The sequence below is a fragment of the Bombina bombina genome, chromosome 8, assembly GCF_027579735.1.
Source record: "Bombina bombina isolate aBomBom1 chromosome 8, aBomBom1.pri, whole genome shotgun sequence".
Lineage (NCBI taxonomy): Eukaryota > Metazoa > Chordata > Amphibia > Anura > Bombinatoridae > Bombina > Bombina bombina.
Genome location: NC_069506.1, coordinates 27,019,432 through 27,141,994, shown reverse-complemented (window position 1 = coordinate 27,141,994; position 122,563 = coordinate 27,019,432). Strand labels below are relative to the sequence as shown.

Sequence of the window (122,563 nt, the reverse complement as noted above, 5' to 3'; positions counted from 1 at the left end):
TTTACCTGTTCCTTTAGGTATATTTTATATATGAAATAACTGTTTCTGCTAACTAAAACCACAACGAGTGGCGCGCTAACTGTTGCGTGCAAGCAATATTGTTTTTTTATTATTAAGGACAACGGAAATAGCGTGCGTTTTACAAGTTGAAAGTAAAAGCGTTTGCTTGAGCGCAATTGTGATTTACACTCGTACCACAACTTGAGAGCTTGAATGAAGAGTGGGGGGGGGGGGGGGGGGAAGTTGCACTAAACACAACATAAATACACATACAAGTACAGTTACACTCATATAAACACTGTCTGATAAAAATATTTTAAAAAAATATCAAGATAATTATAAGGGCTCAAAGATATATAGTATGTTATTTGACAAAAAAATGGCTGCAAAGGGCTTTAATATATATATATATATATATGCATACATAGACATGTATAAATATGTGACTGTATGCATACATATATATATGTATAGATGTATGTACATATGTATTTATGTTTTACTGTATATTTACATAATATTCCAATGATCTTCACTTTCAGAATAATGTACTTTTTATTGTAAATACATAAATATATATATATATATATATATATATATATATATATATATATATATACTTATACCTGCATATCTATTCCTATAGATATATAGGTATAGATATGTAGTTTACATTAAAAGTATTATATATATTTAGAAATATATATTTAATAATAAAAAGTACATTATTTTCTATGTGAAGAACATAGGAATGTAAAATATGTATAAGCGCATCTGGTTTTGTGATATAGGACTAACGGAGTTGGGTTAGCAGTGAGCACACATGAAGAATTGCTAACTTTAATGCGTATTCTTGAAATATTAAATGTAAAATAAAAAAATAAAATTCTTAAAAATTATTTTACATACTGTAAAAAATATAGATATGTTCCATGGATTATAAAGAATATTTTACTGTATGTATAATAATTCTTAATATTTTTTTATTATTTAATATTTAAAGAACGTGCACTGAAGTTAGCAATTCTTTCTGTGCGCTAACCCAACTGCGTCAGAGAGAATAGTTTCATTCTCACCTTATATCTGCCTTTGCTCAACTGTTGGGTCTTGCAAGATTTTAAAACTTTAAAACTTCTTGGCATCCAAAAGGTTAACCATAACCATAAAATTGTAGTGCTGTTTATGCTGTTTTGATTGGTGCTATGTCTTTTACAGTGATATCTCTGGATAGCCAGAGTAATACTTATAAACCTTGTGAGTTGGGGTGTAGAGACTGTTAGGCAGAATATAAATGTTATTTTGTCTTGTAATTTTAGCAAGCAAATACATATATAAGCAGACCATAAAACTACAGAATACTGGGAATTTACAGCTCCGTTATTCATACAGATCTAGTTCACTAGTGTGCAAACAGACTTTACTTAATGTAGATACTGCCCCCTAGAGGAGGTTTAAAATGTAACCAGTATATTTAGCAATGAAAATTACCTCTTATAATTATTTTATGTATTAAGGCATAAGATAGCATTAATGTTTATTTATGGTTGTAAACAGTTTCATAACTTGTAAAAGATTTGAACAATCAAATAATTTGTGATATGAATAAATAAATAAGATCAAGAAACAATAATTTCTTTAGAGAAAAGAAAATAAATTTATCGCAACGCGTTTCTTGCATAATCCCAAAAATATCAATAATGATGGTTTCCATTCATTTGTCTACAAAATGCAATAAACATAATAACATGTTATTATTTTTTATAATTTTATGCAAGGCTCTCAATATTTATATTTACAGGTAGCCCTCAGTTTACGGCAGAGTTAGGTTCCCGAAGGAATGGTTGTAAATCGAAACCGTTGTAAATTGAAACCCAGTTTATAATGTACGTCAATGGGAAGTGAGGGAGTTAGATTCCAGGCCCCTCTCAAAATTGTCATAAGTAACACCTAATAAATTATTTTTAAAGCTTTGAAATGAAGACTTTAAATGCTAAACAGCATTATAAACAGTATCAAATAATTACACAACACAGAATATAAAATTAAACTAAGTTAAATGAATAAAAATATTTGCTAAACATTCCAATCTGGACTGATTTATAGACAGGAAGATCTTGTTCCTATGAAAGCTGCTTGATAGCTCATGTCTAGCTAGACTAATTAATTCCAGCCTTTTTCTGTGCTTGGCTTTGCATATCTTTGCTGCAACACAAGCGGACAGCTCCACCTACTGGCTATTTTAATCAATGCAATGCTTCTCAATGGTTTTCAATAGACTGAAAAAAAGTTGTTATTCTGAAACGGTGCAAATTAAACGGCGTAAATCGAGGGCCACCTGTATTTATTTAGTTATTAATTTACTTTATTTGATAACTCATGTATTAGCTACACAGTTCAGAATTAATTTTGTACATATTTTTTTTTTTTTACATGTAAATTTTGTTTAACCAATTGAGTGAATGTTATATTCTTTTAAGGGTGTTGCTTTTGTGAATCAATAGTCTATGATTAGAGTTCATTAGCCAAAACACATCAAACTGCTTGTTACACTGAGATCTTATCAGCCTGTTATTGCTGTGCATTCTAATTATTTATACAAATACGAGTTTTATAAAAATTACCTGGGTATGTGGACCGTTTCTGTTTTTTACTGATGCATTGACTCAGACGGTTCACTGAGATTTTTTTATTTTTATTTCTAGCCTTAGAGATTATTAGTCATTCAGGAATATGTGACAGCTCTTGCGCATATGCAGTCACATGATCTAATATTTTATTATTGTTAGTTGAATTTGTTCTTGGGATTACTTTAATGTTATAAAATATAATATATATCCAAAGATTTGTTACTGGCAAACTAACACTTGAAAAGTAAATAAACAATGGTCGTAAAAACAGAATTTATGCTTACCTGATAAATTTCTTTCTCTTGTGGTGTATCCAGTCCACGGGTTCATCCTTTACTTGTGGGATATTCTCCTTCCCTACAGGAAGTGGCAAAGAGAGCACACAGTAGAGCTGTCCATATAGCTCCCCCTCTAGCTCAACCCCCCAGTCATTCGACCGAAGGTTAGGAAGAAAAAGGAGAAACCATAGGGTGCAGTGGTGACTGTAGTTTAAACAAAAAATCTACCTGACTTAATAGCCAGGGCGGGCCGTGGACTGGATACACCACAAGAGAAAGAAATTTATCAGGTAAGCATAAATTCTGTTTTCTCTTGTAAGGTGTATCCAGTCCACGGGTTCATCCTTTACTTGTGGGATACCAATACCAAAGCTTTAGGACACGGATGAAGGGAGGGAACAAGACAGGTACCTTAAACGGAAGGCACCACTGCTTGTAAAACCTTTCTCCCAAAAATAGCCTCCGAAGAAGCAAAAAAAAAAAAGTTGCTGCCTTACAAATCTGTTCAACAGAAGCATCATTTTTAAAATGTTTCAGGAGGCTGCTGGCCAGCAGTCTTATAGGCCAAACGGATGATGCTTTTCAGCCAAAAGGAAAGAGAGGTAGCAGTCACCTTCTGACCTCTCCTCTTACCAGAACAGATAACAAACAAAGAAGTTGTTTGTCTGAAATCCTTAGTTGCTTGTCAATAGAACTTTAAAGCACGGACCACATCAAGATTGTGTAACAGACGTTCCTTCTTCGACGAAGGATTAGGACACAGAGAAGGAACAACAATTTCCTGGTTAATATTCTTATTAGACACAACCTTAGGAAGAAAACCGGGTTTGGTACGTAAAACTACCTTATCTGCATGGAACATCAGGTAAGGTGAATCACACTGTAAAGCAGATAACTCTGAAACTCTTCGAGAAGAAGAGATAGCTACCAAAAACAAAACTTTCCAAGATAAAATCTTAATATCTATGGAATGTAAAGGATCAAACGGAACCCCTTGCAGAACTGAAAGAACTAAATTCAGACTCCATGGCGGAGCCACAGGTCTATAAACAGGCTTGATTCTGACTAAAGCCTGACTAAACGTTTGAACGTCTGGTACCTCTGCCAGACGTTTGTGAAAAAGAATAGACAAAGCAGATATCTGTCCCTTTAAGGAACTAGCTGATAATCCTTTCTCCAATCCATCTTGGAGGAAGGACAAAATCCTGGGAATCCTAACCTTACTCCATGAGTAACCCTTGGATTCGCACCAAAAAAGATATTTTCGCCAAATCTTATGGTAGATTTTCCTGGTGACAGGCTTTCTAGCCTGAATCAGGGTATCAATAACCGACTCAGAGAAACCACGCTTTGATGGAATTAGGCGTTCAATCTCCAAGCAGTCAGACGCAGAGAAATTAGATTTGGATGTTTGAAAGGACCTTGTATTAGAAGGTCCTGCCTCATTGGTAGTGTCCATGGTGGCACAGATGACATGTCCACTAGGTCTGCATACCGGGTCCTGTGTGGCCACGTAGGCGCTATTAGAATCACCGAAGCCCTCTCCTGCTTGATTCTGGCAACCAGACGTGGGAGGAGAGGAAATGGTGGAAAAACATAGGCCAGATTGAAGGACCAAGGCGCTGCTAGAGCATCTATCAGCACCGCCTGGGGATCCCGGGACCTGGACCCGTAAAGAGGAAGTTTGGTGTTCTGACGGGACGCCATCAGATCCAATTCTGGAGTGCCCCATAGCTGAGCCAGCTGGGCAAATACCTCCGGGTGGAGTTCCCACTCCCCCGGGTGAAAAGTCTGACGACTTAGAAAATCCGCCTCCCAGTTGTCTACTCCTGGGATGTGAATTGCTGAGAGATGGCAAGAGTGATCCTCCGCCCACCTGATAATTTTGGTTACTTCCATCATTGCTAGGGAACTCCTTGTTCCCCCTTGATGATTGACGTAAGCTACAGTTGTGATGTTGTCCGACTGAAATCTGATGAATTTGGCCGCAGCTAGCTGAGCCCATGCCTGAAGCGCGTTGAATATCGCCCTCAGTTCCAGAATGTTTATCGGGAGAAGAGCTTCTTCCCGAGACCATAAGCCCTGAGCTTTCAGGGAGTCCCAGACTGCACCCTAGCCCAACAGACTGGCGTCGGTCGTTACGATGATCCACTCTGGTCTGCGGAAACACATTCCCTGAGACAGGTGATCCTGAGACAACCACCAGAGAAGAGAATCTCTAGTCCCCTGGTCCAACTGTATTTGAGGAGACAAATCTGCATAATCCCCATTCCACTGTTTGAGCATGCACAGTTGCAGTGGTCTGAGGTGTATCCGTGCAAAAGGGACTATGTCCATTGCCGCTACCATTAGTCCGATTGTCTCCATGCACTGAGCTACAGATGGGCGAGGAATGGAATGAAGAGCTCGGCAAGTAGTTAAGAGTTTTACCTTTCTGACCTCCGTCAGAAATATTTTCATTTCTACCGAGTCTATTTGGGTTCCTAGGAAGGGAACTCTTGTGAGGGGGGAGAGAGAACTCTTTTTGATATTCACCTTCCACCCGTGAGACCTCAGAAAGGCCATTACAATTTCCGTGTGAGACTTGGCTCTTTGGAAAGTCGATGCCTGAATTAAGATGTTGTCTAGATAAGGCACCACTGCTATGCCCCGCGGTCTTAGCACCGCCAGGAGGGACCCTAGCACCTTTGTGAAAATTCTGGGAGCAGTGGCCAACCCGAAAGGAAGAGCCACAAACTGATAATGCTTGTCCAGAAAGGCGAACCTGAGAAACTGGTGATGATCTTTGTGGATAGGAATGTGTAGATACGCATCCTTTAGATCCACGGTAGTCATATATTGACCCTCCTGGATCATTGGTAGGATTGTCCGAATGGTCTCCATCTTGAATGATGTGACTCTGAGGAATTTGTTTAGAATTTTGAGATCCAGGATTGGTCTGAAAGTTCCTTCTTTTTTGGGAACCACAAACAGGTTTGAGTAAAACCCCAGCCCTTGTTCCGCAATTGGAACTGGGTGGATCACTCCCATTGTATGTAGGTCTTCTACACAGCGTAAGAACGCCTCTTTCTTTGTCATGTCTGTAGATAGACGAGAAATATGGAACCTTCCCCTTGGAGGGAAGTCCTTGAATTCTAGAAGATATCCCTGGGATACAATCTCTAAGGCCCAGGCCTGAGCGAAGAGAGAGAGTCTGCCCCCTACTAGATCCGGTCCCGGATCTGGGGCTACCCCATCATGCTGTCTTGGAGGCAGCTGCAGGCTTCTTGGCCTTTTTACCCTTGTTCCAGCCCTGGTAAGGTTTCCAGGCTGTCCTGGGTTGTGAAGTGTCACCCTCTTGCTTTGCAGCAGGGGAGGATGAAGCGAGACCGCTCCTGAAATTCCGAAAGGAACGAAAATTATTTTGTTTGTTCTTTGTCTTGAAGGACTTGTCCTGGGGGAGAGCATGGCCTTTTCCCCCAGTGATTTCTGAAATAATCTCTTTCAATTCAGGCCCGAAGAGGGTCTTTCCTTTGAAAGGGATGTTCAGTAGTTTGGATTTTGACGACACATCGGCCGACCAGGACTTTAGCCATAACGCCCTGTGCGCTAAAATGGCAAAACCTGAATTTTTTGCCGCTAACTTAGCTAGTTGGAAAGCGGCATCTGTGATAAAAGAATTAGCCAGCTTAAGAGCCTTAATTCTGTCCATAATGTCCTCATATGAGGTCTCCGTCTGGAGCGCATCTTCCAGCGCCTCGAACCAGAAAGCAGCTGCAGTGGTTACAGGAACAATGCACGCAATAGGTTGGAGAAGAAAACCTTGTTGAACAAAAATTTTCTTAAGTAAACCCTCTAATTTTTTTATCCATAGGGTCTTTAAAAGCACAACTGTCTTCGATTGGTATAGTTGTGCGTTTAGCATGTGAAGAAACAGCCCCCTCCACCTTACGGACCGTCTGCCACGAGTCCTGCATGGGGTTAGATATGGGGAACATTTTCTTAAAAACAGGAGGGGGAACGAAGGGAATACCTGGTTTATCCCACTCCCTAGTAACGATATCCGCAATCCTCTTAGGGACCGGGAACACATCAGTGTAAACAGGAACTTCTAGGTACTTGTCCATTTTACACAATTTCTCTGGAACCACCATAGGGTCGCAGTCATCCAGAGTAACTAATACCTCCCTGAGCAATAAGCGGAGGTGTTCTAGTTTAAATTTAAAAGCCAACGTATCTGAGTCTGTCTGAGGAGCATCCTTTCCCGAATCGGAAATTTCTCCCTCAGACAGCACATCCCTCGCCCCCATTTCAGAGCGTTGTGAGTTTATATCGGATACGGCTACTAAAGCGTCAGAATGCTCAGAATCTGTTCTTAAAACAGAGCTATCACGCTTTGCAGGTAACACAGGCAGTTTAGATAAACACACTGAGAGGGTATTATCCATAACTGCCGCCAAGTCTTGCAAGGTTGAGCGGGCGTAACTGGTTGTGACATTTGGGGAGAGGTTAACAGGCTAACCTCATTACCTTCTGTCTGAGAATCATCTTGGGCCACATTTTTAAGTGCAACAATATGTTCTTTAAAGTGTATAGACATATCACTACAAGTGGGACACATTCTGAGAGGGAGTTCCACCATGGCTTCTAAACACATTGAACAAGGATTTTCCTTGGTGTCAGACATGTTTAACAGACTAGTAGTAAGACAAACAGGCTTAGCAAACACTTTAATCAAGTAAAAACACACTTTGAAAAAAAATGTTACTGTGCCTTTAAGAGATAAAAAAAGGCACACAATTTTGCAAAACAGTGAAAAAATGCAGCAAACTTTTCGAAATTTTTACAGTATGTACCTAAAGCATTAGTAAGATTGCACCACTAGCAATAAAAAAACGATTAACCCCTTAATACCCAAACCGGATCTACAGTAAGCAACAAACCGGTTAAAACAACTTCAGCACCTTGCCACAGCTCTGATGTGGCCCTACCTTCCCTTAGGAACCAGATTTGTGGGGAAAAAAAGCTTCTTACAGGCCCTCAAACTGCAGCAGGACCCTCCATGTGAAACAGCCTGAAGTTCTAGTCAAATATAACTGCGCATCTCAGGCGCGAAATTAGGCCCCTCCCACCTTACTCCGGTGCTGTGAGGCCTAAAGAAACACTCCTAAGTGTTTTAATAATAGCCATGTGGGTAACAACCCCTGAAAGAAACCCAAAGGAACCTTCAAAGTGCCTCAAAAAACGATATTTTTCAATAAAAACCGTTTGCCATTAAGTAGTGTCAACCAGCATAAATTAGCCCTGTTATGTAAGCTAGCAATTCCATACTTAGTCTCTGAATACTGCTTACCCTTCCCTCATGGGGATCTTAACAGTCTTTTCTAGCATTATCACAGTCTTGTCTAGAAATAAATGACTGAACATACCTTATTGCAGCCTAACCTGCAAACCGTTCCCCCCAACTGAAGTTTTCTTGTACTCCTCAGTCCTTTGTGGGAACAGCAGTGGATTTTAGTTACAACATGCTAAAATCATCTTCCTCCCTGTAGAACACCACATTCACTTTACCCTTCCGATTGCTTAGAGCCGGCAAAGAGAATGACTGGGGGGTGGAGCTAGAGGGGGAGCTATATGGACAGCTCTGCTGTGTGCTCTCTTTGCCACTTCCTGTAGGGAAGGAGAATATCCCACAAGTAAAGGATGAACCCGTGGACTGGATACACCTTACAAGAGAAATACTTGTAATTATCTAAAATAATAGAGAGAGAGAGATATCTCAGGTTTATTTGTAATAAAAAGAGTGGCACCATATTTTGTGCCCATTGTGAACTTGTTAAGAGGTTTAAGACTTTATTTCAATCAGCCTTTAAACAACTGATAAATAATGAGTGTCCTTAATTTTTTTAACACTCTAAAGTTGACTATTTTGAAGTCCCAAGTATATTAGCTCAGTGTTTTTCAACCAGTGTGCCGTGGCACACTAGTGTGCCATGAGAGATCCTCAGGTGTGCCACGGCAGACTGACAACAGTGTGACATATTTTTTAAACTTTGCTTGTTTTTTACTCCCAGTGCAGGGGTAGTTTGTAGGAGGCATGGCATAACAGCACAATACATACAGTATGTGTGTGTTTGTGTGTATGTGTATATATATATGCTGTATTAGGCTACAATGTGTGATTTTTTTAAAATTTTGGGATGGTGGTGTGCCACAGGATTTTTTAATGTAAAAAAGTGTGCCACGGCAAAAAAAAGGTTAAAAATCACTGTATTAGCTATTCTGAGAAATGTGTTTATGTAAAAAAAAAAAAAAAAAAAAAAAAGACCAACCGTAAACTACCCTTCTTCTTTAAAGGGACAGTCTACTTGAAAATTTGTATTGTTTAAAAAGGTAGCTAATCCTTTTATTACCCATTCCCCAGTTTTGCATAACCAGCACTGTTATATAAATACACTTTTTAAAGGGACAGTATACATTCATTTTCATATAACTGCATGTAATAGACACTACTATAAAGAATAATATTCACAGATACTGATATAAAAATCCAGTATAAAACAGTTACTTATGAGCTCTCAGTTTAGCTCTGTTGAAAAGGTAGCTAGAAAGCCCACTACAAGTGGGAAATAAGACACCCCCTCCCCCTTCTTTTGCATATGAAAAGACTCTTTACACAAACAGGAGCAAGCTGGAGAAGGTAGCTGACAGTATTCTCATAAAACTTTGGGGCTTGGTTAGGAGTCTGAAAATCAGAGCAATGTTATTTAAAAAATAAGCAAAACTATACATTTAATAAAAACAAAAACTTTATGGGCTATATAAATAGATCATCTACAAAACATTTATGCAAAGAAAAAATTAGTGTATAATGTCCCTTTAAGTCTGTGATTACTTTATATCTAAGCCTCTGCAGACTGCCCCTTATTTCAGTTCTTTTGGCAGACATGCATTTTAGCCAGTGCTGACTCATAAATAACTCCACAGGAGTGAGCACAATGATATCTGTATGGCACACTGTCAAAAATCCATGAGAGAAGAGGCGGCCTTCAAGGGCTTAGAAATTAGCACATGAGCATACCTAGGTTTAGCTTTCAACAAATAATACCATGAGAACAAAGCAAATTTGATGATTAAAGTAAATGGTAAAGTTATTTAAAATTGTTTAAAATTGCATTCCCTATCTGAATCATTAGAATTTAATTTTGACTAGACTGTCACTTTAACATTTAAAATAGAGGCAATAACACCAGTCAGGACAATAAATCCGAACTGCACCAAAGATCAACACAAAGTATCACAAGCTAACAGTTCATATAAATATGATCATTGAATCAGCCGGCCAACTGTTTCCAACGTACATTTCACCACCAGGTGTGGCTTTTTCAAGGATCTGTAAATTGAAGTTGGAGAGGAATGCCACAAGGAGAGGTAAACCGAGCTGGCAACATAGAGAGTCATTACTATCAACAAGGGAGCAAGTCCAGGGAATTTTTTTTATCTATATATACACCAAAAAGTAATACGCTGGCACTCACTGGTCTTTTGTGAATTCAGTGTTCAATGTTGTGATGTTTCGGGGGAAATCTCCCTTTCCTTAGACAGAAACTTTGGGGATTTTCCCCAAAACGTCACAAGACAAAATACTAAATTCACAAAAGACCAGTGAGTCTCAGCGTATTACTTTTTGGTGTATTTTTCTCGTATAAAATAAAATTTTACCCCAGTAACTACTGTATAATTTGTCAGTTTCCTATGTGAAATTAGTTAATTCCTTAGTCTCCAGTCTCCCTGATTTCCCTCAACAAAAGTTGGCAACCCTAGCTGAACCTGAGGTAATATTATTCAGTGTTTTCTTGTGTTATTTTGTCATTTGTTGAGCTGTTTGTAGGATCTTTAGTAAAGGCAAACTCCATAGGTCAACCCTATTCTAATACAATTATAAGTGTTATGCAATTATACTGTGCATAAATAGTTTGTATTAAAAACCTACAGCGTGTCAGCCTTTTCTATTTAAAACAATGGAGGGCTCATTTCATCCCCCATTTTCCTTTCAAGAACATATAAATGGGTAACTGCTATGTAATAGATATATACTAGGTAGTACATACATACTGCAAAACGACTGAAGAAATAGGTTAAGCACAAACTCACATTATAGAAGCTTCCCAATCTTTTATTTGTAAATATTGGTTATACAATCTTGAATTACTGTTTGAAAATGCAATCATATAATACCTTGATAACCTTGTTTATGTTTAAGGAATTCCCCCCTTGATAACGCTCTAGTCTGCTTCCCAAACAGTGGTGATGTCTGGTTGGGTTGTCTCATTTATGTCAAAATATTTCAAAAGAGTTTTTTCAATATCTTGTTTAACTAGGGGATTGTTAAGTAGTGTATCATTTAATCTACAGATGAATGGTCGATAAAGGGTGCTTGACCAATTAATTTTGCAAAGTATGGGGGCATGATCAGATCAGGTGACCTTATAGATTTAAGATTCTTTAGACATTGCTAGGCTAAGTTGGTCTACAAAAAGATAGCCTATCCTGGAGTAGGTCTGGTGGGAATGTGAGAAAAATACAAGGTTCCCCAGAGAGGGGTCTTGTTTACGCCAGGCATCACATACTGTTATTTCTTTCAATCTTTTACTACATTTTATAATGAAAATTTTAGGGACCACAGATATTCCCTTAGATGTGCCACATTGTGTGGTCCAGTGGAATATTAAAGTCCACTCTTATAAGGAGGGCACCCTTTCTTAATTCTAGTATTTCTGTTAGTCACTGAAAATTTGGGGAGTAGACAGAAATCAGAATACTTGGTCTACCAAACAGAAGGCCAATTAATATTAAATATCTACCCTCAGAGTCGTGGATGCTAGGTATACCTGAGGGTACTTGGAGATGTACCATCTAGGTTCCTCACCCTTTTGAAATGTGTCACCTGCAAGAATGCTATTTCACTATTGAGCCTAGCTAAATATTGGAGTAACATATACCGCTTTTTGGGAATATTAAGGTCTTTAGCATTGATTGTTAAAAAGTTTATTTAGAATTGATGTTGACATATCTGCACCATGTTCGTTGCTTTGATTCAGATATAGGGGAGAAAAAAAAAGGGAGAGGGGAAGAGAAGAAAGAGAGGAGAAAAAGGTGGAAGAGTATAAGAGAGAGGAAGGTCCCTCTACCAGAATCATACTGTGCTTTTCCCACAAGATTGGGAAATGTTATTTAAAGGAAAAATGTTTAAAGAGTTTGTAATAAGGAAAATTATATAAAAGCTATACCAAGGGTAATCAAAGAACTTATATAAAAGTAAATGACTTGGGGATCCTCTTCGTAAAGTTACTTATGTTAAGATGTGTATGTATTGGGTACTTGTAAAGCACGGGTAATCACCCATAAGGGTCTCAAGGTGCTGCTCATTTTATCAACTTTGGAAGGATGAAAGGCTGAGTGGACCTTGCCAGAGATCGAACCTGCAACCCTCGGGTTGCTACAGAGCTCAGCCACAGTGCATTAGCATGCTGAGCTATCTGTCCGGCCTCAGTAAATCAGTGTAGGATCTCAGGTGACTATGAGAACAATTTCAATATTGGCAGAAAACATAATGATACTAGATGAACTAATGATTTAATATTATACATTGAATATTTAAAATACATCACTTAAATATCACAAGCCTAATTTCTCAGATTTAACTTCAAAAAATGCAGTTGGCAGAGAAATGTACGGATGCCTGGCAGATTCATAGGATAAGCAAAGCAGTAATCACTAGCAGCAGTATGAGAGGGGGTGCCTGGGTACCCGCAGACCCAGCACTGTGTCTTCCATCTGCACAAGGGTTCTGGTCCTGCCCAATACAGGCGGCATATGCCATGACATGAGCGATATAATTCTGCTCCTGAACTCCATGCAGTAGATGTGCCATGGGGCCCCTTGAAAAGATAGCAACATCTTCTCCACTGTGAGTCTCAAAGGTCAAAGGCACTGCAGCCTGGGCTTGATAATCTGGATCAGCTGCAGAGAGTAACGGAGAGAAATGAGTGAGGAATAAATATGGAGAAAGTGTTTGTAGGGGAATAAAGGAATATATCAGTCTGTATGTCTGTCTGTCTGTATGGCCATAAATCTGTGTCTCTGCCAACCTAGGTGCTTTGCTGTCTTGTTTGCCTCTCTTATCCATCTGCTTGTCTTTCCTGCCTGCCTTCTTGTCTGTTCATGCATCTGCCTGTGTATTTGCTTGTCTGTGCATGCATCTGCCTGTGTATTTGCTTGTCTGTGCATGCATCTGCCTGTGTATTTGCTTGTCTGTCTGCCAGTTATTTACATCCTTTTTATGTTACTAATTAGTTCCTCACTTCCATCTAAAGGGACAGTATACACCGATTTTCATATAACTGCTTGTAATAGCCACTAATATAAAGAAGAACATGCACAGATACTGATGTAAACATCCAGTATAAAACCTTTTAAAAACTTACTTAGAAGCTCCCAGTTTAGCACTGTTGCTGAAGTTAGACTGGGACAACCAGTGAAAGTGACTGAGAAAGCAGGAGCAGAAACTCCCCGCTCCCCCTTTCCCTGCATATGAAAAGACAAATTACACAAACAGGAGCTGCAGGATTCTGTAGACATCAGTATACATCTGACACTTCCGGGCGTGGTTAGGAGTGTGAAAATCAGCACAAATATTATTCAAAATGAAGCAAAACTATACATTGTTACAAAAACACTACCAGATGGGATACATACATGGATCGTCTACAAAAAATGTATGCAAAGAAACATCTAGTGTACATTGTCCCTTTAATAGGGTGCCTGTCTTCCTGCTTATTATTCCCTTACTGTCTACTTGTCTGACTCTCTGGGTGCCTGCCTGACTGCTTAGTTGCCTGTCTGCCTTCTTTATATGATTTTTCTATCAGTTTGCCTGCTCTCTCTTTTCTGACTGCTGTCTTCCCTCTTTTCTTGGTTGTGTGTTTGCTCTGTATATCTTTACACTTTATTTACTCAGACTGATACGCTACATTAAGAAACAATGAGGAACTATGAAGAAAAAAATATAAAACTATTTTGAAATCTGTTTACTCCAAATGATATGAAAAGATGAGACCTGTTTACAATGCAGAGACAAATGATGACAGCGTAATTCTTCTTAATGACAGCAGTCACAGTACAGCAGGACACTAGTCTGCAGATCTCTTATCACAACTTACTTGTGTTCACTCCAGTAATATTTTCTCTCCCATTTAATGTCACATTGTACCCAGGGCCATTCCCATACAGGATGGAGGTAAAGGGTTTGCCATCAATATTGCTGAGAGATGCAGTCAACCCTGCAGGGAATGAAGTCAGTAACATGAATCACACACAGTGTCCTCACAAGCACCCAAACTGCAGTTATAATATACAATGTCTACAAAACTGTTTGCCATAAACAATCTCTTTTTCATGTACATCACCAACACTACAGTTACAAATGTCTGTGAAATATAAATGTTTTGAAAGCAGTTATATTGTCATTTTTTGTGTGCAAAATTTGCACTGATTTGCTGTCCAAGTCAAAGTCTCTTATCTCCTCTATTTAAGCCAGTCAGTACCCTGAAATAAATTACTATAGTGATTAAACCATTGCTGTGTAAAAGTATCGGGGTTAGGCTTTGAAGTGTTGAGTATCTATTTCCAAATCTAGCTGAGTTAAATAAATGGTAATGAGGGCAAAATAAAGAATGAAAGTAAATTGGATTTTATTTTTTTTGGTACCAAACCCACTTTACAGTTATTGCAGCTGTCAGCATACTGTAGTATGTAGTGTGTGTCTCCTAGTATCTTCTCTGCACAGGAAGCTTCTGTACAAAATTGATCATTGGACTTTGCCATAAAGTGATCTGATTCTGCTGTAAACCTTCTTTTTTTAAACATTGAGGAGCTACATTGAGTAAGCAGAGGAACCTCAAGTATTACTGATGATTTTGTACAGGGCCTGAAGATCTTACTTAGATCATATTTCACTTGACATATTGCCACCTAACATCAATTCTCTCCATTCTTATTGTATTTAGGTTGCTGAAACCAAAGTCTGCCATTAAAGGGACACTGAACCAAAAAAAAATCTTTTGTGATTCAGATAGAGCATGCAATTTTAAGCAACTTTCTAATTTACTCCTATGATCAAATTTTCTTCATTCTCTTGGTATCTTTATTTGAAATGCAAGAATGTAAGTTTAGATGCCGGCCCATTTTTGGTGAACACACTGTGTTGTTCTTGCTGATTGGTGGATAAATTCACCCACCAATAAACAAGTGCTTTCCATGGTTCTGAACCAAAAAATAGCTTAGATGCCGTCTATTTCAAATAAAGAAAGCTAGAGAACGAAGAAAAATTGATAATAGGAATAAATTAGAAAGTTGCTTAAAATTGCACGCTCTATCTGAATCACGAAAGAAATAAAATTGGGTTCAGTGTCCCTTTAAATGTTTGAATTATGAAAAATTTAGACTAAAGGTAATTTCCTCTGTCCATTTATGCTTCCTAATTGTGAAATTTCTAGATCAGCCGCAAAAAAAAAACAAAAAAAAAACAAAAAAAAAAAAAAACAACCCTATTTCTTAGGTTTAGGATTTCCAAAGTCTTACACTTTTATTTTCAGGGGACACAGAAACATTTAAAGAATTGTTACCCTAATATAATGCTGAGAGGATTTATTTTCCTAAAGATAACAATAAGTATTTCAGTCCTACATCCCTGCTAAGGATGAAGCAAATCTGTTCTGTGGATTGCTGAAGTCATGACTAGAGTTCCTTAAAATTCAATTGAAAGAAAAATGCAATTTTGTTCTTATAAATCAAGAACGGCTGAACTGATTAACCTCCAAATTTTTATCTAATTATTTTTTCTTCTAAATTCACCATTAAAGTTTATGATGACTTTTTAAAATAAATAATTTTGCAAGCTTTTTGCAGTACTTACCCAGTATAGGATTTCCTCTAGGTGCATACCCTCCAAATGTAAAAACATGGGAGTGGTCAGCAGTGACAACAGTAAGGGTGTCTTCCTCTGAGGTCATATCTCCTGCAAACCCTATTGCTCTGTCCATTTCTACTGCCTCATGCAATGCTAGACTGGCCTTCCCAGCATGATGTCCATGGTCAATTCTTCCACCTGTATTATGAGCACACACAAAAAAATAACTCTAGGGCTATGAGCTGGTTGCATCCTCAAAGTCATATCCTTCATGAAGGAGCATCCTTTAATGTTCCTACCTTCCACTAGCAGGAAAAATCCCTTTGGATTCTTCATGAGAATCTTTATTGCTGTCTGAACCATTTCGGAAAGAGAAGGGTCTGTGGAGTTTTTCCTCTCTAACTCATAGTGCATATCGCCAGGCTCAAACAGACCTGTGAAGAGATTTACAGACACTGAGAAGATACTTTTACTTAGAAATATCCACAAACGCTAGTAATTCTTCATGTGTGCTAATCTGACACCACAATAGACTAATTCACAAAACCTGAATCAGGTTACACATATTTTACATTCCTATGTTCTTTATCTTAACATAAATATTTTTAATTTTTATTATTAAATATTTATTCTATATATATGTGATAATGTTAATGTAAAATAGATATCTATACCTATATATCTATAGGTATAGGTATATACATATATATTTTAAAATATTAATTTCAACAAAATTACATTATTCTGTATGTGAAGAACATTGGAATGGGAAATAAAAACAACGCCTGTTGGGTCAGCAAGAGAGCGATATGTGTTGGTTTTTTTTTCTTCCGTGCTCTCCTTTGACTTCTATGGGGATAATACGTTAACGTGGTTGCAATATTTGGTTAGCACGAGTCGGGTTTTACAAAAAGATTACTTCTAGCAGAGTTCACGCTCAAGAGGACGCGCTAAATAGAGCTCCACTTGTAATCCGGCTCTATGGTGGGAGGGATTATCACAGTTGGGGACACATGGGGGAAGTTATTTTAGTGGGAGCTATATACCCTGGCACCCCTAGAGACAAGTACATTGAAACTTTTTTAAATGCACCCTAAACTGTGAATCATGAAAGTTTTAACTTCCATTGTCCTTTTAATTTGATGAGGCATACAGACAAAGATAGGGTTTTTTAGTCTTCTTTTGGCAGATAAGAGGACATCTATATAGACACCTCTGCTGCATATTAAAATCTAAAGAATGATTTGTCTAATAAAAATACATAGGGGCTGATTTATCAAGGGCCGAATAGCCCCTGATGCCACTGTTTCCGCCTGCCTTCAGACTCACCGGAAATAGCAGTTATGAAGCAGCGATCTTAAGACCGCTGCTCCATAACTGGTCTGCTGCCTCTGAGGCTGCGGTCTGCAATCCGCACGATCCTACACGATCAGGTTGATTGACACCCGCTGCTAGCAGTCGATTGGCCGCAAATCTGTAGGGGGCGGCATTGCACAAGCAGTTCAACAGAGCTGCTTGTGCAATGTTAAATGCCAACAGCATATGCTGTCGGCATTCAGCGATGTCTGACGGACATGATACACTACAGCCCCATAGTGTCGTACAATGATATTCCTTGTAACCGTCCTCACAAAGTACATCCGACCTTGTCACATGCAACTTGCCACTGACTTACCCATTAAAAAGTCTACCGTGCTTGGATCAATAGCCAGCAGCTGTTCTCGGTTCCAAATATACTGGGACGTCTACAGAAGGAGAAGAATGTACTTGAAGGAGACGTTTTAAGGTTTTCTTTTAATGACAATATTAACCCTTTTTGTGCCGGTTAAACACATAGGAGTGGATCAAATCATTTATTGGCAAATTAATGGCTGCGGATGAGCACTTTTCAATGACAACTCAATCCACAGTTTTCACTGTTTTTCTGGTTTTTTTTATCATCGTTTTGGTGAAATATGTTCCTATACTTAAAGGGACATGAAACCCAAATATTTTCTTTCAGGATTCTGAGAGCGCATGTGATTTTAAACAACTTTCCAATTCACTTTTGTTATTAAATTTGTTTAATTCTTTTGGAATCTTTGTTCAAAATGATACATAGATAGGCTCAGGAACTGCTGATTGGTGACTGCAAATATATGTTGCATGTTATTGGCTCACCATGTGCATTGCTGTTCCTTCAACAAAGGATATCAAGAGAATAAAGCAAATTAGATAATGTAAAGTGAATTGGAAAGTTGTTTAAAATTGTATGCTCTATCTGAATCACAAAATAAATATTTTGAGTTTCATGTCCCTTTAAGGGGGCACTAAACACCTTGTAATTAACTGGAAAGTAAACACCTTATAATTACAAAACATTTTTATTGATTTGCTATAGAATAACGTACCAGCCAAGTCTTAACTCCACTTACCACTTGCCTTATTTGGATGAGCCAATCTAGGCTTGTGTCTGCAGCAACAAGGTTAGTTACTGTCATTATGTTAGTATAAAGTGCATTGTTCTGCAGTTATTATCTGCTGAAGCCAATTAGGGAAATATATGTAGCAGGGTTAAACTTAAGAAGCCTACAGAGTACATTTCCAGTTTGAAAATTAGAAAATCCAAAATTAAACGAAAAGGGGGAAAAAATACTGAAATTATATTGCAAAGTTTACTATTCATAATGAAATGTTTTATGTTAAAATCTTTTACTGTCCCTTTAACGTGCTAATCTATTTTTCTAACCTCAATCTAAATTCTTGATAAAAATAAATTTACACTAATACAAATTAGCCAATTCCATAACCCAACGAACACACATGTTCATCAGTAAATGCCCCTGTTCAAATCCCTTAAAGGGACAGTCTAGTCAAAATTAAACTTTCAGGATTCAGATAGGGCATGCAATTTTGAACAACTTTCCAATTCACTTTTATCATCAAACTTGCTTTGTGCTTTTGGTGTTTTTTTTTGAAAGCTAAACCTAGGTAGGCTTAAATGCTAATTTCTAAGCCCTTGAAGGCCACCTCTTATTTCAATGCATTTGGCATTTTTTACAGCTAGAGGGCGTTAGTTCATGTGTGCCATACAGATAACATTGTGACCATGCCCGTGGAGATACAAATGAGAGGGCACTGATTGGCTAAATGCAAGTCTGTTAAAATAACTGAAATAAGGGGCAGTCTGCAGAGGCTTAGATACAAGGTAATCACAGAGGTAAAAAGTGTATTAATATTACTGTGTTGGTTATGCAAAACTGGGGAACGGTTAATAAAGGGATTGTCTATATTTTTAATCAATAACAATTCTGGAGTAGACTGTCCCTTTAAAAAGACATCTCAATGGTTTTAGCGCACAACCAGTTAAATGCACACGTCACCTGTTACAATCACAACTCACTATAAAATAATTAATTAAACACAGAGTTGCTTTAACCAGTGATATAATCACTAAAACCACAAAAGTGCTATTTGTCCTTTAGTAAAATTAGGATATTACCAGGACTATTAATGATTTTGTGTTGTTTTCGGAAGGAAACAATTTTGAGCTTTTGGGATTGTGATCACTGCAAAAATCACACTGACAACACCAGCCGAGGGTCAGAAATCATTAGACAAGCGTAAGACAGTGATCAACCACACCGTTAAAGGGACAGTAAAGCCAAAATGAGACTTACATGGATTAGATAAAGCACTGCATTTTAAACAATTTTTCAAATTACTCCTGTTATCAATTTTGCTTATTTTTCTTGGTATCCTTTGCTAAAGAGTTATCATAGGCAGAGGCGTAACTAGAAACCACAGGGCCCAGGTGCAAGAATCTAAGAAGGGCCCCCCCCCCCAAAAAAAGTGAATTTGATACATATATTTTTTTTCTTTTTCTTTTTAACATTTAACACAGAAAATAATGTGAATCAGAATAAGTCTGCAAAAGGAGGTACCCTGTGCCCACAGTCTGTGAGATGGTCTGACCCCCTATTACTGTATATAGTGACACCGTTTAACCCACCAGTACTGTGTATAGTGAGTTAGTGATACAGTCTGTAATCTGCCGGTGAGATGGCTGGCCTGACCCTACCCGCCCCAGTACTTTATAAAGTGACCACAGTAGTCTGTGACATGGTCCAGCCTCCCGTACTGTATATAGTGGTACTGTATAGTGACACTGTTTACCCCCTCCCCCCATGCTGTAGTAACAAGGTCTGTAATTTGCTGGTTCCACAAACATACGCACACACACATACATGCATAAATACACACACAGTCACATACACACACACACATACATAAACACCAATGGGTAAAACAGAAACACTAACCCCTGTAGTCAGTGTCACTAGTAAAGCATCATGTCACACTCACATGATATCAGTGCAGGCAGTGGCAGGTCAACGTTTTTTTGAAGCTGGGCCCACACCCTTGGGGGCCCAGTCGCAATTGCGGCCTCTGCACCCCCTGCAGTTTCGCCCCTGATCATAGGTGATCTTAGGAGCGTGCACGTGTCTTTATTCATCAGACAGCTGTGTTTGCAACATTGTTTATAGTAACATTATAGAATGTTGAAAACACTGCTGCCATAGACTGTTATAGACACGTGCACACTTCTATCAGCCTACCAATCATTACTCTTCATCAATGGATATCAAAAGAACAAATCAAATTTGATTATAGATGTAAATTTGAAAGCTGTTTAAAATGACATTCTCTATCTGAATCAGTAAAGTTTAATGTTGACTTCAGGGGCGGACTGATCAGCAGGGCAAATTGGGCCTGAACTGAGGGCCCAGCATGTCGGGGGGCCTACAAATGGCATCTCCATGGTGCCTGGTGTCCTGGATGTGGGGTTTGTTGCTCGGGGGGGCCGTAGAGTGTGGGGGGTTCTGTTGCTGTGAGGGCCATGGATTGTGGGGTCTAGCTCTGGAGGTTGGGGGTCCTGTCTATGTCCCTTGATGTGGGGGGTCCTGGTGGGGGCAGGGCAGGGAGGTTACCATGTTAATTTGCATAGATTTGAATACATTTGGTTCAGCGTGGACGGACAGTGGGGGCCCTTACCTAATTTTTGCCCGGGGGCCCTGTTAGTCTCAGTCCGCCCCTGGTTGACTTTACAGTCCCTTTAACTAGGGTCAGCAATGTAAAAATGACAAATTAAAATGTATTTTTTGCTTTCGAATGTCCTTTTAAGTTTTGTATTACTTCATAATATACTGTTTGAGGTCATGATGTCAGTTAACTATCCCCATGTCTTTTTTTAAACTTTCACTATTCAGATGGAGCATACAGTTTTTAACAACTTTTAAATGTATTGCTATTATTACATTTGCTTTGTTTTCTTAGTATCATTTGTTGAAAAACATATTTAGGTAGGCTCTGCAGTAATAATGCACTACTGGGAGCTAGGTGCTGATTGGTGGCTGTACATAAATGCCTCTCTCTTGTCATTGGCTCGCCAGATGTGTTCAGTTAGCTCCCATTGCTGCTCCTTCAACAAAGGATACCAAGATAACAAAGCACATTTTATAATAGAAGTAAATTGGAAAACCGTTACAAATTGCACGCACTATTTGAATCATGAAAGTTTAATTTTAACTTTATTGCCCCTAATGCTTTACAGACAAAGGATTTGTCCTTTAATAATGAAAGGATAGAGAGAAAACTAAAGGGCCAATTTATCAAGGACCGAATGTCCCCTGATGCCCCTGTTTTAGCGTGAGACTTCAGGGTCTCCGGAAACAGCAGTTATGAAGCAGCGGTCATAAGACCACTGCTCCTTAACTGGTCCGCTGCCTCTGAGCCTCAGGACATCAATTCGCCCGATCCTATACCATCGGGCTGATTGAAACGCCCTTGGCTGCGAATCTGCAGGGGGCGACATTGTACAAGCAGTTCACCAGACCTGCTTGTGTAATTTTAAATGCCGTCAGCGTATACTGCCAGCATTCAGCGATGCCTGTCGGACATAATACGCTACAGCGTATCCTGTCGGACAGACATTGATAAATCGGCCCCTAAATGTTCTAATGACTTAGATCTCAGTGGATTTCTTTTCCTTTCCAATTAAATAACTGAAAATATTACTTAAAGGAACATAACACGCAAAATTTCTTTCTTTCATGATTCAGATAAAGAATACAATTTTATAAATAAATTCCAATTTACTTCTTTTGTCAAATTTTCTTTCTTCTCTTGTTATTCTTTGTTGAAAAGATAGCTAGGTAGGCGTCTGGGGCACTACATGACAGGAAATAGTGCTGCCCTCTAGGGCTCTTGCTAATGTATAACATTGTTGCAAAACGGCTGCCATATAGTACTAAAGACGCGCACACTCCTGAACTTACCTCCCTGCTGTTCAACAAAGGATAACAAGAAAACAAATAAACTTTGATAATTGAAGTAAATTGAAAAGTTCTTTAAAATTGTATGCTCTATCTGAATCATAAAATAAAATGTTGGCGTTTTTGTCCCTTTAATAAATATATCCTTAATAATTACTGGATTGATAATTACAATTATCTTTCCCCTTTCTACTACAAAACTGAGAACTAGGAGCACTAGAATACTAATTGACCACTAGAATACATATTGACCCCTAGAATACTTATTGACCCCTAGAATACTTATTGACCACTAGAATACTTATTGACCCCTAGAATACTTGTTGACCACTAGAATACATATTGACCCCTAGAATACTTATTGACCACTAGAATACTTATTGACCCCTAGAATACTTATTGACCACTAGAATACTAATTGACCACTAGAATACTTGTTGACCCCTAGAATACTTATTGACCACTAGAATACTTATTGACCCCTAGCTGTTTTCTGGCTCTCTGCATATGATCACACGGTGATAGCTTTATCTTACCTTCCCTGCTGGCTTCTTCTCTTCCCAGATTTTAATCAGATTTTTCCCATCTTTTCTTGTGCCATTGCAAGTCTGATCTTCAGGGTACTCAACGTCCGTAGTGTCCCAGGGATACATGTATTTCCTCCCTCCTCCCAGAATCACCTGAAAAAAATAAAGCAGAACAACTTTATTAGGGCTAGCGTACGAGTGGCACGCTAACTGTTGCACATGAGCAATAAGGGGTTTATCACGGCTCTGCTTATTACAACTTGAAAGTAAATGCGTTTGCTTGAGCACAATTGAATAGAACGTGCGTTGGGAATGGGATAGCGCAGCTCCAGAGCTGTGGTTATCTGTTACAAAAGTCAAAAAAGTTGTACAAAACAGATAAAAAAATACAATTAACAGTATAGTTACACTCAAAATAACACCATCTAATAAAATTTAATTAAAAAAATTGAATAAAAAAGTTACAAGAGCTCAAAGATATGAGGTCTCAGGTGTTAGAAAAAAAGGTCTGAAATGGACTTTAACGTAGATATACATACACGGCTAAATATGTATATGTATATATGTATAGATATATATTTTACCAATAACATTATATATATATATATATATATATATATATATATATATATATATATATATAAATATGCATTTAAGAATAAATAGAACATATTCTGCTATGTGAAAAACATTGGAATGTGAAATATTTACATTTTATGTCAGGTTAGCGCCCTTTGCTTAAACGCGATCAGGTTTGCACGCAAGTGCGGTGTTAGTTTTTTCTCCCACTTTTCGCACTTTATTGAAGTCGATGGGGTAATAATTTAACAAGGTCGCGATATTTGAACTTCAGCTTTTTGCTTGTGTCGGGTTAGCACTTGTGCGAGAACTTTTTACTTTCAACTTCTAGTAGGTGCGTAAAAAGCTTACTTTTAGCAAAGTAAACGCTAATTGTACTCCACTAATAATCTAGCCTTTAATTGGGTAACTGAAAGACTATATGACTTTTTTTAAAAACTATTTTAACTAGTGCCAATGATTGGGTCAACAGCAGTTCTCTGTGACATCTGAGTCGTACTTCAACTATGTGTTTAACCTTTTTTTAAAAAAACATTATCTAAGCTTCATCACGTCAGACATGCCGACCCTTGCAGGAGCTGCCTTGGTGGAATTATCGTAAAAAAGGGGCAGTTCCTACGAGTGGGGGGCGAGATGTCTCATATTGAAAATAATGGTGCTTGCTGGAAAGGGACACATTTCTCCATAGAGTGAAGTTAGCAGTGAGCAGGGGGTGCACTTTAAAAAGTAAATCCTGCAGCCAATATAAATCACATTATGCTGCTTTCTGCGTATAGCATCTTACAATTGCCTTTATTTTCGTACGCATATGTTTTTCTATTAGCGTTAAGTATTTTGTCACAACCTTGCCACTTTTTAGTTTGCGAGAAAATACTGTGAGATCTGTAGTGCGAAAATCTTTACAGAATTACGCTGGGATTAGGGAGACAATTTCATATACGCCCATGTTCTGCCCATCTTACGAAAAAACTACTATTACGATTTGTATTTTGTATAAGTACGAATTTATTTATGCTTTTTGCAAATCCAGTGTAGTTGAATTACAAATTATGCTGTGCAAATTTAATATGATTTATTACTGTGTAATTTACATACAAATTACATACAAATTTTACGTTTTTAATAAAATATGATTTTTGGTGAAAAATTATTGTACACCTTTGTAATGCCTGCATCTCCCTCCCATATGAAAATGCAGTATACGCTCCTTGGCGACACTCCCTGTTTTCAGGGCAATAGAAGCACTGGCGAGCATTCTTTAATGATCTCGCAAGTCCAGAGACCGTTAGATTATCGAGCCTATAGAGTTGTAGGGTCAATAGTAATAAAATTATGTTCTCTTACAAATTATAACAATGAACCTTTAATTTGAGAGCGCTCATATGAATCACATGAAACATTCAGTTTGCTAAAGACACTTGGGAAGGGTTGTGGCACCAGATAAGAAGGCCAAAGAGATCAAATAAAATGAGTTTAAACAACAGCAAGGTTGTGAAAAGAGACTCTTGCTCATTCACTGGATAATGAAAGAACTGTAATGTTAGAATTGATATTTTAAAGACAAACCTCCTTCTGAAGAAATGAAGAGGATTCTTGAAAATAGTCTCATTCTGATAACAGAGTTTAAAATGATCCCACAACATTTTGTAAGGAACAGCATGACTTACAGTCAGATAAAATTAATAGCTAAAAGATGAGTCAGGGTATATATAGTAAGGGGCTAATGTGTAACTGCAGGGGACTCAGGGTCTCCACTGCTACCGGGCCAATAAATTTAGGGGGCCCACTGCTGCTCAAGCAGAATCAAATTTCAGAGCAGCTTGTAAACAGGGTTTGCTAGGGGTGTTTGCTATGCTGTGCATCATCTCTCTCTTGTGTATCTGTGTGTGTGTATGTGTGTGTGCCCACATGTATGTATTTGTGTGTATATGTGTTTGTTTATATTTATGTATATATGTGTTCATGTGTTTGTTTGTATTTATTTATATATGTGTACTACATGTGTGTGTACATGTGTATATAATGTGTATGTATGAGTGCATTTATTTCAGTGTGTGTATATTATCTATCTGTATCTATTGCTCAATATTGCTCATTAGCTCTTCTTTGGAATGGATGGAGTTCAAATGAGGGGGGCCCTGCCACAGACTTTGCCTTGGGGTGAGTTTAGGTTATGCCTCTGGTCAGGGGCATCACAACAGGAGGGCTAAAACCCAGATGGCTAGATTTAGAGTTTTGTCGATAAAGACCCGCGTAGCTAACGCTGCTTTTTTTCCCAGCGCACCCTTAAGACAACACTGGTATTTAGAGTTGTCTGAGTGGCTGCGTTAGGCTCAGAAAAGGGAGCGTTGAGCAGAATTTAGCTTTCCTTCAGCCCTCAATACCAGCGTTGCTTACGGTAGCGGTAAGCTGGCAAAACGTGCTCGTGCACGATATCCCCATAGGAAACAATGGGGCTGAGCTGGCTGGAAAAAAACCTAACACCTGCAAAAAAGCAGCATTCAGCTCCTAGTGCAGCCCCATTGTTTCCTATGGGGAAACACTCTCTAAGTCTGCACCTAACACCCTAACATGTGTCTACACCCCTAACTTTACACTTATTAACCCCTAATCTGCCGGCCCCTCTATCGCTGACACATACATTATATTATTAACCCCTAATCTTCCGACCGGACACCGCCGCCACCTACATTATCTCTATGAACCCCTAATCTGCTGCCCCTAACATCGCCGCCACCTACATTATATTTATTAACCCCTAATCTGCCGACCGGACCTCGCCGCCACTATATTAAATGTATTAACCCCTAAACCGCCGCACTCCTGCCTTGCAAACAGTAGAATAAATTGTATTAACCCCTAATCTGCCCTCCCTAACATCGCCGCCACCTACCTACAATTATTAACCCATAATCTCCTGCCCGCAACGTCGCCGCAACTATAATAAATGTATTTACCCCTAAACCTAAGTCTAACCCTAACCCTAACACCCCCCTAACATAAATATAATTTTAATAAAACAAAATAATATTCCTATAATTAAATAAATTAATCCTATTTAAAACTAAATACTTACCTATCAAATAAACCCTAATATAGCTACAATATAAATAATAATTACATTGTAGCTATTTTAGGATTTATATTTATTTTACAGGCAACTTTGTATTTATTTTAACTAGGTACAATAGCTATTTAATAGTTATTAACTATTTAATAGCTACCTAGTTAAAATAATTACAAAATTACATGTAAAATAAATCCTAACCTAAGTTACAAATACACCTAACACTACACTATCAATGCTGAATACGGAGAGCGTATTACTCTCCGCATTCAGCGAGGTCTGTCGGACCTGATCCACACTGTTGGATCAGGTCCGACAGACCTTTGATAAATAGGCCTCAAAGACTGTAAAGGAAAATAAAAAATGCCTGGGACATGCATAAGGCTATCTTAGGAAAACAGTAACATGTAATATGGGTAGAATTGAAGGGCCTTTTTGGTTCGTGTCTACTGTCAAATTCTATGTTTCTATGTTTCCAAATTTAAACCTTTTGTTCATGCAACAGCAAATTTCATTTCTGCTTCTTTAACAAGCATGATAGAACATATTCAGCATAATGTCTCCTTACTTGGGTGACTTTTGGAATTCATTTATATATTCATTGGTATAACCTCAGTGGGGTGTTAGGTTTTTCAATGTGGTTTCCAGAACAGAAATACAAATTTCCAGTAACCAAGAGTTGTAAATATTTGCAAAATCCAGCTTATAATAAAATCTTTGTTTGAACTGAAAAGATGGCTACATACAATAAACATATTGAATGGCTTATGTCATAGTGGGGGTTCACATTCCTGGTTTCAGTCCTAACATAAATTTAAATTTTTAACCCTATGCTTCCCATTTCCCACTTTCTGCTGCATGAAAGCTCAACTAGACAAATAATTGCACCACCCAACCAACTGGCTCTTTATTTAACCAAAAAAAGGTTTATAATTATTGACAAGAAGGAGCGCAGAGTAGTGCAAAACTGCTCCTTAGCTTAATTAGGTTTACATCAACAAAGGATACCAAAATAATTGAGAAAATTTGATGATATAAGTAAATCAGAAAGAAAAAAAGAGACATTTAGGGTTTTATGCCTTTTTAAGAAGCCTCAGTGCGACCTCATAGGTGGTGAACCTAAAACATCTTAAATGGATTGAAAATCTCTACTCATGCATTTGGTTGATGTAAAATAACTCCTTAGGTAATATCCAGAAGGCCAAATTCAGCTTTCTATACTCTTCTTCACCACTGAAACTTAAAGGGACACGCAAGTAAAAATTAAACTTTTATGATTCAGATAGAGCAGCAATTTTAAACAACTTTCCACTTTACTTCCATTAAAAAAATGTGCAGTCTTTTTTACATTTACATTTTTTGAGTCACCAGCTCCTACTGAGCATGTGCAAGAATTCACAGAATAAACGTATATGCATTTGTGATTGGCTGATGGCTGTCACATGGTACGTGTATGCATTTGTGATTGGCTGATGGCTGTCACATGATACAGGAGGAGTGGAAATAGAAATAACTTTGAAAATTGCCAGAACAAAAATCTGCTACTCATTTGAAGTTCAGACTAGGGGGGAGATTTATCAAGCAGCGGATGCTGCTTGCTCCGCCCAATGCTTCTTGCTCGCCGGAAAGCTAAGTTAAGAAGCAGCGGTCATAATGCTTGTGCAATGTTAAATGCCGACAGCGTATGTCGGGTGGACATGATTTGCTACAGCAAATCATGTCCGCCCGTAATTTGTTAAATCGGCCCTTAAGTGTTATTGCATTGTATTTTTGTTATGCATACTGTATTTACTGGTCCTTTAAAGCACCAATAATCATATACAACTTACCTCTACATAGATGACTTACCTCAATATCCGGTACATTCTCCACCAACTGCAATGCAATGTCTTTGCAGCCCTGGTTAATGGCCTCCGAGGGCATCTCTTTGTCTGAGTACCAGTCGCGATCTGCACTGTGAGAGTAGGCGGCAGCAGGCGTTGCGTGTTGAACGCGGGTTGTAGTTACTACACCTACTGACTTCCCTGAAAAGGTAAGTCCCAGAGTGTTTATTAGATATGTGCATATATATATTCATTTTTGGCATTAATTTAGTGAAAATGGCTGCGGTCTGCAGCATTTGGCTATTTTCGGCGCTTGATTTACCAGAGAAAACACAAATATCTGTATTTAAATGCTGAAGACCACAGCCATTTTTATAATTTGTTCTAAACAAATGCTGAAAATGAATAGATGTACATGCTTATTATATAGTACAATGTCAACCCAAGCAGCTAATCAATAACTCTGCTCCTCTTATAATTAAATCAACACATTTTTCTATTTATTTTGGTGATTCAACAAATCTTTATTCTACACATGTAATTTAGTGAAGATGAATAGAGTCCAATTTCTGATGCCATATTTATAAGATTTTTTCTGCGCAGGAACAATAATCTATTATGTGAGAGAAATATCCAGCCTGCTGCGATCTCTGAATTCACATTTGTGGTGCAGTGAAAGGAACATAAAATAAAGTCCTATTTGATTCCTGGGATTGTGATGAACATTTCTTTTTTTCTTTAAATGATAAAAACATTTGAAATCTGGAAATGTTCAAAGAACATTATATAGATAATTCTAATTTCTAGTATTTATTAAAGGGACATTCAGGAGCAAACTATTCTAGGGCATATTCCATTTGAAACCTTTGCTGCATGATTGCTGGTAAAAATGCTCCGAGATTAGCACTGAAGTGTGCACTAGGCGCATGCACGAAACAGCGTAAGTTGCTCCGGAGCCCTTGCAGGGCAGGTTTGCACATGCGTGCCTGCTTCCCGCAAATGTAAGAGGCAGCGGTCCTCATTCTCTAATGTGATTGAGCATGTTATGATATATACGGGCAGTGAACAAACAGATTCTGATGCCCGTATTTCGCAAAGGCGAGTGGACAACTTCTCAAGTTGAGAAGCTTGTCTGCTCGCCTTATAATAAATGTGGGTTGGTGTGCACACCCCTCGTGACTGACACTAAAGCCCACACTAGAGGCATATCCTCAGATTCTATTTCATGTACACACCTCTCGCAACTGACACTGAAGCGCACACTAGGGGTGTAACCTAAGTTTCTGATTGCAGACTCCTATATCAAGACTGACACTGAAGCATGCACTTGGGACGTATCCTAGGTTTTTGATTGATGTGCACCCCCCATGACTGACACTGAAGAGCACACAAGAGGTGTATCTTTAGTTTCTGATCGGTGTGCTCACCCCTAGATCATGACTGACACAGAGGCATGCACTAGGGGCCCGATGACCAAAACCTCAATCTCATTGAGAGAAATCACCCAGAATCCTTGAGGACATTTTTTTTGTCATTAATATGGAAAATATGTGTCTCTCCTTCATTTCCAGAACCCTGAATAGCTAGTAAATAACTCTCAAGATGAAACTAGTCTTTCTAAAGTTCTTGGAGATACCTTGCAGTACTGAAAAGGCTTCTTAGATAAGGTGGCCAGAGTGGAGAGCTTTGGATCATCGGACACTTGGGGGTCAATTTTTTTAATGTGCGAACAGGACAGGATACGATGTAGCATACGCTGTCGGCATTTGTCATTGCACCAGCAGTTCTTGTAAGCTGCTGGTGCAATGCCGCCCCCTGCAGATTCGCAGCAAATCGGCCGCTAGCAGGGGAGTGTCAATCAACCCGATCGTATTCGATCGGCTTGATTTCTGTTCGCCGCTTCAGAGCAGGCGAACAGGTTATGGAGCAGCGATCTTTAGAAAACCGCTGTTTCCGGCGAGCCTTAAGCCCCCTTGACTCCTTGGTACGTGTCCTTGACTCCAAGGTTCGCATTGACACTGCAGCAGGCACTGGGTGTCATTTTATAAATACTGACACTGAAGCAGGTAATGGGTGACATTTTATGATTACTGACACTGAAGCAGGTAATGGGTGACATTTTATGATTACTGACACTGAAGCAGGTAATGGGTGACATTTTATGATTACTGACACTGAAGCAAGTAATGGGAGTCATTTTATAAATACTGACACTGAGCAGGTAATGGGTGACATTTTATAAATACTGACACTGAAGCAGGTAATGGGTGACATTTTATAAATACTGACACTGAGCAGGCACTGGGTGACATTTTATAAATACTGACACTGAAGCAGGCACTGTGTGTCATTTTATAAATACTGACACTGAAGCAGGTAATGGGTGACATTTTATAAATACTGACACTGAGCAGGCACTGGGTGACATTTTATAAATACTGACACTGAAGCAGGTAATGGGTGACATTTTATAAATACTGACACTGAAGCAGGTAATGGGTGTCATTTTATAAATACTGACACTGAAGCAGGTAATGGGTGACATTTTATAAATACTGACACTGAAGCAGGTAATGGGTGTCATTTTATAAATACTGACACTGAAGCAGGTAATGGGTGACATTTTATAAATACTGACACTGAAGCAGGTATTGGGTGTCATTTTATAAATACTGACACTGAAGCAGGTAATGGGTGACATTTTATAAATACTGACTCTGAGGCAGGTAATGGGTGACATTTTATAAATACTGACACTGAGCAGGCACTGGGTGTCATTTTATAAATACTGACACTGAAGCAGGTAATGGGTGACATTTTATAAATACTGACACTGAAGCAGGTAATGGGTGACATTTTATAAATACTGACACTGAAGCAGGTAATGGGTGACATTTTATGATTACTGACACTGAAGCAGGTAATGGGTGACATTTTATAAATACTGACACTGAAGCAGGTAATGGGTGACATTTTATAAATACTGACACTGAAGCAGGTAATGGGTGACATTTTATAAATACTGACACTGAAGCAGGTAATGGGTGACATTTTATGATTACTGACACTGAAGCAGGTAATGGGTGACATTTTATAAATACTGACACTGAAGCAGGTAATGGGTGACATTTTATAAATACTGACACTGAAGCAGGTAATGGGTGACATTTTATAAATACTGACACTGAGCAGGCACTGGGTGACATTTTATAAATACTGACACTGAACCAGGTAATGGGTGACATTTTATAAATACTGACACTGAGCAGGCACTGGTGACATTTTATAAATACTGACACTGAAGCAGGTAATGGGTGTCATTTTATGATTACTGACACTGAAGCAGGTAATGGGTGACATTTTATGATTACTGACACTGAAGCAGGTAATGGGTGTCATTTTATGATTACTGACACTGACGCAGGTAATGGGTGTCATTTTATGATTACTGACACTGAAGCAGGTAATGGGTGACATTTTATGATTACTGACACTGAAGCAGGTAATGGGTGTCATTTTATGATTACTGACACTGAAGCAGGTAATGGGTGTCATTTTATGATTACTGACACTGAAGCAGGTAATGGGTGACATTTTATAAATACTGACACTGAGCAGGCACTGGGTGACATTTTATAAATACTGACACTGAAGCAGGTAATGGGTGACGTATAAATACTGACACTGAAGCAGGTAATGGGTGACATTTTATAAATACTGACACTGAAGCAGGTAATGGGTGTCATTTTATAAATACTCACACTGAAGCAGGTAATGAGTGACATTTTATGATTACTGACACTGAAGCAGGTAATGGGTGACATTTTATGATTACTGACACTGAAGCAGGTAATGGGTGACATTTTATGATTACTGACACTGAAGCAGGTAATGAGTGACATTTTATGATTACTGACACTGAAGCAGGTAATGGGTGACATTTTATGATTACTGACACTGAATCACACACTAGGTGTGTATCATTGAGCATTCTAAGCTTCTGATTAGTGTGTATATACCAAGATCGCCACAGAGATATACATTAGGTAACATCATGCTGGCATCTTGGAGCATCCTAGATTGGCACCTAGCATGCACTACTGTTCAAATCTCACAGTTAAACAGAAGGCTAAGCAACCTTTTAACAAGCTTATTGCAGTCTTGCTAAGCAAAATTTACTGCAACTATATAGCTGCAGAATAGTTTATTTTGCAATGTCCCTTTAAGTTCTCTCTGATTTGTTTTAGTGTTCAGGTCATTTCCAGGCCAACATGGGATAACCGGTTTAGCATCTCCGTTTTGCTTTGGAACTTTTTTTTTAATATTAGAGAAAATAATTACAGTATGGGGCGAATAACAACGTGTGTTAACGCCTTGAGGAACAGATTTTTCCATCCTGATTTAAAGGAAATAAACTATGTTAATGCAGGTTAAGATAATATGAACCTTTTTTCCAAGCTGAGTATTGTTTTATTTTTTCCAGCACAGCGTGGTGCTGGCATTTAACAAACAGCTTAAATGAGCATTGTCTCAAATTAGTACAGTTTACAAAAATAACTTTACAAAACTGGTAATTAAAGGGACAGTAAAACCAATATTTTTGTTTTATGATTCAGATAGAGCATACTTTTTTTTAAAGGGACATAAAACACGTTGGGATAGAGACAAACTATAAAATATATAATGTACTTTAATGACTTTACCTGCAAATGTATACTGCAGTGCCTCACCATTAACCCTTTCTTTTTAGTTTCTGAATTGTAAAGCTCTAACTTCCCCTCACACATTTCCTTCTATGGCTGTATCTATATCTATTGTTGTCTTGGTAGAATGCAAAAGTGAATAGGGATTATCTGCTGGAGCATGCCTAGAATCTGTTAACTCAATTGAAATACAATGCCTGTGTCTAAACACTGATAAGGGGGGTGGAGTTGGCTGCTCCAGGCAGCTTAGCTATGTAATTGATTTTGCTTATTTCTGAAAATTATTTTAAAATACTTGCCAGCAATTTTTAAACATTTTTTTATGCAAACTGTTTTTAATTAATTAGTCATTTTAGGATATACACAGATCTGAACCTGTTCTATGTCCCTTTAACAACTTCCTAATTTGCTTTTATTATTTCTTTATTTTATTATTTACTTCATTATCTTGCTATCCTTTATGAAAGGAGCAGCAATGCACTACTGGGAGCTAGCTGGACACATTGGTAAGCCAATGAAAAGAGGCATATATGTACAGCCACCAATCAGCAGCTAGCTCTCAGCCCCTGAGCCTACCTAGGTATGCTTTTCAATAAAGAATACCAAGAGAACTAAGGAAATTAGATAAAAGAAGTAAATTGGAAAGTTGTTTAAAAGTGCATGTTCTACCTGAATCATGAAAGAAAATGTTTGGGTTCTATGTTTCTTTAAAAGCATTTTTATAGCATAAATGGTAAATTTGAATTGTTTTGAAGTCTATGGGGCTGATTTATTAAAGTGCGGACGGAAATGATACGATGTAGCGTATCCTGTCCGCCGCACATTGATAAATGCCGACAGCATACGATGTCGACATTTATCATTGCACAAGCAGTTCTTGTCTAAGCCTGATAAAACAGTCACTGGTTGGCTGAGAAACGAGTTGCTAACTATTTTAATCTTTTAAATAAAGTAAGTTTTATTACTTAGCACTTGCTGCCAGTCTATATTTACCATCCACACCTTTAATCCGGTATTGGACGACTGAGAGTTCCTGAATTGCTGGAGAATAAGTCTACTGGGTGACCATATTGATCCCAGCTTGCCTCTGCAGCACCAAGGGAGGTGCTCCACCAAATGTGAGTGAATATCATACACTCTTACTATTTATTGTGCATTTACAGTACTAGGCCATATAGGCAGCCTCTTGTGCTCGGTATTGTCCTCTACAGATCACAGCACATTGACCGGAGGCCAGTCCTCTGGGTGACTGCTATTGACCCCACATTGCACCACACCACTAGGGGTGTTAGATTACATGTGAGTGAAACCATTACTTGTACTACACTGATTATATTCAACAATATTGGGCCATGTGGCGCTTCTGTCCTTTTCTATCCACTGCAGATTACTGACCCTGTATTGTGGCCTTGATCCTCTACAGATAGCTGCCTTCTTTGTGCCTATTCATCCACTCACACCGATACCATCCATAAGTCACTCAAGGATTTTTTGTACTTTTGTTATGCATTGTATGTTGGTAGTACATATTTATCACTGAGTCTACTTTTTGATATATTATTGTTAACTCATTTGAAGATATCTATGCCAATATTGTATGTTTATATTTCTATTAGTACGATGTATATTGACCACTATTGTCAACGATATTAACTCACTTACTTAGGTCGAGTTATAATTGTTGATCTACTATCCCACACACTAAGGACGCCCCCTATCTGTTCTCTGTAGTTCTTGTGAACTGCTTGTGCAATGCCGCCCCCTGCAGATTCACGGCCAATCGGCCGCTAGCATGGGGTGTCAATCATCCGATCGTATAGGATCGGGCGGATTGAAGACCGCAGCCTCAGAGGCAGCGGACAAGTTATGGAGCAGCAGTCTTTAGACCACTGCTTTATAACTGCTGTTAAGGCTCGCGCGGAAGCAGGATAATTCGCCCCCCATGTTTCTAGACTGCAAATTAATACAAATTTTGATAACATAAATTTTCATTGTATTTATCTTATATCCTTAGGGATATATATTAATGAACTCCTGCACTGATCAAGCAATCACTGTGTATAATGTTGCATGTTTGGAGTTCTGAAGCCTGTGGGGTGTAAATTACAGGGTAAAGTAGGCAAAATATTAAAGGGATGTAAAACCCATTTTTTTTCTTAAATGATTCAGACAGAACATACAATTTGAAAGAACTTTCCATTGTACTTCAATTATCACATTTTCTTGGTTTTCTTGCTATCCTTTGTTGAAAAGCAGAAAGGTAATATCAGTAGCGTGCACGTGTCTGCAGCAGCATATATCAACAGTTTTGCAACAATGTTATACATTAGCAAGAGCACTGGGTGGCAGCAGTTTTATAACAATGTTATACATTAGCAAGAGCACTAGATGGCAGCAGTTTTATAACAATGTTATACATTAGCAAGAGCACTAGATGGCAGCAGTTTTATAATAATGTTATACATTAGCAAGGGCACTAGATAGCAGCAGTTTTATAATAATGTTATACATTAGCAAGGGCACTAGATAGCAGCAGTTTTATAATAATGTTATACATTAGCAAGAGCACTGGGTGGCAGCAGTTTTATAACAATGTTATACATTAGCAAGAGCACTAGATGGCAGCAGTTTTATAACAATGTTATACATTAGCAAGAGCACTAGATGGTATCAGTTTTATAATAATGTTATACATTAGCAAGAGCACTAGATGGCAGCAGTTTTATAATAATGTTATACATTAGCAAGAGCACTAGATGGCAGCAGTTTTATAATAATGTTATACATTAGCAAGAGCACTAGATGGCAGCAGTTTTATAATAATGTTATACATTAGCAAGAGCACTAGATGGCAGCAGTTTTATAATAATGTTATACATTAGCAAGAGCACTAGATGGCAGCAGTTTATTATAACGTTATACATTAGCAAGAGCACTAGATGGCAGCAGTTTTATAACAATGTTATACATTAGCAAGAGCACTAGATGGCAGCAGTTTTATAACAATGTTATAAATTAGCAAGAGCACTAGATGGTATCAGTTTTATAACAATGTTATACATTAGCAAGAGCACTAGATGGCAGCAGTTATATAAGAATGTTATACATTAGCAAGAGCACTAGATGGCAGCAGTTTTATAACAATGTTATACATTAGCAAGAGCACTAGATGGCAGCAGTTTTATAACAATGTTATACATTAGCAAGAGCACTGGGTGGCAGCACTATTTCCTGTCATGTAGTGCTGCAAACATATGCACACAATCAGTATCTAGATATCTCTTCAACAAAGTATAACATGAGAATGAAGCAAATTTTATAATAAAAGTAATTAGGAATCTTTTTTTTTTATATATATATATACAAATCGCATTCTCTATCTGAATCATGAAAGAAAAAAATTGGGTTTTCTCTGCTACAAAATGAATCAACATTTTATGGGAATTACAATTTGAGTTTAATGTCCCTTTAAGGTTGTGCTTCTTCTCCACAGCTGTTTGCTGAGGCTTCAGTTCTCGTGTGGTTTAAACCAGTCATCACCTGTAGAATTGAGAGTTTACACAAAAAAAGAAAATAGAGAACCTTACTCAATTGAACAAAAGCCGGAAACACTTCCGTGCGTGTAGAAGAAACCTGCATTACTCAGGGCGCAGTCTCTCGTAGCTCACAGTAAGTCTTGACCAGAAGAGAAATAGCCAGTTGCATATCGGTCCATTCCTGTCAAAAGACAGCACAGCCCCAAAATACCCGGCAATATACCTGAGGGAAATTAACTAACCCCAGACATACATTACAGCCTATATGGGCTTCATCAGTTAGATGCAGTTGCATTTCTCTAAAGCAGCGACGGCCAATTGACAGCAAAAGGGTCTCATGTGGCCCTTTCCACTAGTCTTTGTGGCCCCTTGGAAAAATCACAGCTATTAATCACCTAGATTACAAGTTTGGCGTTCGGGTTTTAACGCTGAAAAAAAAGGTAATTTCAGCATTAAAACAGCACCACAGCCATTACAAGTCTTGTCGATATAGCTGTACCGCAAGCCTTTTAGCATGTAACGCAGTCCTGCACTCGTAAAAATTATGTTTTTTTCATGGGACTTACATAGCGTACCCATTACAAGTTTTGTGGTGAGGCTAAAAAGCTTGCGTTCCAGCCTATATCGACAAGATCTGTTTCAAATCAGCCAATAGAATGAGAGCTGCTTAAATCCTATTGGCTGATTTGAACAGCCAATAGGATTTTAGCAGCTCTAATTCCTATTGGCTGATTCAAAATTTTCAGCCAATAGGAATGCAATGGTTCCCGTAGTATAAAAGGGGTACCCTGCATTTCAATCCTCAGTGTGCAGCGAACGATCGCATGAAGAGGACCTCCCCGTCGGATTGATGGACCTCCGCCTAGACCTCCGTCTTGGACCTCCGCATTGGACCTTCACCTGGACCTCCGCCTTGGACCTTCGCCTGGACCTCCGCCTCCTCAGGGATGAAGAAGATGCCGGTCCCGAAATGGATGAAGATGGAACTGCCTGGATGAAGATGCCGCCTGAATGAAGATGGAGCCGCCAGGATGAAGATTGTTCAAGCGGGACTTCAACAACTGTGAGTACCTAAAGAGGTGTAAGTGTTTTTTTTGTTTAGGGTTTGAGCTTTTCTTAAAAGAGCTAAATGCCCTTTTCAGGGCAATGCAAAAGAGCTAAATGCCCTTTTAAGGGCAATGCCCATACAAATGCCCTTTTCAGGCATAGGGTAGCTTAGGTTTTTGTTAGAGTTTTTTATTTTGGGGGGTTGGTTGGGTGGTGGGTTTTACAGGTAAAAGAGTTGTTTAACTTAGAGCAATGCCCTACAAAAGGCCCTTTTGAGGGCTATTGGTAGTTTATTCTAGATTAAGTTTCTTTTATTTTGGGGTGTTTTTAAAAAAATATTAGTATTAGAATAGGAATAATTGTTATTATTTTGGATAATTAGTTTGTTATTTTGTGTAATGTTTTTTTTTTCGTTTTGGGGTGGGTTTTATTTTTAGATTAGGGGTTGGGCATTTCATAAAAGAGCTGAATGCCCTTTTAAGGGCAGGGAAAAGAGCTGAATGCCCATACAAATGCCCTTTTCAGGGCAATGGGTAGATTAGGTTTTACTTTATTTTTATTTTGTGTGTTTGGGGGGTGGGGTTTTTATACTGTTTCTTTTGGAGGAAAAGAGATGATTTCTTAAGGGCCCTTGGTAGTTTATTATAGATTAGGTTTTTCTTTTATTTTGGGGTGGGTTTTTATTTTTTTAAAAGGGTATTAGAATAGGAATCATTTTTATTATTTTGGATAATTTTGTTTGTTATTTTTTGTAATGGTAGGTTTTTTATTTTTTGTAATTTGAGTGTTTTTTGTTTTTTGTAATGTTTTAGTGTAAGGCAGTTTAGGTTTTATTTCACAGGTAAGTTTGTATTTATTTTTACTAGGTAGTTAGTAAATAGTTAATAACTATTTACTAACTAGTCTACCTAGTTAAAATAAATACAAACTTAACTGTGAAATAAAAATAAAACCTAAGCTAACTACAATATAACTTTAGCTAGCTTAGGTTTTATTTCAAGGGTAATTATGTATTTAGTTTTAAATAGGTATTATTTAGTTAATAATTGTAACTTTAATTTAGCTCTATTTTAATTATGTTAAAGTTAGGGGGTGTTAGGTTTAGGGTTAGGGTTACGTTAGGGTTAGGTTTAGAGGTTAATAGTTTAATTTAGGTTGTTGTGATGTCGGGGGCTGGCGGTTTAGGGGTTAATAGGTTTATTTAGTGGTAGTGATGTGGGAGGCCAGAGGTTTAGGGGTTAATAGCTTTATTTAGTGGCGGCGATGTCGGGGAGCCGCAGAATAGGGGTTAATAGATTTATTATAGTGTGGGCGATGTTGGGGTGCGAGGGAATAGGGGTTAATAACTTTAGTATAGTGGCGGCGTTATCAGGAGCTGCAGATTAGGGGTTAATAGATTTATTTTGGTGGCGGCAATATCGGGAGCGGCAGATTAGGGGTTAATAACATTATGTATGTGTCGGCGATGTCAGGGGCAGCAGATTAGGGTGTTTAGACTTACGGCTAGATTTAGAGTTCGGCGGTAGCCGTGAAAACCAGCGTTAGAGGCTCCTAACGCTGGTTTTAGGCTACCGCCGGTATTTGGAGTCACTCAAAATAGGGTCTAACGCTCACTTTTCAGCAGCAACTTTTCCATACCGCAGATCCCCTTACGTCAATTGCGTATCCTATCTTTTCAATGGGATCTTTCTAACGCTGGTATTTAGAGTCGTTTCTGAAGTGAGCGTTAGAGCTCTAACGACAAAACTCCAGCCGCAGGAAAATAGCAGGAGTTAAGAGCTTTCTGGGCTAACGCCGGTTCATAAAGCTCTTAACTACTGTACCCTAAAGTACACTAACACCCATAAACTACCTATGTACCCCTAAACCGAGGTCCCCCCACATCGCCGCCACTCGATTAAAAATTTTTAACCCCTAATCTGCCGACCGCCACCTACGTTATACTTATGTACCCCTAATCTGCTGCCCCTAACCCCGCCGACCCCTGTATTACATTTATTAACCCCTAATCTGCCCCCCACAACGTCGCCGCCAGCTACCTGCAATAATTAACCCCTAATCTGCCGACCGCAAAGCGCCGCCACCTACGTTATCCTTATGTACCCTAATCTGCTGCCCCTAACACCGCCGACCCCTATATTATATTTATTAACCCCTAATCTGCCCCCCTCAACGTCGCCGACACCTGCCTACACTTATTAACCCCTAATCTGCCGAGCGGACCTGAGCGCTACTATAATAAAGTAATTAACCCCTAATCCGCCTCACTAACCCTATCATAAATAGTATTAACCCCTAATCTGCCCTCCCTAACATCGCCGACACCTAACTTCAATTATTAACCCCTAATCTGCCGACCGGAGCTCACCGCTATTCTAATAAATGTATTAACCCCTAAAGCTAAGTCTAACCCTAACACTAACACCCCCCTAACTTAAATATAATTTAAATCTAACAAAATAAATTAACTCTTATTAAATAAATTATTCCTATTTAAAGCTAAATACTTACCTGTAAAATAAATCCTAATATAGCTACAATATAAATTATAATTATATTATAGCTATTTTAGGATTAATATTTATTTTACAGGCAACTTGGTAATTATTTTAACCAGGTACAATAGCTATTAAATAGTTAAGAACTATTTAATAGTTACCTAGTTAAAATAATAACAAAATTACCTGTAAAATAAATCCTAACCTAAGTTATAATTAAACCTAACACTACCCTATCAATAAATTAATTAAATAAACTACCTACAATTACCTACAATTAACCTAACACTACACTATCAATAAATTAATTAAATAAAATACCTACAATTACCTACAATTAAACCTAACACTACACTATCAATAAATAAATTAAATACAAATGCTACAAATAACTACAATTACATAAACTAACTAAAGTACAAAAAATAAAAAAGAACTAAGTTACAAAAAATAAAAAAATATTTACAAACATAAGAAAAATATTACAACAATTTTAAACTAATTACACCTACTCTAAGCCCCCTAATAAAATAACAAAGACCCCCAAAATAAAAAAATGCCCTACCCTGTTCTAAATTAATTGAGTTAAAAGCTCTTTTACCTTACCAGCCCTGAACAGGGCCCTTTGCGGGGCATGCCCCAAGAAAATCAGCTCTTTTGCCTGTAAAAAAAAACATACAAACCCCCCCCCCCCAACATTACAACCCACCACCCACATACCCCTAATCTAACGCAAACCCCCCTTAAATAAACCTAACACTAAGCCCCTGAAGATCTTCCTACCTTGTCTTCACCATACCAGGTTCACCGATCGGTCCAGAAGAGCTCCTCCGATGTCCTGATCCAAGCCCAAGCGGGGGGCTGAAGAGGTCCATGATCCAGCTGAAGTCTTCATCCAAGCGGGGCAGAAGAGTTCTTCCATCCGATTGAAGTCTTCATCCAAGCGGCATCCATCCGGAGCGAAGCGGCAGCATCCTGAAGACCTCCACAGCGGAACATCCATCCTGGCCGACGACTGAACGACGAATGACGGTTCCTTTAAATGACGTCATCCAAGATGGCGTCCCTCGAATTCCGATTGGCTGATAGGATTCTATCAGCCAATCGGAATTAAGGTAGGAATATTCTGATTGGCTGATGGAATCAGCCAATCAGAATCAAGTTCAATCCTATTGGCTGATCCAATCAGCCAATCAGATTGAGCTCGCATTCTATTGGCTGTTCCGATCAGCCAATAGAATGCGAGCTCAATCCTAACCCTTTGTTATTTTATTAGGGGGCTTAGAGTAGGTGTAATTAGTTTAAAATTGTTGTAATATTTTTATTATGTTTGTAAATATTTTTTTATTTTTTGTAACTTAGTTCTTTTTTATTTTTTGTACTTTAGTTAGTTTATGTAATTGTAGTTATTTGTAGCATTTGTATTTAATTTATTTATTGATAGTGTAGTGTTAGGTTTAATTGTAGGTAATTGTAGGTATTTTATTTAATTAATTTATTGATAGTGTAGTGTTAGGTTAATTGTAGGTAATTGTAGGTAGTTTATTTAATTAATTTATTGATAGGGTAGTGTTAGGTTTAATTATAACTTAGGTTAGGATTTATTTTACAGGTAATTTTGTTATTATTTTAACTAGGTAACTATTAAATAGTTCTTAACTATTTAATAGCTATTGTACCTGGTTAAAATAATTACCAAGTTGCCTGTAAAATAAATATTAATCCTAAAATAGCTACAATATAATTATAATTTATATTGTAGTTATATTAGGATTTTTTTTTTACAGGTAAGTATTTAGCTTTAAATAGTAATAAGTTATTTAATAAGAGTTAATTTATTTCGTTAGATTTAAATTATATTTAAGTTAGGGGGGTGTTAGTGTTAGGGTTAGACTTAGCTTTAGGGGTTAATACATTTATTAGAATAGCGGTGAGCTCCGGTCGTCAGATTAGGGGTTAATAATTGAAGTTAGGTGTCGGCGATGTTAGGGAGGGCAGATTAGGGGTTAATACTATTTATGATAGGGTTAGTGAGGCGGATTAGGGGTTAATAACTTTATTATAGTAGCGCTCAGGTCCGCTCGGCAGATTAGGGGTTAATAAGTGTAGGCAGGTGTCGGCGACGTTGTGGGGGGCAGATTAGGGGTTAATAAATATAATATAGGGGTCGGCGGTGTTAGGGGCAGCAGATTAGGGGTACATAAGGATAACGTAGGTGGCAGCGCTTTGTGGTCGGAAGATTAGGGGTTAATTATTGTAGGTAGCTGGCGGCGACGTTGTGGGGGGCAGGTTAGGGGTTAATAAATATAATATAGGGGTCGGCGGTGTTAGGGGCAGCAGATTAGGGGTACATAGGGATAACGTAGGTAGCGGCGGTTTACAGAGCGGAAGATTAGGGGTTAATAATATAATGCAGGGGTCAGCGATAGCGGGGGCGGCAGATTAGGGGTTAATAAGTGTAAGGTTAGGGGTGTTTAGACTCGGGTACATGTTAGAGTGTTAGGTGCAGACGTAGGAAGTGTTTCCCCATAGCAAACAATGGGGCTGCGTTAGGAGCTGAACGCTGCTTTTTTGCAGGTGTTAGTTTTTTTTTCAGCTCAAACAGCCCCATTGTTTCCTATGGGGGAATCGTGCACGAGCACGTTTTTTGAGGCTGGCCGCGTCCGTAAGCAACGCTGGTATCGAGAGTTGCATTTGCGGTAAAAATGCTCTACGCTCCTTTTTTGGAGCCTAACGCAGCCTTTTTTTGAACTCTCGATACCAGAGTTAATTTTATGGTGCGGCCAGAAAAAAGCCTGCGGAGCGTTAACAGCCCTTCTACCGCCAAACTCCAAATCTAGGCCTTAGGGTTTATGTTAGGTTTAAACGTTACTTTCCCCCCCCCCCCCCCATAGACATCAAAGGGTTGCGTTATGGAGCTTTTAATTCCGCGATCGCAGGTGTTAGGTTTTTTTCTAACCCGCTCTCCCCATTGATTTCTATAGGGAAAGCGTACACAAGCACGTCAAAACAGCTCTTGTATTTTGTGCGGTATGAAGCTCAACACAACCATATCGCACGACAAACCGGCTGTTTAAAAAACTTGTAATGGCTGCACTATAGAGGGTAAAATAACACAACTTTTGTTGCATTGGTTGAATTCCCTATAGCGCGCATAACTCGTAATCTACCTGAATGTGTGCTATCATTTTTGTGGCCCCTGGAAAAAGGAATACTAAAAATGTGTGCTTTGGGGTGGTCAAAACTTAAAGAGACCTCTGGATAGGGGGAACAGTGAATAGAGGCTACTCTGGAATCTTACCTATATCTCTGCGCCACTGGGCATTTTTAGGAATTATATTAACAGTCATAAACTTATATGCAGCCCTTAAGACTTCAAAATATTGACCTGCAGTCCCCATGCATAAGAAAGCTGCCCATCACTTCCCTAAAACATGTGAGAAAGGAGTCCATATATGGTGTATGGTGTCTCCTTTTTACTCTTAGAGAGACCACAAAATAATTTGCATACACAAAAAAAATAATAAAAAAATAAATAAATTGGGATACAGCCTCAACCTGGATTGTTTTTTTTAGTTGCGATCAGACTGATAAAGTTCTGTGATTATTACAATTGGGCTAAAAAAGGCTGCTCCCAGGTAGTGACTCACCAAACAACAGGCTACGGAGCTGTTCATTTCTAGTTGAGTGCTTCTCTTTCTGTATATTATGATCTTGAGGAATGTCTCCCCCAAGGTGAGGGGGGGGAACCAGACATGGACTTTCTGCTAAATATACTTGAATATGGCTGCACTTCACTGATAAGGCCCACAGAAAACCAAAATGACTGTATTGGGGTGCTATGTTCCTTGTTTAAAGAAAGATTGCCTGGCATTTTGCGGTTAGACTTTCCTTTTCAGGTGGGATCAGACTATTATCCTTCAGGAAACTTCTTTACTGTGACAGGCAAAATTGGGCTAAAAGAGGCTGCTCTCAGTTGGTGTCCTACCAAAGAACAAGCTACTGAGCTGTTGTCCACCCTGGCTCAGTGCTTCTCTTGATGTATTTTTAATAATAGAGCTGTGAGATGAAGTCTTTTTTTTTTAATAGTGTAATTGGATGGTATAGCCAATGAGAAGCCAAACCACCCACACTAGACGGGTGTGCACTTCCAGGACTGAGTGCAAGCAATATTCTCTCTGTAACTTTACTGTGCATTAAACATCTTCTGGTCACTTCTAAACAACAATTTATTTAACTTATATCTTCTACAATCATCTGACACTTGAACTAATTTCCTCATCTATCACAGCATTCAGTCCACTAACCTGCATTCTTGGCCCACTTTAGGATGGATTCCACTTCATTGCCTTTGGATGTGTTACACTGACTCTGCATGGTACCTGCACTCACTCCCAGCATCCCTGAGTTTGTCTTAATCCCACACAGAAAGGCAGTGGCTGTTCCTGCACTGTCTGGCACTTGCGCATTTGTGTTATATGTCTGTAATGAGGTAAAAATGACTGAGTATTACAGATGGCATATTGTAGCCACAAGAGGCTTATACTGATGACAGGAGTGTGTCACTCATTACATGACACAGACTGATGGGTGGTGTTATGAGGAGTGGCCGTGTAGAGTGTGTTACAGATAGATCTGTGCTATTGCTAGGAGCGGGTGTAGAATGTGTTTCGTTTCTGATAGATGTGTGCTGGTGTCAATAGTGGGCAGTAGAGTGTGTTACAGATAGATCTGTGCTATTGCTAGGAGCGGGGTGTATAATGTGTCTCTGATAGATGTGTGCTGGTGTCAATAGTGGGCAGTAGAGTGTGTTACAAATAGATCTGTGCTATTGCTAGGAGCGGGGTGTATAATGTGTCTCTGATAGATGTGTGCTGGTGTCAATAGTGGGCAGTAGAGTGTGTTACAGATAGATCTGTGCTATTGCTAGGAGCGGGGTGTAGAATGTGTCTCTGATAGATGTGTGCTGGTGTCAATAGTGGGCAGTAGAGTGTGTTACAGATAGATCTGTGCTATTGCTAGGAGCGGGGTGTAGAATGTGTCTCTGATAGATGTGTGCTGGTGTCAATAGTGGGCAGTAGAGTGTGTTACAGATAGATCTGTGCTATTGCTAGGAGCGGGTGTAGAATGTGTCTCTGATAGATGTGTGCTGGTGTCAATAGTGGGAAGTAGAGTGTGTTACAGATAGATCTGTGCTATTGCTGGGAGCGGGTGTAGAATGTGTCTCTGATAGATGTGTGCTGGTGTCAATAGTGGGCAGTAGAGTGTGTTACAGATAGATCTGTGCTATTGCTAGGAGCGGGGTGTAGAATGTGTCTCTGATAGATGTGTGCTGGTGTCAATAGTGGGCAGTAGAGTGTGTTACAGATAGATCTGTGCTATTGCTAGGAGCGGGGTGTAGAATGTGTCTCTGATAGATGTGTGCTGGTGTCAATAGTGGGCAGTAGAGTGTGTTACAGATAGATCTGTGCTATTGCTAGGAGTGGGGTGTAGAATGTGTCTCTGATAGATGTGTGCTGGTGTCAATAGTGGGCAGTAGAGTGTGTTACAGATAGATCTGTGCTATTGCTAGAAGTGGGGTGTAGAATGTATCTCTGATAGATGTGTGCTGGTGTCAATAGTGGGCAGTAGAGTGTGTTACAGATAGATCTGTGCTATTGCTAGGAGCAGGGTGTAGAATGTGTCTCTGATAGATGTGTGCTGGTGTCAATAGTGGGCAGTAGAGTGTGTTACAGATAGATCTGTGCTATTGCTAGGAGCGGGTGTAGAATGTGTCTCTGATAGATGTGTGCTGGTGTCAATAGTGGGCAGTAGAGTGTGTTACAGATAGATCTGTGCTATTGCTAGGAGCGGGTGTAGAATGTGTTTCTGATAGATGTGTGCTGGTGTCAATAGTGGGCAGTAGAGTGTGTTACAGATAGATCTGTGCTATTGCTAGGAGCGGGGTGTAGAATGTGTCTCTGATAGATGTGTGCTGGTGTCAATAGTGGGCAGTAGAGTGTGTTACAGATAGATCTGTGCTATTGCTAGGAGCGGGGTGTAGAATGTGTCTCTGATAGATGTGTGCTGGTGTCAATAGTGGGCAGTAGAGTGTGTTACAGATAGATCTGTGCTATTGCTAGAAGTGGGGTGTAGAATGTGTCTCTGATAGATGTGTGCTGGTGTCAATAGTGGGCAGTAGAGTGTGTTACAGATAGATCTGTGCTATTGCTAGGAGCGGGTGTAGAATGTGTCTCTGATAGATGTGTGCTGGTGTCAATAGTGGGCAGTAGAGTGTGTTACAGATAGATCTGTGCTATTGCTAGGAGCGGGGTGTAGAATGTGTCTCTGATAGATGTGTGCTGGTGTCAATAGTGGGCAGTAGAGTGTGTTACAGATAGATCTGTGCTATTGCTAGGAGCAGGGTGTAGAATGTGTCTCTGATAGATGTGTGCTGGTGTCAATAGTGGGCAGTAGAGTGTGTTACAGATGGATCTGTGCTATTACTAGGAGCGGGGTGTAGAATGTGTCTCTGATAGATGTGTGCTGGTGTCAATAGTGGGCAGTAGAGTGTGTTACAGATAGATCTTTGCTATTGCTAGGAGCGGGTGTAGAATGTGTTTCGTTTCTGATAGATGTGTGCTGGTGTCAATAGTGGGCAGTAGAGTGTGTTACAGATAGATCTGTGCTATTGCTAGGAGCGGGTGTAGAATGTGTTTCGTTCTGATAGATAGAGCAGTGCTGTGTCATTAGTGGGCAGTAGAGTGTGTTACAGATAGATCTGTGCTATTGCTAGGAGCGGGTGTAGAATGTATCTCTGATAGAAGTGTGCTGGTGTCAATAGTGGGCAGTAGAGTGTGTTACAGATAGATCTGTGCCTATTGTAGGAGCGGGGTGATAGAATGTGTCTCTGATAGATGTGGTGCTGTGTCAATAGTGGGCAGTAGAGTGTGTTTCAGATAGATCTGTGCTATTGCTAGGAGCGGGTGTAGAATGTGTTTCGTTTCTGATAGATGTGTGCTGTGTCAATAGTGGGCAGTAGAGTGTGTTACAGATAGATCTGTGCTATTGCTAGGAGCGGGTGTAGAATGTGTCTCTGATAGAAGTGTGCTGGTGTCAATAGTGGGCAGTAGAGTGTGTACAGATAGATCTGTGCTATTGCTCAGATAGATCTGTGCTATTGCTAGGTGCGGGGTGTAGTATGTGTCTCTGATAGATGTGTGCTGGTGTCAATAGTGGGCAGTAGAGTGTGTTACAGATAGATCTGTGCTATTGCTAGGAGCGGGGTGTAGAATGTGTCTCTGATAGATGTGTGCTGGTGTCAATAGTGGGCAGTAGAGTGTGTTACAGATAGATCTGTGCTATTGCTAGGAGCGGGGTGTAGAATGTGTCTCTGATAGATGTGTGCTGGTGTCAATAGTGGGCAGTAGAGTGTGTTACAGATAGATCTGTGCTATTGCTAGAGTGGGGTGTAGAATGTATCTCTGATAGATGTGTGCTGGTGTCAATAGTGGGCAGTAGAGTGTGTTACAGATAGATCTGTGCTATTGCTAGGAGCGGGTGTAGAATGTGTCTCTGATAGAAGTGTGCTGGTGTCAATAGTGGGCAGTAGAGTGTGTTACAGATAGATCTGTGCTATTGCTAGGAGCGGGTGTAGAATGTGTCTCTGATAGAAGTGTGCTGGTGTCAATAGTGGGCAGTAGAGTGTGTTACAGATAGATCTGTGCTATTGCTAGGAGCGGGTGTAGAATGTGTCTCTGATAGATGTGTGCTGGTGTCAATAGTGGGCAGTAGAGTGTGTTACAGATAGATCTGTGCTATTGCTAGGAGCGGGTGTAGAATGTGTCTCTGATAGATGTGTGCTGGTGTCAATAGTGGGCAGTAGAGTGTGTTACAGATAGATCTGTGCTATTGCTAGGAGCGGGTGTAGAATGTGTCTCTGATAGAAGTGTGCTGGTGTCAATAGTGGGCAGTAGAGTGTGTTACAGATAGATCTGTGCTATTGCTAGAAGTGGGGTGTAGAATGTATCTCTGATAGAAGTGTGCTGGTGTCAATAGTGGGCAGTAGAGTGTGTTACAGATAGATCTGTGCTATTGCTAGGAGCGGGGTGTAGAATGTGTCTCTGATAGATGTGTGCTGGTGTCAATAGTGGGCAGTAGAGTGTGTTACAGATAGATCTGTGCTATTGCTAGAAGTGGGGTGTAGAATGTATCTCTGATAGATGTGTGCTGGTGTCAATAGTGGGCAGTAGAGTGTGTTACAGATAGATCTGTGCTATTGCTAGGAGCGGGGTGTAGAATGTGTCTCTGATAGAAGTGTGCTGGTGTCAATAGTGGGCAGTAGAGTGTGTTACAGATAGATCTGTGCTATTGCTAGAAGTGGGGTGTAGAATGTATCTCTGATAGATGTGTGCTGGTGTCAATAGTGGGCAGTAGAGTGTGTTACAGATAGATCTGTGCTATTGCTGGGAGCGGGTGTAGAATGTGTCTCTGATAGATGTGTGCTGGTGTCAATAGTGGGCAGTAGAGTGTGTTACAGATAGATCTGTGCTATTGCTAGGAGCGGGTGTAGAATGTGTCTCTGATAGATGTGTGCTGGTGTCAATAGTGGGCAGTAGAGTGTGTTACAGATAGATCTGTGCTATTGCTAGGAGCGGGTGTAGAATGTGTCTCTGATAGATGTGTGCTGGTGTCAATAGTGGGCAGTAGAGTGTGTTACAGATCTGTGCTATTACTAGGAGCGGGGTGTAGAATGTGTCTCTGATAGATGTGTGCTGGTGTCAATAGTGGGCAGTAGAGTGTGTTACAGATAGATCTGTGCTATTGCTAGGAGCGGGTGTAGAATGTGTCTCTGATAGAAGTGTGCTGGTGTCAATAGTGGGCAGTAGAGTGTGTTACAGATAGATCTGTGCTATTACTAGGAGCGGGGTGTAGAATGTGTCTCTGATAGAAGTGTGCTGGTGTCAATAGTGGGCAGTAGAGTGTGTTACAGATAGATCTGTGCTATTGCTAGGAGCGGGGTGTAGAATGTGTCTCTGATAGAAGTGTGCTGGTGTCAATAGTGGGCAGTAGAGTGTGTTACAGATAGATCTGTGCTATTGCTAGGAGCGGGGTGTAGAATGTGTCTCTGATAGATATGTGCTGGTGTCAATAGTGGGCAGTAGAGTGTGTTACAGATAGATCTGTGCTATTGCTAGGAGCAGGGTGTAGAATGTGTTTCTGATAGATGTGTGCTGGTGTCAATAGTGGGCAGTAGAGTGTGTTACAGATAGATCTGTGCTATTGCTAGGAGCGGGTGTAGAATGTGTCTCTGATAGATGTGTGCTGGTGTCAATAGTGGGCAGTAGAGTGTGTTAAAGATAGATCTGTGCTATTGCTAGGAGCAGGGTGTAGAATGTGTCTCTGATAGATGTGTGCTGGTGTCAATAGTGGGCAGTAGAGTGTGTTACAGATAGATCTGTGCTATTGCTAGGAGCAGGGGTGTAGAATGTGTCTCTGATAGATGTGTGCTGGTGTCAATAGTGGGCAGTAGAGTGTGTTACAGATAGATCTGTGCTATTGCTAGGAGCGGGTGTAGAATGTGTCTCTGATAGAAGTGTGCTGGTGTCAATAGTGGGCAGTAGAGCGTGTTACAGATAGATCTGTGCTATTACTGGGAGCGGGGTGTAGAATGTGTCTCTGATAGATGTGTGCTGGTGTCAATAGTGGGCAGTAGAGTGTGTTACAGATAGATCTGTGCTATTGCTAGGAGCGGGGTGTAGAATGTGTCTCTGATAGATGTGTGCTGGTGTCAATAGTGGGCAGTAGAGTGTGTTACAGATAGATCTGTGCTATTGCTAGGAGCGGGTGTAGAATGTGTCTCTGATAGATGTGTGCTGGTGTCAATAGTGGGCAGTAGAGTGTGTTACAGATAGATCTGTGCTATTGCTAGGAGCGGGGTGTAGAATGTGTCTCTGATAGATGTGTGCTGGTGTCAATAGTGGGCAGTAGAGTGTGTTACAGATAGATCTGTGCTATTGCTAGAAGCGGGTGTAGAATGTGTCTCTGATAGATGTGTGCTGGTGTCAATAGTGGGCAGTAGAGTGTGTTACAGATAGATCTGTGCTATTGCTAGGAGCGGGGTGTAGAATGTGTCTCTGATAGATGTGTGCTGGTGTCAATAGTGGGCAGTAGAGTGTGTTACAGATAGATCTGTGCTATTGCTAGAAGCGGGGTGTAGAATGTGTCTCTGATAGATGTGTGCTGGTGTCAATAGTGGGCAGTAGAGTGTGTTACAGATAGATCTGTGCTATTGCTAGGAGCAGGGTGTAGAATGTGTCTCTGATAGATGTGTGCTGGTGTCAATAGTGGGCAGTAGAGTGTGTTACAGATAGATCTGTGCTATTGCTAGGAGCGGGTGTAGAATGTGTCTCTGATAGATGTGTGCTGGTGTCAATAGTGGGCAGTAGAGTGTGTTACAGATAGATCTGTGCTATTGCTAGGAGCGGGGTGTAGAATGTGTCTCTGATAGATGTGTGCTGGTGTCAATAGTGGGCAGTAGAGTGTGTTACAGATAGATCTGTGCTATTGCTAGGAGCGGGGTGTAGAATGTGTCTCTGATAGAAGTGTGCTGGTGTCAATAGTGGGCAGTAGAGTGTGTTACAGATAGATCTGTGCTATTGCTAGGAGCGGGGTGTAGAATGTGTCTCTGATAGATGTGTGCTGGTGTCAATAGTGGGCAGTAGAGTGTGTTACAGATAGATCTGTGCTATTGCTAGGAGCGGGGTGTAGAATGTGTCTCTGATAGATGTGTGCTGGTGTCAATAGTGGGCAGTAGAGTGTGTTACAGATAGATCTGTGCTATTGCTAGGAGCGGGGTGTAGAATGTGTCTCTGATAGATGTGTGCTGGTGTCAATAGTGGGCAGTAGAGTGTGTTACAGATAGATCTGTGCTATTGCTAGGAGCGGGGTGTAGAATGTGTCTCTGATAGAAGTGTGCTGGTGTCAATAGTGGGCAGTAGAGTGTGTTACAGATAGATCTGTGCTATTGCTAGGAGCGGGGTGTAGAATGTGTCTCTGATAGAAGTGTGCTGGTGTCAATAGTGGGCAGTAGAGTGTGTTACAGATAGATCTGTGCTATTGCTAGGAGCGGGGTGTAGAATGTGTCTCTGATAGATGTGTGCTGGTGTCAATAGTGGGCAGTAGAGTGTGTTACAGATAGATCTGTGCTATTGCTAGGAGCGGGGTGTAGAATGTGTTTCTGATAGAAGTGTGCTGGTCTCAATAGTGGGCAGTAGAGTGTGTTACAGATAGATCTGTGCTATTGCTAGGAGCGAGTGTAGAATGTGTTTCTGATAGAAGTGTGCTGGTGTCAATAGTGGGCAGTAGAGTGTGTTACAGATAGATCTGTGCTATTACTAGGAGCGGGGTGTAGAATGTGTCTCTGATATATGTGTGCTGGTGTCAATAGTGGGCAGTAGAGTGTGTTACAGATAGATCTGTGCTATTGTTAGGAGCGGGGTGTAAAATGTGTCTCTGATAGATGTGTGCTGGTGTCAATAGTGGGGTGTAGAGTGTGTTAAAGATAGATCTGTGCTATTGCTAGAAGTGGGATGTAGAATGTATCTCTGATAGATGTGTGCTGGTGTCAGTAGTGGGGTGTAGAGTGTGCTACAGATAGATCTGTGCTATTGCTAGGATCGGGGTGTAGAATGTGTCACTGATAGATGTTTGTGGGTGTTAGTAGTGGGTTGTAGCGTTTGTTACAAATAGATGTGTGCTATTGCTAGGATCGGGGTTGTAGATGTGTACATGTGTGCTGGTGTCAGTAGTGGGGTGTAGAGTGTGTTACAGATAGATGTGTGCTGGTTTCAGTAGTGGGGTGTAGAGTGTGTCACAGATAGATGTGTTCTGGTGTCAGTAGTGGGGTGTAGAGTGTGTTACAGATAGATGTGTGCTGGTGGCAGTAGTGGGGTGTAGAGTGTGTTACAGATAGATGTGTGCTGGTGTCATTAGTGGGGTGTAGAGTGTGTTGCAGATAGATGTGTGCTGGTGTCAGTAGTGGGGTTTAGAGTGTGTTACAGATAGATGTGTGCTGGTGTCAGTAGTGGGGTGTAGAGTTTGTTAAAGATAGATGAGTGCTGGTGTCAGTAGTGGGGTGTAGAGTGTGTTACAGATAGATGTGTTCTGGTGTCAGTAGTGGGGTGTAGAGTGTGTTACAGATAGATGTGTGCTGGTGTCAGTAGTGGGGTGTAGAGTGTGTTACAGATAGATGTGTGCTGGTGTCAGTAGTGGGGTGTAGAGTGTGTTACAGATAGATGTGTGCTGGTGTCATTAGTGGGGTGTAGAGTGTGTTACAGATAGATGTGTGCTGGTGTCAGTAGTGGGGTGTAGAGTGTGTTACAGGTACATGTGTTCTGGTGTCAGTAGTGAGGTGTAGAGTGTGTTACAGATAGATGTGTTATATTGTCAGGAGTGTGTCACAGATATATGTATGATATTGTCAGGAGTGTGTCGCAGATATATGTGCTGTTGTCAGGAGTGTGTCACAGATATATGTGTGATATTGTCAGGAGTGTGTCACAGATATATGTGTGGTGTTGTCAGGAGTGTGTCACATATGTATGTGTGGTGTTATCAGGGGTGTGTCACATATATATGTGTGATATTGTGAGGAGTGTGTCACAGATATATGTGTGCTATTGTCAGTAGTGTGTCACAGATATATGTGTGATATTGTCAGGAGTGTGTCACAGATATATGTGTGATATTGTCAGGAGTGTGTCACAGATATATGTGTGATATTGTCAGGAGTATGTCACAGATTTATGTGTTCGGTTGTCAGGAGTGTGTCACAGATATATGTGTGGTGTTGTCAGGAGTGTGTCACAGATATATGTGTGATGTTGTCAGGAGTGTGTCACAGATATATGTGTGATATTGTCAGGAGTGTGTCACAGATATATGTGTGATATTGTCAGGAGTGTGTCACAGATATATGTGTGATATTGTCAGGAGTGTGTCACAGATATATGTGTGGTGTTGTCAGGAGTGTGTCAAATATGTATGTGTGGTGTTGTCAGGAGTGTGTCACAGATATATGTGTGATATTGTCAGGAGTGTGTCACAGACATATATGTGTGATATTGTGAGGAGTGTGTCACAGATATATGTGTGCTATTGTCAGGAGTGTGTCACAGATATATGTGTGATATTGTCAGGAGTATGTCACAGATATATGTGTGATATTGTCAGGAGTGTGTCACAGACATATGTGTGCTGTTGTCAGGAGTGTGTCACAGATATATGTGTGATATTGTGAGGAGTGTGTCACAGATATATGTTTGCTGTTGTCAGGAGTGTGTCACAGATATATGTGTGATATTGTCAGGAGTGTGTCACAGATATATATGTGCTGTTGTCAGGAATGTGTCAAAGATATAGGTGCTGTTGTCAGGAGTGTGTCACAGATATAGGTGTGCTATTATCAGGAGTGTGTCACAGACATATGTGTGGTGTTGTGAGGAGTGTGTCACAGATATATGTGTGGTGTTGTCAGGAGTGTGTCACAGATATATGTGTGATATTGTCAGGAGGGTGTCACAGATATATGTGTGATATTGTCAGGAGTATGTCACAGATATATGTGTGATATTGTCAGGAGTGTGTCACAGATATATGTGTGATATTGTCAGGAGGGTGTCACAGATATATGTGTGATATTGTCAGGAGTGTGTCACAGATATATGTGTGATATTGTCAGGAGTGTCACAGATATACTGTATGTGTGCTGTTGTCAGGAGTGTGTCACAGATATATGTGTGATATTGTCAGGAGTGTCACAGATATACTGTATGTGTGCTGTTGTCAGGAGTGTGTCACAGATATATGTGTGATATTGTCAGGAGTGTGTCACAGATATATGTGTGATATTGTCAGGAGTGTGTCACAGATATATGTTTGCTGTTGTCAGGAGTGTGTCACAGATATATGTGTGATATTGTCAGGAGTATGTCACAGATATATGTGTGATATTGTCAGGAGTGTGTCACAGATATATGTGTGATATTGTCAGGAGTGTCACAGATATATGTGTGATATTGTCAGGAGTGTCACAGATATACTGTATGTGTGCTGTTGTCAGGAGTATGTTACAGATATATGTGTGATATTGTCAGGAGTATGTCACAGATATATGTTTGCTGTTGTCAGGAGTGTGTCACAGATATATGTGTGATATTGTCAGGAGTATGTCACAGATATATGTGTGATATTGTCAGGAGTGTGTCACAGATATATGTGTGATATTGTCAGGAGTGTCACAGATATACTGTATGTGTGCTGTTGTCAGGAGTATGTTACAGATATATGTGTGATATTGTCAGGAGTATGTCACAGATATATGTGTGATATTGTCAGGAGTATGTCACAGATATATGTGTGATATTGTCAGGAGTATGTCACAGATATATGTGTGATATTGTCAGGAGTATGTCACAGATATATGTGTGATATTGTCAGGAGTATGTCACAGATATATGTGTGATATTGTCAGGAGTGTGTTACAGATATATGTGTGATATTGTCAGGAGTGTGTCACAGATATATGTGTGCTATTGTCAGTAGTGTGTCACAGATATATGTGTGATATTGTCAGGAGTGTGTCACAGATATATGTGTGATATTTTCAGGAGTGTGTCACAGATATATGTGTGATATTGTCAGGAGTGTGTCACCGATATATGTGTGATATTTTCAGGAGTGTGTCACAGATATATGTGTGCTGTTGTCAGGAGTGTGTCACAGATATATGTGTTCTGTTGTCAGGAGTGTGTCACAGATATATGTGTGATATTGTCAGGAGTGTGTCACAGATATATGTGAACTGTTGTCAGGAGTGTGTCACAGATATATGTGTGATATTGTCAGGAGTGTGTCACAGATATGTGTGTTCTGTTGTCAGGAGTGTGTCACAGATATATGTGTGATATTGTCAGGAGTGTGTCACAGATATATGTGTAATATTGTCAAGAGTGTGTAACAGATATATGTGTGATGTTGTCAGGAGTGTGTCACAGATATATGTGTGATATTGTCAGGAGTGTGTCACAGATATATGTGTGATATTGTCAGGAGTGTGTCACAGATATATGTGTTCTGTTGTCAGGAGTGTGTAACAGATATATGTGTGATATTGTCAGGAGTGTGTCACAGATATATGTGTTCTGTTGTCAGGAGTGTGTAACAGATATATGTGTGATATTGTCAGGAGTGTGTCACAGATATATGTGTTCTGTTGTCAGGAGTGTGTCACAGATATATGTGTGATATTGTCAGGAGTGTGTCACAGATATATGTTTGATATTGTCAGGAGTGTGTCACAGACATATATGTGTGCTGTTGTCAGGAGTGTGTCACAGATATATGTGTGATATTGTCAGGAGTGTTTCAGAGATATATGTGTGATATTGTCAGGAGTGTGTCACAGATATATGTGTGATATTGTCAGGAGTGTTTCAGAGATATATGTGTGATATTGTCAGGAGTGTGTCACAGATATATGTGTGATATTGTCAGGAGTGTGTCACAGACATATGTGTGATGTTGTCAGGAGTGTGTCACAGACATATATGTGTGCTGTTGTCAGGAGTGTGTCACAGATATATGTGTGGTGTTGTCAGGAGTGTGTCACAGATATATGTGTGATATTGTCAGGAGTGTCACAGATATATGTGTGATATTGTCAGGAGTGTGTCACAGACATATGTGTGATATTGTCAGGAGTGTGTCACAGATATATGTGTGGTGTTGTCAGGAGTGTGTCACAGATATATATGTGCTGTTGTTAGGAGTGTGTCACAGATATATGTGTGATATTGTCAGGATTGTGTCACAGATATATGTGTGATATTGTCAGGAGTATGTCACAGATATATGTGTGATATTGTCAGGAGTGTGTCACAGATATATGTGTGATATTGTCAGGAGTGTGTCACAGGTATATGTGTGATATTGTCAGGAGTGTGTCACAGATATATGTGTGATATTGTCAGGAGTGTGTCACAGATATATGTGTGATATTGTCAGGAGTGTGTCACAGATATATGTGTGATATTGTCAGGAGTGTGTCACAGGTATATGTGTGATATTGTCAGGAGTGTGTCACCGATATATGTGTGATATTGTCAGGAGTGTGTCACAGATATATGTGTGATATTGTCAGGAGTGTGTCACAGGTATATGTGTGATATTGTCAGGAGTGTGTCACAGATATATGTGTGATATTGTCAGGAGTGTGTCACCGATATATGTGTGATATTTTCAGGAGTGTGTCACAGATATATGTGTGATATTGTCAGGAGTGTGTCACCAATATATGTGTGATATTTTCAGGAGTGTGTCACAGATATATGTGTGCTTTTGTCTTAAATTTTTTTTTTATTTCTGACAGAGACAAAGGGGTCTACAGCATTTGCGATTATCAAATAAACACAGGTAATGGGAAACACAGTGATTATAAGCAAATCCATACATAATTGAATACAAACAAAGTGAACCAGAATAGTGGGCCAAGAGTGCCCGTGGCTGATTAAATGCAATTCTTACTGCTTCTTTAAAGTGAACATTCAGATTACACTATACAATTTTGGCTAATCAAATAACCCTGTATAAGCTAACTAGATTTCCTTCAACTCAGTTATTTTCTCACTTTCTATCCCCCTCATTATATATACGGTACCAGGTAAACAATGTAACCGGACCTCCCAAACCAAATAACAACAAAAACAAACATACAAAAAAAAAAAAAAGGGTGCTTTTGTCAGGAGTGTGTCACAGATATATGTGTTCTGTTGTCAGGAGTGTGTCACAGATATATGTGTGATATTGTCAGGAGTGTGTCACAGATATATGTGTGATATTGTCAGGAGTGTGTCACAGATATATGTGTGATATTGTTAGGAGTGTGTCACAGATATATGTGTGATATTGTCAGGAGTGTGTCACAGATATATGTGTGCTGTTGTCAGGAGTGTGTCACAGATATATGTGTGATATTGTCAGGAGTCTGTCACAGATATATGTGTGATATTGTCAGGAGTGTGTCACAGATATATGTGTGGTGTTGTCAGGAGTGTGTCACAGATATATGTGTGATATTGTCAGGAGTGTGTCACAGATACATGTGTGATATTGTCAGGAGTGTGTCACAGATATATGTGTGATATTGTCAGGAGTGTGTCACAGATATATGTGTGCTATTATCAGGAGTGTGTCACAGATATATGTGTGATATTGTCAGGGGTGTGTCACAGATATATGTGTGATATTGTCAGGAGTGTGTCACAGATATATGTGTGATATTGTCAGGAGTGTGTCACAGATATATGTGTGATATTGTCAGGAGTGTGTCACAGATATATGTGTGATATTGTCAGGAGTGTGTCACAGATATATGTGTGATATTGTCAGGAGTGTGTCACAGATATATGTGTGGTGTTGTCAGGAGTGTGTCACAGATATATGTGTGGTGTTGTCAGGAGTGTGTCACAGATATATGTTTGGTGTTGTCAGGAGTGTGTCACAGATATATGTGTGGTGTTGTCAGGAGTGTGTCACAGGTATATGTGTGATATTGTCAGGAGTGTGTCACAGATATATATGTGATATTGTCAGGAGTGTGTCACAGATATATGTGTGGTGTTGTCAGGAGTGTGTCACAGACATATGTGTGATGTTGTCAGGCTTGTGTCACAGGTATATGTGTGATATTGTCAGGAGTGTGTCACAGATATATGTGTTCTGTTGTCAGGAGTGTGTCACAGATATATGTGTGATATTGTCAGGAGTATCACAGATATATGTGTGGTGTTGTCAGGAGTGTGTCACATATGTATGTGTGATATTGTCAGGAGTGTCACAGATATATGTGTGGTGTTGTCAGGAGTGTGTCACAGATATATGTGTGATATTGTCAGGAGTGTGTCACAGATATATGTGTGATGTTGTCAGGAGTGTGTCACAGGTATATGTGTGATATTGTCAGGAGTGTGTCACAGATATATGTGTGATATTGTCAGGAGTGTGTCACAGATATATGTGTGCTGTTGTCAGGAGTGTGTCACAGATTTATGTGTTCGGTTGTCAGGAGTGTGTCACAGATATATGTGTGGTGTTGTCAGGAGTGTGTCACAGATATATGTGTGATATTGTCAGGAGTGTGTCACAGATATATGTGTGATATTGTCAGGAGTGTGTCTCAGATATATGTGTTCTGTTGTCAGGAGTGTGTAACAGATATATGTGTGATATTGTCAGGAGTGTGTCACAGATATATGTGTGATATTGTCAGGAGTGTGTCACAGATATATGTGTGATATTGTCAGGAGTGTGTCACAGATATATGTGTGATATTGTCAGGAGGGTGTCACAGATATATGTGTGATATTGTCAGGAGTGTGTCACAGATATATGTGTGATATTGTTAGGAGTGTGTCACAGATATATGTGTGATATTGTCAGGAGTGTGTCACAGATATATGTGTGATATTGTCAGGAGTGTGTCACAGATATATGTGTGATATTGTTAGGAGTGTGTCACAGATATATGTGTGATATTGTCAGGAGTGTGTCACAGATATATGTGTGGTGTTGTCAGGAGTATGTCACAGATATATGTGTGATATTGTCAGGAGTGTGTCACAGATATATGTGTGATATTGTCAGGAGTGTGTCACAGATATATGTGTGATATTGTCAGGAGTGTGTCACAGATATATGTGTGATATTGTTAGGAGTGTGTCACAGATATATGTGTGATATTGTCAGGAGTGTGTCACAGATATATGTGTGATATTGTTAGGAGTGTGTCACAGATATATGTGTGATATTGTCAGGAGTGTGTCACAGATATATGTGTGATATTGTTAGGAGTGTGTCACAGATATATGTGTGATATTGTCAGGAGTGTGTCACAGATATATGTGTGGTGTTGTCAGGAGTGTGTCACAGATATATGTGTGGTGTTGTCAGGAGTGTGTCACAGATATATGTGTGATATTGTCAGGAGTGTCACAGATATATGTGTGATATTGTCAGGAGTGTGTCACAGATACTGTATATGTGTGATATTGTCAGGAGTGTGTCACAGATATATGTGTGATATTGTTAGGAGTGTGTCACAGATATATGTGTGATATTGTCAGGAGTATGTCACATATATATGTGTGATATTGTCAGGAGGGTGTCACAGATATATGTGTGATATTGTCAGGAGTGTGTCACAGATATATGTGTGATATTGTCAGGAGTGTGTCACAGATATATGTGTGATATTGTCAGGAGTGTGTCACAGATATATGTGTGATATTGTCAGGAGTGTCACAGATATACTGTATGTGTGCTGTTGTCAGGAGTGTGTCACAGATATATGTGTGATTTTGGGGGGTAGTTATCAAGCCGTGAACCTCAAATACGCTGGAATTCCGCAGCGTATTTGTGGCGAGGCTGATTCGCCTTAGTTATCAAAGGCTAGAGACCGGCAAAAGTCGAATTTAGTGACGTAAGCTTCGATCCGCCGGACTCAGTCCGACATAGATCGATTCTTACATCACTCCAGATGTTCTGCACACAAGTGCGGCACAATCTGACTACTTTTGCTAGTTATCAAAAAACTAGCAGGTACGCTCTGCACTTTTCCGGCCCAGCGTACCTGGTTTTCAATCCGCCGCCCTGGAGGCAGCGGATCCCATAGGAATCAATGGGAGTCTGACCATAGCGAAAGTTCAGGTTCGCTGCTGCCAGACATCCCATTGATTCCTATGGGAGCTGTCTACACCTAACACCCTAACATGTACCCCGAGTCTAAACACCCCTAATCTGCCCCCCCCACACCGCCGCAACTAAATAAAGTTATTATCCCTAAACCGCCGCTCCCGGAGCCCACCGCCACTATAATAAATATGTTAACCCCTAAACCGCCACTCACGGAGCCCACCGCAACTATAATAAACTGATTAACCCCTAAACCGCCACTCCTAGACCCCGCCGCAACTCTTATAAATGTATTAACCCCTAAACCGCCGCTCCCGGACACCGCCGCCACCTACATTATACCTACTTACCCCTATCCTGCCCCCCCTACACTGTCGCCACCTATATTAAACTTATTAACCCCTATCCTGCCCCCCCTACACCGTCGCCACCTATAATAAATGTATTAACCCCTATCCTGCCCCCCCTACACCGCCGCCACTGTAATAAATTTATTAACCCCTAAACCTAAGTCTAACACTAAACCTAACACCCCCCTAACTTAAATATTAATTAAATAAATCTAAATAATATTTCTATTATTAACTAAATGAATCCTATTTAAAAATAAATACTTACCTATAAAATAAACCCTAATATAGCTACAATATAAATAATAATTATATTGTAGCTATCTTAGGATTTATTTTTATTTTACAGGCAACTTTCAATTTATTTTAGCTAGGTACAATAGCTAATAAATAGTTATTAACTATTTAATAGCTTACCTAGCTAAAATAAAGAGAAATTTACCTGTAAAATAAAAACTAACCTAAGTTACAATTACACCTAACACTACACTATACTTTAATAAATTATTCCTATTTAAACTAAATACTTACCTGTAAAATAAACCCTAACATAGCTACAATGTAATTAATAATTACATTGTAGCTATTTTAGGATTTATGTTTATTTTACAGGTAACTTTGTATTTATTTTAGCTAGTTAGAATAGTTATTAAATAGTTATTAACAATTTAATAACTACCTAGCTAAAAGAAATACAAAATCACCTGTAAAATAAATCCTAACTTAAGTTACAATTAAACCTAATACTACACTATCATTAAATTAATTAAATAAATTACCTACAAATAACTACAATTAAATACAATTACATAAACTAACTAAAGTACAAAAAATGAAAAAGCTAAGTTACAAAAAATAAAAAAAATAAGTTACAAACATTTCAAAAATATTACAACAATTTTAAGCTAATTACACCTAATCTAAGCCCCCTAATAAAATAACAAAGCCCCCCAAAATAAAAAAATGCCCTACCCTATTCTAAATTAAAAAAGTTCAAAGCTCTTTTACCTTACCAGCCCTTAAAAGGGCCTTTTGCGGGGCATGCCCCAAAGAAAACAGCTCTTTTGCCTGTAAAAGAAAAATACAACCCCCCCCAACGTTAAAACCCACCACCCACATACCCCTAATCTAACCCAAACCCCCCTTAAATAAACCTAACACTAGCCCCCTGAAGATCATCCTACCTTGAGTCGTCTTCACTCAGCTGAGCCACCGATGGAACCGAAGAGGAGATCCGGAGCAGCAGAAGTGATCCTCCAAGGGGTTAATACATTTATTATAGGTGGCGACGGTGTAGGGGGGGCAGGATAGGGGTTAATAAGTTTAATATAGGTTGCGGCGGGGTCCGGGAGCGGCGGTTTAGGGGTTAAACTATTTATTTAGTTGCAACGAGGTCCGGGAGCGGCGGTTTAGGGGTTAAACTATTTATTTAGTTGCGGCGGGGTCCGGGATCAGCAGGATAGGGGTTAATAACTTTATTATAGAGGGCTGTGGTATAGGGGGGGCAGGATAGGGGTTACTAGGTATAATGTAGGTGGCGGCGGTGTCCGGGAGCGGCGGTTTAGGGGTTAATACATTTATAAGCATTGCGGCGGGGTCTAGGAGCAGCGGTTTAAGGGTTAGTAATTTTATTGAGTTGCGGGGGGCTCCGTGGGCGCCGGTATAGGGGGTAGAACAGTGTCGTTAGTGTGGGTGCTTAGTGACAGGCTAGCAATAAAGCTGTCAAAAAGCCGAAGAGCAGCGAGATCGGATGAGTGATAACTCTCACAGTCCGCAGCTCATCGCCCCATACTTGGTGCGCGGCTTTTTGACAGATTTATTGATAACTTAGGCGAAATTTTGCAGGTCCGCGGCGGCGATGGTAGGCGAGCTTAGGCGGGCGTATTGGACCGGCGAAGGCAGGTAAATTAGACGCGTTGATAACTACCCCCCATTGTCTGGAGTGTGTCACAGATATATGTGTGATATTGTCAGGAGTGTCACAGGGAGCTATATGCTGGTGTCAGCAGTCGGGTGCAGAAGTATCACTGACAAATGTTCTCTAAAGGACCATTAAATACAGTACAATTGTGTAATCAAGTAATGCATAATAAAACGGGTTAGAAATACTTGGTCAGGTCTTAATGTGGTCACTTGAGAGCCTCAGTGAAATTTTGTGTGTTATGTCATTATCTAAAGATATATAGAACACTTTCGGCCAGATTACGAGTTTTGCATAATGGGCGGCTCGGTAATAACTTGCAAGTTATTTCCACTGCTCACCTTTTATAGCGCTGTTATTACAGGTTTTCCAAAAACCTGCGTTTGCGGGCAATATGGTTGCGTTGAGTTCCATACCGCACACAAATACCAGCACTGCTTTAAACTGGTTTTACGTGCTCGTGCACAATTTCCCCATAGACATCAATGGGGAGAGCCGGCTAAAAAAAAGCCTTAACATCTGCAATAAAGGAGCATAAAGCTCCGTAACGCAGACCCATTGATTCCTATGGGGAAAGAAAATTTATGTTTAAACCTAACACCCTAACATAAACCCCGAGTCTAAACACCCCTAATGTGCTGCCCCTGACATCGCCGTCACCTACATTACACTTATTAACCCCTAATCTGCCGCCCCTATCATCGCCGCCACCTATATTACAGTTATTAACCCCTAATCTGCCGCTCCTAACATCGAAGCTAACTACATTACACTTATTAACCCCTAATTTGCTGCCCCCAACATCGCCGCCACCACTATACTTAAGTTATTAACCCCTAAACCTCTGGCCTCCCACATCACTAACACTAAATAAATATATTAACCCCTAAACCTTACCCTAAGTCTAACCCTAACCCCCCTAACTTTAATATAATTAAAATAAATCTAAATAAAAATTACAATTCTTACCTAGCTAATTCCTATTTAAAACTAAATACTTACCTGTAAAATAAACCCTAAGCTAGCTACAATATAACTAATAGTTACATTCTAGCTATCTCAGGTATTATTTTTATTTCACAGCTAAGTTTGTATTGATTTTAACTAGGTAGACTAGTTAGTAAATAGTTATTAACTATTTACTAGCTACCTAGTTAAAATAAATACAGTTACCTGTAAAATAAATTCTAACCTCTCTTACACTAACACCTAACATTACACTAAAATTAAATAAACTACATTAATTAAATACAATTAACTAAATTACAACAAAAAATAAACACTAAATTACACAAAATAAAAAAGAAATGATCAAATATTTAAACTAATTACACCTAATCTAATAGCTCTATCAAAATAAAAAGGCCCCCATCAAATAAAACAAACAAAAAAACCTAGCCTAAACTAAACTGCCAATAGCCCTTAAAAGGGCCTTTTGCGGGGCATTGCCCCAAATAAATCAGCTCTTTTATCTGTTAAAAAAATACAAACAACCCCCCAACAGTAAAACCCACCACCCACACAACCAAGCCCCCCAAATAAAATCCTATCTAAAAAACCTAAGCTACCCATTGCCCTGAAAAGGGCATTTGGATGGGCAATGCCCTTAAAAGGGCATTTAGCTCTTTTTCGTTGCCCAAAACCCTAATCTAAAAATAAAACCCACCCAATAAACCCTTAAAAAAACCTAACACTAACCCCCGAAGATCCACTTACAGTTTTTGTAGACCAAACATCCATCCTCATCAATCCGGGAGAAGTCTTCATCCAAGCGGCAAGAAGTCCTCAACGAAGCCGGGAGAAGTCTTCATCCAAGCGGCAAGAAGTTGTCCTTCAGGCGGGCAGAAGTCTTCATTCAGACGGCATCTTCTATCTTCATCCTTCCGATGCGGAGCGGGTCCATCTTCAAGACATCTGGCACGGAGCATCCTCTTCTTTCACTGTCTACTGAAGAATTAAGGTTCCTTTAAATGACATCATCCAAGATGGTGTCCCTTGAATTCCGATTGGCTGATAGAATTCTGATTCTATCAGCCAATCGGAATTAAAGGGTAAAAAATCCTATTGGCTGATTGGGTGTGGTAGTTACGTTGCGTTACGGTCAAAAAAGTGTGCGGTACAGCTATACCTACAAGACTCGTAATAGCAGTGGTAGTGAAAAAGCAGCGTTATGAGCCATAATGCAAAACTCGTAATCTGGCCGTTTGATAGTTGAATATAAAATGCTTTGTGTAGTGATACAAATTTGCAATAAAGGGACAGTTAAATCGGAATTGCCACCTATCTCCCAATAGTGCATTGCTGCTTCTGAGGATACCTAGGTTTGCTTTTCAGCATGTCTATCTGATTAATTGAAGTTTAATTTTGTCTTTACTTTCAGTTATTTAATTTGCCCTTTTTACTGTAAATTAACTTTGAAAAATTTGGATTTTCCTAACTCTGAGAATCGGTGACTGCAGACTTCACAGGCCTAACCTTGCTACGTATCTGGTTTTAGCAGAGGTTATAAAATAAGGATACTGAAAACAATGTAGGTTTTGCTAACAAATGAACAATCACTAGCTGTGCATACTCCAGTAACATTCTGAATTAGTTCCTGAGTATGGCCATTAAAAACATATGCAGCAAATCAGATGGTAATTTATTCAGAAAATGCATAGTTGACTTGTCTATTTATTGCCACACTACAAAAAACTCTAGTAATTAGAAGACATTCTACATCCCTTTACGTGTTTGTGTGCGTATATTCTTCGCTACCAAGGCCAGCGTGCAGCTAGTCATTATGTTCCCTTTACGTGTTTGTGTGCGTAGATTCTTCGCTACCAAGGCCAGTGTGCAGCTAGTCATTATGTTCCCTTTACGTGTTTGTGTGCGTAGATTCTTCGCTACCAAGGCCAGTGTGCAGCTAGTCATTATGTTCCCTTTACGTGTTTGTGTGCGTAGATTCTTCGCTACCAAGGCCAGCGTGCAGCTAGTCATTATTGTCCCTTTCTTTTATTGCTTGCTGTGTAAATATTCACTAATAATCTTTTTATATAGTGAAATTGTTATCATTAACAAGAATAAGGTGACACCCAGTAATGTGAACAGCTTCACCAGTTAATCCAGGTAATTTTTTGGTAAACAGCTTGTGCCCCAGGGGTTGGGCTGGCATCCAGGAATCGCTGTAGGTGGAGCAGCAACTAATGAGTATCACATCCTTCAGCTAACACACACAACTTACAAGTATAACACACACAACTTACATAACACACACAACTTGCATAACACACACAACTTACATAACACACATAACTTGCATAACACACACAACTTACAAGTATAACACACACAACTTACATAACACACACAACTTGCATAACACACACAGCTTACAAGTATAACACACACAACTTGCATAACACACACAACTTACATAACACACACAACTTACATAACACACACAGCTTACAAGTATAACACACACAACTTGCATAACACACACAACTTACATAACACACACAACTTACATAACACACACAACTTAAAAGTATAACACACACAACTTTACATAACACACACAACTTACAAGGATAACACACACAACTTAAAAAGATAACACACACAACTTACAAGTATAACACACACAACTTACATAACACACACAACTTAAAAGTATAACACACACAACTTACATAACACACACAACTTACAAGGATAACACACACAACTTACAAGGATAACACACACAACTTACATAACACACACAATTTACAAGTATAACACACACAACTTACATAACACACACAACTTACATAACACACACAACTTACAAGGATAACACACACAACGTAAAAGGATAACACACACAACTTACAAGTATAACACACACAACTTACATAAAACACAACTTACAAGTATAACACACACAACTTACATAACACACACAACTTACATAACACACACAACTTACAAGTATAACACACACAACTTACATAACACACACAACTTACAAGTATAACACACACAACTTACATAACACACACAACTTACATAACACACACAACTTACAAGTATAACACACACAACTTACAAGTATAACACACACAACTTACATAACACACACAACTTACAAGTATAACACACACAACTTACAAGGATAACACACACAACTTACAAGTATAACACACACAACTTACATAACACACACAACTTACAAGGATAACACACACAACTTACAAGTATAACACACACAACTTACATAACACACACAATTTACATAACACACACAACTTACAAGTATAACACACACAACTTACATAACACACACAACTTACAAGTATAACACACACAACTTACATAACACACTCAACTTACATAACACACACAACTTACAAGTATAACACACACAACTTACAAGTATAACACACACAACTTACATAACACACACAACTTACAAGTATAACACACACACAACTTACAAGTATAACACACACACAACTTACAAGGATAACACACACAACTTACAAGTATAACACACACAACTTACATAACACACACAACTTACATAACACACACAACTTACAAGGATAACACACACAACTTACAAGTATAACACACACAACTTACATAACACACACAATTTACAAGTATAACACACACAACTTACATAACACACACAACTTACAAGTATAACACACACAACTTACATAACACACACAACTTACAAGGAAAACACACACATCTTACAAGTATAACACACACAACTTACATAACACACACAACTTACAAGGATAACACACACAACTTATATGCACAATTTATATGCATAGCTATACCCAATGTACATGTATAACTTATATACACACAGCCTAGATACACAACTTTATGCACATATTATTTGCTTAACTTACATGTAAAACCTGTATGCACAGGTAGGATACATGCACATGTGAAACTTACATGTTTAATATAACTTATATGCGTTACTGCACTAATCACATGCACAGCATATACAGTATATGCACTGGTTAAATGCACAACCCACACGCACAACATATATTTATAGCTTACATGCACCATTTATATGCAATACTCACATGTGCAAAATACATACAAAACTGTGTATGCATAACTATGCAACTTATATGCACAATTATTGCACACATTTCTGCAGATATACTGCACATCTATATCTAGACACAGACATAACTGACACAGTATCCTCTGAATCACTCAGAGTTCTGAGCAGGGCTGTTTCCAGGGGTGGGCGATACGGGCAGCAGCCCAGGGCGTCTCACCTCCTATGTATACATATTCCAGTTGGTCCCACTTTTTTTTTTTTATTGTTTTTTTTACTAAAGGCAGCTGAGCTGAGAGTTTGGATCTGAACAAAACATGAACAGAACTAGACAGTATTTATACAGCAAGTGAACTCAGTCATGTGCAAATCTTACTTAACATAGTGACAGATATTATTGGAAAATCATCACAAGCATCTTACTTTGGAGAGAGCCAAATAAGGGAATTTTTCCATTTCCAGTTGTGTATTCTCCCCAAGCTGACCTGTCATCTGTCCCTTTAAGATGCGAGCAGCGGTGACCGTAGATACTCCCATCCCTGCAGACATTACAAAATACAAATCATTAGATTACTGCTATGTAAGAAATATATAAATAGCAATGTGATCATATTAAAGAGATAGAAAGATTAACATTGAAATGTGCATGGGTGCATTTAAATTTTAAATAGAAGTTTTTTTACAGTATAGTTCCATTAGCAAAAATGCTTCTGTTTTTTTTTAACTGGCATATGCACATATACTGTGAGAGCCGTGCACCAGTATTGAAACACCATGCCTGCTCAGATAGCTGTCCATGGTATATATTGTGTCTGTGGAGACTTAAAGGGACAGTCTACTCCAGAATTCTTATTGTTTAAAAAGATAGATAATCCCTTTATTACCCATTCCCCAGTTTTGCATAACCAACTGTTATATTAAATATACTTTTTACCTCTGTGATTACCTTGTATATAAGCCTCTACCCCCTTATCTCAGTTCTTTTAACACACATCCATTGTAGTCAATCAGTGCTGACTCATTAATAACTCCATGGGAGTGAGCACAATGTTTATCTATATGGCACACATGAACTAGAGCTGTCTAGCAGTGAAACACATTTAAAATGCACTGAGATAAGAGGTGGCCTTCAAGGGCTTAGAAATTAACATATGAGCCTACCTAGGTTTAGCTTTCAACAAAGAGCACCAAGAGAACAAAGAAAATTTAATGATAAAAGTAAATGGGAAAGTAATAATAATGAAAGTTTAATTTTGACTAGACTGTCCCTTTAATTTCTGTCATACAAGCCACTGATTGTTGTTTGAATGCTGGGGCACGGGACACACACCATATGTGCGTATGCCATTTAAATAACAGTAATAACTTTTACTAGAAGCATTTTCACTAATGGAAGTGTATTGCAAAAATGCTTCTATTTCAACTTGAGATGCAGCTATGCTCATTTCAATTTCAACCTTTCAATTCCTTTAAGGAAATAAAGCTGTTATACCAATTGATATTTACCTGCCTCATGGGGCTGGAAATGTCCTTGTTTAAACATCTTTCATCCCTTTTCAGGACCACTTGGCTGCGCTGGCCAACATTAAGGGGCCTATCTATCAACCTTCGTATGGAGCTTGACGCCCCGTGTTTCTGGCGAGTCTTCAGACTCGCCAGAAACACAAGTTATGGAGCAGCGGTCTGAGCAGGCGGACAGGAATCACCGAAATTCAACCTGATCGAGTACGATCGGGTTGATTGACACCCCCTGCTGGCGGCCCATTGGCCGCGAGTCTGCAGGGGGCGGCGTTGCACCCGCAGCTCTTGTGAGCTGCTGGTGCAATGTTGAATACGGAGAGCGTATTGCTCTCCGCATTCAGCGATGTCTTGCGGACTTGATCTGCACTGTCGGATCAGGTCCGCAAGACATTTGATAATTCGGCCTCTTTTGAAAACTTTTTCGGGTTCTAGGTAATGTTTGAAAAAGTGTTGACTGGCAAAAATAAGAATTTGTGGGAAGTGAAGACTTCTGTGTTGGGCTTGCAGAGACATATGCACATAGAAATGATATCTTTATATTTAAATATTTTAGGGCCCACTAAACATATATGCAGGGTAGTGATGTCGCAAACCTAAAAATTTCGGTTTGCGAGTGACGGACTCGAACTTCTGCGACTGTTCGCGAACCGGCGAACCGGGCGAACCGACATTGACTTCAATAGGCAGGCGAACTTTAAAACCAACAGGGACTCTTTCTGGCCACAATAATGATGGAAAAGTTGTTTCAAGGGGACTAACACCTGGACTGTGGCATGCTGGAGGGGGATCCATGGCAAAACTCCCATGGAAAATTACATAATTGATGCAGAGTCTGGTTTTAATCCATAAAGGGCATAAATCACCTAACATTCCTAAATTGTTTGGAATAACGTGCTTTAAAACATCAGGTATGATGTTGTATCGATCAGGTAGTGTAAGGGTTACGCCCGCTTCACAGTGACAGACCAAACTCCCCGTGTAACGCACAGCAAACAACCGCAAACAGTCCATTTGCACAACCACGAGATAGATAGATTTGATAGATAGATACATAGATTACATAGATCAATAGATGCAATATACATATGATAGATACAAATTACATAGATCAATAGATGCAATATACATTTGATAGATTTGAATTACATAGATCAATAGATGCAATATACATTTGATAGATACGAATTACATAGATCAATAGATGCAATATACATTTGATAGATACGAATTACATAGATCAATAGATGCAATATACATTTGATAGATACGAATTACATAGATCAATAGATGCAATATACATTTGATAGATACGAATTACATAGATCAATAGATGCAATATACATTTGATAGATACAAATTACATAGATCAATAGATGCAATATACATTTGATAGATACGAATTACATAGATCAATAGATGCAATATACATTTGATAGATACGAATTACATAGATCAATAAATGCAATATACTTTTGATAGATACGAATTACATAGATCAATAGATGCAATATACATTTGATAGATACGAATGATAGTTAGATAGATTTGATAGATAAAGAGATAGATTTGATAGATATATAATTTCTCAATAATATGAGTGGTGCCACTAACTTGTCAAGTGCGCCTGGCACACACGCTGGCAGGCAGGCAACTTCAATTAGATTACACTAGCAGACTGATGTTTCACAGTCAAAAAAGTTTTTTTTTTAAATATTTACACTACTGTTATAACAAATATGATTGGTGGCACTAGTTGGCAAGTGGGCCTGGCACACACGCTGGCAGACAGGCAACTGCAATTAAATAACACTAGCAGACTGATGTAAAAGTTTTTTTTTTTTTTTTAAATTACACTAATGTTACAACAGATATGAGTGGTGGCACTGAGGAAGTAGGCACAGTATATGCTGTGAGCCTGACACACAGGCTGGCAGTGGCAGGCTGGCCTGGCAACTAAAATTAAATAACACTAGCAGACTGATGTAAAAGTTTTTTTTTTTTTAAATTTACACTAATGTTACAACAGATATGAGTGGTGGCACTGAGGAAGTAGGCACAGTATATGCTGTGAGCCTGACACACAGGCTGGCAGTGGCAGGCTGGCCTGGCAACTAAAATTGAATAACACTAGCAGACTGATGTAAAAGTTTTTTTAAAAATTTTTTACACTAATGTTACAACAGATATGAGTGGTGGCACTGAGGAAGTAGGCACAGTATATGCTGTGAGCCTGACACACAGGCTGGCAGTGCCAGGCTGGCCTGGCAACTAAAATTAAATAACACTAGCAGACTGATGTAAAAGTTTTTTTTTAAAAAATTTACACTAATGTTACAACAGATATGAGTGGTGGCACTGAGGAAGTACGCACAGTATATGCTGTGAGCCTGACACACAGGCTGGCAGTGGCAGGCTGGCCTGGCAACTAAAATTAAATAACACTAGCAGACTGATGTAAAAGTTTTTTTTTTTTAAATTACACTAACGTTACAACAGATATGAGTGGTGGCACTGAGGAAGTAGGCACAGTATATGCTGTGAGCCTGACACACAGGCTGGCACTAGTGGCAGGCTGGCCTGGCAACTAAAATTAAATAACACTAGCAGACTGATGTAAAAGTTTTTTTTTTTTAAATTTACACTAATGTTACAACAGATATGAGTGGTGGCACTGAGGAAGTAGGCACAGTATATGCTGTGAGCCTGACACACAGGCTGGCAGTGGCAGGCTGGCCTGGCAACTAAAATTAAATAACACTAGCAGACTGATGTAAAAGTTTTTTTTTAAAAAATTTACACTAATGTAACAACAGATATGAGTGGTAGCACTGAGGAAGTAGGCACAGTATATGCTGTGAGCCTGACACACAGGCTGGCACTAGTGGCAGGCTGGCCTGGCAACTAAAATTAAATAACACTAGCAGACTGATGTAAAAGTTTTTTTAAAAAAAATTTACACTAATGTTACAACAGATATGAGTGGTGGCACTGAGGAAGTAGGCACAGTATATGCTGTGAGCCTGACACACAGGCTGGCAGTGGCAGGCTGGCCTGGCAACTAAAATTAAATAACACTAGCAGACTGATGTAAAAGTTTTTTTTAAAAAAAATTACACTAATGTTACACCAGATATGAGTGGTGGCACTGAGGCTGGCAGTGGCAGGCTGGCCTGGCAACTGAAATAAGATTACACTAGCAGACTGATGTAAAAGTTTTTTAAAATTTTTTTTACACTAATGTTACACCAGATATGAGTGGTGGCACTGAACAATTAGGCACAGTATATGCTGTGAGCCTGACACACAGGCCTGCTAGCAACTGAAATAAGATTACACTAGCAGACTGATGTAAAAGTTTTTTAATTTTTTTTTTACACTAATGTTACACCAGATATGAGTGGTGGCACTGAACAATTAGGCACAGTATATGCTGTGAGCCTGACACACAGGCCTGCTAGCAACTGAAATTAGATTACACTAGCAGACTGATGTAAAAGTTTTTTTTTTTAAATTTACACTAATGTTACACCAGATATGAGTGGTGGCAGTGAGCAAGTAGGCACAGTATATGCTGTGAGCCTGACACACAGGCTGGCAGTGGCAGGCTGGCCTGGCAACTAAAATTAAATAACACTAGCAGACTGATGTAAAAGTTTTTTTAAAAAAAAATTACACTAATGTTACACCAGATATGAGTGGTGGCACTGAGGCTGGCAGTGGCAGGCTGGCCTGGCAACTGAAATAAGATTACACTAGCAGACTGATGTAAAAGTTTTTTAATTTTTTTTTTACACTAATGTTACACCAGATATGAGTGGTGGCACTGAACAATTAGGCACAGTATATGCTGTGAGCCTGACACACAGGCCTGCTAGCAACTGAAATAAGATTACACTAGCAGACTGATGTAAAAGTTTTTTAATTTTTTTTTTACACTAATGTTACACCAGATATGAGTGGTGGCACTGAACAATTAGGCACAGTATATGCTGTGAGCCTGACACACAGGCCTGCTAGCAACTGAAATTAGATTACACTAGCAGACTGATGTAAAAGTTTTTTTTTTTAAATTTACACTAATGTTACACCAGATATGAGTGGTGGCAGTGAGCAAGTAGGCACAGTATATGCTGTGAGCCTGACACACAGGCTGACAGGCAGGCAAATGCAATAAGATTACAAAAAAAAACAAAAAAAAAAAAACGACTGAAGTTCTAGCCCTAAAAAGGGCTTTTTGGGGTGCTGTCCTTACAGCAGAGATCAGATGAGTCCTTCAGGACTGTAGTGGACACTGAATACACTAGCCTAGCTATCAATTTCCCTATAAAATCAGCAGCACTATCACTCCTCTCACTAAGAATGCAGGATCAGAATGAATCTAAAATGGCTGCTGCCCAGGAGCTGGGAGGGTCTGGGAGGGAGTGTCTGCTGCTGATTGGCTGAAATGTGTCTGCAGACTGTGAAATACAGGGTCAAAGTTTACTCAATGATGACGAATAGGGGGCGGATCGAACATCGCATATGTTCGCCCGCCGCGGCGAACGCGAACAAGCTAAGATCGCCGGGAACTGTTCTCCGGCGAACTGTTCGCGACATCACTAATGCAGGGTGGAGCCTAAAACTAATTTTTGCTGCCAGTTACTTGTCATAAGACTGTCACAGTGCCTGGGAGGAACATCTTGCCTAATAATAATTCTAATCCCTTGCTGGCACCAGGTATGTGTCTAAGACACATGAGGATAAAGAAAACATTTTTTTTTATGTCAAGCGCTGAGCTGCATTGAGTAATAATCTAGCAGATCCAGATAGATAATAATCTACAAAAGAGTCATAGTATAATTAACCATCTGGCCCCTGTATTATAGAAGCAAGCTGGCAATTCCACATGGCACCCTCTGAGGTCATAAAATACAAAAGAGAATTGCTCAGTTGGGGAGGGACATAGTAGCTAGCCCTATGATAAAGTGTTAAAGGGATACTGAATCCAATGTTTTTCTTTCATGAGTCAGATAGTGCATGTAATTTTAAGAAACTTTCTAATTGACTCATATTATATTTTTTTCTTCGTTCTCTTGTTATCTTTATTTGAAAAAGAAGGCATCTATGCTACGGAGCCAGCCAATTTTTAGTTTAGACCCTGGACAGCACTTGTTTATTGGTGGGTGAATTTATCCACCAATCAGCAAGAACAACCCAGGTTGTGAACCAAAAATGGGCCGGCTTCTAAACTTACATTCTTGCTTTTCAAATAAAGATACCAAGAGAATGAAGAAAAAATGATAATAGGAATAAATTATAAAGTTGCTTAAAATTGCATGCTCTATCTGAATCACGAAATAAAAAAATTGGGTTCAGTGTCCCTTTAAGGATACAGCCTGTTTTAGCCCACGTGTGCCTTTCACAGGGGGCATTTCTGTAATACATGAGTCTGATTCCATTTATAAGGACATGACAGCCCTGAAGCACCAGGGGCACAATGATTTATAAAGCTAACCACAAACATATGTTTTGTCCTGTAAGCGCCTCATCAGTGGAGACACATCTCTATCCTTCTGTGGCACAGTGAGCACGGACCCCTGTTTCTGGTTGCCTCGTCCCCATCTGACGTTATGCCAGGCATAGGAAATTGCACATCTGTGGCACTGTCAGTGAGTGAACCCAAACAACTTTCAGTACAGCCCTCATATGTATGTGCCAGCAATCTAATCTTATGTTAATAAAAAAGTCAAATGTAATTGCATGTGTTTACAAAATTACTTATAAAGGATCAATAACAAAGACAGCATTTTAGGGACAATACCTTAATCATCTCATGACATAATGTATGTACACAATATGCTCTGCTTCAAAACATGTGGGCTCCAAAACACTATCAAATATTAATTCTTACTGATCTAGATCAGTTGACGGAAAGCTTGTAAATATTAGCACCATCTAATGATATAATCTGTAAAAACATAATGGATTAAGAAAAAACTATAATAACTTACCATACTAATACAACAAAACATACTTAGCTCTTCTTATACTTTCAAAAAATATTTTCCTGTTAAAGGACCAAAATGTCAAAATGTACTTCAATTTGCAGGTATTCTGCACCATGTGACAGCCATAAGTCAATAACAGACTCATATATGTAAACACTATGACCTCTTGCACATGCTCAGTAGTAGCTGGTACATCAAAAAGTGTGCATATAAAAAGACTGTGCACAATTTTATAATGGAAGTAAATTGGAAAATCTCTTAAATCTGCAGGCTCTATCTCAATCATTAAAGTCTAATATTGACTTTAGTGTTCCTTTAAATACAACAAGGCATATACCACACAAAAATGACTTATTTCAAAGAAAATTACTTATTAAAAAACTGGGACCATTTCATTTTTCTATACATCCCTCTTGGTTAAAGACCAAAGATCATGATCTTTAACACCTAGATATTTTAAAAACGTAAGTAACATTATGATCTGCCTTTTAAAAAGAATGGGCTACCAGAGCTGACACCACTTTTCCATGAATATTACCTTTATTTTCAATAATGTGACCACTGATTATTATTTTTAAAAAACACTTATTTTTGGAGCATAAAAACACTTGGTAGCGATATATTGATGATGTTTTTGGAATATGGATTGGCGACATTGGAACCCTAAAACTTTTGGTTTCTGAATTAACCTGGAGCAAAACACACTTTTTTAGATACTACTGTCAAAAATGGAATCTGTTGCAGAAAAGATCTGTTAAGAAAAGATACGGAGCGTAATAGAGTTATGCAATATAGAATATCATACATAGATACTGGCATTTATTTAGTTTATGTAATCCACATATTGCTGAATTCTAACAGTCACCCATGCCTTCTTATAAATGTGCTCCAAATCTACATAATGGCCTCTATTTACCAAAGTCTGGCGGACCTGATCCGACAGTGTGGATCAGGTCCGCCAGACTTCGCTGAATACGGAGAGCAATACGCTCTCTCCGTATTCAGCATTGCACCAGCAGCTCACAAGAGCTGCTGGTGCAACGCCGCCCCCTGCAGACTCGTGGCTAATCAGCCGCCAGCAGGGGGGTGTCAATCAACCCGATCGTACTCGATCAGGTTGAATTCCGGCGATGTCTGTCCGCCTGCTCAGAGCAGGCGGACAGGTTATGGAGCAGCGGTCTTTGTGACCGCTGCTTCATAACTGTTGCTTCTGGCGAGCCTGCAGGCTCGCCAGAAACACAGGGCATCAAGCTCTATTCGGAGCTTGATAGATAGGCCCTGAAAAATCAATTATAAGTGATGTAGGTCCCTCTAAGGTTTTGGGTGTTGGTTGTATACCCGATAAAGTTTTGGGGTGCTTCTCATGCATCATATATTCTATTTGTAATAGTGTTAGAAAAGCTCCTTAGTTTTTACACTCACATTCTACATTCTAGATACAAGTTTAAAAAGAATAATTACTATACTTGTAACTCAAGTTTTTCTGTCTACTTAATTAAATGGGTGTGTCTTGCTGAAACCACCAAATGCATCTGTGATTGCCTTAATGAGCCCAAAAGCAATATTTCAGTGTTGTCAGATTTGGTAGCTCATCTTTTTAAAGGAAGATCAGATAATAGTGTTGGTCAATTACGTTTTAAGAATTTGACCACATAACTTAAAGGGAAAGTATACACCAATTGTCATATAACTGATATAATAGACACTACTATAAAGAAGAATATGCACAGATACTGATCTAAAAATCCAGTGTAAAACCTTTTATAAACTTTGCACTGTTGATGAAGTTAGGCTGGGACACAAACTGAAAGGGACTGGGAAAACAGATAGAGCAGACACTCCCCACCACCCCCCTTCCCTGCATATGAAAAGAAAGATTATACAAACAGGAAATTACAGGAATCTGTAGACATCAGAATGCATTTAAATATTTGGGGCTTGGTCAGGAGTCTGAAAATCAGCACAATGCTATTAAAAAAATAAGCAAAACTATACATTGTTACAAAAAAACTGCCAGATGGGCTATATAAATGGATAATCTACAACACATTTATGCAAAGAAAAATCGACTGTACAATGTCCCTTTAACAGGTAATAGGGAATAAATAGTTCAAAACATAAAATAAAGAGAGCGCATCCGCGACGCAAAGTGGCAATACAATACAAAATAAAATTGCACTTACTAGAAGTGAAACATTTATAAGCTCATCAGAAATTTAAAATGTTCACTAAAAATGTATCTGGTGATCTCAGTACATTGTTGGTTGTTAACGGTTTTCTTGGGTATAATAGCATTGGTCCCGCTGTGAGTGGCGTGACAACACTAATATACCCTCCCTACTTCGTGCTGGCCACCAGAAATAGCATGGGCTTGCCACTGGCAGAGAGATTGTGCTATTAAAAATTAAATCCCCATAGAAAGACCAGTGACTTAAAGCTATAAAAGAGTTGAGCATGTTTTATTGTGTTAGTATGGCAGGTTTAATCTAAGTTTTTTAAAATCCCTTATGTGTTTATAGATGATATAACCAGGTGATCTAATAAGTATATGCTTACTCTTAACTGATATGGATCAAAATTCTACAGTATTTGTATGTATTGTATTGTATTTGTATGTATTTTATTTTATTTGTATGTATTTTATTTTATTTGTATGTATTGTATTATATTTGTATGTATTTTATTGTATTTATATGGATTGTAATGTGTTTGTATGCATTGCATGTATTTGTATGTATTGTATTGTATGTATAGTATTGTGTTTGTATGTATTACATGTATTTGTATGTAGTGTATTGTATTTGCATGTATTGTATTTGTATGTATTGTATTGTGTTTGTATGAATTGCATGTGTTTGTATGTATTGTATTCTGTTTGTATGTATTGAATGTGTTTGTATGTATTGTATTGTATGTGTATGTATTGTATTGTGTTTGTATGTATTACATGTGTTTGTATATAATGTATTGTATTTTTATGTATTGCATTGTATTTGTATTTATTGTATTGTGTTTGTATGTATTGCATGTGTTTGTATGTTTTGTATTGTATTTGTATGTATTGTGTTGTGTTTGTATGTATTGCATGTGTTTGTATGTATTGTACTGTATTTGTATGTATTGTATTGTGTTTGTATGTATTGTATTGTATTTGTATGTATTGTATATTGTGTTTGTATGTATTGTATTGTTTGTATGTATTGCATGTGTTTGTATGTATTGTATTGTATTTATATGTATTGTATTGTGTTCGTATGTATTACATGTGTTTGTATGTATTGCATGTGTTTGTATATATTGTATTTGTATGTATTGTATTGTGTTTGTATGTGTTACATGTGTTTGTATGTATTGTATTGTGTTTGTATGTATTGTATTTGTATGTATTGTATTCTGTTTGTATGTGTTGTATTGTTTGTATGTATTGCATGTGTTTGTATGTATTGTATTGTATGTTTATGTATTGTATTGTGTTTGTTTGTATTGTATGTGTATGTATTGTATTGTATTTGAATGTATTGTATTGTGTTTGTTTGTTTGTATTGTATTGTATGTGCATGTATTGCATTGTATTGTATTGTGTTTGTATGTATTGTATTGTATTTGTATGTATTGTATTGTATTTGTATGTATTGCATTGTATTTGTATGTATTGTATTATATGTGTGTGTATTGTATTGTGTTTGTATGTATTTGTATGTATTGTATTGTATTTGTATTTATTGTATTGTGTTTGTATGTGTTGTATTGTATTTGTATGTATTGTATGTATTTGTAGGTATTGTATTGTGTTTGTATGTATTGTATTGTTGTTGTATGTATTGTATTGTTTGTATCTATTGCATGTGTTTGTATAGTATTGTATTTGTATGTATTGCATTCTGTTTGTATGTGTTGTATTGTTTGTATGTATTGCATGTGTTTGTATGTATTGTATTGTATGTTTATGTATTGTATTGTGTTTGTTTGTATTGTATGTGTATGTATTGTATTGTATTTGAATGTATTGTATTGTGTTTGTTTGTTTGTATTGTATTGTATGTGCATGTATTGCATTGTATTGTATTGTGTTTGTATGTATTGTATTGTATTTGTATGTATTGTATTGTATTTGTATGTATTGCATTGTATTTGTATGTATTGTATTATATGTGTGTGTATTGTATTGTGTTTGTATGTATTTGTATGTATTGTATTGTATTTGTATTTATTGTATTGTGTTTGTATGTGTTGTATTGTATTTGTATGTATTGTATGTATTTGTAGGTATTGTATTGTGTTTGTATGTATTGTATTGTTGTTGTATGTATTGTATTTGTATGTATTGTATTTGTATGTATTGCATGTATTTGTAGGTATTGTATTGTGTTTGTATGTATTGTATTTTATTTGTATGTATTTTACTGTATTTGTATGTATTGTATTGTGTTTGTATGTGTTGTGTTGTATTTGTATGTATTGTATTGCTTGTATGTATTGCATGTGTTTGTATGTATTGTATTGTATTTGTAGGTATTGTATTGTGTTTGTATGTTTTGCATGTGTTTGTATGTATTGTATTGTATTTGTATGTATTGTATTTGTATGTAATGTATTGTGTTTGTATGTATTGCATGTGTTTGTATGTATTGTATTGTATTTGTATGTATTGTATTGTGTTTGTATGTATTGTATTATGTTTGTATGTATTGTATTGTATTTATATGTATTGTATTGTATTTATATGTATTGCATTGTATTTATATGTATTGTATTGTGTTTGTATGTATTGTATTGTATTGTATTTGTATGTACTGTATTGCATTTGTATGTAATGTATTGTGTTTGTATGTATTGCATGTGTTTGTATGTATTGTATTGTGTTTGTATGTATAGCATTGTATTTGCATGTATTGTATTGTATTTGTATGTATTGTATTGTGTTTGTATGTATTGCATTGTGTATGTATAGTATTGTATTGTGTTTGTATGTATTGTATTGTGTTTGTATGTATTGTATTGTGTATGTATTGTATTGTATTTGTATGTATTGTATTGTATTCATATGTATTGTATTGTGTTTGTATATGTATTGTATTTGTATGTATTGTATTTGTATGTATTGTATTGCGTTTGTATGTATTGTATTGTATTTGTATGTATTGTATTATATGTGTATGTATTGTATTGTATTTGTATGTATTTTATTGTTTTGTATTTATTGTATTGTGTTTGTATGTATTGTATTGTTTGTATGTATTACATGTGTTTGTATGTATTGTATTGTATTTGTATGTATTGCATGTGTTTGTATGTATTGTATTGTATTTGTATGTATTGTATTGTTTGTATGTATTGTATTGTATTTGTGTGTATTGTATTGTATTGTATTTGTATGTATTGTATTGTGTTTGTATGTATTGCATTGTGTTTGTATTTATTGTATTGTATTTGTATGCATTGTATTGTATGTGTATGTATTGTATTGTGTTTGTATGTATTGTATTGTATTGTGTTTGTATGTATTGAATTGTATTTGTATGTGTTGTATTGTGTTTGTGTGTATTGTATTGTGTATTTATTGTATTGTATTGTATTTGTATGTATTGTATTTGTATGTAATGTATTGTGTTTGTATGTATTACATGTGTTAATGTATTGTATTTGTATGTATTGTATTTGTATGTATTGTATTGTATTTGTATGTATTGTATTTGTATGTATTGTATTGTATTTGTATGTATTGTATTTGTATGTATTGCATGTATTTGTATGTATTGTATTTGTATGTATTGCATGTATTTGTATGTATTGCATGTATTTGTATGCATTGTATTTGTATGTATTGCATGTATTTGTATGTATTGTATTTGTATGTATTGCATGTATTTGTATGTATTGTATTTGTATGTATTGCATGTATTTGTATGTATTGCATGTATTTGTATGTATTGTATTTGTATGTATTGCATGTATTTGTATGTATTGCATGTATTTGTATGTATTGTATTTGTATGTATTGTATTTGTATGTATTGCATGTATTTGTATGAATTGTATTGTGTTTGTATGTATTGAATTGTGTTTGTATGTATTGTATTGTGTTTGTATGTATTGTATTGTATTTGTATGTATTGTATTTGTATGCATTATATTGTATGTTTTGTATTGTATTTGTATGTATTGTGTTGTGTTTGTATGTATTGCATGTGTTTGTATGTATTGTACTGTATTTGTATGTATTGTATTGTGTTTGTATGTATTGTATTGTATTTGTATGTATTGTATATTGTGTTTGTATGTATTGTATTGTTTGTATGTATTGCATGTGTTTGTATGTATTGTATTGTATTTATATGTATTGTATTGTGTTCGTATGTATTACATGTGTTTGTATGTATTGCATGTGTTTGTATATATTGTATTTGTATGTATTGTATTGTGTTTGTATGTGTTACATGTGTTTGTATGTATTGTATTGTGTTTGTATGTATTGTATTTGTATGTATTGTATTCTGTTTGTATGTGTTGTATTGTTTGTATGTATTGCATGTGTTTGTATGTATTGTATTGTATGTTTATGTATTGTATTGTGTTTGTTTGTATTGTATGTGTATGTATTGTATTGTATTTGAATGTATTGTATTGTGTTTGTTTGTTTGTATTGTATTGTATGTGCATGTATTGCATTGTATTGTATTGTGTTTGTATGTATTGTATTGTATTTGTATGTATTGTATTGTATTTGTATGTATTGCATTGTATTTGTATGTATTGTATTATATGTGTGTGTATTGTATTGTGTTTGTATGTATTTGTATGTATTGTATTGTATTTGTATTTATTGTATTGTGTTTGTATGTGTTGTATTGTATTTGTATGTATTGTATGTATTTGTAGGTATTGTATTGTGTTTGTATGTATTGTATTGTTGTTGTATGTATTGTATTGTTTGTATCTATTGCATGTGTTTGTATAGTATTGTATTTGTATGTATTGCATTCTGTTTGTATGTGTTGTATTGTTTGTATGTATTGCATGTGTTTGTATGTATTGTATTGTATGTTTATGTATTGTATTGTGTTTGTTTGTATTGTATGTGTATGTATTGTATTGTATTTGAATGTATTGTATTGTGTTTGTTTGTTTGTATTGTATTGTATGTGCATGTATTGCATTGTATTGTATTGTGTTTGTATGTATTGTATTGTATTTGTATGTATTGTATTGTATTTGTATGTATTGCATTGTATTTGTATGTATTGTATTATATGTGTGTGTATTGTATTGTGTTTGTATGTATTTGTATGTATTGTATTGTATTTGTATTTATTGTATTGTGTTTGTATGTGTTGTATTGTATTTGTATGTATTGTATGTATTTGTAGGTATTGTATTGTGTTTGTATGTATTGTATTGTTGTTGTATGTATTGTATTTGTATGTATTGTATTTGTATGTATTGCATGTATTTGTAGGTATTGTATTGTGTTTGTATGTATTGTATTTTATTTGTATGTATTTTACTGTATTTGTATGTATTGTATTGTGTTTGTATGTGTTGTGTTGTATTTGTATGTATTGTATTGCTTGTATGTATTGCATGTGTTTGTATGTATTGTATTGTATTTGTAGGTATTGTATTGTGTTTGTATGTTTTGCATGTGTTTGTATGTATTGTATTGTATTTGTATGTATTGTATTTGTATGTAATGTATTGTGTTTGTATGTATTGCATGTGTTTGTATGTATTGTATTGTATTTGTATGTATTGTATTGTGTTTGTATGTATTGTATTATGTTTGTATGTATTGTATTGTATTTATATGTATTGTATTGTATTTATATGTATTGCATTGTATTTATATGTATTGTATTGTGTTTGTATGTATTGTATTGTATTGTATTTGTATGTACTGTATTGCATTTGTATGTAATGTATTGTGTTTGTATGTATTGCATGTGTTTGTATGTATTGTATTGTGTTTGTATGTATAGCATTGTATTTGCATGTATTGTATTGTATTTGTATGTATTGTATTGTGTTTGTATGTATTGCATTGTGTATGTATAGTATTGTATTGTGTTTGTATGTATTGTATTGTGTTTGTATGTATTGCATTGTGTATGTATTGTATTGTATTTGTATGTATTGTATTGTATTCATATGTATTGTATTGTGTTTGTATATGTATTGTATTTGTATGTATTGTATTTGTATGTATTGTATTGCGTTTGTATGTATTGTATTGTATTTGTATGTATTGTATTATATGTGTATGTATTGTATTGTATTTGTATGTATTTTATTGTTTTGTATTTATTGTATTGTGTTTGTATGTATTGTATTGTTTGTATGTATTACATGTGTTTGTATGTATTGTATTGTATTTGTATGTATTGCATGTGTTTGTATGTATTGTATTGTATTTGTATGTATTGTATTGTTTGTATGTATTGTATTGTATTTGTGTGTATTGTATTGTATTGTATTTGTATGTATTGTATTGTGTTTGTATGTATTGCATTGTGTTTGTATTTATTGTATTGTATTTGTATGCATTGTATTGTATGTGTATGTATTGTATTGTGTTTGTATGTATTGTATTGTATTGTGTTTGTATGTATTGAATTGTATTTGTATGTGTTGTATTGTGTTTGTGTGTATTGTATTGTGTATTTATTGTATTGTATTGTATTTGTATGTATTGTATTTGTATGTAATGTATTGTGTTTGTATGTATTACATGTGTTAATGTATTGTATTTGTATGTATTGTATTTGTATGTATTGTATTGTATTTGTATGTATTGTATTTGTATGTATTGTATTGTATTTGTATGTATTGTATTTGTATGTATTGCATGTATTTGTATGTATTGTATTTGTATGTATTGCATGTATTTGTATGTATTGCATGTATTTGTATGCATTGTATTTGTATGTATTGCATGTATTTGTATGTATTGTATTTGTATGTATTGCATGTATTTGTATGTATTGTATTTGTATGTATTGCATGTATTTGTATGTATTGCATGTATTTGTATGTATTGTATTTGTATGTATTGCATGTATTTGTATGTATTGCATGTATTTGTATGTATTGTATTTGTATGTATTGTATTTGTATGTATTGCATGTATTTGTATGAATTGTATTGTGTTTGTATGTATTGAATTGTGTTTGTATGTATTGTATTGTGTTTGTATGTATTGTATTGTATTTGTATGTATTGTATTTGTATGCATTATATTGTGTGTATTGTATTGTGTTTGTATGTATCGTATTGTGTTTGTATGTATTGTATTTGTATGCATTATATTGTGTGTATTGTATTGTGTTTGTATGTATCGTATTGTGTTTGTATGTATTGTATTTGTATGTATTGTATTGTGTGTATACAATATTACATGGTGTAGAGGAGGTTCCTGAAATGTTGTCTTGGTTATTGATAATATAAGAATAAAAAGGGAGGAACTTTATTCACCACATACTATATTTGAGGAACCCCCCCCCCCCCCCCCCCATACTAGACAATTTAATTGACTCATGGGGAAGTTCTCAACAGTGTCAAGTCATGTGGCTTTGTCAGTGAATGAAACATACACCAGCAGAAAAAAAGGTGATAGAATAAACCATGTGTAATCTGTCTGTCAAATCTATCTATAAATCTTTCTCTGTCTGTTTGTCTGAGTGTCTATCTTGCTATTTACCTACACATTCATCTGTGTGTGCATGTGTAAGTATTTGTGTCTATGAGTGTGTATGTGCTTGTGCATGTATTTGTATGTTTTATGTTTGTGTGTATATGTGTGCATATGTATGCACTCACCTGCGTGTGTTTGTGTGTGTTTATATGTGTATGTGCCAATGAGAGGTAATGTGTTGTGGTATGCATGTGTATGTGTGCATATGTTTGTGCATGTATGCGTGTTTGTGTGTGTATGTGTTTACCCTATATGTGTATGTGCCATTGAGAGTGTACGTGTTGTGGTATGTATGTGTATATATCTGTATGTGCATGTCTACATATGTTTGTGCATGTATGTGTGTTTGTGTGTGTATGTGTTTATATGTGTATGTGCCAATGAGAGTGTATGTGCTGTTGTATGCTTGTGTATATGTTTGTATGTGCATGTGTGCATATGTTTGTGCATGTATGTGTATGTGTTTCTGTGTGACTGTGTTTATATATGCATGTGCCAAGAAGAGTGAATGTGTGGAGGTATGCATGCGCTTGTGCCTGTATGTGCATGTGTGCATATGTTTGTGCAGGTATGTGTGTGTGTTTCTGTGTGTATGTGTTTAAATGTGTATGTGCATATATGTGTGTGTGTTTCTGTGTGTATGTGTTTATATGTGTATGTGTTTGTGTTTCTGTGTGTATGTGTTTATATGTGTATGTGTGTGTGTTTCTGTGTGTATGTGTGTGTGTTTCTGTGTGTTTGTGTTTATATGTGTATGTGTGTGTGTTTCTGTGTGTATGTGTTTATATGTGTATGTGTGTGTGTTTATATGTGTATGTGTGTGTGTTTCTGTGTGTATGTGTTTATATGTGTATGTGTTTCTGTGTGTATGTGTGTGTGTTTCTGTGTGTATGTGTGTGTGTTTATATGTGTATGTGTGTGTGTTTCTGTGTGTATGTGTTTATATGTGTATGTGTGTGTGTTTCTGTGTGTATGTGTTTATATGTGTATGTGTGTGTGTTTCTGTGTGTAGGTGTGTGTGTTTATATGTGTATGTGTGTGTGTTTCTGTGTCTATGTGTTTATATGTGTATGTGTTTCTGTGTGTATGTGTGTGTATGTGTTTCTGTGTGTATGTGTTTATATGTGTATGTGTGTGTGTTTACATGTGTATGTGTGTGTGTTTCTGTGTGTGTGTGTGTATGTGTGTGTGTTTCTGTGAGTATGTGTTTATATGTGTATGTGTGTGTGTTTCTGTGTGTATGTGTTTATATGTGTATGTGTGTGTGTTTCTGTGTGTATGTGTGTGTGTTTCTGTGTGTATGTGTTTATAAGTGTATGTGTGTGTGTTTATATGTGTATGTGTGTGTGTTTGTGTGTGTGTTTCTGTGTCTATGTGTTTATATGTGTATGTGTTTTTGCATGAGTATGAGTACATTAGTGTGTTTGGGGCAGTGTCTTGATCTAATCCCTGCAGTCACCCTTAGGTGAGTCCCGTTTGCTCAGTACATTGATTGTAAATATTTGCTTTGCGCAGGTTCACTAAAATCAAAATTAATCTTTAAGATTCAGATAGAGCAGCAGTTTTGAGATCCTTTTCAATTTACTTGCATTATCAAATTGTGCACATTATTTTTATGCACAATTTCTGAGGCATCAGTTCCTACTGAGCATGTGCAAGAGTTCAGTGTATATACATATGACTCTCTGATTCAGTAATATAAAAGCAGATGTAATGAAAACACAGATCACACAAAACAACCTAACCTAAACAATATGTAAGGGGAGAGGTATTAGATGCACTATGGGTAATTAATAACAAAAACAGAAAAGAAAGCGGCATCTTCAAATACCATAAAAGAAAAGGAAAAGGAAAAGAACACTAAATATCTTCTATAAACCCATCAATAATTCACTCCTGGGTCATCATATATTAATCTATTCCAGGCCACACCCCTCCATACTGAAGAATCAAAAATCACCTAGATTACGAGTTTTGCACTATAGAGGGTGCAAAATGAACGCAACAAAAGTTGCATTATTTCACCCCCCCACTCTTTCTACATAGACATCAATGGGGAGAGAGTGTTAGAAAAAAAACTAACACCTGAAGTGCGGAATGAAAAGCTCCGTAACGCAACCCCATTGATGTCTATGGGGAAAAAAAAGTTAAGTTTAAACCTAACACCCTAACATAAACCCCAAGTCTAAACACCCCTTATCTGCCGCCCCCGACATCGCCAACACCTAAATAAAGTTATTAACCCCTAATCTGCCGCTCCCGACATCGCCACGACTAATAAAAGTTATTAACCCCTATTCCGCTGCTCCCCGACATCGCCACCACTATAATAAAGTTATTAACCCCTATTCCCCGTACCCCAACATCGCTGACATTTGTATGTATTGCATGTATTTGTATGTATTGTATTTGTATGTATTGCATGTATTTGTATGTATTGCATGTATTTGTATGTATTGTATTTGTATGTATTGCATGTATTTGTATGTATTGTATTGTATTTGTATGTATTGTATTTGTATGTATTGCATGTATTTGTATGAATTGTATTGTGTTTGTATGTATTGTATTGTGTTTGTATGTATTGTATTTGTATGTATTGTATTGTGTTTGTATGTATTGTATTGTATTTGTATGTATTGTATTTGTATGTATTGTATTTGTATGCATTATATTGTGTGTATTGTATTGTGTTTGTATGTATTGTATTGTGTTTGTATGTATTGTATTTGTATGTATTGTATTGTGTGTATACAATATTACATGGTGTAGAGAAGGTTCCTGAAATGTTGTCTTGGTTATTGATAATATAAGAATAAAAAGGGAGGAACTTTATTCACCACATACTATATTTGAGGAACCCCCCCCCCCATACTAGACAATTTAATTGACTCATGGGGAAGTTCTCAACAGTGTCAAGTCATGTGGCTTTGTCAGTGAATGAAACATACACCAGCAGAAAAAAAGGTGATAGAATAAACCATTTGTAATCTGTCTGTCAAATCTATCTATAAATCTTTCTCTGTCTGTTTGTCTGAGTGTCTATCTTGCTATTTACCTACACATTCATCTGTGTGTGCATGTGTAAGTATTTGTGTCTATGAGTGTGTATGTGCTTGTGCATGTATTTGTATGTTTTATGTTTGTGTGTATATGTGTGCATATGTATGCACTCACCTGTGTGTGTTTATGTGTTTATATGTGTATGTGCCAATGAGAGGTAATGTGTTGTGGTATGCATGTGTGTGTGTGTGTATGTGTGCATATGTTTGTGCATGTATGCGTGTTTGTGTGTGTATGTGTTTACCCTATATGTGTATGTGCCATTGAGAGTGTACGTGTTGTGGTATGCATGTGTATATATATGTATGTGCATGTCTACATATGTTTGTGCATGTATGTGTGTTTGTGCCAATGAGAGTGTATGTGCTGTTGTATGCTTGTGTATATGTTTGTATGTGCATGTGTTCATATGTTTGTGCATGTATGTGAATGTGTTTCTGTGTGACTGTGTTTATATATGCATGTGCCAAGAAGAGTGAATGTGTGGAGGTATGCATGTGCATGTGCATATGTTTGTGCAGGTATGTGTGTGTGTTTCTGTGTGTATGTGTTTAAATGTGTATGTGCATATATGTGTGTGTGTTTCTGTGTGTATGTGTTTATATGTGTATGTGTTTGTGTTTCTGTGTGTATGTGTTTGTGTTTCTGTGTGTATGTGTTTATATCTGTATGTGTGTGTGTTTCTGTGTGTATGTGTGTGTGTTTATATGTGTATGTGTTTCTGTGTGTATGTGTGTGTGTTTCTGTGTGTATGTGTTTATATGTGTATGTGTGTGTGTTTCGGTGTATGTGTTTATATGTGTATGTGTTTATATGTGTATGTGTGTGTGTTTCTGTGTGTATGTGTTTATATGTGTATGTGTGTGTGTTTCTGTGTGTATGTGTTTATATGTGTATGTGTGTTTCTGTGTGTATGTGTTTATATGTGTATGTGTGTGTGTTTCTGTGCGTATGTGTTTATATGTGTATGTGTGTGTGTTTCTGTGTGTATGTGTTTATATGTGTATGTGTGTTTCTGTGTGTATGTGTTTATATGTGTATGTGTGTGTGTTTCTGTGTGTGTGTTTCTGTGTGTATGTGTGTGTGTTTATATGTGTATGTGTGTGTGTTTCTGTGTGTATGTGTTTATATGTGTATGTGTGTGTGTTTCTGTGTGTATGTGTGTGTGTATGTGTGTGTGTTTCTGTGTGTATGTGTTTATATGTGTATGTGTGTGTTTATATGTGTATGTGTGTGTGTTTCTGTGTGTATGTGTGTGTGTGTATGTGTGTGTGTTTCTGTGTGTATGTGTTTATATGTGTATGTGTGTGTGTTTCTGTGTGTATGTGTTTATATGTGTATGTGTGTGTGTTTCTGTGTGTATGTGTGTGTGTGTGTATGTGTGTGTGTTTCTGTGTGTATGTGTTTATATGTGTATGTGTGTGTGTTTATATGTGTGTGTTTCTGTGTGTAATGTGTGTGTGTGTGTGTGTATGTGTGTGTGTTTCTGTGTGTATGTGTTTAAATGTGTATGTGTGTGTGTTTATATGTGTATGTGTGTGTGTTTCTGTGTGTATGTATGTGTGTGTGTGTATGTGTGTGTGTTTCTGTGTGTATGTGTTTATATGTGTATGTGTGTGTGTTTCTGTGTGTATGTGTTTATATGTGTATGTGTGTGTGTGTATGTGTGTGTGTTTCTGTGTGTATGTGTTTATATGTGTATGTGTGTGTGTTTATATGTGTATGTGTGTGTGTTTCTGTGTGTAATTTGTGTGTGTGTGTGTGTATGTGTGTGTGTTTCTGTGTCTATGTGTTTATATGTGTATGTGTTTTTGCATGAGTATGAGTACATTAGTGTGTTTGGGGCAGTGTCTTGATCTAATCCCTGCAGTTACCATTAGGTGAGTCCCGTTTGCTCAGTACATTGATTGTAAATATTTGCTTTGCGCAGGTTCACTAAAATCAAAATTAATCTTTAAGATTCAGATAGAGCAGCAGTTTTGAAATCCTTTTCAATTTACTTCCATTATCAAATTGTGCACATTATTTTTTATGCACACTTTCTGAGGCATCAGTTCCTACTGAGCATGTGCAAGAGTTCAATGTATATACATATGACTCTCTGATTCAGTAATATAAAAGCAGATGTAATGAAAACACAGATCACACAAAACAACCTAACCTAAACAATATGTAAGGGGAGAGGTATTAGATGCACTATGGGTAATTAATAACAAAAACAGAAAAGAAAGCGGCATCTTCAAATACCATAAAAGAAAAGGAAAAGGAAAATAACCCTAAATATCTTCTATCAACCCATCAATAATTCACTCCTGGGTCATCATATATTAATCTATTCCAGGCCACACCCCTCCGTACTGAAGAATCAAAAATCACCTAGATTACGAGTTTTGCACTATAGAGGGTGCAAAATGAACGCAACAAAAGTTGCATTATTTCACCCCCCCCCCACGCTTTCTTCATAGACATCAATGGGGAGAAAGTGTTAGAAAAAAAACTAACACCTGAAGTGCGGAATGAAAAGCTCCGTAACGCAACCCCATTGATGTCTATGGGGAAAAAAAAGTTACGTTTAAACCTAACATCCTAACATAAACCCCAAGTCTAAACACCCCTTATCTGCCGCCCCCGACATCGCCAACACCTAAATAAAGTTATTAACCCCTAATCTGCCGCTCCCGACATCGCCACGACTAATAAAAGTTATTAACCCCTATTCCGCTGCTCCCCGACATCACCACCACTATAATAAAGTTATTAACCCCTATTCCCCGTACCCCAACATCGCTGACACTATAATAAAGCTATTAACCCCTATTCTGCCGCTCCCCGACATCGCCGCCACTAAATAAAGTTATTAACCCCTAAACCTCTGGCATCACAGCCACTAAATAAACCTATTAACCCCTAAACCGCCAGCCCCCCACATCGAAAAAACTAAATTAAACTTTTAACCCCTAAACCTAACACCCCCTAACTTTATATTAAAATTACAATATCCCTATCTTAAAATAAATAAAAACTTACCTAAGTTTAAATTAATAATTGACCTAAGATAACTATTATACTAAACTATTATACTAAAATTAAAATAACTACCAATTAAAAAAACTAAATTACACATTAAAAAAACCTAACACTACTAAAAAAATTTAAGTCTAAAATTACAAAAAATAAAAAATACTAAATTACAAAAAATAACAAACACTAAATTACGAAAAATAACACGAAATTATCAAAAATAAGAACAATTACACCTAATCTAATAAAAAAAACCCACCCAAAAAGATTTAAAAAAACTCACAGTTTCTGAAGTCTGGACATCCAGGCGGCAATGTCTTCATCCAGGTGGCGAGGTCTTCATCCATCCAGGCGGCGTCTTCTATCTTCATCCAGGCGGCGTCTTCTATCTTCATATCGGCGGAGCGGGTCCATCCTTGAAGACATCCGGCGCGGAGCGTCCTTTTCATACGGTCACCGCCGTACACTGAATCTTCAATGCAAGGGAACCTTTTCAAAATGGCGTCCCTTACATTCCTATTGGCCGATTTGATTTTTTAAATTCAAATCAGCCAATAGGATGAGAGCTACTGAAATCCTATTGGCTGTTCAAATCAGCCAATAGGGTGAGAGCTACTGAAATTCTATTGGCTAAATTGAATTGGTAGTTATTTTAATTTTAATATAATAGTTTAGTATAATAGTTATGTTAGGTTTTTAAACTTAGTTTTTTTTTTATTTCACAGGTAAGGCTGGCGGTTTAGGGGTTAATAGGTTTATTTAGTAGTGGTGATGTAGGGGGCTGGCGGTTTAGGGGTTAATAGGTTTAGGTAGTGACGGCGGTGTCGGGGAGTGGGGAAATAGGGGTTAATAACTTTATTATAGTGGCAGGGATGTGGGCGGGAGGCAGATTAGGGGTTAATAAGTTTTAAATAGTGTTTGCGATCCGGGAGGGCCTTGGCTAAGGTTTAGGGGTTAATAGGTAGTTTATGAGTGTTACTGTACTTTGCAACACTTTAGTTATGAGTTTTGTGAAACATTTTTGTTACACAAAATCCATTACTACTGCTTTCAGATGGCGGAATGGATCATGTCGGTATAGGCTGTAATGCAAGCATTTTAACCTCTAATACCGGCACTATGCAAAACCCATACAAAAACATAATGTTTTTGAGTGCGGGATTGACGTTGCGTTACAGGCTAAAATGTTTGCGGTATAGCCTATACCGACACGATCAATTCCACCATCTGAAAGCAGTAGTTATGGATTTTGTGTAACAAAAATGTTTCACAAAACTCATAACTAAAGTGTTACAAAGTACACTAACACCCATAAACTATTTATTAACCCCTAAACCGAGGCCCTCCCGCATCGCAAACACTATTTAAAACTTATTAACCCCTAATCTGCCGCCCGCCCACATTCCTGCCACTATAATAAAGTTATTAACCCCTATTCCGGTTAAAACCGTAACGCAAAACTCGTAATCTAGGTGAATAACTTTTATTACTAATCCATTAAAAACAAGCTATTGAATTAAAACCAAAAAAATGTGCCGATTAAAAACATAAATGAAAACACATATACAATGTATCAAATCCCATTGTCTCTGGCATCAATCATAAAATGTCACTACTAATTACAGCAGAGGCAATCATACAAAAAAGGCAATTATCCCCAATATTATAGAGACACAACACAAAATAACCCTCTCTCACGTACTATGCTTGTGTGATCATTTATTATAAGTTATTTTTTATTTTTCAGACGGCGGACTGATCTGCCGGACAAATAGGACCTGGACTGAGGGCCCAGCATGTCAGGGGGCCCACAAATGGCATCTCCATGGGTCCTGGTATGCTGCTTAAGCAGGGGCTGACAGCCACCCTATCACTAACTAAGCAGTGGGTTTAGTAGGGGCCTTGTGCCTGGATGTGGGGTTTGTTGCTTGGGGGGCCCTAGAGTGTGGGCGGGACCATATGGGTCTGTCGCTGTGAGGGCCATGGAGTGTGGGGTCTGGCCCTGGAGGTTGGGGCCCTTTTTCTAGCCCTTAAAGTTAGAGTGGATCTGGAGGTTGGGGGGGGGGGGCTTCTAGGGGTAGGGCAGGGAGGCTACCATGTTTATTTGCATACATTTGAATACATTTGGGTCAGTGTGAGACAGTGGGGGGCCTTCCCTAATTTTTGCCTGAGGGTCCTGATTGGTCTCAGTCCACCCCTTCAGTATGAGTCTAAGATTGGCTGATAGCTGTCACGTGATACAAGGTGGTTGCAAATTGAAGTAAATTTTGAAATTTGTCAGAAAAAAAAATATACTGCTCATTTAAAATTTGCACCATATGCCACTGTATTGTCTTTTTATTGTGCATTTGTTTATCATGCAATTCTGCTGTATTTAATGGTCCTTTCATTTCCTGCAAACAGTATGCAAAAAAGAAGGAAGCTAGGAAAATATAAAGTTCTAAACTTGAAAAATGAAAGGTGGCTCTGTAAATACAAACATTAAAACTTTGCACACAAGCGCCCTGTTAACAAGCCTTTAAAGTGACAAAAAAAATAAATCTTCTTTCATGATTTGGATAGAACATACAATTTTAAACAATTTTCCAATTTACTTCTATTATCAAATTTGCTTCATTGCACTACAGGCAGCTAGCTGAACACATCTAATTAGCCAATCACAATAGACAAATGAGTGCAGGCACCAATCAGCAGCTAGCTCCCACTAGTGTAGGATATGTGCATATTGTTTTTCAATAAAGGCTTACAAGAGAACAAAGCACATTTGAAAATAGAAGTGAATTTAACAGTGTCTTAAAATGACCTGCTCTGTCTGAATCATGCAAGGTTTATTTTGACTTTCCTATCCCTTTAAGAAGTGAAAATATTATATGCATGCTCTGTAGATTTTTGGCTTTTTTATTACAATGCATTCGATAGGCTGCTGTTAGAATAATAGGCGTCGTCTTATATATACAATGTCAGAGGAGAAATTGGCATAACACACAAAAGAACTATAAAATCATCTGTTTTCACAGGATTTCCAATTTTTTTTTAAAGGGATTCCATAGACATGGACACAAAAGTAATTGCGCGTAATTTTAAGTAAAACATTTTTGCTTGCGTGTTAACCCGGCTAGCGCAAAAAGCTGAAGTTACAATATTGCAACCGCATTAACCTATTCTCCCATAGACTTTAATGGATCACAAAAAAGTGGGAAAAAACTAACTCCCAACAAGTCACGCAAACCCAATCACATTTCTTAATTGCGCTAACCCGACATGAAATATTTCACATTCCAGTGTTCTTCACCTAGAAAAATATTTTCTATTTATTGATAAATACATATTAAAGGGACATTCCAGTCAAAATTTAAATGCACATAGATTTATTATATATTTGAATAGAAACATATTTGTAATATAGATGTATTGGCAAAAATGCTTCTAGTAAAAGCTATCACTGTTTTAGGGACCTATTTATGAAATGTCTGTCCGACATGATCCGATCAACACAAATATTAACACAAATATGTACTATTAAAAATGTTTAGATTTCAAATGTTCATCAGTCATTTTATTCTTAAAAATACTGAGCAAAATATGTTTAAAAATATATTACAAATAGCTTTTTACTACAAATGATAAAAAAGAAAGAACCAATTAGCCTATTATTAAATTAGTAAATTGCTTCCTGTTAACAGCAATTCTTGTGACACCACCGTTTATGCAAATTAAAGAACAGTATTAAATGGTTTTCAAAGTTGGCAGGTTTGTATTTGTTAAAAATCACAACTCTGTATTGTTTATATGTACACACCTAGGGCTAAATGCAGGGACATATCTTTAGTGGAAGAAGTTTTATGCTCCTTCACATAACAAACACATGAGATCAAATTGTATCCAATAAAACTCTTACCATCGCCCAGGAATATAATGAGGTTTTGTGCTATGTTGGTGTTCAGCTGTTGGAGATCTAGTGCACGCTTAAGAGTCTTCTTTGCTTGGTCTCTCCAGTACTGAGGGTCTTTCTCTACGTCTGTAACACATAATATACAAGAGGGTGATATTGTAACATCAGTACTGTTACTTCTGATTACTAAAAAAACAGGGTACCAAAACTACTGGTCATTGCCAAGACAAAATGACAAAGATGTTGTGATAAACATGGCTTAGAATGTCAGAAGTTGTTGGTATTTTATATGTAACAAAAAAAAATCCCCTGCAAATTCTTCCATATTCCTTGCATGTGTTGAAAAACAATTAATGAGCATCCTTTTAACAAAAACAAACAAACAAATGAGTTCATACAAAACAATGTAGTTGCCTCTTTTGTGCAGTTAAAATTGTTCATTTAAAAGTGGGAAAGCCTTTCCTACATGCAATGAGAATTTAGCAATGTTCTTATCATGTAAGCTTCACCCTTATTCTTAGCCAGTTCTGTTCCCATTAAAAAATATGTGCAGCTGCTGGCTTGTATCAATAGCACTAGCTACTACCTTTACTTTATTTAGCATTATGCTGCTGTCCAATATCTCAGACAAATGGAGTTTCATAAAAACGATACGAATCCCACATTTTTCTATCATGATTCAGACAGACTATACAACTAAAAAGTTTCCAATTTACTATTATTATTAGGTTTTGCTTCATTCCCATTGTATCCTTTGTTAAAGAGATACCTTGGTGCTGTCATCTAATGCTCTTGCAAATGGATAACATTATTGCAAAACTGCTGCCATATAGTGCTCCTGAACCGTGCATGCTCCTGAGCTTATGTCCCTGCTTTTCAACAAAAGTTACAAAGAGAACAAAGGCAATTTCATAATAGAAATAAATTAGAAAGTTGTTTAAATTGTGTGCTCTATCTGAATCATAAAAAAATATTGGGTTTCATATCCATTTAACAAACAAATTCTGAAGATCCCCTTAACAAATATTGAATAAATCAAAATAAACTTTTTTTATGATGGATGATTTGCCTAAAACGTATTTCCTTTGTCTGTGCACATCTTGTATTCTATGGCCAATATTTATCAATTTGCAAACTGACAGGATTCACATGTTGTCAACCTGTCCGCAACTCCGCATCTTATGTGGGGCGAATTCGTTCAACATTTTTATCATTGCACAAGGGAACACTCTAGCAATACTGCCCCCTACCCTTATGCAACCAATAGTGTGAGAGTAGGGCTTGTTAAATCACCCCGGGTGGAATGAATCCAGGGTTTATGAAGCAGTGTGTACCATATGCCATAATGACGGAGACTCAATTCTGCTTCAGCTTATATTCGCTATCTCAGCTTGTTGTATAACTTGCTTGTGAAAGGATGAGAGTTGTTGTGTACTCTCATTAAATGGACATAAACACAATGGGCTCTATTCACAAAGAGGTAATTTGTAGATGAATTGAAATCTGTCTTTAACTATGCATAATCCAGAGCCAAAACCCAGTGAATATCTCCTACACGAAGAGCTGAATTAACCCTGCACAATGCATACAATTCACCTGTAATTCTCCTATTTTAGGTGTATTGCACACAGCATTAACTATGTGTTGTGCAGAGTTAACTCAGGAGATACTCACTGAAGTTTTGCCACCACTCTCCTTATTTGGAGAATCCAGACTTGTTAGTAGGAGAAGAAAAGGCTAGTAACTACCATTTTGTTAGCAAAGCTTCTTTTGCTTTGCAGTATCTTATCTTGCCTCTGCTGAGGCCAGTTAGGTACAGATATACAACAGGGTCGGCAGTAGGCACTTACAATTTTAAGAATGGTAAACGCACATTTTTGAGAGTTGAATTACAGGAAAAGGGGGAAAAATAAATAATGCAAAAGTATTGCAAAGTTTTTCCTATGCACAATAAAAGATTTTATGCAGTTTACAATATACATATGACTATTGTGAAGTTAAACCGACACACATAAGTGCTAAACTGCATAAAATCTACATGGAAAATAAATGTTTAACTGTAATTTTGTTAACTAAATGTGAATTTGTCATGAAGTACTGAGACATGGCTTTATAAAGCTTATGTTTATCTTATTTTATTTGACTTGGCCAATAAAGATCAAATATACATTAGCTGCTACACTATTTATGTAGCATACAGTAGTGTATTGGTTCTAAAGTCTGCAAAATGCACTGCAGTCTCTATAGGTCAATGGGGAAGAAAATCATTCAAGTACATGGCAACATTTGTTTTAGTATCAATAAACATTTTATGGCAAATCACATTTTAGGTTTAATGTCCCTTTATACTCAGTCCACTCTCCAATATCTCTTTGTCCCATATGGTACACATACCTGGAAATGTGAGACTCAGTGACAGCTCAGCCACTGTCAGAAGTATTAGATAGCCCAGCATTGTGCTTATAGACAAGATCACACTTACAGGAGCAGAGGATAGAAGTGCCACTGTCACAGGAGATGAGTATGTCACCACCTGTCCCCAGCTGGCTAACAGTGAATTGGGAACTTTACATGTCTGTTCTGCTGCCAGCAAAGTACAACAACTTTCTCTTCCTCACATTGCGACACAGCACACCTGAAACCTGCACTACTGGAAAGGGAACTTCTATCTGAGGGCTTGTGCATAATGCTGTGACATCCCAAGTGCGTGTGCATAATGCTGTGACATCCCAAGTGTTTGTACATAATGCTGTGACATCCCAAGTGCTTGTGCATAATGCTGTGACATCCCAAGTGCGTGTGCATAATGCTGTGACATCCCAAGTGCTTGTACATAATGCTGTGACATCCCAAGTGTTTGTACATAATGCTGTGACATCCCAAGTGTTTGTACATAATGCTGTGACATCCCAAGTGCTTGTGCATAATGTTGTGACATCCCAAGTGTTTGTACATAATGCTGTGACATCCCAAGTGTTTGTACATATTGCTGTGAGATCCCAAGTGTTTGCACATAATGCTGTGACATCCCAAGTGTTTGTACATAATGCTGTGACATCCCAAGTGCTTGTGCATAATGTTGTGACATCCCAAGTGTTTGTACATAATGCTGTGACATCCCAAGTGTTTGTACATATTGCTGTGAGATCCCAAGTGTTTGCACATAATGCTGTGACATCCCAAGTGTTTGTACATAATGCTGTGACATCCCAGGTATTTATACATAATGCTGTGACATCCCAAGTGTTTGTACATAATGCTGTGACATCCCAAGTGTTTGTACATAATGCTGTGACATCCCAGGTATTTATACATAATGCTGTGACATCCCAAGTGTTTGTACATAATGCTGTGACATCCCAAGTGTTTGTACATAATGCTGTGACATCCCAAGTGCTTGTGCATAATGCTGTGACATTCCAAATGTTTGTACATAATGCTGTGACATCCTAGGTACTTGTACATAATGTTGTGACATCCCAAGGGCTTGTACATAATGCTGTGACATCCCAAGTGGTTGTACATAATGTTGTGACACCCCAGATGATTGTACATAATGCTGTAAGATCCCAAGTGCTTGTACATAATGCTGTAAGATCCCAAATGCTTGTACATAATGCTGTAAGATCCCAAATGCTTGTACATAATGCTGTAAGATCCCAAATGTTTGTACATAATGCTGTAAGATCCCAAGTGCTTGTACATAATGCTGTAAGATCCCAAATGCTTGTACATAATGCTGTAAGATCACAAGGGCTTGTAAATACTGCTGTGACACCCCAAGGGCTTGTACATAATGCTGTGAGATCCCAAGGGCTTGTACATAATGCTGTGAGATCCCAAGGGCTTGTACATAATGCTGTGACACCCCAAGGGCTTGTACATAATGCTGTGAGATCCCAAGTGCTTGTACATAATGCTGTAAGGTCCCAAGTGCTTGTACATAATGCTGTGAGATCCCAAGGGCTTGTACATAATGCTGTGACACCCCAAGGGCTTGTACATAATGCTGTAAGATCCCAAGGGCTTGTACATAATGCTGTGAGATCCCAAGGGCTTGTACATAATGCTGTGACATCCCAAGGGCTTGTACATAATGCTGTGAGATCCCATGGGCTTGTACATAATGCTGTGACACACCAAGGGCTTGTACATAATGCTGTGACACCTCAAGGGCTTGTACATAATGCTGTGAGATTCCAAGTGCTTGTAAATAATGCTGTGAGATCCTAAGGGCTTGTACATAATGCTGTGACACCCCAAGGGCTTGTACATAATGCTGTGAGATCCCAAGTGCTTGTACATAATGCTGTGAGATCCCAAGGGCTTGTACATAATGCTGTGACACCCCAAGTGCTTGTACATAATGCTGTAAGATCACAGTGTCAGGGTTTTTTCCCTGTTTTGTTTTCCATGTGCTGCTGGCAGACATTTTATTCACTTCTCTGCCTTGTGGGGGATGCTGCTCATTTCCTGCCCTTCCTTTCATGGCCAGACTGGTGTGCATCATCCTTGTGAGACATGATGCAGTCTCAGAATTGTGATGTCATCAATTATTATTTAAAGAGCCTCTGTTCAGTATGCTTTGCCTTTGCGTTGTCTCAGACCTGTTTGTGAGAGTTCCTGTGTATTACCTGGCTGCCTGACCTCCTTCCTGGTTCCTGATCCCTGGTTTGTTCCTGACTCTGCTGTTTTCCTTGTTGCTGATTCTGGCTCATCTGACTATTTGCTTTGGCTCCTGACTTGGCTCGTCTGACTACCAGCTCTGGTTTTGACTCCTGGCTTGTTATTTGACTTGTGGACTTTTTATTATTTTTTGCTATTAATAATGTGTGATTATTTTTGCGCTTCTCGTCTCAGTCTGATTCCTGGCACCCTGACATTACGCAAAGGCCATAAATCCTGATGGTGCTAATAATCCACCTTTACCTGCCATCATTTCCAGGATGGATGTACAGGATCACCGCTTGGATCAATTTGCACTAGCCCTGCAAACCCTGCTGACTCGCACTGCACATTTGGACCAAAGTGTCCCGCAAGTTATGGCTGCTCCTGTTTCCGCTGCTGCACCTATGCCTACCAGGAGCATGTCCGGTTCTGCACCTCTACCTCAGCGATATGGAGGCGATCCTATTCAGTGCAGAGGGTTTTTGAACCAGGTGGGCATTTACTTTGAGATGTTACCTCAGGCGTTTCCCTCTGACAGAGCTAAGGTGGGATTTCTCATCTCATTACTCTCTGACACAGCTCTTGCCTGGGCTAATTCCTTGTGGGAGACAAATAAACCTGTGATTTCAAATTACCCTGAATTTGTGGCCTCCTTTCGAAGGGTATTTGATGTTTCGGCTCGCTCCTCCTCTGCTGCTAAACGACTCATGTCCATTCAGCAAGGTATAAGATCTGTTGCTCAGTATGCTATTGAGTTCCGTACGCTTGCCACAGAGGTAGGTTGGAACAATGAAGCACTTGTTGCTGCCTTCTTTCATGGGCTCTCTGATGCGATTAAAGATGAAGTTGTTGCCAAAGATTTACCAGAGGATCTCGAGGCATTGGTGTCTTTTTTGATCCTAATTGACATCAGACTCAGAGAGAGGCCCTCTTTCAAGGAGCGCTTGCGGAAGCCTCCTGTTCCGTTGTCTCCTACGTGTTCGTTCCCACCCATGCCTCCCTTTCCTTCCATGCCTCCTGGTCCTGAGTCACCAGGTACTGCTGAGCCGATGCAGTTGGGATTCATGCATCTCTCCGCGGCGGAGAGGGCCTTTAGGAGGAGGGAGGGGCTCTGCTTCTATTGTGGGTTACAGGGCCACCTTTTGAAGTCTTGTCCTACACGTCCGGGAAACGCTCACACCTAAAGTCCTGTCGGGGGCAGACTTTGGGTGGTTTACCCTTGTCCCCGGATCCGCTTAAGGAGAAACCATTGGTCACGGTTGTCCTTTCCTGGGTGGACTCCTCCATAGTCACTCAGGCTCTTGTTGACTCCGGTGCTGCAGGCTATTTTACTGACAGTGCTTTTGTATGAAAGCACTCCATTCCTGTTTTGCCTTGGTCCGTTCTGCTTGCTATTGAGGCCATTGATGGCAGGCCCCTTCAGCCCGCACTCGTTACTCACGAAACTGCTCCATTGTCCATGGCTGTTGGGGCTCTCCATTTTGAAACCCTCCAGTTCCAGGTGATAAACTCTCTGCATTTTCCGGTTGTTCTAGGTTATCCCTGGCTCCAAAAGCACAATCCCAGTCTCGACTGGCGCAGGTCCGAAATTTTGTTGTGGTCCCCGCAATGTATTTCCACTTGTCTTCGGAAACCAGTTAAAGTCTTGTGCACTTCTTCGGTATATCAATCGCCAGAGGAGTACAGAGAGTTCCTAGATGTTTTTGACAAGGTGCATGCCGGTACGTTGCCTCCTCACCGGTCTTGCGATTGTGCCATAGACCTGCAACCCGGAGCCATTCCTCCTCGGGGCCGGGTGTACCCTCTGTCTGTTGCAGAGAATTGTGCTATGGAGGAGTATGTTGCCGATGCTCTGTCGTGGGGGATCATCCACAAATCCTGCTCTCCTGCAGGGGTTGGCTTCTTCTTTGTGAAGAAAAAGGGTGGCGAGTTAAGACCATGCATCGATTATAAGGGTCTTAATCATCTTACCATTAAGAATGCTTACCCTATTCCACTCATTACGGAACTCTTTGACCGCCTCAAGGGAGCTACGGTCTTTACTAAACTTGATTTGAGAGGAGCGTACAATCTCGTTAGGATTAAGGAGGGCCACGAATGGAAAACATCATTTACCACCAGGAGCGGGCATTATGAGTATCTTGTAATACCCTTTGGCCTATGTAATGCTCCTGCTGTTTTTCAGGAATTTATTAATGATGTCCTACGAGATATGTTGCAACAGTGTGTTGTGGTGTACTTAGACAACATCCTCATACACTCACCCACACTTGAGGCTCATCTTTCTGATGTTACACTGGTTCTTCAGAGACTACATGAGAACAGCCTGTTTTGTGAACTCGAGAAATGTGAGTTCCATCAGACTCAAATAACCTTCCTAGGTTATATAATGCTATAAGATCCCTCAAGGAAGGTGGTAACTGGCCCTTGAACTCCAAACATAAAGCAAACTTAGCAAATGCATAGGGGTTTATAAAGGGACACCATAGAGTTCAAAACAAAAGTTCCTTGAGAGTCGTACAAGAAAAAATAAAAATGTTTTTTATTAAATTTTCATTAAAATTAGAGCAAACCATTGAATACAACACTGGGTGCTATAAAAGCCTGCATTGTATTTCATTAATAAGCCATTGTTTCATTAGTATTAAAGGGATATTAAACACTTTCAGATGGTAATGTAAAATGATAAATCTTATATATGAAAAAAAAACTTTGCAGCTCATGTTAGAAAAGGAAGTGCAAAACACTGTTATATTCCACATAGCCATTGGCTGTACAGTGACCTATTTAAAACTGTTCCTAATTGGCCACAGCCAGGGCCGCCATCAGGGGGTAAAAGGGTTGACTCCTGTCAGGGGCCCACTGCGCCAAGGGGGCCCCATGAGGCACGAACAACTATTATTAAAAAAAAAAATATATATATATATATAAATATATATATATATATATATATATATATATATATATACATATTTTTTTAATTTTGGCAGCCACCAGAGGGTGCTACAGCAGAGGGCTATTGAGCGTGGGAAATGTCATTAAAAGGAGTAAAGCATTAGCATTTGAGAGGATTTCTGAGTGTGCACCAAACCACTATGCACAGTGTAAGACAGACTTGGCACTTTGTTTGTACAGTGTGTGCCTGAGTCAGACAGCAGATCACTTTCATTTGCAGAGGAGGTAGGACTTAGTAAATGTTTTTTATTTCTTTGTGCAATTTCGGATTGTAACTTCAGTGTAGTAGTTGTATGGTGGGGCCAGGGGTCCATAAAAACACTTTTTTTTCTAGCAATATGCAGCAGTGTATTTATGATTATTTGACAATGCTGTAGATATTCTATATTTAAAACCATGCAGAAATGTTTCCTCCTCAATACACAATGGTAGGTGCCCTTTTGGCAGATATGATTTTTTTTAATTTATATATATTTTAATTACATTCCAGTTTACGGCCCCTTTATGCAAGGAATTTCCAGATGCCAGGAGGCATTTTATCCATTAGTACAGCTGACAGATGGTAATATTTGTACACCAGATTTGAAGTGGTACTCTTGGTTGGGGAAAATGGGGAAACCCCCCCAAACATATGTCAACCTTTCAAAAATGCTTTTCTTCATCTACCCATTCTGACAGATCATTAATGTACAATTAATGTACAATTTTGAATTTACAGAAGTATTTTTATTTGCACATTTACAAATATGATTCTTTAAAAAGTGATCTCTAAATTTCTGCTATTTTTTTTATCATGCGTGTCACACACTGTTGATTTAGGGGATGGCAATGTGCAGAAATTCTACCTCCTGTGAGTGTCTGTGTTTCTGTCTTTGTGCTTTTGTTGAAAAGTATTTTTTTTCTGTGGGTCTCTCTGTGAGGGTGTGTGTGTCTGTCTTTGTTCATTTTCTGTGGATGTTTCTGTGAGGGTGTGTGTGTATGTCTTTGTGCATTTTCTGTGGATGTCTCTGTGAGGGTGTGTGCATATGTCTGTGTGTTTTTTGTGGGTGGCTCTGTAAGGATGTGTGTGTGTATGTCTTTTTGCATTTTCTTGTGGGTGTCTCTGTGAGGGTGTGTGTGTGTGTGTATGTCTTTGTGTGTTTTCTGTGGATGTCTCAGTGAGGGTGTGTGTGTATGTATGTCTTTGAGTGTTTTCTATGGGTGTCTCTGTGTGTGTGTATGTCTTTGTGTGTTTTCTGATGCTCTCTCTGTGGGTGTTTCCTTATATAGTTGGCATCTTACTTGACAAAAAGATAATCAGAACCCCATATTTTGTCTTGTAAATCTCGTTTTGACAAAACTGTAGTCTACCTCATTACTTGTCAGTGTCAGGTCAATGTAAACAAGTGTCTGTGTTTCTTTGCGTGTCTGCTAGAATGTCTATATGTGAATACTTATGTGTGAGTGTGTGTGTGTTTCAGTGTATGAGTGTGTCTGTGTGTTTCTGTGTTTGTGTGTTACTACCTTTACCACATTTCCAAGTTTGACTACTCTTAAGAATAAAGTCACTTGATCAAAAATTGCACATGTCGGGGGGGGGGGGGGCTGATCAATGGTCAGCAGAAAAAGAAACCTAAGTTACAATGTGGCAACTCCCATTCCTTTAGAGACACTAATTGCCAGATTACAAGTGGAGCGCTAAATATTGCTTTCATGAAAGCGATTTTTGAGCTTCACTGAGTAATACCAGTGCACGTTAATGTGCACTGGTATTGCAAGTTGACAGCAATGTGAACGCGAGCTCCCGTTCGCATTGCTGGGAAGCATTGCGCTCATGAGAGTGCACTTCCATAGGCTCCAATTGGAGCCTCGTTCTCATGCTGCTAACAAAGTTTTGACCGAGTTAAAGGGGCACAAAACCCCAAAAATTTCTTTCATGACTCAGACAGATCATGCAATTTTAAACAACTTTCTAATGTACTTCTGTTATCCAATTTTCTTTGATCTCTTGGTATCTTCTGTTTAAAAACAGGGCTGTAAGCTTAGGAGCATGCACATGTCTGGAGCACTATATGGCAGCAGTTTTGCAAGAATGCTATCTATTTACAACAGCACTAGATGGCAGCATTATTTCCTGTTATGTAGTGCTCCAGATGCCTACCTAGGAATCTTTTCAATGAAGGATACCAAGAGAGTGAAGAAAAATGTATAATATAAGTAAGCTGGAAACTTTTTTAAAATTCTATGGTCTGTCTGAATCACAAAATAATGTTTTTGGGTTTCATATCCCTTTAAGAGGCTTTGGTTAATTGTTTTAATCATCTACAGAGTGCAAAATAACATTCTGTGCATTACACTTGATATCTAATGTGTTTTATTTGCCACTTTTATTATGGTTGTGACTCCTAAGGGTAATTCTACTACAAAATGCTACTAGGCTGTGGTTTAATATTTGTTAACGTTTGAATACTGAGCCTTTTGTCCTTTATTACACAGCAATTAGTTTCACTAAAATGCACTAAAATTGCTTTTGCAACTCTCTTCAGTGCACTGTGGACCGAATAAGATATATTTTGTATTTCTTGCAAATATTTTCAATAAAGTTTGTTTGAAAAATAGCATTTTAAAATAAAAATACAATAAAAATGTATTAAATAAAAAAAAAAATCTCTCATATAATTTTACTTTTAACTTTTGATTGGAAATTGAAACATGGGGCACGATCAAATATACGGCGCAGGTTTTGGCGCAAGCGTAGTAACCTGCGCCGTCCGTAATTTCACCTCGCACATCGGGGTATTACATAAACCCCGCCGGCAGTTCATAAAGTGCCGTAAGTCTAACTAGCGATGTCCAGAAATGAGCGTAAAGACAAATTTCTGGAGTCGCTAGTGACTTACTACACTTTAGAAACTGCCGGCGCCTAAGAAAAGTAAATAAAATAACAAATCTCCCGTAAAAGTCTAACATGCCTCCCAAAAATAAGTCCGACACGTAAAACCAGTATATTCGCAATCCTCCCCTCTCATTACTAATATTAAATGTATTAACCCCTAGACCGACAACCCCCCACAACGCAATATGCCTATTTAAACTATTAACCCCTATATACGCCATCAAACCCACACCGCAAGTAATAACTAAATTATTAACCCCTAAATCTGCCAACCCCAACATCGCAAACTACCTATTAAAACTATTAACCCCTAATCCGCCATTAACCCACAACGCAATAAACCTAATCAAGTATTAACCCCTAAACTGCCATAGCCCACAACGCAATAAACCTAACCCCTAACCTAACCCCCCTTAACCTAACCCCCCCTAAATAAACAAAAATTACCTAATTTACAAAATACTAAAGTTACTATTAAATATGAAAAAATTTACACTATTTTTAAAATACAAATAAACTAAGTATAAATTAAAGGGGCAGTCTAATCAAAATTCAGGAGTGGACTGTCCCTTTAAGCAAGAATTACAGAAAAAAAATATCTAAGATTACAGAAAATAAAAAATAAAATTACAAAATTTTCAATAAATTACACCTAATCCCTATGAAAATAAAAAAGCCCCCCCAAAATAAAAACACCCCCTAATCTAATCAACTACCAGTAGCCCTTAAAAGGACTTTTTGCAGGGTATTGCCCCAAGATAATTAGCTCTTTTGCAAAAAAATACACACAGCCCCCCTACCAGTAAACCCCCTCCCACCAAAGCCCCCCCAAAAATACTAACACTAAAAACGCTAAACTACCCATTGCCCTGAAAAGGGCATTTGTTGGGCATTGCCCTTAAAAGGGCATTCATCTCTTTTGCTGCCCACCCTATCTAAATAAAATAAATCCCCCCAAAAACCCCTTAAAAAACCCTAAGTCTAACCCCCAAGTGGTCCTCACCTGTCCTGAAGTTCAGCATAGAAGGTCCTGTTCCAGGCGGTGAAGTCTTCTTCCAAGCGGCGACCTCTTCTTTCTTCTTCCAGGAACCAGCCGGCATGGAGCGGAGGGCGAAGTTGAAGACCGGCGACGCTGGAACTGAAGACCGGCGACTCTGGAACTGAAGACCGGCGACCGCGGAGCCATGGAGCGTGGAGGATCCTCTTCATACGATCTCTTTTTCAACATAGAAGTGAATTTAAAAGTGACTTAACATTACACACTATATCTGAAGCATGCAAGTTTAATTTTTACCTTCCTATCCCTTTAACTTTAAACCTTTGTATCTCAGCAACCAATGATGTTTTTTTCACCAACAAAAAACACGTAAGTTTGGTTGTTTCCTTCTTTAAAGGGACAGTATATGCCAGTTTTCATATAACTGCATGTAATAGACACTACTATAAAGAATAATATGCACAGATACTGATATCAAAATCCAGTATAAAATGGTTTACAAACTTACTTAGAAGCTCCCAGTTTAGCAAAGTTGAAAAGGTTGGCTGGAACACCCACTAAAAGTGGTTATATGGATAAAAAAAAGGCAGACACTCCCCCTCCCCCTTCTTTTGCATATGAAAAGACCCTTTACACAAACAGGAGCAAGCTGGAGTAGGTATCTGTCTGTATTCTTCTAAAACTTTGGGGCTTGGTTAGGAGTCTGAAAATCAAAGCAATGTTATTTAAAAATAAGCAAAACTATACATTTTTCTTTTTTTAAATAAAGCTGTATAGGCTATACAAATGGATCATCTACAAAACATTTATGCAAAGAAAAATCTAGTGTATAATGTCCCTTTATTTGTCTTCGTTCTCTTAGTATCTTTATTTGAAAAAGCAGGAAAGTAAAGCTTAGGAGCTGACCCATTTTTGGTTCAGAACCTGGGTAGCAGTGTTTAAATGTAGCCACCAATCAGCAAGTGCTAGCCAGGTGCTGAAACAAAAATGGGCTGGCTCCTAAGCTTACATTCTTGCTTTTTCAAATAATGATACCAAGAGAACGAAGACAAATTGATAATAGGAGTAAATTAGAAAGATGCTAAAATTGAATTATGAAAGTTTGATTTTAACTAGACTATCCCTTTATCATTGAACTATAACTGGAGAGTATTTCATGGAATTCAGCAACCTGATTATCACGCATGCTGCACAGTGACTGATTGTTAGGTAACTTATTTTTATCTGTCTTTAAGAAACCAACACCAACTACCATATTAAACCCTAGGCACAATGCACTGCAGCCTTCTCACAGCCTAGGGATAACAACAGCTTTGTATGGGAAAGTAAGATTACATTCTTGCTGCTTGGAAATTATACTACAAAATAATCCTTAAAGGGACAGTAAGTCATAATTAGACACTCATGATTCAGACAGAACATACAATTTTAAACAACTTTCCAATTTACTTATTTTATTTTATTTGCTTCCTTCTATTGATATCCCTAGCTGAAAGATTTATCTAGGTAAACTCAGGAGCAGCAAAGAACCTAGGTTCTAGCTGCTGATTGGTGGCTGCATGTATATACCGATTGCCATTGGCTCACCCATGTGCTCAGCTAGCTGCCAGTAGTGCATTGCTACTCCTTCAACAAATGATACAAAGAGAATGAAGCTAGCTTGATAATAGAAGTAAACTGGAACGTTGTATAAAATTGTATGTTCTACCTAAACCATACAAGAAAATGTTTGGGTTTCCTGTCCCTTTAATAATCTTCCCATAAGTTAGAATGATGCTTGAACTCTCGGTCACATACAGTAATGGTGCCTTTGTGACATTTGTAGACGTATGCACTGGGACTTGGTGTTTGGGTTTCCTGTCCCTTTAATAATCTTCCCATAACGATGCTTGAACTCTCGGTCACATACAGTAATGGTGCCTTTGTGACATTTGTAGACGTATGCACTGGGACTTGGTGTTTGGATGGTTTGAGAGCCTTGTGCAATTTCACATCACTGTGTGTTACTAACAATGCAAAACAAATATTTTCTCACGAACTTCCTTGCTCCGTACAATCAGACTGATGAGAAGTCACAGTATTTTGTCAGAGCTCCAACTAAAAAGACTACTCAGGTATTAATGCATCGTATGACTCAGATAGAACATTCTATTTTAAACAACTTTCCAATTTACATCTATTATCTAATCTGATTGGTTCTCTTGGCAATCCTTTTTTGAAAAACATACCTATGTATGTGGTGGCTGTACATATATGCTTCCTATCATGGGCTCACCTAGCTCCCAGTAGTGCATTGCTGCTACTTCAACAAAGGTTACCAAGAGAATGCAGCACATTTGATAGTAAATTGGAAACTTATTTAAAGGGACACTAAACCCAAAATGTTTCTTTCATGATTCAGATAAAGAACACAATTTTAAACAACATTCCAATTGATTTAATTTGCTTCATTCTTTAGATGTCCTTTGTTGAAGAAATAGCAATGCACATTGGTAAACCCGTAACTCAAGGCATCTATGTGCAGCAAACAATCAGTAGCTACTGAGCCTATCTAGATATGCTTTTCAGCAATGAATATAAAGAGAATGAAGCTAATTAGATAATAGAAGTAAACTAGAAAACTGTGTAAAATTGCATGCTCTGTCTAAATCATAAAAGAAAAATGTCCCTTTAATCTCATACCAGAGCAGGGTACACAATGCTACTCTCAGGTGTAAGCAATGGGGGAACAAGCCATTGTTCTAGATTTAGTAAGAAGTCAGAAATGTTTCAGAACAAACAAACAAACAAAAAACAGATATTACTTTGGAGGGCTGCCTCATGGTTTAGTGATTTAACATTGCAATAACCTGAGAGCCTGATTTAGCTGGCAAGGTTGTATAAATAGACACCAAAGTCAATATTAAACTTATTGAGATAGTGTGTTAACAAAATAAATAAATAACAATTTAGTTCTTTGTTAAAAATAGCTCCTTTCCATGAGAGCATACTGAGGTAGGCTTATGAGTGTGCACATAGCTTGAGTAGTGTGATGCAGCAGTGTTTGCAACAAACTTTACATTAGAAAAGTGCATTTGGCTTCAAATACAAATTTGTTAGATTTTTTTTTACCAAGTTGTCCAATAAACAAACTGCCATATACATTAATGGAGAAAACAGACAAAGAATTAATAATTCATTTGTATGTTTGTGCCATTTGGCTCCAAATATAGGTTGGGGGAGCAATATTGTTTGTAATGATGTACAGGGGACTGACCATTCATGTGTCCCTCTCCCCTGTCCAGTCCTCACATTGTAACACTAATGATTGATGTTAGAGACAACCAGTAAGGCACTAAATGTTGGATTTTAGTCCTACAGGTTTGTCCAATAAAAAAAAAACCTTGCATAGGGAGGTGGGAAACTAGGGACTTTGATTAGAGCTATTGCAATGGGCATTTGTGTGAATTCTGTGCCTCGGTGAGCTAGTCAGTGACTCAAATTCAATCAGCTTGCTGTATGTTCTGTTGGCATTGAAACATAGGTTCTTTAAAACGTTCAAATCCTATAAGGTAAGTTTTTGTTTTTGTTTTAATTGCTTGTATATATTTGCAGTTTCCATTTAAAATAATTGTTAAGGATCTGAATCAAATATTCGGCCAAAATTAATGTCCACATGAACGAAATTCAGACAAACTTAAACGGCTAGATTATCAGTGGAGCACTAGATGTAAGATGTTTGCTCTAGTCTGGTTGAAATTAAACTGTTTTTGCTCAAGGGGTAACCCGATGAGAGCAAAAATCCGAAGTTAGAATATCGCATGCGCATTCACCTATTCCCCTATAGAAGTCAACAGAGAAAACAAAGTGGAACCCCCCCCTCTCACACATATACGGCTGCATATTCTCATTTGCCCTAACCCAACATGAAAATATGAATATTTCACATTCCACATTCCAATATTCTGCACATAACAGAATATGTTCTATGTATTCATAAATAAATATTTCTACATATATCTAATTGTATTTTGGTACAATATATATTTATACCTATATATAGATGATTATATAGGAATAGATATATACAGATTTATATAGGAATATATATTTATAAATACATAGAACATATTCTGCTATGTGCAGAACATTGGAATGTATAATATTTACAGTATATTTATAGTTAAAACCTTTATTAAAAATAAATATTGCATAAATATGATATTACATGTTTTTATCTAATTAACAGCAAAGGGCTCCAATGCAATTCTATACAGTATATTAATACATATGTATTTATGTGTTTATATGTATATATATATGTCAGTAAATACATGGGTACACATATAAATACATATATACACATATACACATATAAATACATATATACACATATAAATACATATATACACATATAAATACATATATACACATATACATACATATATACACATATAAATACATATATACACACATACACATATAAATACATATATACACATATAAATACATATATACACATATACACATATAAATACATATATACACATATAAATACATATATACACACATACACATATAAATACATATATACACATATACACATATAAATACATATATACACACATAAATACATATATACACATATACACATATAAATACATATATACACATATAAATACATATATACACACATACACATATAAATACATATATACGCATATAAATACATATATACACATATAAATACATATATACACACATACACATATAAATACATATATACACATATAAATACATATATACACATATAAATACATATATACACACATACACATATAAATACATATATACACATGTACACATATAAATACATATATACACACATAAATACATATATACACATATACACATATAAATACATATATACACATATAAATACATATATACACACATACACATATAAATACATATATACACATATAAATACATATATACACACATACACATATAAATACATATATACACATATAAATACATATGTAGACACACATATATATTCATCTTTAGACATGTACAGTATATTTATGTATCTCTATGTTAAAGCCCTTTGCCTGCCTTTTTTTTCTAACACCTGAGATCTTCTATCTTTGAGCCTTTATAACTTTTGTGTGCAACATTTTTTTTTAATAATTCTAATTAGGTAGTGTTATTATGAGTGTAACTGTACTTTGTAATGTATTTTTTTATGTGTTTTTTGACACTTTTAGTTTCGTGAAACAGTTAACCAGAGCTCTGAAGTTGCGGTAATCATTTTAGTGTAAATCACGATTGCACTCACACAATCGCGTTTACTTTCAACTCGTAATACAAGCGATATACCCCTTATCGCTTGGGCGCAATTAAAAAAAAAAGAAAAAATCCTTCAGATTACCATTGCAAACGAGCGCTCCTGTGCACTCATGTGCAACCCTGCCCGCACAGAGCAAATCACATGCGGGCAGGGGCTGTCATAGGTTGAGAACAGGGTAGGAAAGCAGCCTTCTGATTACCACTGCTTGATCAATCCTGACTGTAGCATCGCTTGTGCGAACCTACAGCTGAAGGGGAGAGATCGACTTGATAAATCGAGCCCATAGTGCTTAGGGCAATTGTACACTACTAAGCCTAGCTCAGTAAAACAAAAAAGAAGGAAGAGGTAAAATATGAAGGATGAGGTAAATTTGTTAATTAAAGTAATAAAATCATGAAACAGCATGCAGTGCCACTCCTGGGTTACCTTCATACTGCCAAGCACTACCACCATTCTGCCCACAAGTTGTTCGTTCCTGGTAGAGCGCTTCTCTCTTTGTATGCAAATATATACAAGGTCACATGACCCCTAATTTGAAGAATTATGCTTTGAAAACTTTGATTTGCATTAGAAATGAATCATATTTTAACCCAACTAATTTTGATGAGAATTAAAATCACACACGGACTGCAATAAAGACTGTGGTGCATTATGGCTTGTTTTAGGTGTCAGGTTAAGAGATAATGCTTGGAAATATGATTATGAAAGCATCAGTGAGTTGCACTCCCTTCTGGTAACCAAAGGGTTAGCACAAAAGGGAAATGGTATATGTGTCCTGCAGATTTCTATAGCAGATATGAGGTTAACGTTACTTTGTATCAGTGGCAAAATTGTAACTTAAATGTTGCAAGTTGTCTTGACAGTGGCTTTTTCATAAGTTCAGATGAAGACACTGCTTCTTCAGATGTGATTTGTAACACATCTCTAATGCTACACATACAAAGCTATTGTTTCTAAACTTCATTTTTACATTTCCTGATGCACAAAACATAATATTTCAGTGTTACAGACCACAAATGTTGGTGTTGTTCACAATATCTCTTAAAGACCATTATCTGGGTGCCATCTAGTGGCCAGCATAGGAGCTGCATGCCAAAATCATTCAAATGGGGATTTATAAAATTCATAACTCTGTAATCTTTGTGGATATGAAGGAGAAAGCTCTTATAAAATGGGTAACAAAAATCCATTCTGAGGAGTGTGGCCTGATATTTTAGTCCCTTTCTCTGCATCACACCTTTCACAACCTTATTCTTTGCCAGGGTTCTTTGTGGGTCTCTGGTTCTGTTGTATTTTTATTTGCAGGTTCTGTGACATCCTGCAGTTGTGTGCACAGTTCCTGTTGTGTGTGTTGGTGTTAATGGCCCTGTTGACAGGGGACTATTGTTAGTCATTTGGTTCCCATCATTAAGTCTGCAGTGCATATGTTTTTTTCTGATTCCTGCTGTCTGTGGGATGCTGTTGAGATCCATTCCATGAGTGTTTTTTTTTTTTTACCAAGTAAAGTTAGGGATGAAGCCTTGTCCCTTTAAATTAAAAATGTACTCAGGCAAGCAACTGTGAATATTTTTCAATATATTTAAAGCTGTTGCCGGAAAACCCTTTCATAATAGTCTGGGCACTCTCTCTCCTACCCTCCACTTGGAGGTTGATTTCTGCTGCTGCCTTTTCTTTACATAGCGTTATATAACCAGTACTGCAGTATTGACATTTGTACAGGCAAAGGCAGCTATGTCATACAACAAAGTAAAAGTAAGGGAGCTATTTGTAAACAATGTAATACATTGCAGCATGTAAAATACATTTTTGAGAACATATTAAATGGGAGAAGAGCTTACACTACAATGTAATGTACAATGTGAGTGATGCTCGGGTGTCAGACCGCACGTGGGTTTACAAAAAAAAAGGTTACTGCAAACATAAGATGTTGGAAGTGGAGCTGTCACACACAAATGTAATCAGCCATGGGCTATTGGTTCAGGGTCACCATTCCGCCCTTTTATATTTAGATATCAATAAAAATAAATTATATCTAGGACTTGTGTGCGTGTTTGTTTAGTGTGTTAAAGGATTTTGCAATTTTAAAGAACTTTCCAATTTACTTTTATTTTCTAATTAGCTTTGTTCTCTTTGTATCCTTTGTTAAAATGTATACTTAGGTAGACCCATAAGCAGCAATGCACTACTAGTAGCTAGCTTCTAATTTGTGGCTGCACATATATACCTCTTGTCATTGGCTCACCTGATGTGTTCACTGTTCAGCTAGCTCCCAGTAGTGCATTGCTGCTCCTTCAACAAGGGATACCAAAAGATTGAAGCAAATTAGGTAACAGAAGTAAATTGAAAAGTTGGTTTAAACTGTGTGATCTAAATTGTGAAATAAACATTGTGGGTTTCATGCCCCTTTAAATTAGAAAATGAATAAATAAGTTTAACTCCTCATGAACTCATCTACACACCCAGAATAATCCGTTACACAAAACTTGCTGACACTCCAGGCTCTTTAGATTTATAATATGATGTAAAGTGACAGTCCAATGCAAAACTTACAACCTCTAAGTCATTAGAGCATGTCATTGTTTCAGTACTGACCCTAACTATGTGTTTAACCCCAGCAAAGGGGTTAAACAAATAAGCCAAGTGCCTCTCAAGAGCTGTAAGTCTTACAACTATAAATCAGAAAACAGCAGGAGAGTGATTCTACTTCTGACCAGCCAAACTATTGTGCTTGAGGTCTGTACTACTTGTGGTTCTCAGATAGGATACACTCCATCATAGGAACCAAACATAAGTAATCATGAGAGAAACGCTCAACCAAGAATGAACAAATCCTCAATGGCTTGTTCTCTGTTTGTCACCACCTGGGGAAGATTATTTTATTAGCCCAATTGTGCTTTTCACAGAGAAGAACTGTATATCAGTCTGATCCTCACTAAATCAATCCAGCCCTGAAATAACTGGCAGTTCTCTTCCGAATTATGAAAATGGCAACCATAGATGCTCACTTCTAATACTCATAGCCTTATCATTAAAAATACAACAATATCATTCTAAGCATATTGGGCAGGAAGTCCATGTCTGATTTCCCCCATCACCCTTAGGGAGACTTCCCCTCAGGTATTTTTGTATACATTTTTAAATAATGACATTTGGGAAGTCTCCTCAAAGGGACACTGAACCCAATTTTTTTTCTTTCATGATTCAGATAGAGCATGACATTTTAAGCAACTTCTAATTTACTATTATCCATTTTTTTCATTCTCTTGGTATCTTTATAAGCAATTTGGGTTCAGTGTCCCTTTAAGGGTGATGGGAAAACCAGACATGGACTCCCTGCCTAATTAAATGGATATAGCTGCACCTCACTGATGAGAAGACACAGAAGGGTGAAATGATCATCTGTGGTAACCATACTCCTCCTAAGAAAAGTATCGCCTGGTATTTCAAGGCTGGACTGATCTTGTTAGACAGGATAAGATCTACTGATCTACTTCAGGAAAGTTTTCCTCTGTGAAACACAATTGGGCAAAAAGAAGCTGCTCCCAGGTGGTAACCGAGACATAGAACAAGCCACTGAGCTGTTGTTCGTTCCTAGTTGAGCGCTTATCTTATAGTATGTATATTGCTAGAGTCAATGACACTTAAATAGCGTGTTATAACAAATTAGAACATGACATTTTCTTCATTGAAATGTCTCTTTATAGTGCAAATAGCACAAACAAAATGATTCATTCTTGCAACCATTGGAGTGTAACACACTAAACTGACAATGAACAATAACCTAGTTTATCAGGCTAGCGCCACTCAGGGGACAGTTTCTTTTAGAGTCAGTGAGATGCAGTGAGGCTGAAGCATAAGTTTGGAGTTTGTTGCTTTCTCTTGTTCAGAGGAGCATTGCCTGGAATTTTGGGGCTTGACGGTCTTTGTGGCAGGATCAGACTGATATCCTATAGGGTATATGAAAAGCATAGGAAGCTAAAAGAGACTGCACCCTGAGTGGCACTGGCCTGAAGAACAAGAAATCTTGAAGTTTTTATTTTTTTGTGTATACAAATGACCCTGGGATGTCCCTAATGTAAGAAGGGAAATCAAACATAGACTCTTTGTTCACATGGTCTAGTGAAATGCTCCTGTGCCTTTTTGTTGCGAGAGAGGTTGAAACGTATGTTTAGGTATTGTGCAATATTTGGAACTAGACTGATAAGCTACCGCATAATTCCTTGCTGAGATAATTATAGCAGTTTAAAATATTTAATATAATGGGCATTTATCAAACATCAGGATCTTGTCTGCCTGACATCACAGCATTTTTTATCAATGCACAAGTGACCGATCGTGCGCAAGCAGTGGCTGTCAATCACCTGGGTCAAACTAGTCTGGGGTGATTGTGAACCTCTAGCTCAGAGCTGGCATTTAGGTTAGGAAACAGCAGTCTGATGACTGCTGCTTCTTAAAAGGGCAGAATACACCAATTTTCATATAACTGCATGTAACAGACACTACTATAAAGAAGAATATGCAGAGATACTGAAAAATCCAGTACAAACCTTTTATAAAACTTACTGAAAAGCTCCCAGTTTAGCACTCTTGATGAGCTTAGGCTTGGACACCCAGTGAAAGGGACTGAGAAAGCAGGAAGAGTAGACCCTCCCCGGTGTCATGTGACTCGTTAGTGTTACAAGGTCTCAGGTGTGAATGGGGAGCAGGTGTTGTAAAATTTGGTCTTATCGCTCTCACACTCTCTCATACTGGTCACTGGAAGTTCAACATGGCACCTCATGGCAAAGAACGCTCTGAGGATCTGAAAAAAAGAATTGTCGCTCTACATAAAGATGGCCTAAGCTATAAGAAGATTGCCAAGACCCTGAAACTGAGCTGCAGCACGGTGGACAAGACCATACAGCAGTTTCACAGGACAGGTTCCACCCAAAACAGGCCTTGCCAAGGTCGACCAAAGAAGTTCAGTGCACATGCTCAGCGTCATATCCAGAGGTTGTCTTTGGGAAATAGACATATGAATGCTGTCAGCATTGCTGCAAAGGTTCAAGGGGTGAGGGGTCAGCCTGTCAGTGCTCAGACCATACGCCGCACACTGCATCAAATTGGTCGTCCCAGAAGGAAGCCTCTTCTAAATATGATGCACAAGAAAGCCTGCAAAAAGTTTGCTGAAGAGAAGCAGGCTAAGGTTATGGATTACTAGAACCATGTCCTGTGGTCCGATGAGACCAAGATAAACTTATTTGGTTCAGATGGTGTCAAGCGTGTGGCGCGGCAATCAGTTAAGGAGTACAAAGACAAGTGTCTTGCCTACAGTCAAGCATGGTGGTGGGAGTGTCATGGTCTGGGCCTGCGTGAGTGCTGCCGGCACTGGGGAGCTACAGTTCATTGAGGGAACTGTGAATGCCAACATGTACTGTGACATACTGAAGCAGAGCATGATCCCCTCCTGTTTGGAGACTGGGCCGCAGGGCAGTATTCCAACATGATAATAACCCCAAACACACCTCCAAGACGACCACTGCCTTGTAAAGGAAGCTAAGGGTAAAGGTGATGGACTGGCCAAGCATTTCTCCAGACCTAAACCCTATTGAGCATCTGTGGGGTATCCTCAAACTGAATGTGGGGGAGGGCAAGATCTCTAACATCCACCAGCTCCGTGATGTTGTCATGGAGGAGTGGAAGAGGACTCCAGTGGCAACCTGTGAAGCTCTGGTGAACTCTATACCCAAGAGGGTTAAGGAAGTGCTGGAAAATAATGTTGGCCACACAAAATATTGACAATTTGGGCCCAATTTGGACATTTCCACTTAGGGGTGTACTCACTTTTGTTGACAAGGGTTTAGACATTAATGGCTGTGTGTTGAGTTATTTTGAGGGGACAGCAAATTTACACTGTTATACAGGCTGTACACTCACTACTTTACATTGTAGCAAAGTATCATTTCTTCAGTGTTGTCACATGAAAAGATACAATAAAATATTTACAAAAATGTGAGGGGTTTGTAGGATACTGTATACATTGTTACAAAAACACTCCCAGATCGGCTGTATAAAAAGATTATCTACAAAACATTTAGACAAAGAAAAATCTAGTGTACAATGTCTCTAACTATTGGCTGCAGGCTTGCTCAAGCCAGCATTCACTGAACGAGCTCCAAAGAGAGTCCAATATATTTATGTTTTATTTTATGATGTTAATCTAATTAAAAGATTAAAACAGTTGATACTTTCACCCAGCAGAGGGCACTAGTCACAGTTCTCAATATAGAAATGTTTTTAACGCTAACTTTGACAGTCTAATCGGATCAATCACTTGTTCTCATTAATTAGAGCATTTTATTTGAGCACTAGTGTCTTTTGTAACATATGTAACATCTGAAAATGGGTTAAACACATAGCTAAAGTCCTGCGCAGGATCTGCAACACACTGCAAGTCATGAGAAAGTCATGGCCAGAGACTGGTAGCTGCTACATACATAATATGCTGAATGTAATTGGCTCACTGGCCATGCCCTACTCATAAATTGTAACAATCTGGACTGTCTAGAGTTTGCATAAGTTTATACCATACCTTAACAATCATTCATCCATAAAATAATATAAAACAAATATAATTTTATATTTGTAATATCAGTAAATGCAGCACAGTTTACCTTGTCAGAATTTTGTTCTCACCCCAGCACCCATTAGTGGAAAACTGTTCATTAGCGGATTTGTACTTCTGGCAGCTACAAATAGAGATGAAAGATTAATTAGCCTCGTTAGCTTTGCTGTTCTGCATTAATACATATGATATTTCCACTGAGATTTCATATATCACTATGCTGTGTGGGTAGCTGCAAGATATTGCATCAGCTGATGTGCCAGAGAGACAGGACTAAAATTAGGGCCTTGCTAAATCGACCAATTAGAAGACTCTGGGCATATTTGGGAAGGACTGTTAAAGTAGCTTAATTTGTTTTATATAAATAAAAAACTAACTTTAGTCTTCCAATCAATAAGATTTTCTTGAGAGGAAAAAAAAATATATTCAGTTTTTGGATGAATTTTCTAGGGCATTTTATCTTATCAGAGGTTCTACAATTTGACTAAGTGAATTGACATAAAAGTATTAAACAAAATGCTGTTCTGTGTTTGAGCATCTTATTGTTGCGCCATTCAAAAGGGTTAAACACAAACACCTAGATTACGAGTTTTGCGGTAACAGGGGTGCGGTGCTAACGAGCAGTTTTCCCTCACCGCTCACTTGCAGACAACGCTGGTATTACGGGTTTTTAGAAACCCAGCGTTAGCTGCAGAAAAGTTAGCAGAGAGCAAAATTTTGCTACACATCTCACCTCAATACCAGCACTGCTTACGGTATCGGTGAACTGGCAAAACGTGCTCGTGCACGATTTCCCCATAGGAATCAATGGGGGAGAGCCGGCAGAAAAAAACCTAACACCTGCAAAAAAGCAGCATTCAGCATCTAATGCAGCCCCATTGATTCCTATGGGGAAATACATTTTATGTCTACACCTAACACCCTAACATGAACCCCAAGTCTAAACACCCCTAATATTACACTTATTAACCCCTAATCTGCTGCCCCAACATCGCCGACACCTGCATTATATTATTAACCCCTAATCTGCCTCTCCGGACACCACTGCCACCTACATTATACTTATTAACCCCTAATCTGCCGCCCCAATGTCGCTGCCACCTACCTACACTTATTAACCCCTAATCTGCCGCCCCCAACGTCGCCGCAACTATATTAAAGTTCTTAACCCCTAAACCTAAGTCTAACCCTAACCCCTCCTAACTTAAATATAATTTAAATAAATCTAAATAAAATAACTACAATTAACTAAATTATTCCTATTTAAAATTAAATACTTACCTATAAAATAAACCCTAAGATAGCTACAATATAACTAATAGCTACATTGTAGCTATCTTAGGGTTTATATTTATTTTACAGGCAAGTTTGTATTTATTTTAACTAGGTACAATAGTTATTAAATAGTTATTAACTATTTAATAACTACCTAGTTAAAATAAAGACAAATTTACCTGTAAAATAAAACCTAACCTAAGTTACAATTACACCACTACACTATAATTAAATTAATTCCCTAAACTAAATACAATTAAATGCAATTATATACAATTATCTATAGTATGAAAAAACACACTAAATTACAGAAAATAATAAAATAATTACAACTAATTACACCTAATCTAATCCCCCTAATAAAATAAAAAAGCCCCCCCAAATAATAAAAAGCCCTACCCTATACTAAATTACAAATAGCCCTTAAAAGGGCCTTTTGCGGTGCATTGCCCCAAAGTAATCAGCTCTTTTACCTGTAAAAAAAGTACAATACCCCCCCAACATTAAAACCCACCACCCACACACCCAACCCTTCTCTAAAACCCACCCAATACCCCCTTAATAAAACCTAACACTAACCCCTTGAAGATCACCCTACCTTGAGAAGTCTTCACCCAACCGGGCCGAAGTCCTCAATGAAGCCGGGCGAAGTGGTCCTCCAGATGGGCAGAAGTCTTCATCCAACCTGAGAAGATGAGGTCCTCCAGAGGGGCAGAAGTCTTCATCCAGGCGGCATCTTCTATCTTCATCCATCCGGCGCGGAGCAGCTCCATATTCAAGACATCCGATGCGGAGCATCCTCTTCAAACGATGGCCAACTGAAGAATGAAGGTTCCTTTAAATGACGCCATCCAAGATGGCATCCCTTCAATTCCGATTGGCTGATAGAATTCTATCAGCCAATCGGAATTAAGGTAGAAAAAATCCTATTGGGTGATGCAATCAGCCAATAGGATTGAGCTTGCATTCTATTGGCTGATCCAAGCGAGCTCAATGTAATTATTAGTTATATTGCAGCTATCTTAGGGTTTATTTTACAGGTAAGTATTTAGTTTTAAATAGGAATAATTTAGCTAATTATAGTAATTTTATTTAGATTTATTAAAATTATATTTCAGTTATGGGGTGTTAGGTTTAGGGTTAGACTTAGGTTCAGGGGTTAATAACTTTATTATAGTGGTGGCAACGTTGGGGGTGGCAGATTAGGGGTTAATAAATGTAGGTAGGTGTCGGCGATGTTAGGTCAGGCAGATTAGGGGTTAATAATATTTAACTAGTGTTTGCGATGCAGGAGTGCGGTGGTTTAGGGGTTAATATATGTATTATAGTGGCAGTGATGTCTGAGCGGCAGATTAGGGGTTAATTATTTTTTTTTTAGTGTTTGCGATGTGGGGGGGGCCTCGGTTTAGGGGTTAATAGGTAGTTTATGGGTGTTAGTGTACTTTTTAGCACTTTAGTTAAGAGTTTTATGCTAAGGGCTAAAACTCTTAACTACTGACTTTTAAATGCGGTAGCAGTTTGACAGGAGAGGCTGTACCGCTCACTTTTTGGAAGACTCGTAATATCGGCGTTATGCAAGTCCCATTGAAAATATAGGATACGCAATTGACGTAAGTGGATTTGCGGTATTTTCGAGTCTGACCAAAAAAGTGAGCGGTGAGCCTGTCATTTCAAGACTTGTAATACCAGCGGGCGTTAAAAAGCAGCGTTGGGACCTCTCAACGCTGCTTTTTAGGGCTATCGCACAACTCGTAATCTAGCCGAATGTTAGTACCAGAGCAGCAATGCACTACTGGGAGCTAGCTAAACATAGCTGGTGAGTCAATGACAAGAGACATATGTGTGCAGCCAACTCTAAGTAGTGCATTGCTGCTCCTGAGCCTACCTAGATATGCTTTTCAACAAAAGATGCTAAGAGAATAAAATTAAATTGATACTAGATTTAAATTAAAGGGACAGTAAAGTCAAAATTAAACTTTCATGATTTGGATAGAACATGCAATTTTTTAACAACGTTGCAATTTATTTCTGTTTTCAAATTTGCTTTGTTCTCTTGGTATTTTTTGTTGAAGAGTAAAACTAGGTAAGCTCATAAGAACTCAGGAGTGTGCATGTGTCTTTAGTATTCTATAGCAGCAGTGTTTTGTAACATTATTTGTAGTTTTGTTATACAATGTTGCAAAACACTGCTGCCATAGATTATTAAAGACACGTGCACACTCCTGAGCTGTTATGAGCCTACATCAGTGGCGACTCTAGGAACAATTTATAGGGGGGGGGGGGCACATAAGATACCACAGTCAAAACTGGGGGGGGGGGGCACTAATAATTTTCACCACTAAATAATACCACTGAAAATAAACTAAATAAAAATATATAAATAAGATTTGAAAATACCAGAGTAATGCGGTATGCAATGATACCTTTTTATTGTACTAACCTAATACTTAAAAGACAAGCTAATTCAAAATACACACACAGACACATAAATACATACACACATACATACACACACAGTTACACACACATACATACACACATGCATATACACACACATACACACATATACACACACAGACACCTACACATACATACACATACATACACACACATACATACACAAATACACACACACACACACACATACATATATACTTACATACACAACCATACACCTCCATACATACAGTTATACACACACAGTTACACACATTATACATACATACACACAAATACAGTACATACACAAAAATACATACACACTCACACACACACATATATACTTACATACACAACCATACACCTCCATACATACAGTTATACACACACAGTTACACACATTATACATACATACATAAATACACATACATACACACAAATACAGTACATACACAAAAATACATACACACACAGACACATAAATACACACACACACATAGTTAAACAAACATGCATTCACACACACCGATACATACACACACACACAGAAACACACATAAATACATACATACATACATACATACACAAATACACACACATACATACACACACACATATTTTTCTGATTCAGATAAAGCAAAGATTTTTTAAATTTACTTTTGGTGTCAATTTACTTTGTACTCTTGGTATCCATTGTTGAAAGACAGGTGGCCATATAGTGCTCCAGACACATGCACACTCCTCAGCCTGCCTACCTGCTATACAGCTGAGCACCATGAAGAAGAAAACTGAATCTTAATATGAAGAACTTTGCGTATACTATGCAATGATACATGCATAGCTGGATTATGTTTTCTTCCTCCTCATCTGGGGTTCCCCTATCTAGATGTTGCCTGCCACAGTGCTCTGTAGTGATGCAGCCAATGCCAGATTAAGGGCTTCATGGGCCTGGAGCTGATGATTTTGGTGGGCCTATTTTTGGAATCGCATTAAACACACACAGAAAGAGACACACTGATACACAAAGATATACAGACACATACACACAGATGCACATATACAGAGAGAAAGACACACTGACATAGACACACAGAAACACAGTGACACACACAGGCACATACATACACAGACAGACACACAGAGACACAGACATATACACATACACGCACATACAAAGAGACAGACACACTGACACACAGAAACACACACACAGATACAGATACACACAGACTCACACACAT

The 122,563-nt window shown here is 38.0% G+C and overlaps 1 protein-coding gene across 1 annotated transcript; it reads right to left on the bottom strand.

Moving 5' to 3' along the window:
- Positions 1–11,039: 11,039 nt before the first annotated feature.
- Positions 11,040–117,830, bottom strand: LOC128638326 (alkaline phosphatase, tissue-nonspecific isozyme-like). Its single transcript, XM_053690230.1, has 11 exons — positions 117,658–117,830; positions 94,184–94,303; positions 67,430–67,545; positions 44,256–44,430; positions 28,190–28,365; positions 22,705–22,848; positions 17,530–17,599; positions 16,154–16,288; positions 15,861–16,052; positions 14,107–14,226; positions 11,040–12,907 (listed from the first exon to the last, which is right to left on the bottom strand). Exons 3-11 carry the CDS (start codon positions 67,541–67,543, stop codon positions 12,636–12,638), a joined length of 1,398 nt encoding a protein of 465 aa, XP_053546205.1. The 5' UTR covers positions 67,544–67,545; positions 94,184–94,303; positions 117,658–117,830; the 3' UTR covers positions 11,040–12,635.
- Positions 117,831–122,563: the final 4,733 nt, after the last annotated feature.

Bases quoted from the DNA above. Each gene is read 5' to 3' on its own strand.
- LOC128638326 (XM_053690230.1), bottom strand. From the start codon at position 67,543: ATGGGAGTATCTACGGTCACCGCTGCTCGCATCTTAAAGGGACAGATG. The intron at 28,366-44,255 runs GTTAGTGGACTG...TTACCTTTTCAG, and splicing joins AAAGTGGGCCAAGAATGCAG to GGAAGTCAGTAGGTGTAGTA. The intron at 22,849-28,189 runs GTAAGTCATCTA...TATTTTTTTCAG, and splicing joins AGAATGTACCGGATATTGAG to GTGATTCTGGGAGGAGGGAG.